Source organism: Scomber japonicus, chromosome 19 (assembly GCF_027409825.1).
Source record: "Scomber japonicus isolate fScoJap1 chromosome 19, fScoJap1.pri, whole genome shotgun sequence".
NCBI lineage: Eukaryota > Metazoa > Chordata > Actinopteri > Scombriformes > Scombridae > Scomber > Scomber japonicus.
The window spans coordinates 10,398,001-10,542,179 of record NC_070596.1 but is presented as its reverse complement, the minus strand read 5'-3'; positions in this window follow the sequence as shown (position 1 = coordinate 10,542,179).

Below are 144,179 nucleotides of genomic sequence, written 5' to 3'. Positions count from 1 at the left end.
ATGGTTTTTACTCTTTGCAGTAGGCTATATTTACCTTCAAATATGTGCTGTTGAAGTTACGTAACATTGCAGTCCAGTATGTGTACTCTAGTTTCTCCTAGTCCTGGTTTTGTTGTAGAAGTGGGCAGTGAGTGGTGTAGGGGTTTACATTTTCTCAGCTCACATGTTTTTCTGAGTCATGCTAAGGTGCGCTATAATTGTTTTGAGTCTCTGAGACTCAGCATTTAGTCACAGCATGGATGTTGAGGTTCAATTCACAGTGCATCGATTCTCTAAGAGCATTTTTTTTAAACTACAGTTTGTTTGCTCTTGTCCAAATTAGGGTATGAGTTGCTAAATGTGTTGTATAAAGGAAAAAAAAATGGAAGTGAATCATGATACATCACTAAAGGCTACATGAGAATGTTTACTGCTCTTGTTGATTAAATGTGTCTGGGGGAAGGAGTGAGAACATAAACACAGACAGAAGCTCCTTAAGAAAATACTTAAGAAGGTCCTGAGGTCCAAATTTCAAGAATTTCAAGCACAGATGTCCATGTTTGGAACAATCTAAACAGTTGGAGTAGCACGTACATGTAAATAAACTCTTGAAACATTTGTATTAGTTCTTAGCACTTTTGCTCACATTAAAAATAAATGTGGTGCTTGTCACACTGATGTAATAAGTGTGCATGGGGCCCTTTGACCTTCTAGCAGAAGTGATGTAGGCAACAACAGAATCTGAACAAAAGTGGTCAGCTCAAGAGCGCTCAATTATAGAGACAGGTGTGAATGACAATGTGTCTTGGCTGTCCACTTGTGATCGGATCACCCTTCATGCATATTAATGCCAGGCGTAAACACAGTGTCACTAGTCCAGATCAGACAGTGATTTATTCTCCAGCTCGCAGCTATCCATTGTTGATTGATGGGTCAGATTGAAGTCAGTTCATGTTCCCATTAAAAAAGAAAAAAGAAAAAAAAACAAACCACTTCAATGTCATCCAACAAGGACCATTTCCTTCAAAGGGTCTTGAATCGGTTGTTTTGGTCTGTACCAAAGTACAATGCAGTGTTCAGACTTGTCCAAACAAATCATACTAAGGGGTCAAATTCAACTGGACAAAGCAGCACACGTTTTAAAATGCCCTAAGTTGTGCCCTGGTAGCTAAGCATTTACTGTGCATGCCATACAACCGCAATATCACTAATTCAACTCCAGCTATGCACCTGCATTGCATGTCTTGCCCTCGTCTCATCCCTCTTGTCCTCTGTGTTTATCTACTATCAGCTATTCATTGAAGGCAGATAAATGGCCCAAAACACATCTTAAAAAAGGACAAAAAATGCCTCTCTGTATGTGGGAAGGAAGTGGTCATACAGTTCAAAATTAAAATGGAGAAGATGCTCACTCAGCTGAAGGAGTTTGGGATTCAAGATCTGAGAGGTAGTAATAAGGTGGCTGCTCTTCTATCGTCAAAATCAAAATCAAAATTTGAGCAATTTAGAGATCTTGAACTTTTGAAATCAATACCAGCGTTTATGTGTTTGAGTGCCATTGCTCCTCCCCTTTCCTATACAAATCCACCCCAAAAAATACAACTGAAACTTCGAATACATCATCTGTGGTATGCTCATGCACAGGTCACTGCCTGATGAAATTATGGAGTGGATACTTGCCATTACACCACTTTGAGTGAGATGGAGGGAGGGATGAAGGAAGAACAAAAGCATAGGTAGTTGACAGAGTGAGGCAGCAAGAAAGAAGATGTTAAAAAGGGTGAAGATCTGAATCTGAATCTGAAAGAGCAGGAAGCGAGGAGCGGAGAACAATCCGGCGGAGATGTAGTCATAAAGGTGGATGGAAAGGTAGGAACACTAACAGACAAGTAGATGAAGACAGAAAGAGAAAATGGCAGAGATAGACAGAAAGAGTGAGAGATGAAAGATGGCAGCGAAAGAGACATTTGGCTGTGGGATCACTGTAAACTGTTTCATTAATGGCTGGCTTCCTCCCAGCTTAAAGTTGAAAACCCACTGAGACCTCTACGTACTTCCATACCTCTTCAAAAGCAGAATGCAGGATGGTGGCTTGCACTGATGTGGGATCTGACCAAAAGTCTGAAATGTAAATAAAGAAACTCGGCATGGACCACAAGGGGGTACACACTCTTTGCTTTACCTCTTCCATCTTTGCTTTCAGTTTTTCTCACTCTGTTTTTCCTGGATTCACTCTTGAATTCCCCCTCCTCTTCCTCACACATACACCGTGCACCTGTTTAGCAGAAATGATGGTACATCCTGTGCAGTTTATGTCTGCATGGATTTTGAATTTGAGTCGTTTTATGAGGCTGTAATCTTGATCTTCTTGCTTTTCCCCGCTCTGTGCTTCCAGGATAACATACTCCAGGAGAGGGTCTGCCTACATTTGCTTTGGAAATGAAATGTTTTCATTGGTCTAATAAGCTTCCATAAACTTTTTTTTTTCTTACAAAAAAACCCTCTAGATACTTCTTCCCTCAAATTCTTATGATATAATTCAGAGTGGTTTTAAGGGGGGGGGGGGGGGCAGCTTTAGAGGCACTGAGAAGGGATGAGCCTGTTTGGACAAAATGTGCCACATATTTTTAGCTGTAATCCACTAATGTTACATAAAATACGTCTAAGAATAGTTGAAACCTCAAAGAGCCTCCCAGACAAATAGAAAACCATTTAGTTTTTTTTTCTCTTCCACAGCAAATGTAGTGACACCCGTATTGTTAATGTCTGATTTGAAGTATCATTTTCATTAACTTGTCCTTCTGGATGTACATATCAGTCAAAAGTATGTTCTTTTGTAAATGTTTTCCCACAGGATTTAGTTTAGCTCATGAATTCCTCCAAATCACAAATGCTGCAAAGCCAGCAGAACTGTCAAAGTATCTGAACAAAGTGCTTACTTCTTTGCGGAATCCTTTACAGAGAATACTTCCATCATTTAACGAAAAAGATGCTGTCACGATGAAAAATGTATGTGAATACGCTTGAGATATGCGCAAAATATATCTCGCCAGACACTAAGAAGCCTAAAAACTAAGCATATTCCTTGAAAGGTAAGTAAAACACATTGTTCATTTTATTCTCTTTGTGTGTCACCATTAAATATTCATCTAAATACATCTTCACCCTGCCTAGTTGATGCAATCATTGCCTGTTTTTTTCTATTCTTTTATCTTTCAACTTTCTAATAAAGACTTGTTATTAGTGATGTTTAGAAGTGTGAATTGTTCTTCTGTCTTCTCCTGAGATGTCAGGATTTTGTTTTTTCTTTCTGACTCATGACTTAAGAGTTTATAGGTTTTGAAAGGTGTGACTGAAATGAAACCCCTCCTGAAAGTTTCATCTCCACTGTGACCCAAAAAAAGAAGAAAGACAAATTAAAAATATTTCTCTAATCCCTTACTGAGTGGGAAAGCAGAAAATGCCAGCTCCCTGTTAACAAAACACTCAACTTTTTAAAGAAAGTACATTAAAAAGTAGTTTGTGAACATTCTCATGACCATGACCTGATTTTCTTCACTGTCTTTACAACTATATCATTTTCTTTTAGGTGTGTGTCTGTGTGTGTGTGTTTGGTTATTTATAAAACCGCATGCCAACCTGATAGTGTGTTTCAGCTCAACCTGGCTCTCTTCCTCTCTTCGGACTCCTGCTGAGCACCAACTGCTCTGAGTAGATCACTGCCGCTGATTTGGCTGTTAAGTGCAGAATAAAAGTTAGCACTCTTTCCCAAAAAAGTACAGTCTCTGATGACTAAATATGAGTTCTGACCTTGGTTTAATTCCCAGTTATGGACTTGTGCTGCAGACTTTTCCCATGAATAACTTTTCAAATTTGGGAAGATACTCTTTTGTTGAGCTGCAGGATTAGTTCCTATTAGGTTTAGCACTTTTTTTGCCACCCCCACTGGTACTCACATACCCCTTTTCCACCGAGCTGGAGCTGGTGCTGGTTCGGAGCCAGAGCCTGACTAAGCACCGGTTCTTTGCTTTTCCACCGCCAAAGCTTCAGCCCCGAGCCTCAGAACGGAGCCAGAGCAAGCACCAACTCTTTGCTGGTCTAAAGCAAGAGCCGATTATGGCTGGGGGCGGGGCTAACGTTTATTAGTCGGCTAGCGGGGTTAACGTTCATTAGCCGGCTAGCGGGGTTAACGTTTATTAGCCGGCTAGCGGGGGTTAACGTTTATTAGCAGATTAGCGGGGTTAACGTTCATTAGCTGACTAGCGTGGCATTTACAGAGGGTTAAAGATTTGTTGATTAAAAGTACTAATTTTATCTTTTTTTTTGCCAGAGCTGTCGTCTTCTTCTTCTTCTTCTCTTCTTCATTTCCGGCAGGCTAGATGCCTTGCGCCATGTTGCTGCCTCTCACTGGTGAATCATGGAAGTGCTTCAAAGGCACTCGCTGGCTATATTATACAGTGACGTAATCGCGTGGCTCCTTGCCGGTGGAAAAGCAACAGGTTCATAAGAGGTGCTTGGATTAGCACCGACTGGCTCTAGCACTAGCTCTGAAACAGCACTGGCTCCAGCTCAGTGGAGAAGGGGTAACAGTTTCTCAGCATCTCCCAAAACTGTTACAACAATAATGTATATGGACTTATCTGCCTGGGTATAGAGGTGGTCAATTCAATCAGTTCAGTGAGTAGGTTGGCCTGTCCACCCCTTTGATCCAACTAACATATATCAACAGCTATGTGGATGGCCATGAAATTTGGTGCAGATGCCCTCACAGCCCAAAGGATGGATTCCACACTTTGGTTATCTCTTGACCTTTCATCTAGTGCCATCACCAGCACATCATTTCCACTTATCCAGTTAAATATCTCAACACCCACAAGCTGAGTTGGCACAAATTGTGAAACACATGCTCATGTTTCTCTGAGCAAGTCTTTTGGTGATAATCTGACTTTTTTCTCTGGTGCCAGAGGCTGAAATATGTCGTTCAGAGTTAAATGTCTTGAATGGATTTTCATGTAACCTGGTGCAGATGTTCTTTGGTGATCCACTGCAATTTTGACCCATCATCAGGTCAATAATTCAATTTGTCCAGTACTTTGGCTCATCTAACAGTTTCTTTTTCTTTACCATGAGCCGACATTATAGTTAAATGTTTACTTTACATTGTATATCATATATGTGGCTATAATATAAATGCTCTAAAAATAGAAACAATTAATGCACGCAGCAGGTCAAGTTTCAGCTGGACAAATAGGCTACTAATAGGCTAATAATTGCCACTTAAAGTACTTGTGCTCTTCTGGCGCCCTATAATGAAATGCACCTTAACAATGATTGATTATTCATTTGTTTAAATTTACATGAATCAATTAAAGAAATGATATAAAATGTGTTTCCTGGTGGATCGTTGGTGTGTCTCGTATTTCAAACAGCAGCTATGAATTTCATTTGAGGAAATAAGGTCACTAGACAAGGTCTTAGTAACAAGAGAATTGAACACTTTTCATATTGAAGAATTGCCCATTGTAGCTTTAATAAGAAAAGCCTCCAGAGAGAAAAAAAAAGACATTTGATGAGGGGAAGATAGAAAGAGGGGGAAAAAGACAGACTGGTTGTAGTTGATGTGACAGAAGAGTGAAATAATGAAACAGTGAAACAGAAATAAGAAAAAGAGATGATGAAATCTAAAAAACGTGAGCTGGCCCTTCAGGGGAGGAGGAAGATATGGAGGTGGATTGACTATTTGAAGGCTGGTGTTAGTGCTGTGTCATAGGAAAGATGAAGAGAGGGGAGATCTTTTTGCTCACTGCCTACACTGAGTCTAAAAGTACCAAATCAGTCATAGGTGTTTATATAACATGGAAAATAAGACAGAGCAGATAGACATCAAAGTGAATTAAATGATGGTTATTTGCACATTGGAATAGATTTATCTAGACTTATGATCTATATCTTAATATTATAAACACCTTAAAATGTGTGGAAGTGAATATTTTGGATGTTGTAGCTATGGATCAGGATTCCAACACTTTGTCAACCTACTTACTTATATATATCTAAATATACAAAAGCACATTTGCCCTTTGACACTTGTGAAGGAGTCTCAAAAGCAAAAGCATTCATTTCAAAAACAGCAAAGTTACAAGACAGAAAGACTCCATCCTGACTCCCGACCATGTGTGCACATCTGAGAAAGAGCAGATCACCTCTCAAGGCTCTTTTGATCTCTTTTGATGTCCTTGCAATCCCTACAGTAGAGCCAATGTGCCAAAAGGAAGGACGGATACTTAAACAGATCTATATGAATGCTTAACAAGATGAATACCAAACTTTCATGTTCATTGTGCATTATGTTATGTGAATTATCACATTCAGAATATAAAATTATAATGGATGCTGCTTCTGCTTCTGCTTCTGTTTCCTGTGTTTTAATTAGGCTGTATTTTACTCACATATGCTTTTCCACATGAGCACATTAACATGGAGACCACATTTAAGGGACCGGAGCAGATGACCCCTTTGATCTTGATCAGCTACCCTGCTGTGGGGGTGATTGAATTCATTTAGTAGTAAAACCACATCGAGCAGAATGTGAGTGTTTGTCCTTTCTTGAATATATCTTATAAAAAAAGGCTGGAAGGCACTGAGGATGACTCTATAGTCCAGTGCACATGATAGAGATTGTGAATTAATCAAGGAGGTCTGTACTTAAAATACTCCAAGATGTGTTAGACATTGTAAAAATGTGTCAACACAAGTTCTTTTTCTTTTCTGTTGATTGTTCAGTCTGGTTTTTTAGTAGTTCTCTCTCTTTTTCGTCTGAGACTCTAGTGTTCACCATACCCTTTTAATTATAGCCATTCAACATGTTGTGTGTGTTTGTTTTTCTTTAATTAGCATACTGCTGCACGATAATGTACACATTTCAAACAATGGATTAAGGGCAATTTGTTGTGGGTACTGAGTGTGTATAGTACATAGTGTGAGTATTGCATTACTTAATCAATTTCAGGGTTTTTTGGAGATTTTGTTTTGAGTGAGGATACCACTCTCTTTGATCTAGACATACTTCAATAATGTCTGACTACAAAATTTGGGGCACAATTGATTAGTTGTGATGATAAAACCAAGAACAATAAAAAATGAGGTTGGAAACAATGCAATTTATCCTTTCAAGTCAACAGAGTTCGATCGTTTTTTTTTTCCAGGATCAATTTGGCAGTGAAAAGGAAAAGGCAGAGAAAAGAGGGATCGTAGTTTTGTATTGATGAGGAGATTTCACCCTCTGTGTTAAACTCCCACAAGTGTTCTTAATAACTGTCTTTGACTTAATCTTACTCCCACTCTCTGTGATAAACAAAATCTTTCTCACACTCTTTTCTCATGCCTTATCTTTACATCTCATGTTAAGCATCGTTCTTCTTTTCCCTTTGTCCCTCTGTCTTCATATCTTTATGAATCCTTATGAGTCTTTCTCTGTGTCTCCTGTTGCCTATTTTGAGAGCAATTCTGGGACAAGAAGAGTCTCTATTCTCATTTTATTTGAGGTGAAAGAATGGGAGCATTATAAAATAGTTCAGTCATTACCTTCTCTCTCACACACACATGCACAGACATGATCAGTCATCAGTTAGAACTACTGTGAAGGTATGACTTTAATGTCCTGCATACTCTCCCTGCAACTGAAATATATATATATATATATATATACAGTCCAGGGTGCTAACATGTCTTGTTCCATCTTCCATTGCCGTCTTTTTCACTGTAATTTTTATAACAGGCAGGAAACACCCCAAAGATCTCTGCAATGACACACACATACACATCACGCACATCATGGCAGGGACAATTTGAGTGTCATCACTGTGTCGAAATGGGGACACGCTGAGCTCCGAAAAACACCCCCTCACCATCACATCTAGCAGCAATTACAGGAAACATCATGTGTTACAAGATGCTTCATGTTTTGTTTTTTTTATTTTTTTATTTGGAGACTTTATCATTTATTTACAGATTGTTTAAATGATCATTTGACCATCCATTATAGATAGAGACAGATACAGTCTGAGGAAAATACGAGAGGTGGTGAAGCACTCCATCTGTCCTCACTGTCACTTTAAGTCATTCAGGACAGAAGATCCTGCCTGCTGTGGTTTAGACATGATGTAGTAATTCCATAATTATTTCAGCGAAATGAAATTCTGATTAGACAAAACATGTATCGAGGTTAAATTGAGTTAAATAAATTAATGGTGCTTAGATTCAATAAAGGAAGCAGTCCATTACAGCTCTGTGTACATAACAGATACAAGATATCTCTCTGTCTTGGCTACATCAATTGTCTTTAATCATAAAAGGTGTTCAAAGGTGTCAAAAAATGTAATTCGGGAAGGCCTTTTGCTCTCTTTTTTCAGAATATTGACTTACATAATTTAATGTTAGTACATTTGTGAAGCCACTGTGCCTCTAAGTCAAGTTTGTCTTAAAACAACAGTAAGGTGCCCATATGAACAGGGAAAGAGGTTTTCCTCACTGTAACCATTCCTCCTGTTCATACTGGCTGTTAAAACATCCTGCTTTCAATGTAAGTGATGGGAGCCAAAATCCACAGTGTGTCCACACAGTCATTTTGTACAAAAGTGCATTTAAAAGTTGACCTGAAGCTTATATGAGGCAGTCTGAGTTAGTCATACCAAGTGGATATCTGCTACATTTACAGTCTTTTTAACATTCCCTCTTTGTGTTTCCTCAGACAGTGTTTCCCCGATGAGCTGCAGTTAAAGTATAGTAAGAATAAGAGAGACTTTAGCACAAAAAAAAAACTAACTTTGATGTATTTGATTTGGCTCATTTCAATGTCTGAAGGTTCATATTAATTTCAGATAAATATTTAGTTATACTTTCCACTTTCCAATATTTTTTTTAAGGAGCACAGGCCCCCCATCACTTAAACTGTAAGTATATAATGAAGGGATCTTCTAATGGACAGTATGACCAAGAGGAATGATTATAATGATTATAGCCAGAAAAAAAACATATCTAAATGTTCATTCGGAATATTTTTCTAGGACAGACCTGAACTGAGACAAAACTCTGACCCCTGTCCTTTAAACTAACTCATGCTTGCCTATGTGTGTAAATAATGCAGATGAAAATTGTGAGTTTATTTAAATTTATACATTGTATAATAGTGCCAAATCACACCAGAAATTGTCTCAAGGCACTTTTCAAATTAGATAGGCCCCATGAGCCAGCACTTTGCAACAGCAGCAAGGAAACACTTTTTAAGAGAAGAAGAAACCTGAAACAGAACCGAGCTCTAGGTGGGCAGCCATCTGCTTTCACCAGTTGGGTTGATAGAGAAAGAGAGAGAGAAAGAGAGAGAGAGAGAGAGAGAGAGAGGAAAGAGAAAGAGACAGAGTAGCGCAACAACAACAACAATAATAGAAATATGACCAGTAATAATAATCATAGCAGGCGCTGGCGTCAAGCAGGGCCACAGCAGCATGAGGTCTGCAGCCACGGTCCATGGAAGCCCGTGATCCATGACCAAGCAGTCAGCAACCATGATCAATAGAAGCAAAAACTCCAGGGAGGAAGCCAAGTTAGTAACATGCATTAATGATACATGAATGCATGCAGATGGAGAAAGGGAGGTGGAGAGAGGAACTCAGTGCATCATGGGAAATCCCCTGGCAGTTTAGGCCTACAGTATATAGCAGAATAACTAGGAGCTGGTCCAAGGCAGGCCTGGGCCTTCAACCAAAACAGTAATGTTGCAGGATTTCTCTATGGATTTGTCACCATGAGCAACGTCTTTCACAAACAAGTAGTCATGTGTTCCACTGTTAATATAAAAGAAATATTGATTATAGCAGCTTTAAACATCTATGTGACAGACTCTGGGAGACTTTTGCACCCTTTAATTACACAGTTCGAGTCCTCACAGTTCATACACTTATGTAGTGAGCAGATGGCAGAACAATACTTTTCAATTGGAAACATGTCATTTTGGGGGAAAGCAAAAAAAAAAAAAAAAAAAAAAGTAGGCACCTAATGGTTGTTACTCCACATCAATGATTTCTTCAAAAGGTTGTGTACAAAAGGTTATGAAATGTTAATTAAATGACATGAGAGGCCATGTTTACTTTACTAATTCCAGCAACCTTTTCCAAGGGTGAAAGTATGAAAGTTTATAGCTGGTCAAAAAATTTAAAAAAAAGACTGTAAAAAATGACACAACATCACCTGGCTCCTTTTACAATTACACACAGACACCCATACACCCCCCCCCCCCCCCACACACACACACACACACTGTAAGTCCTATAGCTGCTTTCCTGCCTTTGCTGATGCAGAGGAAGATGGGATGATGGATTATACTGGAAATTGTGTGTATGTGTGTTTGTGTGTGTCCTTCATATTTATAAGCATATATACAGCTATTAATAGCAGCATACACATACCTGTTCACATATAGTCAAAAAAACTGGTCCCCACGAGCTTAACCATAAATCTTCATGCTTAATGTTTAGGGGTGTAAGGGGTTAATGTTGAGCTCAGGGTCAGCTTCCATAAATGAATGTGAGTCAATTCCCCGTCCACATAACTTAAAAAAAAAACTAGTGTGTTACTGTCACTTAAGGTTTGACCACTTGTGTCCGTTTTTCACGGTGAACAGTTTTCAGAATTATATCCATTTTTCTCATTTAGGAAAATACCCGTTGGTAAAAATAACATGGAAGAAATGGGCTCCAAGCTCTGTGCATCATTCTGAATAGTGTTTCCAGAGGACAATCCTGTGATTTGAATGTGATTTTTAAAAATGTTTCAATCAATACATAAATTCTGTTAATCTCTGTGAAGCAACCCTTTATTGTTACATCATCTTTACATTTAAATAAATTTACATCTTTAAGTGTGACAGAACAGACACATTTCATTTGCATCCTGCATGCTTGTGTGTGAATGTGGGTAAAGACTGTGGCTTTTTTGTATTTTTTATCTCACAGCTCAACATGAACATCATTGAACCCCATTTCACTTTTCTTTTCATAACCAGGACTGACATAAAAGATTGATTTTTTTTGGCACTTTAAACATCTGTGGATTGTGTCTCACTCTTTAAATTGGATTGCTACTCTTTTTTTTCCTTCCAGAGATAGAGAAATTACAATCAATGACTCATTCATCCAGTGTTTCAACTGTTTACTTGGATGCCACTGAAGTCCATTCATCTGTTCGTCTTTATATTCATCCACCCAACCTCTTCATCCAAAAAGCTCCAACTTACACATTCAGTCTCAACGCATCCATTCATAAATCTGTTCAGTCATTTAAGCGTTTACTCAGTTTGACACTTTCCCCTGTACTTAAACTCATGTATCACAGCATCCATCCATCACTCACTCAACCTCTCACTTGACTTTTCACTCAGTCCCGTGGCCTCCTACTACTTCCCACAGTGCATCCATCTATTTACAGCGTGATGTGTCTTTCTACTCATGCACCCATCCACCTGTTATGTGATCCTTTGGCTCCAAGAAGGAATCCCATATAGGAATTCAACCAGCCATCAAGTGAATTCCATGATTAGTGGTGACGCATACAGAATAAAAATGATAGAGTGAGGTGATCCTATGATGATATAGGATCAAAATAGAGATTAAATGATAGTGTTTGGTTTTTACTGGTTATAAAGTATGTGCAAGACTTCCAACAACTCCAGCTTTAGCGACGTTCTTCACCCCCAACTGCTTCAGTGGAGTTGCTTAATGGCCACCAGAAGAAGAATGGGCAGCGCGCACAAGTGTCAATGTGAATTTTAAGTGTGGCTTTGCTGATGAAAAAGAAAACCCAGCATGTGTGTTCAGTCGACTTCCTTTGAGTAAATAAAGGCTTAAAAAGAATTTTCTCGCTGGACAGTTTTTCATTTTAAGAGTGATTTCTGTAAATGACAGGAGGTATAGCGGTTTCCACTCTGAAGCCCTTCATTAGAGGTGGCTCCCTCACACCAGCCTTTGGTTTGGTTCAAAGGTCAAGCAACCTAAAGCTTGCTCGTTTAACTCCCCATGGTTAGATTTGCCCTTTTCACACATGTGTGTCATTACACATAACTCGGCCCCAAGACACATTCTTGGCCACATGTTAGCTGGATTAGATTTAGAGCTGTGAAGTGGCCTTTTTCTAAGAAAAAAAAAAGAAGTTTTAAAATGTTGGTTGTGTCGCACTTGGAAACCAGTGCCATATGTTTATGGCTCCACTTTTAGCTTTTAATACTCAGTTGTGTTGCTAGGAGGGGTTGGGCGGAACCAAAATAAAATCAACAAACAACAACAAAGCCGACATTTGGACGTTTATGTGATTTAGTGTGAGAATGCTAGATTAAATAAAAAACTTTAAGGGGAAATACATCCCAGACCTAAACATCAAATCCATGCCTATATTATCAGGTCTTTATGAAAATGTGGGGGTGTGTTTACATGAGTACAGTATCTAGTGTAATTGAATCAATATGCTGTGAAGAAAATCCACTAACTTTGCCCAAGACATTTTTAAGATACATGGTAATGGTTGTGTAAATAATACAAGGGAGTTTTCTCTTAAACTTTGTGACAGCTAGAAGCAACTATTCAACAATCTTAATTTCTTACAATATTAAACCAGGAGGTTCTAACAGTGTCTAGAAAAATATATTTTTTGGAAACCAGTGAAAACTACTGAGCATGCGGTTTCAATTCTGAGAGTCCAAGTCATCCCATTAGTCTCTAATTATTGGTACAAGGTGTTTTCTGAACTGCTGAGTGGCACATTTCGAGCCAAGCAGAGTCAACTGCCATACCATTACTGTAGTTGAAGATTGATGTTGAGTTAGGCAGCTACATTGTGAATTTTCTTCAAAGGTGCAAGCGCCACAGGTGCAGGAACCCTGTTGTTTTAGTTAAGAAAACAACTTCGTATTCTGCCCAAAAATGAACTCACCAAGCACTGACAAATGTATTAATTTAGGCAGATGGTGGACTTTATTATAATAAGCTACTTTGAGGTTTGTATGTCTGGTTTTCATTTCCACCATGACAATTATAACTGTCACTTAGAATTATTTTCCCTCAGAGTTGATCCAATCTTTTACAAAGACATATTTTACATGGGTTCACTGGATCACGACTGTTACAGAGATAGAAAATGAGAAATTGTTTGTCTGTAGTAACTCTACAGGAGGTTGACAGCAATCACAGACAGTACATGAATACTAAATGCAAGAATGTTTGATGTTTAAAGCAACACAGTTTCACATATGTTTGTGGCTCAATCCCAGAGACCTTATCCTGACAATGACGAAGAAGGCTTAATAATTTCACCTCTAAAATCATTCGCCCCGGGGGCTCAGACCCTGTCAACAGAAGGAAATTGGAAGGTTAGAAAATGCGATGCCTGGATTAACTTTGTGATACGTCGCTTTCCTCAGGGTAAACCAATGTGTCATTAAGATTGTCAAGATCAAAGAAAGGAAAGAAAAAATGAATGATTCCAAATATCACTTAGCTCCAACATTAATCATGTTTTCTGAGGTAGTGTGTGAATGAGCTATGAGTGCAATGCAATGCAATGTGTTTATACATGATCAAAAGCAAAAGATTAAAGTATGGTTCTGCAGTTTGAACTGTGTCAATCTAATCGTTATAAAATAATCTGTATCTGCCACATACCACACGCACTATGTGGCAATCCTCAGTGAATTTGCAGCCATACAAAAAAAAAAAAAGCACAAGAAGAAGAAACTGCTGAGAGAAGCCAATGCCTGTGTGTTTCCACTAATAACTAACTGGTGCTGGCCAAGCTGGTTCCCTCATTTCTTTATTTATCAACGAGGGAAAGTTGACCGATGCCAGACTTTTTGCTGATGCTGCGTTCGTACTTATTTTGTGTTGCAGCACTGTGAGTAATCACTATGTTCAAACCGGACAGTTGGAACGAGCTGTGCTTGCTGTTCCCTGCGTGTTTAGACAAATCTTCCAACGTGTGGAATAATATCTAAATGATTTCCGGCTGCAATATGTCTTAGCACGTCTTAACCCTTCCCGCACGGCGCATTTGCTAATCGGAGTGACCCAAAATGTTACCCTCAGGGCAACTGCTGGCCATTTGGGTGCCATAAACGTAATTGCTTTGTGTGGTTTTTGGTGTTGCAATTTGTCCCTACTCACTCGTCTCACAGCCCGCTGTACATAAAGACCGATGTTATTAGTACAACTTGGAGGATGGCTCATTTGGGTGGAAATTAGGTTGTAGCTTGTTGTCTACCTTATTATGATAGAAAAGTGGCACAGTTTGTGTTTTAATCATGTTGCCCTTATGAGTTATTGATGCAGGAAGTTCAAATCTGTGAAGGTATTTCCAATTTTTCAGAGGTGCTGCTTGGTGCCGCCTCCAGCACTCAATGCTCCATATAGTGTGTGATGTGTGTGTATGTAGTAGTGGCACTGGTTTTCCTATAAGTGCTGCTGCCCAAAGAGTGAACTAATGTGGGCTCTGGGAAAGGTCTGATGGGTTTTGTACTGTGAAAATAGGAGATTAGGACAGTCATGTTATCTGTAAAAACCTGATTCACACACTTCAAACTTAAAAAATATATATATTTTATGTTTTTTGCTACAAGATACATTTTATTGTTTGTTTTGGGGTTTAAACAAAAAAGTGTGATATTTGCATTTCTTAGGTTTGGTCTTTTAAAGAAACATTTTTCAAATTGTGATCTGGATAATTGAATATATTAATTTAAGATGATTTGATATATCGTATAAAATGACAAATCAATCTCCTTCACTACTCAGGCAACAAACAGTCTCAAACAATCTGATAAAGACACTTTGTTTCAAGGTGCACAGTGTTAACCTTTATGTAAAACAAACCAACTTCCCCCTCACTTTTGCTTAACATGATGACTTTAATGATGGCTTTTGTTTGCTTATTTTTCTACTTTTTTCCTGCTTTCTAACTCCCTCACCGGAGTCAACATGCCCTCAAAACAAGATGAAACCTGCACTGAAAGCTAAACACAACATTAGCCAGGTTGCCAACAGGGAGGGAATGAGGGAGAAGAAGGAAACTCATCCAATTTTCGTTTGCTGGCCACTGCAGTCAAAACTCTCATTTACTGTATAAACTCTGGGCTGCCAAGAGCTTGTGTCCAAATCAAATAGCCGAGCACAGCAGACACTAAAAACTCATCCACTAGTGGACTCTTTGGCCAATTCATATTTAGTCTAAAATGAGCACAGATGGAGGAAGGATTTTTTTTCCCCTGCTGGTGTTTCTCAGATTTATCTCATCATATAGTATACGCTTTGAATGGGGAAAAGGTGGTTTGCATTTGAAAGGGACACACAGTGATGATTGTTCTCATAGAGCCATGAATATGATTTGGGAGAAAAGGGAGGCAGAAGAGACGTGATTTGTGAAAGAGTGGTGACTGTGGTGTTGAGTGTTTGCTGCACACATGTATTTAAGTGCGCGTGTGTGTGTGTATAAAGAGAGAGGGGATTGAATAGTGCTTCATGTCTTCAGGGAGACTGTGTGACTACGTAATGCATTTCATATGCATATGCTCGCCTCCAAATCTTGCCAAAACTGGATCAAAATCGCAAATGAAAATATTCTAATTGTCACAAAAAGTCTTGTCTGCCATCCAGTATCTGCTTTAAAGGTATTATCCTGTCAAAATTGTGTTTCCAAACTATTACCTCCACTGTGATGAATGAGAAAGGGAAGTATAATATAATATAAGATATAATATCTTATACATATATATATACTGTATATTAAACCCAAAAGGAGAATCAGTATATTATATATTCTAACAATCATGTTACTGGCTTTCTGCGTTACTTTCCCCAAATATATAAATATTTTTGATTTGATTTGCTCAAATTATCATTAAATGTTTGAAAGCATGTCTAGACCTAACCCATCTCTTATTCAAATGAACCTCTGGTGGGTGCCCATCTGTTTTGTTAGTTTAGGCTTGTGTGAAAGCTGAGACCAAACAACCAGATTGATTGCACTTTAAAAGAAAAAACAAAAAGTAAGCCTAATCTTGGTTCACTTCCATGTGCTCTCTGGTATGTGTTATTTTAGCACAAATTCACAAACCAACCTATTAATTAATACAGTCCACATACTGTCAGGGAATCTATCTCCTAAGCATAAGCAACCTCAAGTGGTGCTTTAAAGTTTGTGAACCTCATAGAATAAATATGACTTCAAATGTGATCAGATTATAACGCAAGTCCTTAAACTACAAGAGTAAAATCCTACAATGGTACATATTTGTGTGTTGTAAATTGTGTGAAGCTAATGGATTGTCAATTAATTTGAAGGGGAGATTAGAGTCAGGTGTCTGTCTGAGCTCAGCATGGCTCGAACAAATGAGATTTCTGAAGACCATAGAAGAAGACTTGATGCTGCTTGACAGGCTTACAAAACCTTTTGGACTCCACAAGTCAACATTCAGGCAGATCATGTGCAAATGGTAGACATTCAACACCATTGTTACCCTCCCCTGGAGTGGAAGACCAACAATCATCAGACCACAAGCAAGCCGTGTAATAGTCTTGGAGGTCCCAAGGGACCCCAGGGTAACATCTCTTGCAGTGGCTAATGTCAGTGTTCATGAGTCCACCATCAGGAGAACATTGAACATCAATGGTGTGCATGGCAGGATTGCAAGCAGAAAGCCATGACTTTCCAAAGAGAATATTGTTTCCCATCTACTTTTTGCTCAAGACCACATTAATAAGACAGAAGACTATTGGAAACATACTTTGTGCCACACACAAATAATTTTCCTCAATAAAAAAATTGAAGTTTAATGTCTTTGTCTCCTTTGTTTAATGTGGTTCCCTGTATCTAGTTTCAGGACTTTTGTAAAAAAAACTGATCATGTGTCAGTTCCTATTCATGCAGAAATAGAGAAAATTCTAAAGGGTTCATAAAACCTTTAAGCAAATCATTTCGAAACCATGGTAATCAGCATGAAGATTGTGTCATATTCTGTTTTTTGGCAGATTCTTTTTTTAACAATCAGTGAAACATGGCATCAACATAGCAACATAACAATCTACTTCTAAACTACTAAATTAAACTGATACTTCATTATGACACTTCAAAGATAGATGGTTTCATGCTGTACAGTATGACCTAGTATCAGTGATGACAGATGCATTAAGTATTTTATTGTATGAATGCTGGACTGCTGATCCACTGCTGTGTTAATGTCTGCACTGTATCAGAAAGTCAAAGCAGTAAAAGAATCTACGCACTGTCTATAGCTTGCAACTAAGAAAATGACAATGTTTTGATTACGGACAATGACCTTCATCACGGCTCAGAGACTGGACACTCTAGATCAACCTTTGACACCCTGAAGAAGATCTTAAAAGCACTGAAACGTTATGTGAGAACCTTTCACTTCTTTGACCATTGTCCTTGCCTTGTCTCACATTTGTCCTTCAGGATTTTCTTTTATACTAGCGTGCAGAAATACACTTTCCATGTTTCTCTTTCTTGAGGGTATATATCAGAGACTTGAAGGTTCATGTGGGAAAGATTATTTCTGTCACATCTTTATTTAATTCTGAAAAAAAGAGCGAGGAAAACAGGCTTTGCCATTGCTGAAACTTTACAAATAGGAACAGACACAAGTTTGGTATTGTAATGTTATTTCATTGTGGCCAAGTATAATCTCCACAGTGTGCACCACCAAATACCTAATCTGCTTTTCTGAGCTAATATTTCTTAAAAGAAATGGTTCATTGTAAGCAATATGTTGCAGTATCTGTGACAATACTAACAGCATACAGACGAAGAGCCACTGAGTTCACTGAAATATATCTATATAACTTCAAATTATTGAGGTTAATCCAATGTCTGTCAAAAGCAGAGTGAGCGGGGAAATCATGAAAATTGAAAAATGCAGAGGAGATTCTGCCCGGCCTTTATGCCGACTGACCCAAAGTGGCAGTATCCCAAGTCTCCTATCAGACGGCGGCCTGGACGTGCTCTACTGGCAAGATTGTCTGGCTCACAAGCTTTCCCCATAATGGATCGCACACTAAATTTCATTTTAATTCCATCTCTATTCAGCCAAGGTAGTCCCATGAGATAAAATGTCTCTTTTTCAATAGCGCTCTGCAGCAGTCCAAGTTGGCAACCCATTATTACAAAAAAAGTAGATATACACAGAGTTATTAATGCAAGTGAACTTTTAAAACTCCTGTCAGGATGGTGAAACAGAATTTTTAAGTGATAATCATTAGCACCACCTTCCAAAAAAAGGGAGGCTGTCTGCTGAAACGTTAATGTTTTGTATTACTCTGTGGTATAAATGTTAGCAAGGAGAGGATTAAACAAAGAAAGAATGATTTACCAACTGAAAGGGGTATTATGGAAATTATGTATTTAAGTGATAAAGTAATACCAATCAAACTGCCTTCATAATCATACCTGTACTGGAGTTAGACAGTGCCTTTAAATAACAAACAAAACTACAACCAGCTACAGAGGTAGAACCAGGTTACCAAGATCAATCCAGGTTATTTTACAGCTATATGTATTTGCAGCTCAGAGCAGACTGTTTCAGGCCTCGTTTCGGGCCTCGTTCCTGGGTAACAATCGATCACAGATGTTAAGAGTGTTTCCAAAGAGCATTCATATTAATGTTACATACATTTCAACAAGTGTTTCCCAAAAAGTACTTAAGAGCAAGTGCATGTGCATGCCATTAAGAGCCTCTTAAAAAGCTGTCCATGGTGCTGAAGGTGATGCTGAATGAAGTAACTTGACATATTTAACTGTCTGTAACCCATGCTGTTTAAATACACCAACAATAAAGCATAAATGTCTACGCACAAAGGTTATGTCTATAAATGTCACAAATGTCTATAATTGAAATTCAGTATGAAGCCAGGCTTAATGTGCAGGAAACAGTCTGCAGTCTTATATAATTCCTGTTCCTGGGTGGCAGCTGGTTTGAGGAAGTACTTCCATTGATTTAACTGCTGCTGCAGGCAATCGTTACTCTGAAGATCAAATTAAAACTAGAGAAGCAGTGGCACTTCCTATAAGTTTCATAAATATGTGTCATCCTGGCATCATTTCTACACTTTGCCTTGCAGTGTCTAAGTGTGAGGCAAACATACACAACATAAAGGGACATAAAAGGTATAAGGTATAAGATATTCAGCAAGAGGAGATGATGCAAGAAGAGGTAGTGCAGGACGATGATGACACACTGGCATATCGATTCTTGAATTGAACTTTGTGTGAGTGTTTGTTTGGTTTTACTTTCTAATTTGAACATCAGAATCACTCAATCTTGGGTAGGAGTTCAGAGAGTGTCTTCGGTTGTGATTCTTTTCAGAAATAACTCTTGAGCTTAGGGTACATAAAATAGATGTTACGCTAATCTTAGCCTTGAGATGCTTTTGGGAAGAACTTACACATGTAGTCGGGAGTGAAACAGTGAAGAAGAAAGACTTCAGAACATTTTAAACTACACTAGACCACATTTTTAGATATCCATCACTTGTTCGTCTGGAGAATAGACGTGGTTGTATGTCTAAAATTGTATCAATCCAACTATTGGCAGCCATTGAAATCACACAAATATCCCCCATAGTACATGTTGTGAACTGGTGAAAAAAATCTAAAACAATGAATCAAGGGCTCTAGTTTCAATATCATCTTTCTGGGTTCACATATAAAAATATTCACATCTTTTACTCACCTATAAAAAGGTTTTTCCTGCACTTCTTGTATGATTACATTGAAAGTATGTCCAATTAACAGACTGGTCGTTAGCCTAGTGAGAACAGTTTGACTCTGGCTATAATGAAGGCTGGTATTGGGATCGACCGGACAAACGCAATCTATTGTTTAAAGAGCAGTGGGAGGTAATAACAGGTTTAAGTAAAAACCACAAAACTCACTTTTCAAATAAATTTAGTCTACTTTTAAACTAGATGCCCAAACTTTGTGAATGTGTGTCTACTAGCGTTGCTTGGAAAATGTCAACACTTTGACATATTAACCTATCATAGCCATGATAAAATGAGTGCTTGTGCAGCTTGAAATTGTGTTTCATTATGAAGTGTAAGTAAATCCATGTGCATATTTCAGTAACTGTCAGGTTCCTGCATTGCTGCGATCCAGGTGGAAAAGCAGTTGGCAAATGCTGTACAAGCATCCTCTTTAAATCAATCACACTAGCTGCTCTCTGACACTTACAAGCTGCATTCATGAGAGAGCGTGGGATTGACCCCTTATCCGATGAGTATTGATTGTTGCCTCTTCTTGGCATTTTAGGGGGTTATTTTTTGGGCAGGGGGTCTGTTTGTGACCATATTTTATCTCATAATCTCATAATTTAAACATCCCCTCAGGACATGTATTAAGATACACAAAAATACCATACCTTACCATACCGTATTGTGCATTTAGTACGTTTGCCATAATGAATGTAATATGAGGCGTTTCAACCCCAGTGTGAAAAATAAGATTAAGGTTGAAGATAAACTTTACTGTCATTCAGACTATACACATGACAAAGCACAGCACAGTGAAATGACACTGTATCTGGCTCACAAATGCTAAAAGCTGACAAGAAGAAGAAATGATAAGCTAATTATTACATACAGTAAATACCAAGGGCTTGATTTACTAAAGCGTGTATAAAAACGTGAGAAATTGACATCACCCGCAAAAAATGTGCAAGCTGATCTTCTAACGCTGCGCACTGAGGTTTGCGTCTTGCAACTGTGCAAGATAGTACACACTGTGCATTTAGTACGTTTGCCATAATGAATATGTAATATGAGGTGTTTCAACCCCAGTGTGCAAAATACAGGGAGGAGAAAATGCAAATATGTTATTACACACAGAGGGAGGGACATACAGAGGGACAATGACAGAATACGCACAGGATGGGTTGGGTTAGGGTTATCATTTTGGAGTGGAATATTTTTGGTTTTACTAACATTGACTTTGACACCAGTACTCTCCCATATGTCAGTTTTTCTGGTAATACTTGTTGGGTTTTTTTAATAACTCTATATTAGTTAACCTCTTCCACTAGAACCTGATCACATTTCATTTTGCGCTTGCAGCTTTCTGCTCGTCCAAACTCTTCATTAAGACACGCAAAACCCTCATTTAAATACTGCTGTCTGTTTCCATTTACGCAGTTATTCTGAGTAGGTCACCTGCAAATGAAATGCTTAATGCAACGAAACGCGCAATCTATTGCACTGTGCACGCAATTTAGTACTGATTATTCGGGATCTTAGTAAATCAGGCCCCATGTGTATATTGCACACAATGTAGAAAATCATATGAATAAAAATGCACATCATAGGTTTACTAGACCAGCACAGTCTAAGTGTGTGTGTCTGTGTGTGATGTCTGATGGCTTGGGGGAAGAGGCTTTTGCAGAAGTTGGCATTTCTGCACTGTATGTCATGGTACCTCTTGCCGGAGGGCAGAAAGCGAGGAACCAGGTCCCCATGAATTTGAGATATGTCCAAAATGAATGTGAGTGAGGCCCAATAATTTTCTAAGCTGTCCTCACCACTCAGTTCTCTTCAAGTGTGGGGCAGGAGTCTGGATATGATGTGGTTCTTGATCAACCTGTCATTGGCAGTTAGTGCTACATGGCAGTAGTCGTTGAGACATGTAATTGTAGAATTTTCTTGGCACTGGTATAACGTGGCAGTCTTAATGCATGATGGGACGACAGCCTGGCTCACTGAGGTCTTGAAAATATCTGTAAAGGACATGTGCCAGTTGGTCAGCACATCCTCTGAGCACATGGTCCGGTACATCGTGACCTGCAGCCTTCACTGAGTGACTCTGCTCAGGGTCCTTTAGACATCAGCTGGGTCAAGACTGAGTACCTGCCTGGTCATCATCACGATCATCAAGGGATTCTTTCCTCAGAAGTGTGTCGTTGAATGGCTCAGAACCATCCAAAATACTCATTGAGCTCATTTAATAAGTCTGTTGTCATTGTAGGGTGGAGGAGTCTTGTAGTCTGTGATAGTTGGATTCCTTACCACATATGCCTGCTGTCCCTAGAGTCATGAAAGTGATTCAGGATTTTCTAACCATGAGCACATTTTGCTACCCTGAAGGCTCTTTTCAGGTTAGCGCTTGATGATCTGAGGGACACCATGTTACCAGATATGAAGGCAGTATTTCGTGTCTTCAACATTGCACTCGACCCTGTGGTTATCCAGGATTTCTGGTTGGCATGGGTAGTGATGTTCTGTAGTGTAGTGATGACATAGATGTCATTTATGCACTTTCACATCAGACACAGACTCAACATACTCCCCCAGATTTATACAGTATGTTGATTATCAGTGGCAGACTCCCTGAACATGGCCCAGTCAGTTACTTCAAAACAGTCTTGGAGTGAAAGATGGAGTGAAAACAGCTTTTCAGTATCAAACTCTGCACATACATCATTCTGCACAGTTCAAACTAGCTCAAACAAACTGTAGGAACAAGAAGCAAAATGTATTTTTGAGTAGAGGCTGACTTTAAATGAGATACACAGCAGTGGTTGGATGTAAGATGTCAGGAGTCACAGCCTGCCCCCCACGAAGTGAATTCCAGCTGGAATGTAATCCCTGTTAGACTGTTAGACAGCAGCATTGGCCACAGCAGGATAAAGAGTGCATGAGTTGATCAAAGCCCCGTGGAAAAAAAGTATACAGTATATGTATCAAAACCACCAGTGTTTTGGTTTTTGCCAAAAATGTTAACAAATCTTAAAGGTGCATTGTGTAGAATTTCGTGGCATCTAGCGGTATATTCATAAGTATGGTTTAATTAGTGTGTAATCACCTGAAAATAAGGATCATTGGTTTAAATCCACAAAATGAGCTTGACTTATCTGGCCAAACTATAGAAAAAAGATGAAAGTGTGTAATTCATTCAGTCTGTCATAGTATTCCATTTGCATGTATGTATATTAAGTAATATTCATACATTTAAAAGTACAGTCTAGAAGACGTTACAGTCTAATTCACAAAGACTAGGGCTTATGCCACACACAATCAGGGGTTATTAGCTTAGTTCAGATAGTTTGTGTATATTGCAAGTACACTCGCTCCTCACTTACTTCCTCTCTCTTCAAATCTTCAAGCTTGTGAGGCTTAAAGGTGATTCATATTGAATGATATTAAAGGTGACATGTACAGTCAGACATAGGGGAATATGTAAGGTTGTGGGCTTATCTTGGATTTAAAAATAAAAATAACAGCTCTGACTGAGCTCAGGGTTCATCCATACAGTAAGGGACTGCATTATTACAAACAATTCCACCAAGCTGGAATGTGTGTGTAACAGCTGACCTGTGGGTGTGTAGCAAAACAGAACATTAATTCAAGAGATGCTGACCGATGTGGTGTTAATGAAGTTATCACTGCTGTGCTGCTGTGCCATGTGCGTCAATGCACATCAGTCTCTTTCTCAGTTTGGAGGTACACTTATTGTTTCAACTGCTGTATGATGCCGCAGCCAGCTGTGGGGATCAATCTAATACATTTTGAGACCTGTCTGAGTCACATCAATAGCTGTATTTTGACATTTGATATTTTCGTAGATCATGGGTTAGATGCAAAATACTAAAAAAGGAAAAGAAGCAAAATACAAAGAAGTTGGTTTGTGATTGTGGAAAGCTCTGTGTGTGTGTGTGTATACCTCTGCTAATTAAAGACACAAAAATTGAGGCTTTTGTTCTCTCTGCAGTTTTCATTATGGACCAATCTGTACGCTGAAATATGTAGAAAAGCATGAAACACTGGAAACCGCTCCGTTCACTCAAAGAGATGCAAAACAAGAGCAAATTGCACTCAGCTGCAAAACTTTATGGGTGCGTTTGCGCTGGCATGTAATTAGTACAAAATATTTTCAAAATCTTTCCAGAAAACAGGGCAGATTGCAGGGGCAAGCCTCTGTTTCTCAGATTTGGGCCATTGTGTTTTTGTTATCTTAGAATGAGGCCTTTATATCTGCATAGAGAGGAGGTCCTCTTCCACAGAGCCCACCATGTTGCAACCGCCATGTTTCTATGGTAGTTCAGAACAGACAAAACAAACCCTGGCTGTAGAGAGGACCCTTTATGTTTTTTGTGATTATCGCTGCCACCATAGGTTCTCCTACATGCCTGGGAGGGGAGGGTGGAAGTGACATTCGACTGGTTGTAATCTGAACCCTCACTGCTAGATGTCACAAAATTCTACACAAAGCACCTTTAACTGTAAATGATGTGTATGTGTACATTTAAATATTTTCTTCTTAACTTTCCAAATATTACTTTTTGCATGCAAGCTCCTTCAATATGACTTGAATTCATTTTACTGGCTTCACTATTCACTATGTAGCTAAAGAGAGAAAAATGACTTTAATCATTAACTGTCACCGTGGTCTACGTTGTGTAATTGGCATTTGGTGTGTGTGTGTGTGTGTGTGTGTGTGTGTGTGTGTGTGTGTGTGTGTGTGTGTGTGTGTGTGTGTGTGTGTGTGTGTGTGTGTGTGTGTGTGTGTGTGTGTGTGTGTGTGTGTGTTCATCTCCTTCAACAATTTATGAACTTTTGCATTACAAGTTTTCTTATTATTTTCTTTTATATAACATTTTTTCAATCTTATTCTCGTTAAGTGAGGGAAGTTTTGGGACCTTTGTTACTTGAATGGCTAAAAACACGTAGGGAGAGGGGTGTAAATAGGATGTAATGGTTCTTCAGTTCAACATTACAATCTACGGTGGTGATTTTTAGAAAATAGTCCCATGAACTACACCCAACAGTGAAAAGCTTCTTTTGAGATGCACACAATGAGACAAGAACACAGGGTCATGATGTTGTTGAATGTTTGAATGGTTGCTGAAAAAAAGATGAGTGGGAGACTTAAATCATCAGAAAGGGTATAGCTGAAAGAAGTGATTTCTCATTTTTTGCTTTAGTAAATTTATTAGCAAGTCACCTATCTGTCATCTTTTTTACAGAGTTGGCCACACAAAAGAAATCTGCATCCCAAGTGATAATATTAGTGTTATAGCGTCAACCAAATATTGCTGACAGTCAAATGAAGTGAATGCTAGTAAATACTACATATAGACATTTAGTATACAGTCCAGAGATTTGTGTTTGAGCAGTCAGTAATTCAGCACTCTAAACTCCATCTTGAGTGTTGCTGGACAATCTTAAAAAATATTACCACAGGAGCAAAATTGAAACCAGGTAACTGTGTCAAAACTCAGGTAAAGCTCCTAAAAAAGTTCCTGGGTTACAAGATAAGTTCCAGTGGTGTAAAAGGTCCATCACACTTCTCACTGAACTGGGTATTTCAGCCAGGTATCCTAGAAAATGATGTCCATATTAGATGATTCTGCACTTCAGGCTTTATGCCAAAGGTCAGTACCACTGCAGGAAGTAGCATGCTGCACAGTTTGTGTAGTTAGGAGGAAGTCAAGGTTGATGAGGTGGATGGATGGATGTGTAGTGCATCTGGCTGTCATGCAGGAAACTTGTATTTATGCCCTGTCACAGGTCTGAAGTTTTATTAACTGTAATTACAATCTTTCCCTAACCTTCCCCAAGTTGTAGTTTAATGAGCAGATATTGTAGAAAGCAAAAAAACAAACAAAACACTGGCTTTAAAATTGGATGGAGGTTGAAGGGTTAAACATGATCTAGGGTTCTCCAGAACTGCCAAACATCGAGGTTCTCATCTGGAAATAAGGTTGCACATGTTCAATGGCAGGGGAGCTATCACTTCTAGTCATTAACTGTAAACTGTTCAGACTGTTCACTGTTATCCTATTACATCCTGAGTTTACCCATTTTCTCCTCAAAGCTTGTTGGGTTTAAATTATTTGGCATACTCAGGTTTAATAAGGTAGAGAATTGCATTATTTCTGTGAAGGTGATACTAATTAGCATACATAGTTGCCAACCTGTATACACACACACACACATATACACACACTAACACATAGTTTCCCTCCTTTTTCTCCCTGTCACACCCCGCCTCCCACCATCCTCTATCTCCCTCTTCCTCTCTCCAGCCAGCAAACCTAGCAAATGTTTAAATTACACGACCAAGTAAGCAAGATTAATTAAAATGATAATCTACGGGCTGAATATATTTCACAGTTAGCTAGGCGGCTGTTTGAAATTGCCATGCAGAGTTTTAAAGTCAAAGTGGAGTGTTGACCTATTCATCTGCTTTAGTGAAACAGTCATTAGCCCAATTAAGAACACGCAGACAATGAAATCCCCATTAAATGCAAAACACTCTGTGCTTTAATGCACTTATGCAGTAATGTAAGGTATGGTAATGAGACGGAAAATATAAAAAGTAATGTTTGATTTATGTGAGCTGTGAATGTTAAATAATGTATATTTCTTTTGAAACAAGGTATTTGGAGAGCTAACATCTGTGCGAATAAAGCTGTTAGAATATAAATGATTCCCTTAAAGGCTTAAGACGAGAGTAAACAGTTATAATTTCTTAATCCTGCAGTCTTAAGAGACATTATTCCATCTGAAAAATGTTTCTGTTTAATTACTGCTTCCAATTTTCTGTTTCATATTTGTTCTACAGTTCCACTTTTCCATATTTTCTCTCTCGTCTCCTTTATTTCCTCTTGCGCTCTCCTCTAACAAAGCCACTGATTCTTCAAGTTCGAGGATGCTGCAACAGTGCCCACTGTTTCTCAGCTGCTCCCCCTTTCTCCTTGTACCGAGCTTAATCAAAACATGGGTTAGATTCTCTATTCCCTGGATGTTGGATAATCCTCTTATGAAGTAACAGTAAACCCAAACTTGAGAATGTCTCTCATCAGTCTCCCATTCAGTCTACGACAGCATACACAAGCAGCTCTCTCTGCGCGGTGTTGGACGTGCTTCTCACCCTGGCATGGGCGGGAGGGGGAAAATATTTTCAGAGGACAGTCCTCAATCAAAGTCAATTAAGAGGAGAAGAGAATGTGATCTCTGTGTCTATGCATGTGTGTGTTTGTACTTGCATGCCTGTGCTGGGTGCTCTTTGTTGTGTGTGTGTGCAAAGCGTTACGCTATAGCCTCCTCATCTCCATGCTTCATTTATCTGTCATTAGCAAAATTAATGGCTGCGGGTTTGGGACGGAGAGAATATGGCGCCTCTCCAACACAGGGGAGAACAACTCTGTGAGCAACTGAGGAGTTGGAGGAGTGCTGGAAGGAAGGTGGTGAAGGATGAGGATGTAAATGCAAATTAGAGACAGAGAATGGAAGAAACAATGAGAGAGGGAGAGAGATGAGATGCAGACAGGGAGACCAAGAAGCTTGTCTTGCAAGGAGGAGAAAACAGATAAAGAAATATAGCATTCATTCATTTTTGATTCAAATACAGGAGAGAGAACTATGAATATAGAATGAATATAGAATATAGATTGGTCCGTTATTTCAGGCTCATGTCTACACTTCTGCAGAAGTTAAAAATGTAACTTTCTCCATGTTGGCCTTCATCAACACTACGGCAGCAATTAAAATAGAAAAAAAAAGTTTTCAAAAACTTTAGACAAGTATATGAAACTGATCAAGTGCTGTATGTGGAAAGCAGAAAATACAAGGAACTTTTTAAAAGTGGCAATGCCTAATTTTCCACATTACCTTCACAGTCAAGCATGTAGCAACAAAGTTAAGAACCTGTTTCCTCCAACTCTTCCTGTCATTATGTGCATCACTATCTCTGATTAGCATTGTCATTGATGATAACTGCTGTAAAATGACTACATCAGTTTTAAATCATACAATGGGAAGCAGAGTATGTTAATATGGTTCATTCATTTATTAATTCATGTATTATAATTGAATACAGAATTAAGGATCCCAGGTGAAATGTCCTGGACCCAGGAGTTTTAATATGTGCATATGCTGATGCTGTCTGCAGTCCTTAAAGGATTTAAGGATTTGGCTGACAATTTTTTGAAACCAACAATGAACTAATTGACTTACACAAGTATTGAGCAAGTATCCAAAGCCTGATATATTAAAAACATGTCAATGAGTCACACTGTTGCACTGGGTGACATGTTCCTTCATCACTGAATATGACTACTAGCATGTTGTGAGTGAGTGAATGTTCTCACATGACTTGCAGTGATGCATTTTGTTTAGCTTGGATTTTTGTCTTTCTTTGAAAAGAAACCAAACCAAGGGGAAAATGCACCAAGTGTGTCAACTTATTCACCGATTCAGACAAGAGCAAGAAAAGTATAAGTTTGAAAAATGCCCTCAGTGTGAATCAAGCAGAGTGCAAAACAAAAATTATGCAGAGAGTTCAACACTGCAGGCCTCCATTACCAAATCAAAGTGAAGAGCACCACTGGAGTGTTGAGTGCAGATGATAGTCCTGATTAAACAATGCTACTCAAGCTGAAACTATACTGCCTTGCTGAAGTATGCAATAATAACTTTAAGTCGACACTGCAAAGACAGTCAGTCTCTGCAATGCTGCAAAACACAGTATTAAATCAGAACAAGATATTTAGAAAAAACTTTCCTCCACAGATTCTGTAGAGGCATGACAGAGAGAAAAAATGGATGATGGATAATACCTGATATGTTGTATAAGAGGGGGGGGGGTACAAATAACACATTTAATTAGTAAAAATACAGAAGCTTGCTGCAAGGTGAATTATACTGTACAATGTGGCCCATTGCTTAGACCTTGTGTCGGTTAGTGTTTAACTACGATACTTCAAATAAGGTTGGTTTTCTACAGAGGAAGAGTGAAGTGGTTGCTAGTGGTGAGGATTGAAATCATAGCTTAGAGTGAAATGAGGATATAAAGAGAGGCGATATGAATAGATGAAGAAAAGATGGTAAGTGGGAGGATGATTATATGATGACATTGTCAGCTATGTTGTTTACATAAGGTTATTGAGGGTTGTGTACTGTAAATTAGAGTATACTTATAATGTAGATACTGTTATTGTCATTGCACATAAAAATACAAAAAAAAACTTTGTTTAGCATTCCCATTTCATCATCAAATTGTTGATTTTGGGGGGGTTCATAATAATAATAATAATAAATAATAAAAGGACATGATGATTTCACATTTGGAGCACAATTTGGACTGAGGGTTGACATTTCTATTGGTTAGAAACCTGTCAGAAGACAATGAAAGCAGATAAAAGCATGATGAATGATTGAGAGTCAGTCTGGTTTGAGCCCACCTCAGTGGCTCAGGAAATATCTTTTAGATCATCTGGAAGCCATCTGAAATGCCAAAGGATCTCTTAAATAACACATCAGGTAGACCATGACGCTCAGTCCACAAATCAGCTTATACCAACCAGTCTCACCATGCAGCTGGACACACACTAGAAACACACTCTGTATTACACATACACATTACTTATTTATGTTCCACACTGTGTGAGCGTCATCTTTTATGAACTGGATTTTATATTGTTATATATTATATATTTCATGTGTATCTTGGACTTTTGAAATTGAAACTTAAATAGCATTACTCATGATCTTCACCATTGCAGTGGCGAAGAAGCCAGTTTGCTTTGCTTTACCTGCTACTAAACCATAAAAACTGTAATGACAGAATTTATTCCTCACACACACACAAACACACACATGCACAATGTTGGAGTGCTCTATTTGATGATGTGACACAATATTCATTTTGGAACTATGTTTTAAATTTTATTAGCAACATCCCATTTTCCCATCACAGGCTTTAAAACTAAAACCTTTCCTCACTGAGATATTGGTGTTTGGATTCAAATAGCTTTAGTAATTGTGGCAGTAATTTGAAATGGAACAAAGCCCACCAATGGCAGACAACCCGAAACAGGAGTGGAACACACCAAGTCCACACACAATGCAATGTCCCTCCATAACCCTAACCTGCATTTGCACTAAATTACATCAAATCTTATACCATGGTTACATAAACAGGATGAAGACAGGGTTGAATGGGCAATTTCATGCTGGCATATAATCCCAAAGCCAAGAATCATAATTATCATAATCTTTTTTTTTCTTTTTTTTTTGAAATCTCCAGGCTTGCGTAAATAGTAGCCTATGCATTCATGTCAGAAGTTTATATGCCTCTGCTGCTTTGTAGCCAGGTTTCTTCCCTTGATGATAATTAAAGGTGACCTCACAGAGCATAGAGGCTATAAACAACAATTACAAACAATTTAACTAGCTGCCATCACTTTATTGGCTGAGGACCTTCACTTGTGGGGCTGCACTTTTATAAGCATCTGGAATACAATATGTGCAATTAAGATACAAATGTACATCTTGTTTCATAAGCAACATACTACATTTATCTGTAATCCAAAAACACATGAGGATGCACGGCCATTATATTTATGTATGATTTGTGTCTGTGTGCAAATAAAGACAAAGCAAGTGGTATGGGTGTGTAATTAATTTAATTATATAGAAACATGATTGGTGACAACACAGGTGACAAATTAAAAGTAGAAACATAAACCACCGTTGGTCCATTGTGAACCAGAACAGAAATATAAATGTAAACTCCTGCTTATATAGTTGTTGTTGGCTGTGTATTGTTGTGCTGACTCCCAGGTGTCATCCCACTCTTTGCCAGTGCCAGAAAATAAAAGGAAAAAAAACACATACACACACACAGTATAGGATAAAAAGATAACCCCAGCTGTGACATGTGAAAAGTTCCAGGTTGAAACATGTCCTGTGTATTCATATGTCAGCTACAGACAAATTCACCTTAAAAATGAAAAAAAAAAGTTTCCACATAATGGACGGTTTTCAGTCTGGTCTTAGAGCACTACACAGTATAGAGACAGCTCTTGTTAAAGTAACTAATGACCTTCTTTTAGCTGCAGACAGAGATTTAAGTACCGCTTTTGGTACTGTTGATCACAGTATCCTCCTTAACCACCTGGAGACTTGGATTGGCATCAAGGGCATGATTCTCTGCTTAATACAATTTTACCTCCTCATTAGAACCTGGGCCTGTGTAATTCCACCTCCACACCTGCTCAGCTGAATTGTAGGGTCCCTCAAGGCTCAGTTCTTGGCCCCTTTTTGTTTTATTTATACATGCTGTCCCTTGGCCAACTATTACAGAACCATGAACCACTTTTATGCTGATGACACACAGCTATATTTTCCATTAAAACTCTCAGATCAGAGCAGCCTAGATAAACTTAAATCTTGGATGTCACAAAATGTCCTTAATTTCAATTACATCAAGTACATCACTGCAAACCTTCGTGAGGTGTCCAACAATGTTACACGGGCTACAAAGAATATGGGGGTAATATTTGATGCCAACTTCCATTTTGATAATCAGGTCGATAAAGTTGTCAAGTCATGGTTTTTCGTCATGGTTCTTTTTTTTTTATCCTTTGCTGATTTTGAAAAAGTCATAGGGGCGGCATTGGCTCAGTAGGTAGAGCGGTCGTCCTACAATTGGAAGATTGGCGGTTTGATTCCCGGCTTCCCCCTGATGAGCAGGTTGGCACCCTGCATGGTAGCTCCTACCATCAGTGTATGAATGTGTGTGAATGACATATAATGTAAGGCGCTTTGAGTGGTCACAAAGACTAGAAAGGCGCTATATAAGTACAGTCCATTTACCATACATGCTTTTATTTACTCTTGGCTTGACTACTGCAATGCACTTTATTCAGGTGTCAGCCAGGATTCCAGTCACTGTCTCCAGCTGGTCCAAAATTCTGCTGCTTGTATCATTAAAGGAACAACAAAGTATGAGCACATTGCTGTTTTGATTGCCTCCCTACACTGTCTCCCAGTCAGCTTTCAAGATTTTTATATGAATCAGCAAAAGCAGGAAATGTTGGGTTTGCATCAGCAGTAACTTAACATGACTATATGCTGCCCCTCGCTAGGTTTCCTATAGAGACAGAGGCTGAACTGAGGGGCTGCATAAAGAGCCAGCATAAAATAGAGTTTTTTGAACTGTGAATCATGCAAATCTACTCCACAAATAAAAGTATAAAATTGGGAATGAGCCCAATATGTTGTTTTTAATGTTTGTGTCTTTGCCCTGTTTGTGTATGTGTATGTATACAACATACATGTCTGCTTTCCTGCATTTGTGTGTATGTGTTTGTGTTCTGGAGAGTTGAGCAGACGGGTCAGTAGAGTCAGGCATAATTGTGGCAGCAATTATCAAAGCTGTTATATTTGTTTTAATTGGTGTCACTCGTGTTGAGGGTGAGCTTTCTGAGACACATAGACGTGACATTTACAGTAGTGAACAAACACCAACTGCTGTGGATGACACCAACTGCTGTTGCACAAGCTCTAACACGACCCTGTCACTACATAACTACATATGGTTGTTGGGTATGGGTGTTCACAGATTGTACATATGAAAGTGTTTTGTGCTAAAAACTACAAAATGAATGAATATAAGCATAATCATTACTAAGAAAATATGATTAGTAGAGTCAGTGATCACATATTGAAAATGTTAAAATCTTATAAATCAGCATCAGTATTTTCATTCTCGTATTACTGCTTGGCATCGAAGGTCTTGGGACAGAAGCAGGAAGCATATATAGACCACAAGGTAAGTAGTACTGAAATAAAAATGAGTAGAATAAAAATTCTTTGAAGAAAATATAATTTGAAAAAAGGACGTTTTCTAATCCTGGCCATTGACCAGTATTGTAGAATTTGAATTTGTCAATGATGATGACAACTGTCTCCAGCAAGTTTCGTCAGTTGTAATTACTTGATTTGGCCAAACTACAAAACAGAAATATGTACATGTCATTTCAGAAAGACTGGTGAATTGAGAGCTTTGCCTTCAGGCTCAGCTCTTTCTTCACTAGAATGATCTGGGGCAACATGTGAATCACTGCTGATGCTGTACCGATCTGCCTGTCAGTCTCACACTCCATCTTACCCTTACTGAGCTACAGCTTGACTCACAATAAGACATTTTCCTCAATGTATTCAATCCTCACTTTATGGTTGGAAGTTCAACAACAACAATCTCTAAAAACTGTAAACTGACTAAAAAAGTTAGGGTTAGGATTAGGGTTAGGGTTGATTTGCACTTAGTTGTGGCACATAGTCTGTAATGTTTTGGTATATCTTATACAGTTATTAACTGGATGTTTATTCCAGAAACGCATAGTCCATATTGATTTTTAGCTACCAATTTTCAGCAATATATAACTTTGTGTACATGTATATTAGACCATGTCGAAACCCATAATGTAACTGCACATAAAGTAATAAAGTAATTGATAAAAACTGATATATTACTTTATTTATTTTTGTTAATAACATAATAACTTGACATATATTGCAATAACAAATTAAAAAGTAATGCTTTCAATATGTACAGTATTTCATACAGAGCATTGTTTTAGTCCAAGCGATCATATTATGGCCTGCATGATCCTACTTTTAATTGTGCCCCATGCATTTTTAAGTATTGTATTGCCATTTAAATGCAAATCACTTATGATTATTCCTTTACTTGCATTTTAGATGTTTATGTACTGAAACAATGCACTCTGTCTGAGAATTGACCTCTAAAAAAGCCCAAAGTCAAAAAAAATAAACAAGATACTGGCAAACCTAGTTCAGCCTATGAATGCATATTTGGTCAGAACTGTCCATAAATAGTAGTGAATCATCCTGTTATGTAAGTTTCACAACATGCTTATTATCTTCTGGAACAACAAGAACAAACAAACAAAAACTAAACTACTATTCATGTGAACCTGTCAATCCAAGAAAAAAAGAAAGATCTAAGAAGGCTTGTTGAAATAGCACAAACCCTTGATAAATACTTTAATCGTTGAGAGCATTCATTTCCGTATGCATCTGTGCATTGGCAGATTACACAGACAGATGTTAGGTTTTGTAAATGTAAGACTTTTGAACAATTAACGAAAACCAGTAATAACTCAATTCTATATAACATATATATAACTGGTATTTCTCATTAACCCTGTAAGACCCACTGTTGCAGAATTACAACAATTTTGGTTATCCCCAAAAAACCTTTACATTTTTTTTGGTTCAACCACATTAACATGATCATTGGGTCCTATTGTTTGTTCTCACAATGCGATTGGTTCAAACATTTGTATATAAGGCCCGTCCTCAGGTCAAGAAGTCACACAACCTCTAATTTTTTGATCAAGCAACATCCCATTGATTTACTGGACTGGATTAATCTAATTCAAGTAAGCAAAATGCTTTGAATATTGTGTGTGTGTTTATTACAGTGTCTAGAACATGAACATATGTAGTTATTGTGGAAAATATGCCCTACATTTTATTTAGAGCTTGTTTTATAATTGTTGTAATATTACAACATTGGGTGAGAGTGGTAGTCAAAACGGCCCTGTTTTTGAGAGGAACTTCAATCAAAATTTTCACAATGTAACTTCAAACTACATATGATTTACACATTCTAGCCTTTAGCCTTATATTGGATTACATATTTTATTGTATTAGAAGCTAAAGTGCAAAAATATATTGCCATATCTAAACATTTTCATTTACTTATAATGATTTCTAACCACCTTCAACACTCAGTATTTTCTCCTTATCACAAAAACAACGCACTTCAACAGCAGAGGGCCTGCACTGATCAGGTGTTTGGGCAGAGATGTCAGGCATCGCCGTCCATCGGATCAACCCTAATAACAATCTCTTAGCATGTTGCTCTCCTCAGATTATTATCTTACACAACTTGTATTTCCTCAAAAAGAAGGCAGTCAGTTAAAGGTATAGTAAGCGATGTGTAGGGAAAATGAGAAGAAAAGTTGTTGATATTTGAGTGAAAACAAAACAAACCCCCCCACTCCCTCTTTAGTTTGACAGCAGCATTAATTGCTGTGATAGTACAGGTGGCTAGCCTGGCTAACACCAGACTGTGTCTCAATCTCATGTGAGATTATTGTGATAGCAAACCTGTGTTTATATGTCTTTATGACTGTAAACAATTTGAAAGCAGTGAACAAACACCAGATACACAGCAGCTACGTTGTAGGTTACGTTAGCACGCTGCTAACGTTAGCTACAAAGCTAAAGTGCAGAGCGTCAAACAGCTGCAGTAACAACTCTGCTACTTTACAGATAACATCACAACAACAGCACATCCTGACTAACTAGACAGTGAGCTGAATGTCAGCAGGTAACGTTACAGTTTATGTGAAGCAGAGCTGATGTTACTCACCTGTCCGGCAGATCAGTGTCCGCCTTCACTCTCCGGTCCTCCGCCAGGTCTCCGTCGGTCCCTCTGCCGTTAGAAAACCACACTGATGTGTCCGCGGGTCCTTGTCTGGTCAGAGTCCTTCTTTTATATTAAATGTTCTTCTAACTTTCTCCTCTCTGGATGTTTCTTGGTCATTTCTCCTTCTACACTGTGTTTGTACCAGATGTTTCTCGCTTCAACTGCGTACACTATGTAACCCCTGTCGCTACGCGATGTGAATCTCTACCCGATGTGAGTCACATATGCGCAGTCACGTCCGCCATCGTCTGCCATCTTGGACAGCTACTTACGGCAACACCACTTGGACAAACTACTGTTATACTTTAGATAGATGTATTTCATACACGTTTCAGCAGTTGGATGCGAGTCCGCACAAAGTATAGAAACAATAGAAGTTCAACACAAGTTTGTACATCATGCGCAGTAATCATTCGGTTTTTTTAGATATAAACTATATATCCTGATCTGAGTTAGCGGCTGATGTGACTGGGACTTTTTCCTTTTTACTTAGACTCTACATATATTTTTTTAAAGCCCTTAAAGGAAGTATTTATGAGTATTAGAAGCACAAATTGTCCTCTGGTCACGTGTGCTCTGAGCCACATATTTATCTGCTGAATCTCAGAGCCCAGGCTGTGTATTGAGAGCAGATTTTTTTTCAGCACGCACTTAGATGGGACAGCTAGCGGATAGTGAGGAGAGATTTGGTGATTTTGACAAAAAATATATAGGATTATTATTGCTTACTACACCTTTAAAAGCCAGGTCTCTGATAATGGTCGGAGCGTGGATGGATAACCTCCTGGTGCCTGTTACATAATATGCATGCCAGTTAAGGATCAGTAGTAGTTACCTGGATGTAACTCCAGTTCTATGAGTATATGTGTAGCACTCAAGCCAAACATCAGAGAGAGGGGGTAATGGTGTATTTAATTAATAATAAGGCTGAGAAATCATGCTCATGTAACCATGTTCAATAATTCTAGCACTGCCAGAATATACAAACATACATATTTTTGTGTGTGTGTGTTTGGATTTTTTTTTAAAATACTGCTGCCTTCTTTAAATCTATTCAAAACTTTGAAGCACATGCTTTAGAGGACATACAATCTATTTAAATAGTTTGAATATAACGTGTACTACATTTTAAGAATGTTTGATTTCTGGTATAAATGCGATGCACATTTCATGAAGTAGGTGCTGTATGTCAGTTGTGTTAATTATACAGGTAGATATTAACCTGCTATGGCATTATTGTCTGTTGAACCTCCTCCGGTGCCCATAGACAGGCAAGCTGCAGGGTTATCAGCCGGGTGCCACAGATCGACAACGTTTTTCTCCTTTTAAACTCGGAATGTCTTCTGGTGGCAGAGCAGTGACAGGGATGTCGCCCTGTCACCCCCTGCAGCCTGCCTTCATGCTAAGTCTGTATGTGCTATGTGTTACTAAAACACTTCTCTTCTCAGTCTCTTCAGCCATGTCTTTTAGAGCACTCCATTGACTTGCTCCAGTTACTCCCATGTCACTCATAAGGCAAAATTAACAGCTGACATGCCGACAAAGCCATGTCTTCTACCAGGTAGAGGTCTTCTACCAGCCAGCCTCCTTGCACTCGGCTCTACAATCTCAGTACTTGAAGCTTTTCCAAGGCAGATCCTACACCCTCTTCCCATGGAACTGTTAGTTCGATGATGCACAGTTTTGGCACTGCTGGACCACAATCACTATATCCGAACAGAGGCTTGTATTGGTGATCTCACTGGGGAACTGGAGCTTCCTGCCAAGATCGACCCTCATTCTCCAGCCCTGGGTAGCAGGAACTGTCCTTGGTGGATCTCTTGGTGTGGTGCGTTGTGTTGCCTCCACCTTCTCTTCAAACAGAATGTGATGGTCCACTGGTGGAGGAGAACCTCTCCTCATGTCCTGTCTACGCCTCTCCATCACCTTGGCCAATTTACTCAGGACCTGGTTGTGTCACCATCTGTAGCGACTTTGGGAGAGTGTGATGTTGTAGCCTCAGAGTGTCAGTATTTGTTAATTTGCTTATTAAAAAATATTTTAAACCTGTTCATATGTGCCTTATATATACTATAGTGGTCTGAAATGTGATTTTATCAAGAAAATTAATTTCATAATCAGGAAAAGTTTTTACTGTTCTTTTTCTGGGACTTTTTGTGATTTTTTTGCCAGAAATCTCAATAAAACACATTTGTGTCTTGTTTAAGAATGCTTTGATTTTACTTTTGGCAGCAATCTGACATATTTTGCTAAATTTTTGAGAAAGTTACAGGGAAGGGATTGAAAGGAATATTAAAACTATTGAATATGCTTTGAACTCATAAAACATTATCATTTTTACTTTCAAAGTGAACTGAATGGTTCACCTTTTCAGTGTTAACACCTGTTTTTGTCTTACATCCTCTCCTTGTACTTTAAAAAATGTCAATCTGCCCCTTGTGCATTCTGACTGCAACTCATTGGTCTCCAACAATTACATTCCTATTTCAGAACAGGTGATTTTTAAGAAGGTTTATAGAAAGCAGTTTTATCTGAGCAGTCTTGTTTGTAACACAGATTAGTAGAGCTAAATTAGACTCTACAATGTGGAATGATTAGTTGAGATTTAAGGTAAGAAAAGCAGTGTTTTGTTTTCCTCTAAACTGGTACTGTATTCACAATTATATTAGTTATCCTTTCTGTAACATGGTGTGACATACTGTATTAAGTGTAAGAGTGCAACAGTCTCACACTGAATCATTTTCATTTTAAAATCAAAAAGCATTTTTTTTTCATATTTACTTAGATGTAGAATGTATATTTGGTGCTTGTGTTGTGTCTGAGTGTGTATTAGCAGAATAATTGCAGGATGTAGCGTTTTGCTTGCCACTACTGTGTAGAGAGAGGAGGGAGAGAGTTGGGGAGAAAAATGTGCAACATGCACATTTCCATAATTCATTGCTCATTGACCCATGGCCATGTCAGCCAGCACTGCCCCATTATCTCCTCTCCCACTCCCTTTATAACTGCAATTTTTAGTTTGGCAACTCTACTGAATTAATGTGTGAGAAAATCCAAAACAGAAAGTCCCCCTTTTTTAATGTAATTTTCAAAGTGAAAGTGGATTTTCTACATTATATAAAGATCACTGCTAACCAAATACTGGCTTGTTGGAGGTGCTGGAGCAAGAATTATCCATACTCTGTGATCTCTGAAATATTCACATATTTAAACAAGCTTTCCGTTAAGGACTATCTACAAGTATTAAAAGGACAAATACACCACAGAGACAAATCCTGATTTTAAAGGTATTTTGTAGCCATGCCCACCTCAAAATTTGGATTTTGAAATATGACAATGCATGAGGTACTTTGTTTTCAAAATGAACATTTCCATTATCCTTGTAGTGGATCTTCAGTCTCAAATTTAACTTACACTGTTGTTTACAGTCCTGCTATGTTCATCTTGTGTATGTGTTAATTACAGTATTCTCCAAACTGAATCCATGTCAGTGATTCAACACCATGGTCTGTTCTCCACCACTCTCCCTGCGCTCCACAACATTCACGTTTCTGTTCCAATATGCCAGACTGTATTCATTGATTCTCTGTGAAGGGCGAGGCAAGGTCATGTTTTCGATGATTACGAGCAGTGGATCGCTAAGCTGTAAATAACATCAGCATCATTAGTGCGCGTTTGAGCAATTAGAAAAGCATCTGTCTTTAATCACAGGTTGAGAATACTGAATTATGTCCCTGCAGCATCACATCTCCAAAGCAGGGATTTGTGCAATCAGATTATAACATCTGAAAGGTTTTTTTTTCTCTATCTCCTCATGTGTGTTTTATTGTGTGTATTCTTCATTTCTTACTTTAAAATTTCAATGATTTACATAATTCAACACAATCAAATCTGAACTCTTGTCAAACAGCTGAAGAGTGGCTGCTTGTCTTGTTTTTTTCTGTACTGCATTTCTTTTAGAAGACAAAAGAAGTGTGCTCCATTACAATTATGCCAAAGTCACAGTAAAACATTCTCAATAGTATATGTATCTGTGTATACACGTTACCACTGCATGACACATGAAGTACTGGTAAAATATTTTGTTGTTGGAGCCAGGGATTAGCCGCTAAGCCTTATGGCTGTAACTAACAGGCCACAACATACACTGAATGGTTCGGTTGCCAACAACAACACAGGAATCAGGCTTCACCTGCACCCCAGGGAGCTTGACCACTTTTCAGCTGATGCTCCACTACCTCTCCTACAGCATCCCTTGAACCAGTTATGTGGTTTGAGTTGCCAGCATTGCTTTCAGTTAATTTAATCTAACAAATAAAGACAGACTGATACTAAACCCTAAATACTTCAGGGAAACAATTAGCATTCATTGTCCATCACAGTCTAAATGAAAAGTTGCTGCAAACACTAGCACATCATTCTCATACATCCATACCTCTACTCTAGCTCCTAACATCCACTCTCAGACAGGCTCATATTAAAACATGACTCACCTTCTGGAAAGATGACAACCAATCGCTAAAAAATGACAACCTTTGACTGTGATATCACTCAGGTATGTATACGTGGATGACAAAACAATGCAGTCATCCACATTACCTGATGAACAGAACCCTAACCCTCACAGCAGTTCATGAAATAGTCATGACATGTAATTAAGCCCAACTTAAACTAATGTCTTTCAGTTGGAAGTATCTTTTTGTGACTACTCCAAGACCATTAAATATCATTGTTTAAAAAATAATGATGTTTTATGATATGGCAACACTATGGTTAAGGTCTGGTTAGATTTAGGCACAAAAATCCCTTGGTTTGTGTTGTTAGGAAAATATCGACACGTCCTTAAAGTCAGGCTAGCCTGTCATCATGGCAACATAACCACCACCGCAAAATAAATGTCCCGACTCACAGTTGGAAACATAACACTTGGAAATGGGAGGTGAATGGTGATCTGCAATAAAGTCCACCTTTTGCCACTTAACTATCTGGCTATTCACCCAACCTGCCACCTCCAAACAGGTACATTTGTACCATATATGGACGTCAAAGATGACATGTCAGTCCAACGTGATGGAGGCACAAAAGAGACTTTTGACAAATCTATAGATTCAATTTCATGACTATTTCACTTACTGTCATGAGACTGGGTTGGACCTCAGTAAAACACATTGTATAGTTGACAGTGACCCTGACAGTGTCAGTAAAGTCTAAACATTTCGACCCTTTTAAAAAGGTAAAATTAATGTTGCGTTAGATTGCACAGCTGTACTTAATAAAGGGGGAACTGACTGTACTTTAACGTTTTTAGCCTTACAGTGAGGAATCATTCGTGACACATTGCACCACCACTCCAACAACTCTCCCTCTCTGTGTTGCAAACACGGGAACACAAACAGCTCCACTTGAAGATCTCTTCAGTTATTTTAAGCTGAACCACTGTTACATCTGCACTGAGAGTCAGTGAATCAGTGAGGTACTCGTCTACCATTACATGGAGTTTTCTGTCTGCCAGGAAACGGAGATCCACCAACAGAGATACACTGGTTCAATCAGTAGTAGTCAAGCTAAACCCTCGCATACTTTAGATGCTGGAGGGTGAAGAACATTTCTTTTTGTCTGCATCATCACTGACAGTACATTCGGTGAGCAATGCAAGAGACTACCAGATGAGAGACAATCATGCACATCTAGATTCCCATAGAAACTGAAGCAGCGTTGTTTACACCTGCACTCCAGAACATGAAATAATTTTAAACAAAATTGAGGAAAAGCTAATCATGGTGGTCTCTAGCTTTCCAAATCTCTACAACGTGTGATTAACAAGGAACTGGAACTTAAAAAGTAGAATGATGTGGAAACAATAAGAGTTGCAGTTTCATTAGTCCGGCAGCTATGTTAGAAAATAAAGGTCAGAGTAGGAATATGTAAATTACATTCCCAAACGCAACACACCAACAGAGTTACTTAATTACTGGTAGATGTGGGTACAAAGGAAATCAGACAATGAGTTCATTTGCACTGTAGCAATTTGTTCACTGCAAGATGCACACAGTAAGTCAATAATAAAGACTTACCACCAACACAACATAAACATAAACCATGACTTCCTAAATTGGAAGTACTGATACACTTCTTCACTGCTGTCACAGTGGTACCACAACCCTGTCTTGTAGAAATTACATTTGACATACACATATTTTTTACCCAAATATGTTTTGAGTGAAACAGAATCACTGCCTGGATTATGTAACAATGATTTTTTAGTTTGACTGTTTTCTCTCATTGTGTTGATAAAAAACATAATTCTCTGGTTTATCTCAAAATGTATTTGTTGCAAATAGTAGAGTAGTATTATGAACATAATTTCTATAACACAGGGTTTTATACCGACCCTGTCAGAGAGTCAGTCAAGCGTACTCGTGGCCACGAATTTGGGTCACTCCAGCAAAAATCTGTACTAACCACACTGATTTAATACTTTACCCTAATTAAAGAATTTGGGTTTGTCATTCACCTGACATTTAATTAATCAGTTCACAGCAGAAAGCCAGCAGCGGCTACTAATGTTGATGTAAATGCAGCGACTGAAGATATCAGTGCACAGTGGCACCAACTGTGGTGCACAGTGTTGGAGAGAGGCAGGACAGACAAGGCTAGTGTTAAACCTGCTGAATATCCGGCATACGTCTGACAGATCGTGAGGGTGGGGGAGGGCAGATGGCTGAAAGTGAGGTGTGAAGTGGTTGGTTGAGAGGTGGGCTGTGCCAGGACTGGATACAGACTGCAGTGCTGCAGCTCAATCAGGTTGTTATTCAGCTGGTAGTTGTTCCTTTTTTAGTAAGGGGTGGATTTCCTCTGGTAGTTGATAACCCACTGACTGACCCCATGTTGGGCTGTTTTACACAACCTGTTGACCCACAGTATCTCTCTATTTCTACAAATCATGGGTATACAACTCAGACCAGGCAGGCTAACACACAATTGATCACTCGATTGTCAACTTTTGTTGAATTTCTTTGAATTTGAGGTCAGGTCAGAGCTGTCAGTCTTGTTCCTGATCTGGGTCCCTGCTGGAGTGCTGCTATCCCCCTAAAAGCTGCTACATCCAGAGGGAATGTAACAATAAGGCACATTTTGAGTAAGTGCAGGCCACCTTTTTTGATGTAGTTATGTCAAATCACAGAGAAGACATGTAAAATCTCTTTCATTCAATCCTTATAAAATCCAAGTTACATCCTTCATTTACAGCAGAATGACTCATTTTTACAATAAAAGTAAGTGATAATGCAAAGTGTTAGCAGAAAATATTCTGTCAGTGCAAAACTAAACAAAGCCTGAGAGATTTCACCATTGAGCTCAAAGCCCCGTGTCTACATTTTCATTTTCTGGCAGGCTCACCTTGACGACTCAATGAACAGTGAACCTCTGGCAGCGCCTGCTCGTGGAATGTGTACGGTCTGTTTCAGGGACTCTTTATATCCAGGTAGTCAGATCAGGGAACACTGGCAGCTGGCTGCTCGTGAACGCACACGGTGAGATCATTGCCAAAAACCACAGATGCCGCAGCAGAGCAGAGAAAAAGAATAGCTTAAAAGGGTTTTAATTTCCCAAAGTAAGAATGATGTGCTGAATTATGTCATTCGATGGAGGAAAGAGATGGAGAAACAGAATAAAAAGGAGAGATATAATTATTATATGGGTGGGGGGCTAATTACCAACCACTGAGACTTTCCAGTGTCATTATGGAATAATGAAAATATCACTCAAAACACTATTATAGAAATATTAAACTTTCATTATACACCCCACGAGCTCTCCTATTCCACTCCTTTATCACTTTTTTACAACTCAGGACACAGTTTCATTATGTTAATATTTAATGACAGATGGAATTAAGCATTTAGGTTTTGGGACCTGACTGATTCCAAATGGAGACTGTATTTCAGTAGGCATATGTAATGAAAGGCAGAATTGAAAGAGGGTAAGAGGAAAGGAGTAAACAAAAAAAGTGAATTGAATTTAAAAGCAGAGAGGGGATTTAAAAAAAAGAGCTGATAAACACAAAGAGCTTGAAGAAAGGTGTAAAGCTGCACAAGAGAGACGCATTAAAAATAGAGCCAAAAATAAATAGATCAAATAAAATGACGGCATCCAGCTGAGACATGTGAGACTGAAGAATCCCCGTTGTGAAGTATATTTTACATGCTGATATTGTGAAAAATAAAAAGACATTTTGAGAGTAAAAGTCAGTTTCCTACTGTTTTTTGTATTGGCTTTTACTATTTTTCTCTTTTTTTAAGACCTCAAGAGACATAATAGTTGTTTTTCTCCATGGTGGCCCAAAACTGGTTTGTAAGTACTTTCATACAAATTTGACCGTGAGTGACACATTTAATCGAACTTTACTTCTTTACTACTTTTTTTTTTTTTTTTTACTGCAGTGTTTATTGTTGTTGGGAAGGTGAGGGATTGAACTGAGGATCATTCAGACCGCTACAACAGTTCTGAATCAGGAACATTTTAACTCAAATGTTGCTTTCTTTTAACAAGCCTGTTCAGTTAAGTTTAGCTTTTACACAGTGAAGAAAGCACAAAGTGACTCACAGTTTATGCTGTGGTTAGAGGGAAAAAAATATTATTACAGAAACTGTCACTATAAATTGACCTCAGATGCATGAGCTGCTTGAAGAAACCAACACGCATTGAATTAACTAGGAAACGTGTAAAAGGCTGACTGTGTTGGCTTTTACATGTTCCTGAATACAGGCTGGTGTGTATCAGCCTTGAAAGCTGGCATTGATAACACTTAATAAATTGATAAAGTGTAGAAATAAACAAATAAATATGTTTATGTGGTGGATTATTGTAAAACATAAGTACAGGCTGGCTGGAGATACTTAATACTGTGCTACTGAGAAATGTTAAGAAGTCTCTTGGGTCGCATCTGTCCTGGTTGAACGTGCCAATAAATTCTATCCAAACAAGGAGCTAATGCACTGGATGTGGCAGGTTTCCCACCATGCATTCATAGCAACAATTATTATACTGCAGTATGGGTGGCATGGTGATGTGGTGGTTTGCACTGTCGCGTCACAGCAAGAGAGTTCTGGGTTTCATCAGCTTGCAGGGGCCTTTCTGTGTGGCATTCTGTTTCTACATGGTACTCCAGCTTCCTCCCACAGACCAAAAAAATGCATTTTAGGTTAACTGGTGACTCTAAATTACCCATAGGTGTGAATGGTTGCCTGTCTCTACAATGTATATTAGCCCTGTGATTGACTGGCGTACTGTTCAGGTTGTACAGTGCCCAGTGCCAGCTGGAGATTGGCTCCAGCTCCCCCACGACCCTCGCAGGGGAGCATAAGTGGTAAAAGAAATGGATGGACTACACTGTAGGTTGTGTTTAAAGTTTTAGATAGATGATACTAATAACATTATGTTCTTACCCAGCACTTCTGCCATTTATCCCTGCTTCAGTTACCCCGTTAGCTGTGGAAAGAGATGGATAAACAGCAGATGTTGGCAATTTCTAATTCTGAAGATGCCAACACAATGGTGCGAGACAACAATGAAGTTCCCCTGAATAGCAATGGTTTGACAGAATGAGTTTGTTCTGTCCCCGACAGTGTCATCACTACTGTGCTACTCTGTTCCATTAGCAAACTATACTTTGATGGGAATCTTATACCACCAAGGACATTTTTATATTATTTTATTAATAATACATTGTATCTACACAGCTTTTATTACAAACATGAAATACCTAGTCCAACATCCATATCTAAAAACCATAAGGGATGATTAAAGCATGGCTGGGGAGTAGGGAAACATTGCCATTATGATTAAATAATAAAATGTCATTGAAATGCTTACACTTCCCTTACCTTACCCGTGAACATCTCAGTACTTCCTGCGCTGGCACTGAGCACTGCGGCTGAATGTAAATCATTAATGCAGAATAGCTGCATATGAAAGTAATTCATAGCAGACGAGGTTGAACAAAGATAGCTGACAACAGTAGGAGTAGATGTGAACTTCTGACTGTGAGAAGCATAAGAAAATGACTCAATTGTAATTTCTTCAGAAACTAAAAATGTGGCCTTTTTGTTTTATATTCGTTGACTCACCATGCACACTGTCTTCTCCTGCACCTCATAATATTGTAATCTTTATCCATAGTATGTCAGCACTGTTTCATTCAACACATTTGTTCAATGTGTTGAACTTCTGTCCCATTTATCTCTAGGTGATGTTGGAACAGTGAGGGAAAGTCTTTAAAATAAGCCTATTATCTTTAGAAAAATTAAACAATAGGAGTGGTCTTAGAATACTGTGTGTGTGTTTGACACAGGTGATAGGAATAAAATATGTTTCTCCTGCTCCTGGCAGACTTCCTGGTGGATCTCATGGATTAAAACCTTTGCAGGTGTGTGCACACTTTCCACTGTCTGATTCTCTGTGCATTCAACACTAATTAAGAGCTCAGAGAATAAAAGATAATTCAGACTACTTTCTCTTACTCCCTCTCTTTCTCTTTCTCTCTCTCTCTCTCTCTCTCACACACACGCACACACACACACACACACATACTGTAAAAGAGCACTCTCACAGACTGCATGGCGAATGGAGGATAATTGGTCTAGGCAAAACATAGCATCTTGATAGATATTCTTGCCTGTGCACTGGTTGAACAACAGTCTCCCTCTCTGCATAGAGCAGAACAGTCTCTTTCCTGAGTATTTCACATTATGAACGAATGATCTTTTTTAATTTCTGTTATGTGAATATTTCACCACATTAGATTACTGTGAGTGATCAAGTTTAGATGTGTTGACTGACATGAGGAAATTGATATCCATCCATCCATCTATGTTAAGCAAGAGTTGGCATGCAGTCATGTTTAGCCATGTTAAGATGAAAACAAAAAAAATAATTTTACTGAATGGTTTAAGTCAGGCTTTCTCTGCTTTGTATTTAACACCCCTAACCCTTAAATCCTCAGTCACCTCAACCCAAAAACACGGCATATCTAGTAGACCAAGGAAATTAACTTTCCATTGCCCATCAGGCTAATTAGCTGGTTGATGTGACAGCTCACAAAGCAAGGGTGTGAGGCTCCGAATACTTTATTCTCTGCTTCACATTCTTTGTCTCTAACACACGCAGGTCTAACACACACAACCACACAAACTCCCACCTACTTCATCCCTGTGACAGCTAAATTGGGATTAACGAGCTTTTAGGGAAAAGCTGCAACAGCAGCTCCTTTTCTCTTTGTTTTTCTTCCATTGACACCCCCATGCCTGCCTGCCTGGCTCCCTGGCAGGCTAACTGTCTGACTGCCTTGTGCTTGATCTTGCATCAAATAGAAAGGTTTCCTTTTTCTAACTTGGTATACACCTGCTTGGTATACACGGCCTGCAGGTTTTTTTACCCTGCACTGCACTGGACAACAAAATGGGTTTTGAGATCAATCTGGATCTAGAATGACAAGATGAATAGCTAGTTTGAAATATATATGAGGATGAACCAAAGCTCTATGGCAAACGTTTCCTTGAAATCAAAAAAACAAAAACATGTACTCATTTAGACATAAAAATAGAACAGAACTAAACGAACAAAAGTTAACGGGCTCTAATATTAATGTAACAGAATGTGGCAGATGGTGAGGCTTTCAGTTGGCAATGTGAGACTAAGTTGTTCTCAGCATGATTTGCTAGTGCCAGTTTCACACCACGCCATATTTTATGGTGAACCAAAGCTGCACAACTTGTGCAAATATTGTGGGAAATGTTGGTCTTTAGTACACACTTAATCCTTACTGATATAGTTGTATTTAAAAAAGGCACATGATTGATACTGTCCTTTTAGGTGTCACTATGCTGATATGTAAAGGCCTGCAGTGGCAGAAGCATAGTAGAGTAGTAGAGATGTGTCCAATTTTGCTATGATTACCCATGCTTTCTCTTGCAAACCATGTCTAAAGCACAGGTATCATACATCCTGTGCTATTTTGGCGGATTAACAGACTCCTGCACATGAAGAGATCTGAGTCAGAAGCTCTTCAAGCCTTTTTTGTGCAGAGCGTGTTTGCCAGTTCAATTTGGATGAAATACTGCCTATTGAGTGATGCCTAATGAGTGATGTCCACATGTCCCACAGCCTTTCCCTTTGTCAGCTTCTGCTAGTCCCAGCTAGTGCTAATTAGCTATCAAGTGCTCATTTATTAGTTGTCTGATGATTGCTACGGTTCAACAAGTATGTCATATAATGTGAATATGGAGTCATTATGGTTTCAGGGTTTCATTCCTGGTACTTGAGCAGGTGAAGCATGACTGTCTGCACCCTTCCTATGCCAACAGAAAATGTTAGTAACAACAAGGACAAAGAAAAAATGTAATGGTAATGAACAAAACTGACATGGTAGGGTACTGATAAATGATTATGACTGATGTTGAGTTTTGTTTAGCGATTCTGGTTTACGTATGCCTCAGTCATCTCTCCAATACCTGCTATCATCACCTCTTACATTACACAGCGTGGCATTACCGCTTTCATGGATGCCACATCGTTCTCTTCATGTAGATGAAGGCTCTGGCCCGGCTCTGGCACTGTGGCAGAGACCACAGGCGCCTCCATCTGTATAAATAAGGGGGTGCCTCAGTCAGAGTAACCTGTGAGCTCCAGTTCACCCCGGGTAGGATGAGTGCTCATTCAGATGCTCTTCACAATCTCACCAGGACACATGTACCATCACCCCCTCCCTGCACCCACTGTATGTCTGCAAAGCTTCAGCTGCCAAAAATGAGAAGCTACTTCTATTTGGGCATGGCCCATGAGAGCTCTAGATGTGTTTTGTGTAGCCCACCATGGGATATAAAAGTGACAGGGGGCATGAAAAGAGATACTAAAGAAAGTAAAATGTTGAAAATAATGTCTCATCACTGAGGAACTGATGCCCCACTTCTAACCCCTAATGCACTCATGCAAATAACTCTGCAATAAACATGCACAGGACAGTCCACACGTGCTTTCACAACAAAGAAAAACATTAGTCAAAGTTCTGAATGGAGCAACGGATGCATAAAAGAGTGGGATCAAACAATTATGCACAACTGGATATGGGGATACGTCTGCACATGTGTGTTTAGATTAATTACCATATTGTTCCTCAATACCAGTGCCTCCTCAGGGTGGCGTTTGATCTGCGCATAACAACAGATGCTTTGCAGAGAGACACACTCCAGACTACTGAACAAATGACACTGACAAAAGCAATGCCCGTTTGATTCAGTAATAATACACAGGCCAGCAGGGTGATGAAGAAGGATAAACAGACTTCCTCGCCTACCACTTCACCAAATTAGTCCTCCGTCTGATCCATCAGCAGCTCAGAGTTTATACTTTGAATCTGCACTTGATGTGTTTGAAGACTTTTGAAGAACATCACATGTACACATCTAACTTTAAATTCAGTTTCATTGATTTTATTCTAATCTCTTCACATGCACGATGCCAGCCGCATACAGAAAGTGCAATACTTTGTATGGATGCTGTGTTTACTTGAGTGGGCAGTTTAAAAGCCTTCTGGGCTGTCAATGTGTGCGTGTGTGGCATTGGGCAGTAAATTTAAAAGGTCCAGGCATTGAGCAGTGTGCACCTCCTTATTCATATTCTGTTATTCAGAAAAGAGTAATTCCATTAAGATATATTGGACCACTTCCACAGATTGATCTTAACAGTAAATCAGATGTCTTCTCAGTGTGTATTTTTTACCCGCACCTGGAAACAAAGCTCACCATTAGTAAGACCTAAAAAGTAACGTGTTTGTATTACTCTCATTAAGGGTTGAAACTGCATCTAAATCAGCCTGGCTTACAAGAAAAATGACAGTATAGGTCACAAATTTAGTTGGTAAAAAAAAAACCTATATTTACATTTCAGTGACAGACGCCATCTAGTGGCCATAGTAATTCAGCTCCGGAGAGGTGAAGCTGTTCAGATGGCAAATTTACATCCAACCGCAAGTGGACGATGAAGGTTGCCTAACTTTAAAGAACTACAAACTTTAAGCCACAACATGCTCCAAGTGATGATTTTAACCCAAACCATGATCTTTCCCTAACCCAGTGTTTTTTGTGCCTAAACCTAACCAGACTTTAACCACAGTGTTGTCACACCATGAAACATCATTTTGTGACAATGATTTGTAATAGTTATAGAAAGCACTGATAGAGGCAGCACTGTAGAAAATACTTGTATAGGTAGTTTTGTAGTTTTTGAGTGCATGGTAAGGATGCATTGATCTAAACATAGACCAAAGTTCACAGCTAATTGCAGCTCTTACTGTATGTAACGTCTTCATTGCTGAAAGAAAATGTGAAACGCATAATTTCAAGTTAACATCAGTGAATCTATAACTTATAAATTGAGGAGTGCTACTAATGGACATCAAGGTGTTATGACCCCTCCTTTTCTGCCTGCAGTGGTCCAACTGGCATCTTCCTGCAGGAGCTTGCAGTAAACAAGGGTCATTAAGGTAATAACTACCAGCCTGGTCTCATTGTCTCTTGTCTCAACTCTTTGTCACATGCTTTGAGCCGGTTCGTGACAAAGGACATTAAGTAGGAATCATTCTTTGTGTAAGGTGATTAATTACTATTAAAAGAAGGTTAAGCTTGGTTTGTGTACACAGTGTGCACAGCATGTGTTTATAGTTTATTTCAAATCATTGCCAAATAGATAAATCACAATGTCTCCCATCTGTTGGCCAGGCCCAGAAAAAGAAAAAGAAAATAGTTGAAAGAAATTGGGAGCAATTGGAAAGATAAGGAGGAAGGATGGAAATGGAGAGATACAGAGAGAGATACAAAAAAGGGAAAGTGAAGAGGCATTCATGCAGAAAAAACACTCCACTCATCTGGCTAATGATAGGTTTTCAGAAAGAACCCAAAAACACAACTTATTTAAAACTTTACACAAGGTTTCAGTTTCAAAACCCACTTTCGTTTTTTCTTTTTTCTATTCCAAACCCTGCTCAGCTCAGAATAAAAGGGACAAGTAAACATTCGAAAGGTCAGAATTCATTAGCTGAGAGAATAGCTTGCGAAAACAAAATTGCCTCTTTTCTCGTGCTCCCCTCATATTCCTTCTTCCTGTCTTTCTTCAAAGCTCAGCAGAAATAATGAGCTGATAACAGAGTGTCTGCTTGACACCTGCTGAAACGCCAAAGAAAAAGTCTCCCACTGATTTTTTTTTAAAGGTTTTCTAGAAGGAAACAAAAACATTTGCCAAGTTTAAGGTATTTCGAAAGTGTCAATAGTCGACAGCAGTCAAAGCATATAATGGATGTGAAGTCTTTAGTGTTCAAATTGATGCAGCTGTCATTTTCCGCTTGTTTAATATATAAGTGTAAAGTCAGCGTGCACACACACACACACAGCACTGGCACAAATACACATACCCTTCATCTGATCTTGTGTGGTCCATGGTTTTCAACCTAGCAATCAGTGACAGTCGACTTCAGCACGTAGCCTACAAAGTAAGAGGACCACAGATCACACACACACACACACACACGTGACTGCCAAGGACCACCACAGTCATTATGGAACAGCATCTGTTTGCAAATAAGCCACCTTCTTTCCATAACTCTCCCACTGTGCGTGTCATTACATACACTTCATGTTTTTTTCATAAACCTGTATGTAAACATAGAAATAAGGGCGGCTATGAAAACCCTTTTTTCTTGTTGCCAGAGCCTTGAACATAATATAAAAGTCAAGTCTTGAACTACTACATCTACATTTCTTCTTACCTTCCATGTTTATTGGAAAGTGGCCAATTTCATTCCATATAAACAAGAAGCTCCAGCAGTTTCATCTCTGCACACAGTTTGTCCACAAGATGCAAACCTAAATTTTCACAGGTGTGAGAAGTCAAAACTGTATGATAAACTTTTTTATGTAAACAATTAAATATATGAGGTGACACCTTGAACAAATGTACGTCTAACTGTGTCTTTCCATTGACCCTATATGTAGTCACACTGCCTCTAAAATCTGCTTTCCATTCTGTCTGCACACAGAATTAGAATATAAAGTTTGAGGTTTTATTATAGGACATAATTCTCTACAAAAACAGATTGGATTTTATTATTGAAAAATGTATGGATTTGTACAAATCCTCCTAAAGTTTGCATATTTCCAAAGCCACAACTGACTCCAGGATGATGTAGAAAGACAGCCACAAACAGACAGGAGTTTGATACTGAGGCAGCATGGGGTAAGGAAAGAGCTTTGAGTGAACCTGAGGGTCAGTCTTCCCTCTCCTTTATGAAAGTGACATTCTTACAAGAACAACAAAAAACCCAAAACTGTCAGTGCTGGCTAGGGATTGACATTTGAAGAAATTCCCTTGATCGATCATCGGGAAAATTAACGATCAATTATTGCCATGAAAATACAAAATACAGTGTGTTTTTCCTCAATAAAATCATTATTCCAATAACAATCCTCTAAGACAAGACAGTTAAAGTTCAACTGTAAAAAGTTCACATGATCAACAAAATTCTCAATTATCGATCATGGATTGATCATGAACAATGTTAAAGTGCCATTAATTGAATAGTGTCAAACTAGCTGTAAATACACTGATATATTATCTTATAATCTAAGTCTGTTCACAATGTATCCTCAACATGTCTGTCTATTTTTATTTTGATGGAGTTTTCTTGAGTCTTCTTCATATGGTCAAATATTAGCCTGGCTAACATCAGAGGTAGGGTCTGGCGAGGAGCCGTTCATTTTCTCGTATTTGAGGCGGGATCAACGAATGCCGATCAAATGCTTCTGTACGCTATAGGAGAAACTTACAGCCAATCATATCAACGATAAACGATGACGTATTCAGAGCCTGTTTGTTCTATTTTCAAAGTGAACTAGCCTTCCAATTTATTTAGCACACAATCTACTGCTGCTTCAAACGGTTGCTGCACCTCCATGGCCGCCATGCTGGATGTGAACAGAGTCACTTTACGGGCGTCATCGCCTTGAGCCCGCCTCCCCATTCTGTGATTGGTTCCCTATTTTAGGTGAAGATTTTGTCTTGGTGGCCATGCTAACTGTCTGAGTGAAGTAGAATCTCGCTCGAATGAGAGCATGGGTATACCCAGGCTAGTCAAATATTGCATAATACTATCTCAAATATCTTAAACTTTGAGGGTCAGGCTTTTATATTATTTAAATCATATCACATTGATTAGTAGGTAATTTTTCATCTTAGGCCCTGCTTTATTTTCATGATACATTTAATGTTTACACTGTGGCCTATTTTTGAAAATACTCCATCTCTTTTCATTGCTATGATGATAAAATCCAAAGGTGACCTCTTCCACTGCACCCAGACTTTTGAACAATTTACTCCTCACTGTCAAATCTCCCCCATCTATCGCCACTTTTAAATCCAGCTACGGACCCCACTTTATACAAATCCTGTCTGTCATTATTATTGACCAATATTTATTTTGTCATGATCATTTCAATGCATTTTCTGCATCTGTATGAATATGATAAATTTGACTTGTTGACATAATTTGTCTTATTAGCATACAGTAGCCTATTTAAATAACCAACAGACACAGCAACATTATTCAATCATTACCCTCATTATGTAAGTTCAATAATCAGTTCTTGTTCCAGCTTTGTTTTGTTCCCTTGGGTGGAATATCTGGCTCTTTAGCAGCTAAATACTCCCCAACATCAATAACAATGTTATCAGCACTTTTCCACAGAAGCCACATATGTTCCCCAGCTATCATTTGCTTTTGGGCAGATGCAGTTGGTTTATTGGAAATAATGCATTGTTGGTATAAAAATATAGATCAAAACAGCCCTAAAACCCTTCATTTAGATGAATGAACTGGATCGTAGAGATCGTAAGTGAGTTTCAATACATTGTATTTAAGTAAAATTAATTTGAATACTTTGACAAATTAAAAGGAAAAACAGGTACAGATCTGAATGCTTGACCACTACAGTGAGGGGATCCTGTGGCTCTGTTATGCTGTGGGGGGCATTTTGATGGCATGGGTTTGCCTCATGTGATAGACAGTGCTCTCCACCACCATCATCAAAACACCCAATGAAGGAATATCTTTTTGAAAAATGAGACTTGTACAGTCAATGTCATGTTGCATTGAAGCTGTTGTGGTGGCACGTGGTGGCCAAACACCTTACTTACACTTTACATAGTTCTTTCCTTTAATTTGTCAATCTGTAGCTAATACGGTACCACTTCTGTACATTTTTAAATTACTTTTCAGACTATGTTCTGCCAATCTTCTAAATGCTTCAACACATTGGCTTTGAAGGTAATACCTACTATGATGCTTATTCCCTTCTGTAATACTAAACTGTATTCTGCTGAAATATTGTAGAAGTATAATTAATGGCACTGGTATTTTGTGTTTTACCTTTCAATATTGTTTAAAGATACAATGCACAGCTCCCTGTGCTGTTCTGTAATTCCTCAGCTACAGTACAGCACGTCCTTACTGTTAATATGAGAAAATCCTCTGTGATTACCCATATCACTGTGAAGGTAATCCCTCTTTTTGGCAGCTTTCTGTATCATGCTGCTGGCCATATGTCCAAGCGATGGCTGTGTCCAAGCCCTTCTGTCTAGGTGGGAGACTCAGGCCAATTAACACTAACGAGATTCAGATCAGGGGGAAAGCTATGGCTGCTCATCATGAAAATGTGACTGTCATATATTACTCTTCTTGTCCACATCTTTCCTGGCTTCCACTCGTGGTCTTAGTCTGATTTTCATTCTACCTTTGCCTTCCTTACCTTGTATTCTCATCTCGGGTCCTCCTTCACTCACTCACTTTGCTTCTATCATTCCTTCTTTGTGTCCCTACAGCATTTAAGACTTCACATTTTTCCTCCTTACATCCTTAACCCTAGTCGTCTCCTTTCTTATTATTCCATCTGTCTTCTTTCTATTCCTTTGCTTGATATCACTTTTCCTAGCTCTCCACATTTTACACAAACTGACCCTTTAAATCACTTGTCACTTCTCTTTCTCACCTGGATTGTCTTTTTCATTCACTTTTTGACTTCATGTTTGTATCTCACTACAAAGATGAGATCACATGGGTGTCAAGGATGGAAAGGAGGAATGGTGAAAAGGGCAAATGGAGGACAAGAGATGGTTCCAACCATGTAGACAAAAGATATAAATACAGAGTGCACACACATCCATACAAAGAGAGAGAGTGAATGACACCACGTAATGTTCGATAGCACCCTTTTTGTCGGTGAATATTGTCTGCATCAGCCAGCATGTCAAAGTCCTGGTACATGTAATTATAGTCTGTGAATAAATTTGAATACATTTGGCTCCTATTCACCTGTATTCATTTGTTAATTGATGGATGATCTTTGGGTTGATTACAGTCTTTAGTTTTACATTTAATCTGTTCCCTTTTCATTCTTGGCAGTAACTGTAGGCTGTGTTGTTCCTTTTCTTTTTTCCTCCCGTCTATCCCGTCACTGACAAAAAGAAAGAAAGAAATTGACAAAGAAACCACGAATGTAGCGTTTAATAACCACTGACATTCATGTGTCTGGTAACGTGGCGTCAAGCCAGACAGTCAGTGCCAAACATTCATGGTTAGTCATGTTGGATCACAAGAGCTGAACTCCAGACCTTCTACAACCCTTAAGACTGATTTTCTTTTAAGTAGAAGCTGCACAAATCCCCCAATTTTTTCAGTACAAGTTGTACCTCGAAGCAAAACAAGAAATCATGTAATCTGTCAGCCTTATGTATCGTGTCAAGTCTCAGTAAGCTATGACTAATCTACAATTTGTTATATGCCAATGATTAAGCCAAACAATGCTTATGTGTCGTTATGTCGGAGATGTAACCAGCAACTGCGAAATGTATTTGTTGTTATGTCACCAGCTACCGAGTGACTTAGAAAAGGGATATTTTCACTTGCTTTCAATATCATATTAGAAGAAACTTACTTTTTTATTTTTTTTAGCTGTAGCCCGAAGCACCGCTCTCATCATTCACTGAGACTAACGAGATGTCTTTGCTGATGTAATTTACCTCATTTTGTGCCAACTCACATAAGCATCACCATGAAAAATAGTTTTAGTTCTTTATAATGTGCGTATATTTGCCAATCAGACACTGTTCATACCAATAGTCTGGCTTTCATTTTTGTTTGTGATTTGCAAACATAGAGAACATGTAGACACAATTGTGCAGATTACGTAGCTCAACTGTATGAGTATATGTACTTTGTGAAATATCTGTTTAAAGTGGCACATTTAACTGCGATGGACTAATCGTCTGGGGTCAAGTGCAGGTAGTGGTTTTAGGGATGAAATAACACTTGTTACATCACAATATTCTGTTTAGCAGTGTTGGATTTGTAGAGAGAAAAGCAACAATGACCTCCTTTTAGCCATCCTGTATTTTCCATTCTCTCCAATTATACAAGGAACAGCAATGTTACCAGAAAATACACATTTGTAAAACAGACAATACAGAGCGAAATATACAGAGCCAGTGAGTCTGTTCTGTCTCCATTTTGGATCCCTTTCTGTCCACTCTTCTATTTGCTCTCAGTCAAATATACAGTATTTGTTAGATCAGACAAATTGAACTCAAGATGGTGGCATATGTTTCTAGTGTTTTTTTTAGCACTTGTTCCGTACCGTTCCGTTCCGTACCGTACCGTACCGTACCTTCCACTTACCCGGGGTCGGGTCGCGGGGGCAGCACTAAGCAGGGAAGCCCAGACTTCCCTTTCCCCAGCCACTTCGTCCAGCTCTTCCCGGGGGATCCCGAGGCGTTCCCAGGCCAGCCAATATATATGCACTTGTTCATGCATATATATTGTTGTCTTAACATATTTGAATTCAATTGTGTTTCTTACTACTGTATGCTGCACATTGCTGAAGAGCTGCTAAACTGACTTTTGTTGTTTTTAACACTGACAATAAAACTCTAAAAGGAAAGTAAGTTAATTCAATATATCGTCATCATACCATGCTCATGCTCGTCTCTATTTGTTAACAGTCTCTTTTGTTTTTTCTACTCTGCATAGACACTCTTATTTGATCAGGGAAAGTTTTTGATAAGAAACATACACCTTTGAAATGATAGGAATCATCAGTCCAGTGCTGCCCAGTGTAACACTCGAGCAACACTTTGCTAATTGGCGACACATCCAGCCAGTAAGCTGCAATATGTACTTCAGAGGTAATTTAAGTCAAACACAGCTTGACTGGAAAGGTTACTGATGCTGTTATTAATTGTTTAGATTCAAGGTTCTCCAGCTTGGGGGATGTTGAAATCAGACAGCTGTGATGATAACAGCTGAACCTGACGGTAGTGACAGAGCAGCAGGAGTGACCTTCAGTATCTATTGTGACAGCATCAACCAACCGAAAAGGGCAACTTAATCAACAACACCTCAATTTCAACTTTTAATCTCGCAACAATCTGCAGGAAATGCCAGATGTGATGACAATGGAGGAAAAATAGATCTGAAATGGCATCAATACATGTATAAAAAGGTTTAATAACCATTAAAACACACAATGTAACAGACAATAGAGTAGTGGTACAATAGCAGTGCACACACACAGTCACAGTGTTGTCAAGCATTGAATCATTATTGCAATATCATTCCAGGGACAAGAAATTTTCCTCTATAGTGTCAGTCCATTTTCCATGATACAGAAGCAATCTGCAAGGGTTAAGTAGTGACTGTGTGGTGCATGATGATGAGTTCATGAACATGCAGCTACCTTCAAAAGGCAAAGAGCAAAATGAGGCCTCAGTTTCCAGGGCGAAGGCATGTATACATATAAGGCATATATACCTTTAAGTCACCCATAAATTAAAAACTTGTATTTCTATCATCATAAGCAAAAGTATTTTGTAGGTAGAGGTTTTGGGTGGAGCCTCTGGAGGACTGACTTTAAATTGACTTGATTGCCACAAGTCAAAAAAAAAAAAAAGTAGTGACTGTGTGGAAGTTTCATGCTTTTAAATTTTGATGAGTTTTAAAGTTTTCAACAACCTGCTATGACAAAGGACTCACATTTCACAGTTATTACCTTAGGCTATATAGCCATAAGTCATACAGGCCTAGGATAGAAAATGAACCACTGTCTGTTTCATCATAATTCAAAATATTGTAATGTTTCAGTCTAGTGCCTTTCTTCAGAGGATTTACCCTAATAACATGATGGTGGAAAAAACACTTGACTTGTAATGTGATGCAATTGCCTCTATAACATGACAAAATACCCAACATGATTATACAACTAGAATACTATATTATATTGTATGCATACTATTGTATTTCTTATACAAACAAATATACACATCCAGCATTATCATTACATACATCCCTATTTTATATGACTTATTGTTGCTATTGCTTTTGTTATTTTATCATTATCAGCAGCAGCATCAGAACCAGTCTGCTCTTCTTGTGACTTCTTTTGCACCTTATTTTTTTTACTATTTATTCAGAATCTCATTTCAACATATTGAAACCATAAACTGGACCTCTACAATTGTGCACTTTATCCATCTCTGTTGTTTATTTTATTGTACCTGGCTTCTATGTCAATTTCATTTCCCTCCAGGGATTAATAAAGTACGTATCTATATAACATCATATATATATATATATATAACATATAAAACATCTTTGACTAACTGAGAGGTCAAATAATTCTTACAGATCATAATATAAATAAATTATACTTGGTTTCATAGCCCTTGTGCAGTGAGAACAGTGATTTATTTCATGGGAAAAAATGATTATGAATGTATCATCTATCTCAGTTTGAAATAAAACTCCATTCCTGCCTTAAAATATATGAATATAAGTATGGTGGAGAAAAGAGTGAAAAAATGAAAAAATACATGTGTGTGTGTATACACATAGTATACACACACATATTACTAAAATGAAAAGATTCAACTGTTATCTCACAATTAAATATGTGACCATCTGCTCACAAAAGTACACAAATGTAAGTGACGCTGGACAAAATCCTCTCTAATCTCCTCACTGATAGCAGCTCTGCAGTCTCTGTCGGCATCCTATCAGACTCATTATCACATCCCTTGCATCCAAAAATGATAAAGCATGCTGTTTTGCATTATCATTAAAGTGACAGTTGACTGTTGCCAGGGTGTGTTGTTATGAGAGCTCAGGGAATCGTTAGGAGTTTAACAGTGTGAAATCATGATACAACCCTGACACAGTTATATAGGTTTATTAGTTTAGTTTATTAGTCCCACCCAGTTTAAACTACGTTAATCTCTTCTGTTGCCTGCTTGCATATCTAGACTCGCATTTCTGCTGCACAGTCCTAACACTGGGGGACTATGTATGAGAAGGGCTACAGCTTCTACACTGTCTTCTCAATATGAATGTGAACACCCTCAAACACCCATAAAGCTGTAGTCAGCACTAAAGTCAGCAATTTAACCTCAGACATTGTTTCATTTTGAATCCGGTGTGCTGTAGTCCACAGCCAAAACAATGAAAAATGTGTCGCTGTCCTACTAATTTCTGACTACACTTCACAAGAGAGAAAGTACTGACCCCCTGTGTTCCGTTGGTTTTAGCTGAGACAGGGACTCACCGAATCCATAACTTTTTTCCTGTCCTTTATATATGAGCTCATCCATCTCCATCAGCAGCTCTGTGAAAGCCAGTAACCAGGCCTGGTTCCAGAACAAAATGACTAAGGATGCATCTGAAATTAGTGGGAGGTGCACCTGTAGCTACAGCGCAGGCCCACAGGAAAATAGTGTGCTTGTTGCAGGGCTCAAAACTAACTTTCTGGCTATACTGGCCATAGACCAGCCTTATAACTCAGAATGTCCGTCCGTCACGTCACTGACTGAATGACTGAGTGATGAAGTTACATTATTGGTGTGGCCAGCCCATTGCTCTTTCAAAATGAATTGGCATGAAAAGTTTCTATTATGTGCTTAAGAGGCACTTAAAGCAGAGCACAGAGTGAGTGTGAGCCAGTTCCCAAATAAACCATAGCATCTCACAGTAGGGGCGGCTATAAAGAGACATTATAAATGCATTTTACATGGCTAACATCATTAGCATAGCTGTGCCGTGTTGTTTGTGGAGACATAGACTATTCAAAATATATATTATAGCTACAATGTCTTGTGTTTAACTAAACTACGCTGGGTAGGAAACAGAGGGCTGTTGCACAAAAGCAGAATTAAGAAATCCAGGATAACTGAAAAAGCGGAGCTCGACAAAGCCTCAGCAGTGCAGCCTAGCTTAATCTGTTGCACGTTCGCCAATCCATACGCGAATATGTCAAGCCAGGTCTAAGTAATACAGATAAGTGTGCATTCACAGCGTTCTTACATAGACCACTTGATTGATCACAGATTTACTAATGCAGACATGAAGAAATGAATGGCGCACACTTCTCACCGAGTAAGCAACAGCGTGGATATAAAGTCACACAGCTAAAAGACTGTTAGCCTAGCATGCTAATCCTAAGTAAAACAAACATACTTCCGTACACTTAAACAACAAATATTACTATTCTTGCTTCCTCAACTGTCTTGAATTCTACTTTCAGCTGTCCCAACCATTGTCTACAGTTTCCTAGGTGCATGTCAAAACAAGCACCTACATGAGTGACTGACAATGAATTATTGAATGCGTTGCAGTCATTTATATTTGCTACTGGACTGTCAATATATCATGTGGAATGGTACAGATGGACTCAAATATAGAACATGGCAGGCACAAGGAAGGAACTGAGGAATACTTTTATTAACCAACTGAGGAACTGGACACAGAAGTGCAAGCAGGTCAGACTAAGCACAACAGAACAAAATCAAACAAATGATCCATGAAAACCAAGGGCTAGAACACAAACTGAACTAATGAGAGAATGAGGAACAGGTGACTGGACAGGGGAACAGGCAGGGAGCTGATTGGCTGGGGAAGACACTCAGCGCAGCACAGGGCAGACGAGGCTGATACAGGGCAGGTGTGGGAAAAGCACAGAGCAGAGCGAGGCTAACGAGGCTAGATGCAGGGCAGGTGTGTCAATGAGCAGGGGAGGGAAAAACAAGCAGAGAAACACAGGAAGGAGAAATAGACCAAAGAGAAAACACAATAAAAACTTCCAACACTAATAATCTCATAACCTGCTGACTTCTGAAAATAACATAAATGATCTATCAGAGATGCCAGCCATCACTTAGATTTCAAAAAGTAACCATTTAGATTCCTAGTATGTGGTCAGTTTATCCAGGAATTTACTCCAACATTTTCAAGTAAGGGTGCAAAGTATGAAGCTGAGGGTGCAATTCATGCTTTCACACCTTAGAACAGGGCCTGCCAGTAGCTTTTAACTTTGATGTATCAAAAGTTTTCTATGAATTCAAAAAACTGCCACCCTACCAAAAAGAAAGAAAAAAAAAAGTTTTATCCAAAGCTTAAGCATCGGTAAAATATAAAAAGGTGGAGAAGCAGGTGTCAGTGGAGTGAGTTTCTTGAAATGTGGAGATCAACTGTCAGATTTTGTATGAGGATTTAAAGGTTGATGTGGCAAGAAATGTCATGCCAGCTCTGAGCCCATTTCATCATAGTGAAAAAAGTTTTCTAGCCTGAATAGTGTTTCTGTAAGTTTCCCCTTGGGTTGCCCACTTTTCTCCAAGGACATGGGTATTAGTGATTCTAAATTGGCACGATTGTGGGTTTGAACTGTTTATGAAGGTAACCATCTGCTCACAAAAGTACCCCAGCTTTTGTGACACTTCACAAAAGCCTCTAATATCTAAATATAACCATAAAAAAAGCTTAATAATGTTGTATTTGCTACAAGAGGACATTGAATGGCAAGATTGCATTTGCCAGAAAATAACTGAAATATGTTGTCAGTGAACATTTTAATAATAAGTACTTATATTGTACATAGGAAATAGATAGAAAATGTCATCCAGGCAGCATTACATTTCCTCCACACCTATCTACTGTTGCAAATTAGTTGTATAGAAACATCATTTCTAGAAGACAGTGTTTGGAAAAAAAATAGATTGACAAATAATGCATTTAAATTCATATACTGGTCTCTGATTACTGTTTGGTGTCTTTGCTTGAGCAACTCATTTGATGCATTTATTCATCAGAACAAATAACATGATGATAAATGACATGATAATATACATTTTAGGACTGAAAGCTAGTTGCTAAATCAACCGAGACAGTGTTAAACTACATCTGTGGTTCATCCTCAATTGCTGAGATAACTGAATAGACATTTTGACATGTCATAGTGGGGAAAGCACAGGTGCAATTAATAACATTAATCATGGTTGAATCTAATTTAGTTTTTCCAACTATGATGCTGTTACAGAGCATGATGATTCACCAGTGTGATGCTTAATTGGGACAGAGTCATAATTAATGTTATCAGTTCCACCTGTGCCTGTGAAAAAACACTATTTATACTGCTATATGAGGCTCATGGGAGTTTTTACACACATAGCATACAGTGATAAGTAACCTGAACATAAATATACACTAAATATGCTATAGCGTGATGAGATTCAGTTTGGATTTCTTTTAAAATTGGTTGAAAGACACATTTTGAGTTAAATGTGTTTGTAAAAATGTGATATTGTGATTTTGATATGCAACACATGACAATCAAGGCAGCTATTCCACATTCCACAGCTCTGTACATTATTATTTTGATATTAACTCACGTGATATTAACTCTCATGTGATATCCAGGGCCTTCTCAGAGAGTTGCCGTATGGCCACGAGGACTCCATGATATTAGTCATGCAGGGTAAGTTTTGTATTGCACTTGTTAGTCAGTTGTACTAGTTTTTTTACTAGTTTAACATGCACAGCCATATTCAGTCTCAGCACAGACAGTCAGCCACATAGCAATCCAACATCCCCATTGTGACACATCCATGAATATTTACAGCTCTCGCAACATATTCAGCAAAAAAAAAAAAGGGGGAGATTTAATTCAGTGGTTGGACCTGGTGGCTTTGTTACTCTGCGTAGTGCGAGTGCTCAAATAGTGAATTGCATCCCAGCAGGGCCTAATGACTGAAGACACACGATAAGACACAAAGTGCCTTCCTGGCCATACCCACCCAGTAGCTGAAAATCAAATGCATTTTCATTAGAAGTAATTCATGTTTTTATCTTTCTGCCACATGTTCCTGATGCTTTTTGAAATGACGCCTCACTTTTCACCCTGGAGTTCAGCATGTTTTGCTGGAGAGGAAATACAGGCATTAGTCAGAATTAATAAATAATATTTAAACTATTTTATCTAAAACGCTTTCCAGCAGAGACTTACAAATGGGGGGACCGTTTCTGTGTTTTTTTTCTATTTTGATCAATTCATATTCTGTGAAAGAAGCGTATGCTGGATTGGCACTTACAATGAACTTGCATCATTTTTGGCTCAAATCTTGTGTGAATTTATTCCACGTCACATCCACTCTGTCCTCCTGTTCTTTACTGTCACTGCAGACTGTGTGTGACTGACTTCAATATAATAAGGCAAAAAATCCAATAAATAAAAAGCACATTGTTACATGTGGCCTTGCTTGTAGAACTGTGTGGACGTTTATGTGAATGTGTGTCTGTGTGTAGGCCTGGCATGCAGCTAAATAGCACCACAGTGTGTATTCTGCTGCATATTCAAGTGTCACTTATCTGCTATCAACCCATCACTCCATTCTCACTCATTCCTCCTCTAAGCATCCCTCCTCTCTATCCTGTTGTCTATTCCTTTCATCTCTAACTCTCCCTTCTCTGAATATCAATTACAAACCAGATTTTTGCACAGCAGCTTGACAACCACCTTCAAAACACTTTGTTTCTGTTCCTTCATATCTGACCTTTTGTTAATTTGATATTTACCTAGTTAAATATATCTGCTCTTCCTAATTTGATACTTATATTACTCATTTGCACGGTAATATCTAATATCTATGTTCTTTCCATACAGCCCTGAATGCCAGCAGGCCTTCAGAGACAACTGTGTGTATGCGTGTGTGTGGTCAGCTCCACAATCATGTGTCTTAAAACTTCAGCCAGGGATTGTCTCCCCTGCCAAAGACTGTCTCCTGTTGTGTTCCACCTGTTTCCTTCTTCTTGTGTTTGCTCAGAATCTCTTCTTCATTATGAAATAAATTAATAAATGGAATTTTTTGAATGTCTTTGCCAAAAAAATAATCTCTACTGCTTAACTACAAATCACTTTGCCTGTTTCAATTGATCTGTAAATAAGAAAGGCATGTGGGCACGCGCGCCCATATTGACGTGTAATTAATGCCATCTTCACACAGCCAAGAAGGGCACATTTGTTGAGACCAGGTGGTTCTGGGATGATAGAATTAAATGTTAAGACTGAACAGACTCTTAACTCAATGTATAATATTGTCTAATGTATTATGTATAATAAATAAGAACCTGACTGCAATGTATTTTTTTCTTCTTTACTGGATATGATTTTGTTGGAATAAAAAGGTCAGAGAGACTTTTTCATGTAACAAAAAATAATTACACACTCATCTTTTACATCATAATGCATTAAAAATCTTTAAACAGAGTTGAATCATATTTCAACTTTTTCTGCATGGTCCTATAACGTCAGCTCTTGGGTAACCATGGTAAATTGATGAAATTAACCATCACTGCTTAATTTAGGGAACAGGAATTGACTCTGTGTTAATTGAAAGTGTGTGTACAGTATGTGAGTTATTACTTAAGTGACCGCAGTGAAAGATATCTATCTCCAGTATTAAAAAAAGAGAGGAAATTATTATAACTGCTGGAGTCATGGAGATCAAATCGAAATGGGAAGATAAAATATTTCTAATTCAATCATTCCAAGAGGATCTAATATGCATTGTGCTACGACTGGTATGGTATCAGTAATATATGTGGTTGCTTTACTTTAATACAGCACTCACTTTCTCTCAGCAAATGCAGGGTGTCTTGAAAACACTTTTGTTTTGTTTTTTTCTTGCCTTGCTGCCATTATGCTCATGATAATGTGGTATTTCCAAACACAAAGGCTGATATGCAGACATTTCATGAGAGCCAACACACAACCTGCCAAACAACATGGGATTTATTGTGATGCATGACATTCTGGGGGGGGTTAGGGGGGGGGGTCACTCAGCAAACCCTGGCTTCTCCTTTTTGTGAAATTTAATTTGTTAGGGAAGGAACACGCACTTTATTTTGTTTTAATATGTGTAACCAAAATCTTTCTATTTCTTTATCCTCTCTTATTTCTGTCACTCTACCCCACAATAATAGCTGTTCAAGAACTATGAGGAGTAAGCTACAAATGAAGGGCTTTGGTTTTAAGATACCTCATAAACAACTTGACTCTAGCTGCAATTATCTGATTGCAGTCAAAGCAGTAGTAAAAATGACCTGTATGTTTTATCTTAAATACAAAATGTAAAACAGTAGTGGCATGTAGTAATGACATATTACACAACAGTGTCACATCTGTGTGTTCACATGTGGCTAAGAATGCACATCAGCCACCTAGCCTCCTGCTGCCTACTGAGTGGTGCAAAGGCTGGCCACTGTGTGCCAAATTAATTTCTTGGTTTGATCTTCAGCCAACATTTTTTGCAGATTTGGGAGTATTATTCACATTTACGGGAACTGTTTGCTTCTCTCAGTCACCCTGTCTCGCTCTGTAATCAGAATATAAACAATAATGATACAACTGGCAGAGGTTTGTTGTTGTAATTGATAATAAATTATGGCTGAGGCAGAAGGGAAAGCAGAAGGGAAACAGAAACAGAGAGAAGGGGCAGGGCGAAGGGGGAAAAATGGCATGGAGTGCAGTTAAAAGAGTAATGTTGTTGAATGTAATCCAAATTGTGTGACTTCAGAAACATTATGTCGCTTGATAAAGGAGGAAGTATTTAGAGAGACAGGTACATTTGAATTATCAGACAAATAAGTCAGGCTGCTTATTGGCCATTAGTCTCTGTCAGCACGACTCTACACCAGCCAGTATGCTTCATCAGAAGTGATTGTCTGATGGTCAAACAGCTTCTTAAATTTCCTCCCCCCAAACTTTCCACTGTCAAAAATGGTGAGGTTTGATTCAACATGATTTGTAACTTTCCAAAACAGACAATCCAACATTCATAGCCAGTTATGCAGAGGTCAGAAGTCAACAGGGTTTGAACTTTTCTGCTCTATCTCCCTTTTCTATCACTATTTACACACCTATTACTGGTACGTTTGATGTGTGTAACAAACACTTGAAACACTATGCATGCCTTCCAGAAGAGACTGCCTGCAAATGCTCGTCATTATCCCCATATTTAAACGATTATCACATCTCACCTCCCTCTTATCTCGCTGGCTTTTCACCCTGCCTTCAAGTGTGGGAACAGACATTTCTGCCTTCAAAGTGGTCAGACAACACATCGTACCAACAAGTTCTTTTGAAGCATAATCCGCCTTTAACTTACTGACCCAAATTACAACGGTGACCTGGCACTCTGGACAGCAGTTAAGAGTAAGTGCAAATGGAATGGAATACTTTTATTAAAGCTTATCAAAATTTGTAAATGCATTTTCCCCCTGCTACCACTGTGGTTGAAGCTGAGGTTGGGTTAAGTTTACGCAACCAATATTACTTGGTTAAAGTTGAGGAAAGATTCACTTCAAAGCCTTGAACTCAGCACCTGTACAAGAAATAGTCATTATTTCCTACAGATACTGACTATTCAAGAGAAGAAGACCTTAGAATTGTAGGGGTAAGTTAAAAAATGAGGGTGGCAGGAAGTGAAGAAGTTTCAGAAAGAGCAAGGAGGCTAAATAGAAGTTCATTAAAGCCAGTTAAAAAACCTTTTAACCAATACGAGCATCAAAACATTTCTTATCAAGAAACTTTTAACCACTGCTGATCCTGGAGGATTGAGAGTCACACATGCAAACACATACACAAAGGGCTGATAAAGCGGGTAGAAAATAATTTAACAGACTTTGACTATGGATATGTGAAGAAATTATTCATCACACTAAATCCATTATGGCTAAATTATTCATGGTGTGAAATGATTTTCCCATCGTCTGAGGAGTCTCTATGTGTCAAGTGGCCCAAATTAACAGCATAACATGACTGAGCCTTTTTTTCAGTTTTCAATAAAGGCTTAAAAAAAAGATGTGGCCCTGCAATTATCTTGAATCCCTGCAGGAGGAATTTGTAAAACTAACACTGGTGGAGTTGGTGTGATGATAAATGTATCTTTCCTTTTCAAGATGTCATAGTCTATAACTAGTTTAAAATGAAAAAAATGTTAAACATAGATATTAGAAGGATATAAAATTGTTAAAATCGTCATTATTCCCCAAACGTTTGTCACCATATATTCCTTCTCGTTCAGAGAGGGAGTAATGATATGACTGCTGTGGTGCTAACGGTGGCTAACCTGAAGTGAATTGCCAATATTGTCTGTTAACTCAATATTCCTCTATGTTATGTGAACTGCACTGAATACATTTGTACCACTTGAAAGTCCTTGATCACTGTCAATGGTGCAACCTTCTTTTCTGAGCTGATATGTGGCTCTTTCTGTCACCAAACCTAAGCATATAACAATAGGGTAACCTATATCACCTCTCATATAGTTATTATTCTAGAGCAGCCACAAAGTCTGAAACTTAAGGCAACAAGTTGCAGTACTAAAGAAACACATTGGAACTTCAGAAAACACAACCAAATACATAAAGCACAGTCAAAATAGAAATATGCTGCTAATACAGGAAATACCACCAAATACAGAAATGCTGCAAGTCACACATAATACAAATGGGTAATAATGGCTATATTACTGTTTGTGTCAAGAGGCTTGTTTCTGTTTATTGCTCTGTTTGTGTCTGAGCCTGTGGGGCATTGAGTAACCACATAATCAACACTTGTGTGTGCTGGAAAGGGAAATATTAATAGAGGGAATATAAATGTTGTTTTTTAGTTTGAAACTGACTTTAGACACAGCACATATTTGGAAAGTGTTTTGTACAACTTTGAGATCCTGTAGTATGCTCATGTGTCAGCGTTGTGATTGCCCACCAGAAATAGTCCCTTAAATTGACCATTTATCCTGTTTCAAGCCACATTTTTATAATTCACTTTTTAGACTTTGGTTGTTTTTAACTGTGTCTTTTAACTGGATTAAAGATTTTAGTAATTGGATGTCTGGATTTTAAGCATTCAACAGTTCAAGCTGAGCAATCTTAGCGGCAGCTTGGCTCGCAGCCTCTCCCCTAATAGCATTAGCGAAGCACTGATTTTTAACGAGAAACTGATTTATTCAGTGTTTTTACTGGTTTTAATCACTGGGTTCATTTGTTTTGCAGTGGTGGAGTCCAATGCAGAAAGTTCTGCTCCCAGCAGTGGTCTAGTGTAACTTATCTCAGTTGTGTATTGTATATTTATGTGACTGTTACAGAAATACGCCAAACTGGATCAAATGAAAGAAGGCAAACAGCTCCTCGAATCCCTGGTTAGAATTGGCTATTTCAGCTGGAGGGGAACTCAACTCAATTGTGGCTCTATACTCTGAACCAGCTCCTTCTCAGGCTGGAGACCCCTGGAGCAAACTGGGTGCTAGACTGAAGACTCTGGTTAGCTCTATCCCCTATCAAATGAAGCCCTGTAACAATGTGTAAGAGCAAACAAAGCAAAAAAGAGTCCCAGTTCTACCATGCCATCCCTGGACATCAAATTTTAAACTCAGAATGAACAGGATTTTCCACCAGTAAGGGGAGGCCTCCAGTCTCCCTCATCTATGGACACCACAGGGCAAACAGTAGGACTGGCACCCCAAATAAAGCCTGTTTCCCCCATGGCAGTCTCTTCAGCTCCACAAAGGGACCCCAGGTTGCTGGTTACTCCAGTACATCCAGTACCACATCATACTCCTCCATCCTCACTCCTACCATGCCTTGGCATAGTAATCAGTTCCAGCACAGTTCCCATGCCATCCCACTTCAGGACTGAAGGAGACTCCATAGTCCAAAATATCAGGATTAAGATGGTAAAATGTACTGTTTTTCTTGTGTCAGGGTCCAGGAAAGGATGATACAGGACCATCTGAGATTGTAGCAGATTGTAGTCCATGTGGCAGAAAATGCCATTTCAAATCAATTTGTTGAAGGCTTTGGAGACACTGAACTGCCACGCTTTTATCTCTGGACCAATCCCCACTCTTGATCAAGGTGTGAGTTGCTCAGGCCGTCTGCTGGACCTAAACATCAATCTGTCATCAGCTTGCAGCAATTACGAAGTGGCTTTCATTGACAACTGTGTCCTCCTGGTCCGAGCCCCTGCCAGATCAATTTAACTAATTCAATTAGTACATGTAACAGACTCAGACCTGCTATTATAGTTTCTCCTTCTATTACCCTTCACTCCATTACTTTATGTAACACTTTCCCAATTCTTATTTCCTATGACAACAAAAAGGATCACATCAAACGTTGGCATCACAATTACAGAAATCCACAGAACCTTGTTAAAAACCTTGATAAAGTTTTCACTTTTGAAGACCATAACCCTCTCCAGTAAGAGTTTTTATATTAATGATTTTATTTGGTCTACACAGTCTTAGTCTTTTAGTTTTAAAGCGAATGTTGGCTTTCCTCAACTGATTCTGCCATATTATTAGAATCATCTCCTCCAAAGTATAGTTTCCTGGACAAGATAAAAGAGGAGGAGGAGTTGCTAGTATCTTCTTTAATAACTTCACTTGCTCTGAGTGTTGTTTTAGAGACTTTTTAAGCTTTGAATACTTAGTGTTGGTTATTAAAGCTCAGCAGTCTATAGTTTATACTAATTTTGACTTTCTATCGACCCCATAAGCACAACACCAACTTTTTCAGTTCCAGCATTTCAGCTTTCTGACATCATGTCATTTGTTCTTACCAGTTATAATAGGACTATTTTACTTGGCAAATGTCTTGTCAATGACACTGCTGTTTCAAAGACTATAGGATTTTAGAAGTTCTGGCCTTTTGGCCTCATGCTTCATGTAAAGAGGGCTACCCATAACCATTGGGATGCATAAGATTTGATTATTCAAGGGGTATTAAAATAGAAAATCACAGATGTCTAAGTTTTTTTTAAATGATACTGTGCCTGCATCAATACAGTGTAATGAGACTAGTTTTAAAGTGATTTCTTCAGGACAATGCTAGGACTAGATTTTTAGATATAATGAATGCTGTTCCTCCATCCACTCAGTTGAAGATCTAGTGCATGGTTTGAACAATAAATTGAGGTCTTGTTTTGACACTATTGTTCCTCTAAGAATTAAAAAGAGACAGATAGCCCACAAATTACCTTGAAAAACTGTTGATAGTATTTCAGCTAAAAAGAAAATGTCATGGGGCCAAGAGACTTTGGAGAAAAAAGTAGATTAAATGTCCACTTCGAAACCTTAAATCTCATATGAGAATTTACAATAATGTTGTTAGAACAGAATAGAAAGACAAGCCCATTTGTCAAAGGTCAGTCTTAAAAACAAACACAATCATAAAGTATTCTCTATGAGCAACATTCTTTAAGTCCATCTGAGGCTTGCAGTTTAAATAATTAAGCCTCAGTTCTTAAGTTTCAGGAATTCTCATCATTAATCTAAAAATCATAAATAAAAATGACACCATTAGATCCAGTATCATAAATACTGATTTATCAGACATGTAGGAACTGCGGTGAGCCTCCCACAGATATCAACAAATGACACGTGAAGGTCCAAAGCAGAAAGGCAGAGACTAGAGTCAATGTTTGTCTGTCCAAACACATAAAAATCAAGTTTAAGACCTAGGATTGATTTTAGACTCTTGATCTTAACTTTATTATCCATTTTATCAAGGTAGCAAAAAACATAATTTTTCATCAGTGGGTCATTGCCAAAACTAGACCAGTTTTAACTCAGAATGATGCTGAAATGCTGATATATGCTTTTATTAAAAGCCATTTAGATTATTGCAACTTTGTTTTTACTGGTTTTCTCTAAAAAGTCATTAACAAAATTACATTACTGTTAATTCAGAAAGCTGCAGCCAAGATTTTGACCAATAAAAATAAAATCACAACATCTGCTTGCATCACTGCATTGACTATCTGTATCTTTTAGAATTTATTTTTAAATTCCTTTTACTCATCTACAAAGCTTTACACAATTTAGCACCCTTATATATCAGTGACTGCTTTTCATTTTATGTCCCAACAAGAACTCTCAGCTCTTCCACTGCTGTTCTTTTAGAGCTTCAGAAAATGTCCCGCAATAAATCTGCTGCTTTCTGTTTTTATCGCTCTAGACTGTGGAACACCTTCTGCTTGGATCTTACAGCAGCAAACTCCCTTAGAATTTGTAAAAGGAAAATAAAGACCTATCTTTTTTATTTGTCTTTTAATTTTGGTTAAAACTTCCGTTATTGTTCATGTTTTATGTATTTTTTTTTGTTTTTGTTAAGCACTTTGGGCTGTATCTTTGCATGAAAGGGGCTATACAAATGAAGTTATTGTCATGATCAGTATTATTATTATCATTAATAATAACAATGATAATAATACTGTTTCCAGGGACTCTAAAAAGTGATAAACATGCCAGATATACCTCAGACACACCATTTGTTTTCATGGTTTGTTGCTAATGAAGTTGCTTAGGCCAACTTGCCATCTGTGGCACTGGAACTTGTCCTGCAAGTATAAAATTTGACAGGGTTATGGTTATGTGGTTATAGTAATTTAGCGTTAGCAGTTGAGCTAACATTAACCTTATTGGCTATAGCTTGCTACACTACACTAAAACTAATAAACCCCCTAATCCAAACACTGGCTAGCTTATGTTAACTATCTAGCAACATTACATGATGCTGGCATAATTGCTCCATTCACAAAAATAGACAAAATGCAAAGTTAATAATCAATATTGCAAACTGCATACCTTTCTCATTGGCATGTTTATCGTCTTTTTTCTGTACTGCACCCAGGATGGCTTTTGCCTCTTCTTCTTCTTTTTTTTAAACTCTAATGCTCTCCACATATACATACACGTCACTCACTGATGAACACATTTTTGTTCTTTGTTTATCTGGGTGTAATTAGGGCACCAAAAGTGGCTGCCTACATTACCTATAGGAAGCGCCTCCACTGCCTTTCACCTTCATTCCCTCTCATATATTTAATTTCATCTCAGCTTGCAGCCTCTTCTTCCTCATTTCTCCTTGTCAGAACAATTACCAATTCGAGAGCTGTGGAATAAACTGCCATTATCTTGCCTCCTCTCTGAGCAAGTCCTTCACTTAACAACAAGGTCAAACACAGTAAAAGCCACTAACAAAAACTGCATTCAGATTTAGAGATAGCAAGCAGGATTCTTGGACAATGTTCATCTTCAGTGAGTGATTAAATCTGACTTTACTGACTTTGGGCTGAAACCTCTCAGTTCCAGTGCTGTCCTGGTGCTTTAAAATGATGTGTCACTGAAATCATACATGGTCCAGATCGCTGAACAGAAGTAATGAAGCAGCCGCCTTAAGGCATGTGCAGACCTTTTGACCAGAGGGTTCCCAGCTGAAAACCAACCAGGAAAAATCTGCTCAAAAGGAAGAAAATACTTATAATTTCTCTTCCCTGAGTACACACTGTGAAGGTGCCCTTGGGCAACAAATTTAACCCACAACTGCTCCAAGACCATCTGTACAAGAATGTGGATATGCCTGGCTGATCTAATTGAGAGGAGTGGAGTACGCTCCCTATATTCAGCTAAGCCTGTGCCAACACCTACCTACCTACCAATCAAGTCTTAACCCAAGGCAACAAAACATTTGAGGTAAATAAAACTAAATACAAAGACAATATATACATCACTTATTTGGAAAGTGCCTCATTACTGAGCCAAACTGCAGTTATACATAAGAGTCAGCAAATACAGTCAATACTGAGACAAAAACATGTTTGCATTTGCAATTAAATCCATTCTGTAGAACGTTAACTCCACATTTGGGGTATGTTAAAACCTCAATTTCTTAACACCATAAAGACATGACTTTGGTCTTATCAATAGCAACTATATGCCCCTGATATAAAGTGCAATCACGATAAGCTCTCTGATACAAATATGTATACAAAATACATTTAAAAAATGTTAGTCTGGAAAAAGGCAGCAGGTTTTTACATGTGCAACGAATAGTAGTTTACTGTTTTGATCATTTGTCGTTTTCAATGTTTCCATGTGTACTAGAGAACATTTCAACCCAACGGTAATAGAAATTGGCAGATAAGTGAATAAAACAGAACAACATTGTAACCCGTGGGCAGAACACTTGTGAGGTCGGCCAGAACACTCCTGAGCTGTAACAGCCAACGGAAACTACTACTGCTTCTGTGCTGGCCACTGATCGCCACTTCTTCTTACTGCAGGGAACGGCAAATGGAGCCAGATAGTGTTCTCTGCAGTACATGCCAGCTTTCCACTGCTGAATTATGATTAAAATGCAAAACTTTATTTTCTCTTATAAAGTAGAAATCCTTCAGAATTTCATGCTGGGGGATGTTGGGAAAAAAATAATCATATTGTACCTTAAGTGCAAGTCTTGCTTCTAATAATCTGCACAGGTCTGTGTGCATTGAATTCATAAAATCAACTTTAATTTATTAAGGTATAGGAGTATCTTCTAACCTAATAAAAATGTGATGCTTCTGGGCTGATTTAGTTGAGCTGCCTCTCTAATGATAGTAAATTATTTGTTATTCATTTATTTTTGGTAAAGTAATGCCATATCAGTGTACTTGTCAGATTACATAACAAACCTGTTAGACACTCACTGGCCATACTTCTATATCTAATCTACATTTTTCAATTTTTGTGGACTGTTGTTGAGCTGCTGTATTGGAATGTATTAGATTCCACAGGTGTAGCTGGTGACTGTATATATGGTTAATTACATACACTTATAAAAATATCTAATATGCTCTATGGTGAAGTGATTTAGTGTATTGGGACCTATAGCATATGACATTATACTGTGATCTGAGACCCAAAATGTCAGAATTTTGAAAGCATGCTTTAAAAGAAGCTCAGTATAAGTTCAAAACAAGGATGTTTGTCTAATTTCATGAAAAGTTGGCATTTTGGAGATGCAAGGTTTCCTATGTGTTTCTATGTGTAATAGGATGAAGGGAGAGTTGAAGAGAAAAATGGGTTTGGAGATAAAATACTGTCTTTCTTCTCTTGGTTTCTGCGAGGAAGCGAGAAAGTAAATTCCAGATTTGTAGTATTTTGTCCAATTCTTCTTGCTGATACATTGCTAAAGCAGGATGAAATGGTGCACTGCTTGTATGAGACAGAGACAGATAGGGCAAGTGTTAGAGAGGGAAACATACTATATGAGTGTGTCTGTGCTACTGTGTGACAGTTATAATGAGTTTTATACATGGCACAGTTTTTTGTATTTTAATGTCAGGACCCCATCTTTGCGATATGAATCTCCAGGAATTTGGTCCAAATCCTTTAGGAACCCTACTATTTGGTGAGTTTGTCCCTTGGCTCATGATTCAGGCACTAACAGTGGTGAATGAGGGTAATTTGGTTGTTTTTGTTTGTTTCACATTTCCCCTGACGTTGTTTGGTACCAGTCCCAAATTTGGACTGTAATGACTTGTTTTATGTCACATATTTTGAAGCAGTGGTGGCATTCAAATTGCTGTGTTGGCTCATTACTGTTGAAGAGATGCAGGGTAAAAACTGGTGACCATCAACTGACCATCTGACGCTGCAGTGAAATCTTTGTGGGAGGTCTGGCAAGGCTTCAGCTCTAATTCCTACGTGTGCTTTTACTAGTCTGGTTTCTTTCATCTTTTTACAGATAGACTCACTTCATCCTGTCATTGGTTCCCATGTGAACGGAGGCTCTTTTCAGCCTGCGACCACACCACACACAGACACATTCAGACACACATACAGACGCAAAAGAGAGAGAGCAGCTTTCCGTCTGCAACCACACCACACACAGAACTCCCAGAGCACAGGCAAACCCACACACATTTGTAATGTGAGCTACTTCTATCCTCTAACCATTCAACACATGGTCATATGTGCATATAGAATGACAGGCAACACACACACATACATACACACACACACCAGCATGTGAGAATTAACACAGGTCATAAAAGAGAACCCACATTAAAGCAAAAAGCGCTATGCCTGGGGATTGCAGAAACACACATCCATGTAGGGACACACACAGTTGAAACACACACTCAAACATGCACACCTGTCACTTTTTTAATGACAGAATGAAAAAAAGCACACACACAACTGTACCAGAACTGTAATTTTCTCTTCAATTCAGTTGAGGGCATGTACTGAAAGCTGTTCAAAACAGTACGGTTACAGTATTCTTCACCAATGACAGTGGCAAGTTGTCAAAAGGATACTAAACTACACTATTCCAATTTTGTTTGTTTTTGTTTTAAAGGAAGAAAAAAAGGAATTGCATAAAAATCTACTTTAAAAAGTAGGCAAGTGAATATTTGATGGACAATCAAAACAATCTGATCAGGAAATACAACTTGCAACAAGAACACTGTAGCTGTTAATTGCAGTTTTACACATAAATGGATGGAGGTACATAATCAATAGCACATTTTCTTTTCAATTGTAACTGGAAGCATTTTTGGAGCTAAGTCATTGTTGCAAGATGAACTCATTTACTTTAAATTGTGGTGGTCAGTATCTTTGTTCAGCCACTAACATAATGTTCGGGTAAATGGGGAAAAGGGGGTAGGTCTGGTTTCAGAAGTATCACATAGAAGAAGCAGAACATGTGTAAATGCTATTTATATTGATATTTTTTTATGAATCTAACACATTATTATGAAATTTGTAATTGAGCTAATGAAATGAATGGCTGTCTAATAAATAAAAATGAGAAATGTTACATAAATTGCAGTATCATTAATACACTAACATGCAGGGGAATGCGATGAAGATAGTATCGCAAGAACAACAATACACAATCAGAGCAAAAAGAGGGTTACAAAAGTTTCTTGCTTCATAGTTGGACTTAATTACATGCAATTCAATGTTGTTTTGTTCATGAGAAGAAGAGAAAAAAAAGAAGCGTGCAGACAGAATTTGTTAGCAAATCAGCTAGGTTGTCAAAGCCTTCTGAGCATCAGCTTTCACAGACGCTGTTGGATACAGAGCTCATGTAAGAACATCAGGTGGATCGTAAAGTTAATACATTCATGATAATAAATCTTGAACTCAGTCTCTCTCTTATTAAGCCATAGTTCTCTGGTGGAAAATGGACTGCTCCCTCAGGGGTGGGAGTGAATTGCTGCTCCAAGAGAAGGAGTTCAATTATCTTTCGGGGGCTGGTGAGGATGACAAGTGGATTGGGGCAGCGTAAGTGGTATTGTGGGAAGGTGAAACTCTCAATTTACCAGTCGGTCAATGTTCTGAACCTTAACTTTGGTCACAAGCTTTGGGTAGTGACCAAAATAATGAGATTGCTGATACCCTACCTGCATATTGTGTCTGGCCACTCCCAACTGATAGGTGAACAGTAGGGTTTCTTTACTCAGTCTGCTGCCACCGTGACTTGGTCCTGGATAAGCAGCGGAAAATGGATGGATTGAATGAATAGCGTGTCACTCTACATGTTTTAAACTCTGAAGTAAGAATAGTCTCAGTCAATGGGGCTGTATAGATAAATTGATTGATCATAGTAAATGTGTTATCCTTCATATAGGCATAATTAATTCTACAAGTCCAGTTTCTTTTAACAGAGTACTTCTAGATATATTGGATGACTTAGATTTATCAGAGAAATAGGATTAAACTTTCATCTTCTCTGTCGAAAAAGCTGCACTGTAGTTGAAAAGTGCAGGCTTTAAATTATAAGCATCATAATAGATTTAGACTTTCAACTCAGAATTCCCCTGCTCTCTCTCATCATATGAACTGAGTTTTATCAGAGAATAAAACAATCTACACCCTTATGAATCCACCTGCACTCATTCTAGCAGTCAGCACAGATCACTGGTAATGTGTCTACTCTTGTACTTTACTGATGTGTCAGTTGCCTACCCTGCCCACTGTGTAACCATAGTTACCATTGTTGTCAGACACTATTGACTGCACAGTGATGGTGGTGTTAGGATACCACATAATGACTGGTTCTTGAGATTCTGGCATTAGTGGATGTGTTACCAACATGCTGTCATTATAACACTATTCTTTATCATGCAAAAGGTTCATAAAATAAAAAAAAGTTAGTATTGTGCTACATGATGTATGAAATCTATCAACTTGTACTGGTGATCCCTAGAAATTGTGGCATGTCCTTTCAATCGAGTCTCTGCCACATCTACCATCTATCTCTTTCCTTTCTCTTCTTGGATGTTTCCCTGTGCATGATGCAAACAGTCAAGACGCATTTTTGAATAACAGACTTCTTTTAATTATAGAGATCAACACAAATTACCACTAAAGAGGCAATCACAGCTCTATTTTATGCAATCGGATAAAGTAAAATTATTATTTTGGTTTCAAGTTGTTTCTTGTTCATAGTACCACCTTCAATGACTATAAACAGTTTGTGATTACAATAGTGTGGATAGGAGAAGATTGTTCATCACCAGACACTAAATCAGAGCAAAGGCCATTGACTGACTTTGACAGCTAGAAATATCAGCACCATCAGGCTACTCTACAAATGAGGTTAAAGAAAGTAATTAGGACTTGAGTAATCCTAAAAGATTGATCTGGGTTTAAGAAGCCCATCAAAACAAACTTTTGGATAATCAGGCAGTGTGATTGGGCAATTGCAAGCCTTTGTTTGAGCAATCAGAGAAGAAATCAATATGTTTATGACTCATTACTGGACAACTTATTCAGTCTTTTTCTTTTATTTAAGATTAATTCAGATTTCTTACAACTTAAGTTTTTATTTTGTATTGTTTGCAGCAATAATAATGCTGTACTAACCAGCTTCATCACTAAGATTTGGAAATGTGGTAACAGTGCAAAAAATAATGCCAAAGCTATGGTTCTACATCATCAATGGCGATTTCAAAGGGGGCGGGGCAGGGCCAACCAGACATGATAGGTAATTGGTCAGGTTCATCAGCACAAACAATCTATCAATGATGACAACTAATCAGCTGATATATATTGCCATGTATCTCTGCTAGCGTAATGGTGGGATTGATTGTACTAAGACAGTCTAAAAATCAAAAGTATGTGCTGGCCATCAGAACTCAGGACTCCTGACAGAGTGACCCCAAGCTGGGCTAACAATAACAGTGATGTTCTTTTAACTGTTTTAAACATGTTTTGCACATAAAAGAAAAATATAATGCAACTGTTATGCTGTCAAAACTCCTCTAAGTGTAAGTGGGGTTGCATACAATTTGAATTTGAATGTACATGTTTGGCTAGAATGTGTGCATGTGTTGGAAGGATTAGCATTTTGCGGTAGTATCTAGCTTCAGCAATTAGCATATATAATTCAAAGTCCAATGTGTGTTAAGAGATAGCATTAATGACCATTTTGATAGAGCAAAGCCTGTTAAATATTTAGTTTACGTACACCCATCACAGTAGTTTGTTCAGTTTTGTGTAAGAGCATTTTACTGTGTCATGTAGATAATGTTACTTGTGTTCACATTGTATAAGAGGGAGATTATTGCCAGAATACTGACAGTTAACCAGCCAAGTTAAACCTGTGATGCTGCAGAGATGTAGTCTGGAAAGCAAGGTTTATTGTATTTCCCAGCAATTGTTAGACTGTCTACAGTAGGTCATTCAGGAAACACAGTTAAAGGCGTGATGTGATGTATTCAATTAGTTAAATTGAGTAAGAGCAGTCAGTGGAATATAAGAGAGTTTTACTCATGCAGATAGAAGAACTGTTGCAAGCTGAGTAACACCACGGTGGTAAGAATAACATACTGACAACTGTTTTAAATATGTTCTGCACAGGTAAGCCCTGTGAATGAATGTGTTGCACCAGTTTGGACACATAGCTTCATTTTGAACCTGTAACACATAACTTATTTACTATACTACATGGAAAAGGCTCTCAGAAAATGTGTTGTGTATGCTGAACAGAATTACTGATCAAAAATAGTCATGTTTAAATAACCACTGCTGCCCAGAGACTGTGATGCTTGGAAATGGAAAATGGAATGTACATGGAATAGAAAAGTGAATAAAATGGTAGGTGCATGTTATTGCTATTCAAGGTTGTAATATTAAATTTAATTGAAGGTGGTCAGCACAGCAATTTAAGTTTAACGCTGCATTATAAAATGTAAAAACAACACTGGACTTGGACACAAACATTATAATGGAAGTTAACATGACCAGCTGTGTATTGGTTGAAGCAGTGATGCATTAAACATCTGTATTTACACATCTTGATCACCTGCCATTCATTTAAGATTGCCATGGCCATCCTACACTAGCTCTACACCCCAGTCAAAATGTCCTGGATACACCACTGAACACCATGATCTTCTTAATTCTTTGTACTGAACAATAAAACACATATTTATTGACAGTTGCAGGCATGTTCCTTATCCATGTGACTGTTGAGTACATTGTTTTTGCAACCATTAGACAAGTTGGCCAAAACTACAAAAAATAAAATGTTGTAATGACCTGCAGTCAGCCAAAGCATAATCCAATCATCAAATTTCATCTGATGAAAACTGAACCCAAATGTTTCCAATCACATAAGCCAGAGTACGTGCTGTACAATTCATATTTATTTTGGAAGCCACATCCAAAAAATCAGGAGCAGCAGAGCAAGCACAAAAAATTCAAATAACTTTCTTATCATATCTATTCTTTAATCTGAACGAATCTTTTCTTCCCCTTTTGTCAGATTCTACTTTCCGTGTTTTTAGGCATATTATTTATGCGTGGTTTCACATATCAAAGAAAAAAGAAGCGAATACAAAGCCTTATTGTTACTGTAGCAGCAACAGTATTACTCTCCAGCTTGCTGATTGCTGTAGCTTTCTCTATCTCTATCTCTCTTTGTCACAAACACACGTACACACACATGGACAGGCTTGGCTGTAGCACTGACATTTAACAAATGCCCATATAGGGATTTCAACAAACTCACTTCAACTCTTTTTAGAAGTTGGAGCTCTTTGTTTCAGCCACCTATGTTTTTCCTTTTCTTTTTTTTGTGCAACATCAAAACAGAGACACTCAGCTGGGTTCATGTTCAGAAACAAGTGGAGAAAACCAGCAGTGATAGCTGCTTTCTGCGGGTACAGCAGGCTGTTGACCTTCACTGATGAGCAAAGAAGAATCCCAGTCTTTCTATCCTGTTCTGTCTTTGGCTCTTATGGTGTATCTGCTTCCCCACTCAGTGTCTTTCACCTTCTGTTCTGCATCTCATCTTTCTTTTCTACTTTTCTCCTTTTTGTCCTTCTACGCCATGTCTCCTTCATTTGCTCTATTGTGGGTGTTAGGATGTTAGTGTATATTCCACTTTCACTTAAGTGTGTTTTTACAACAGTTAATAGGTATGTAAATTACCTTCAAAATGTAGAGTAGTTTTATACCCAATTAAACGGCATAATGAGGATTGTGTTTTGCAGAGTCCTCATTACAAAGGATGCCTGTAGCGACAGTTTTCATGATTGATTAATCCCCCAGCTACTTTTTTTTTAAATCAAGTATAAAATGCCTGAAAACAATGGAAAAATGCTCATCACAAATCATACATTCTCACAATTATTTTCTCCAAATGGTCCAAACCCCCAAAAGGATTAATTTGTACTCATAGAAAACGCAGAGAAAAGCAGCAAATTCTAGCATTTTTGGTATTGTTGGTTAATAAACAGCCTTATTTCTTATCAAAATGAATGTCAATTACCTGTTGTAGTTAGTAACTGACTAATTCAGTAGTATCGCTATTGAGGAATCTTATTGCTGTATGGTATTCACCTACAGTACAGTACAGTACCCAGCGAGGTGGACCAAAGCATGTGACAGTGACCAGTAGACGAGTTGATGTTGGTGTGTACAGTGGATGGATTGCATGGGTGGGTAGCAGTAATAGGAGGGAGAGGAGGAACACAGACCGAGAGGAACAGAAGGAGAATCCACCAATTAATGCAAAACTGACAGAGGAAAAAAGAGTGAAGCTGCTCTGCTTGTTAGCAAAAGCAAACATGGAAGGAGCGGCAGCAACACCACCCGTGAAGAGATTAGCATCAGAGAATGTTTCTCCTACTCGTCTGCTCATAGCGCTGTTCCCTGGCAGGGTGGCAGAATATAATACAAAGAGACAACCACAGGCCTAAGCTTCAAACTGCACATAGAATGACAGGACTAAAAGTCGTATAACTTCTTCAAATGTTTAAAGTCTAATGCATGTATGTCCTGTGATGACAACTGAGTGACGACTAAGCCCTCAAAATTGTGGCTGTTTGTCAGTTTTTCACCTCCAGCAAAAAACTACTTTCTCAACTTAATCTGCATCTTAGTGTATATTACAGCAAATACATTATTAGAGCTTTACAAGAAGTAACTGCCAGAGTAGTATTTGTATGCAGTTCATCTTTTTATAGAAGCTGACTAGAAAATGGTGCAGCTGTGGACCACAAAAATTGCAGTCTTATTTGTCGACTTATTGTCTGACACAAGGACATACAAGTTGTCCCCTAACATTGTCAAACACTACATTAGAAGACAGCTTTTCCCATTTTTCGGCATTAGAAAATGTGATTTTTAACAAGCTATAATGGTTAAAAGCGGCCAAATGGCCGCTTCAATATTGCAATAATGACTGTTTACATCAGTGCAGCTTTTCAAATACTTTCTTTCGCCCTTCCATTAGCGTGTGATGCGTTGGAGGACAAAATCAAGAGGCTTTAGAACAACTAAGGACTCAGCTCCTAAGGACAAGTATATTTACATTGTGTGCTTGACTTTTCAGGCTAGTTTGTTTTGAGATGAGAGTATGGGAGCTCAATCTTCAACAGTCCTTGCTGTGAATTTAAAGTGCAGATTTGTTTCTCCGGTGTGTGTGTGTGAGTGTGTCAATGAAGAGGTCAAATCCAGTAGAATAGGTCTGCGGTAGAAGTTGAAAGTTTTGACAATGCCAGCTGCAGTTAAGACAGTCTCTAAAATCTGCCATTTCCTCCTCCTCCTCTGAAACAAAAGGTTAATTCACCCGTGTCAGCCTTTGTACTGGTGTCACTCTGTTGCTCAGTTTGATAAGTGCTTATGGCAGTAGGTGTACACGTGCTGTCAATCCCCTCTGTGCCTCTTTTCTATTTAAGTGTCTGCACCACTCTATTGTTTTGGCTTGTGTAAAATGAAAATTCATACGACACAGATTATGAAAGACTCAAAGCCATGGAGTTGGAGCTGTGAAACACAAACAAAAGAGTGTTTCAGTGTGTGCTCAGAGTGTTGACGATGACACCAAAAACTGGTAGAAATACATGAATGTGACCACTGAACTAAATTTGACATTATGTTGGGTTAAGGTTAGGGTTAGGAAGTTTCATATTTGAGGTAACATACAGAGTCACCGCTCCATTTTCTAAATAAACTATCAAATTATTACTGTGATTCTTCTTAAGAGGCAGACATATGTAGAAAACACAGGCAGTAAAGGGATTTTATGGGAATATCACAAGCCCTTCACAGTATACATTAGGATAAGTCAAAGACAGTGATGAGTTTCTGTTCTCTCTCCTGAGTGTCGCTCAATGAAGGTAATTATCACAGTGGTGTGTCTCTTAAAGCACAGAAGTAGTGAGTCATTTAATAATGATTGAGTGAGTCTATAAACAAATATTGCGCTTGTTTGAAGGGTGATTTGGTTTAATAGCACTCAATTAGTGGCAGTAAAACTAAAGTGATACTTGACTCATCATTTTAGTTTGAAATGCTCACCAGTTTTAGGCTCAAAAAGGCTGAGTTTCTGAGAGAACTGTGGTTGTGGTCAGCATTAATTTATGTCAGTTACAATTTCCATGGCAAAGAAAGTGTATAAAGTGTAAATACCTGGGGGAAACTCTTTGAGCCCTCAAGATATCCAGTGAAGACCTAAGAAAAGATATTGAAAGAATATTTGTAATCATTTTTTAAATAATTTTTATTCACTGAAATCATTATAATAATTTCTGGGTCATCAGCAAACTGTGGGTTAAAATAACTGAACAGGAAATGGACCAATTATATTTTTATTCAGATGGTATCTGGGTGAGTCAGTGATTCCCTGCCAGTAGCTGTAACACATGCCTGTGTAATTCACATCAATATGGGCATGAATCTGATTCTGACAGTGGTCTTAGCCAATCATTAGCCAATTTTGTTGACTTGTGGGCGGGACAATATGCTGACATCTTCTGGGTATTACAGTCTATGGTATTAGAGAAGGAAACAAGAGATGACAGAATGACAACTAAGAGTAACTCAGTAACTACCAATTCCATTTTTCTGCTGAATAAGAAACATTATTTTATATTACTTGTTGTCTTATTCTGGGTTAAATAACACTGCAGTATATTCGGATGAAAATGTTTCTGATAATACATGCTAACTTCAAAGTTTTCCATGAAGGCTTCACTTGCCATAAAGAAGCAAAAAGTTGTTTATTGCTTAATGGGTACAAGCTGCTGGCTGTAAACTGGTCTCATTGTGAGTAATATCAGTCTGTGGGCATATGTATAGTTAAAACTGTAATATAACTGTCATTTTAGGTTTCATTTTGTGTTTTAATTTTTGCTGTGTTTGAATTCATGTTGGGTATCACAGTGTTCAAGCACAGAAGTCTGGATGAAATGAATACATTTCATCATTTTCCTAACACGAGCCTGCAGTCAAGACACATTTAATTGAGAAATAAATTTGTTTTATCCCTTTAATCATTGGATAATCACAGTTTTCTATGCCAGTTATACGAAGTACACTGTAAACCTACAATTTGCATCTCTTGTTTTATTCCCATGGACATAAAATAGCAATAAAGGACTTAATTAAGGCTAGTGAAATATAGCTGAGCATAGCCTCCTAAGAGCTTGTGCTGGTTCCTGTTTCACCTCAGAAGGTGTTGGCCGGTCAGTATGAGACATCTGATGAAACATTTGACATCTACATTTAACTTGTTTATATGGCAATGCTGGTTTTACTTCTGCCTGGCACATAGTACATCTACACTATTCAAGTATGTCTAAATTCAAACAAACACTGGATTAGCATTGGATCCATCTTTAATAGTTGAACAATAGATATTTATTATACTAGATATTTTTTACTTTCATTCCAGCTAAACAAATGTGTGAAATAAGTCAATGTGATTTGCTTGTTTCATTTATTTTCATAACAAAATACGGGCATCGTCAATCATTTATATGTCATATTTAAATTCAGTGTTGTCATGGTAGCCAGCTTTGTGTGACTGGTAGGGCTGTGACGAGATCTCGTGCAGATTAAACCGTGCAGATATTCCTTGTGGAGGTGAGTGTTGGAAGGAAGGTAGGAGGAGCGGGGGAATCTAGCGCAGCTGTGGGAGCCTAATGATACAAAAATTAGCATGTCATATGTTCTACTTGTGTATTTGTGTGATATAGGATTTGTGCAATTTACTTTTATTTCTGTTTTTATTATCATTATATATATATCATTATAATTATCTCATTTATAGTTATATACTAGATTGTGTCTATTCTTTATAATTCACTTTTTGGTATTTGTGATTGTATATAATTTTTGTATTTATGGTTATTTCCATAAATACCAAAATTATCTATCTATAAAATATCTATCTATATGGAGAAACCTTTTACAGTGCTTGCATATTGCATACAGCGTATGATAATTCATACTTAGAACTAAAGTGACATTCATTACAAGATAGTGTTAAAATATTGTCTTGTCTCGATCTCATGAACCTAATACCGTGTCTCGTGACTGGTGTTCTGGAATCCCCTTTGTGTGTTGTGAAGCCAGTTAATCAGTGTGAGGGCTCTGGCTATTACTTGTATTTCTATTGTATGTATGCATTATGTATGTGTGTGGGTGTGTGTTTTTGTTTTTGCCACAGGTTGTCCTGTTGAAGGCCCAGGGTCCAGTGCTGCGGTTCATCACTGGTAAAGACACTGACAGAAACATTTCAAACTACTCTTGCAGCCTAAGTCTCTTCTCTGCTCTCCACTCTTCACTTTGTACTGTACATTGTTTCCAGCTATTTGTTCACTTATTCATGTAATTACTTACATGGTGGTAGTGATTGTTCTATTCGCCTTGGCTAAACTATTAAATCACTCAATTTGACAGATAATACTACTAAAAGACTGTCTTCAAATATATATTTTCATGGCAATACCATTTACTTTTAAAGCAAGTTTTAAAAATGAGCACATTATCCTGATTTATAATGACTGTTCTCCTTGGATGTACTGTTTGAGTTGAACATCTTTTCATCATCCATCTCCCCCATCATTATTAGGGTTTTAGGATCCAACACCAATCCTCATCCCTCTTTTTCTTCATCATCCATGTTTCTTTAAAAAAGGAAAACAAACATTCTAAGCAACATCCTCAAAGCCTTACATAACGTTTTATGTCTCTCTATCTCTGTTTGATTGGGTTTTGTTTAATGTTGTTGCTTGTGACACATTTGCCTCTTTCAAATAGGTTTCCTGTTTATATTATAACCCTGAAATAGATTTCACTGGCCTGAAGACAGACTGGTGTTTTGTGTTTGCGATACAGAAATATTACTGAGTATATTTAAAAACTAAAGACAGGACAGTTACCCTGAATGGAAGAAAAAATGAGATCTCATAGAGACACTATTGTTTTGCTCATCAAAGACCCATTGCTAGAACGACATGCTGTATATCCTCAACCTGGCCTCTGCTCCAAGCTCTTTCATTTGATGCTGAGGGCTAGAATAGCACATTTCCAAATTTACCTCAGCTCTGGGCTATGAACAAATTATACTCAACACATACCTGCTCATTATATTTCCACAAAGACAACAAGTAGCTATTGTGTGTAATATCAGCAGAATTTGCAAATTGACTTGAATTTCATTATACAAAACACATATGCTTCAAAATGTGACAAGATATAAATGGAGAAAAGAATTCAGAAATCAAATCAGAATTATGTATAATTGAATTTGTTTTTCCACTGATGAGACAGTAGCGACAATTGGAGTGTTTTTTAAAAGAATGGACTCTTGTTGAGAAATAAAAACCTTGATTGCATGAGGCGAGGTTCATAGAGTGAAATTATCACTTCATTCAACAGCTATTGTCAAATGAGTGGATTAGAGACAAAAGGAAACTATCTAGGATATGGCTGGATGGTGTATGGTCAATGTGAAAAACTATATATTTATCTGCTATTTTCTGTAGTGGTCAAACTAAAACTTTGTTGTTAAAATCTACTGAAGCAGCCTATCACTTGATATGGTTAAGCTACAACAACAATAAAGGGTATAAATGCAGTTACAAGAACAATTCTCACTCATATCATGGGATGTTTAATGTGATTTTTTTTTTTAAATTCTAACTGTTCTAACTATCTGTTAACTTCCCCTGCTCTTACATCTGTTTCTATAAGTGGATTTTCTGTAAACTTATGATATTATATGACATCTTTCATAGCAGACAAACTGTGAACACACCTATCACCTACTCAGATAATGGCTGAGTTAAGTATAGCAGCAAGTACTTATGTTACTGAATACTAACTGACTACAGTAATAAGCAGTAATTGATTATATGTTTCATGTAATTTGTCTAACATTGACTTTGATGCTTTCATAATCTTACCCAAATGTGTTGTTATCTAAATATAACCAAAAAAAAATGGAATCATGCTTTTGCTGCCTTGGGAAAACTTTGTCAGGAAAACAAATACAATACTTTGACAGTGACCATTATGCAAATACTGTATACTTACAAACTGCAATGCTGGCATCATTAGGGTTTTTTACAAAATCTATCATGTAAATACAATTTGTGATATATATATATATGACAGCAATTTAAGAAGAGGCTGAACATTGTCATAATTTGGAGGAAAAAAAAGCGTGACCTAGCTTCAGCACTGCTAAATGCACGCCTGCTCATGCATGCAAGCAGTTAGGTTTAGCTCATATTCATTGTCTGTCAGAAAAATGACCAGACAATATAGAAATCAGCCTCCCTGCAAAAAGCTCTCCTCATAGCAACATGAAATAAAACAGAATGAGAAGTGACACAATGTATTTGTCCTCACAGAAAAAAAGAGGAGAACATTCATTGCTAAATGGATCATCTACATCAAAAGGGAAAAAAGGGAAATTCTTATTAGACATAACTGATTGTCTGCTTCTTTCATTTTGACAATATCAAAGTGCTGTATTTTCCTCTCAGCATTAGTCTGGCATTTTAGCACCACGCTCTGTAAACAGTGTATTTGCATCACAGCCAGTATCAAAGTTTGTTTCTGAATTATTTTGGCATTGTTGGCTTCACTGGAATCATACAATTAAGGTGTATCTTAGGAAGTGGTATATCTGTAAATTATGGGCAAAGTAATGTATTATGCATCTTTTTCTGCTACAAGGTCATATTGTAGAAACCACCTATGATTATTTTATAAGTGGGATTTAAAGTACTTTATTTGAAGACTTCAATGTGGATTATCATCTGAGGATTTTTATAAAAACTTTGTCCTTGATTCTTCTTCTTAAATATTTCAGACGTATTGATCGCATATTAATAAGCAGAGGTGTATCACTGGCCAAGGGTAAGGTTTGATTTACATGGGGTCATATTTAAGGCGGAAAAGCAATTAACAACCAACATTATAGTGTCAGAGTGAGTTTAAATGAGGATGTGGGTGTTGTTGAGCTTTGTTGTATGTGTGTTTGGTGTTTTTCAGCATTATGGTATTCACATTAGACAGAGGAAGTCTGTTTAATGAAATATTCACACTGAACCGATCAGCAAAAAGTTCACTGACAATGTTGTTAATTAGTTTTGCCTTCCAGTATATGCTTTCCCAATACAATATTCACTCACACAGGAACTAAAGCATGAGTAATATTTTTCATGGCTATGTTTAGCACTCACAGCACTTCGTTAAAGACCTGGTTAAATACAGAAAATTCCAAAAGTGAGTTGAAGCATGAGACACTTTATCAACATTTAATTAAAACCACAAGCTTTCCCTAACCTTAACCAAGGGCCAATTATTGCCTTAAACTAACAACACACAGGACTCACATATATTAATCCCAGTCTCTCGTGGAGTTCTGTGCTGTGTACACACACAATGCAGTCTGAAAAATCTTCTTTCAACAGAAAAAAAAAACAATGTCACTGACCATAATCCATGCAGAGATTACATGTTTCATGAATTTAAACAAATTAGTTGCATTAAATGTAATTTCTAGGAGACAGTGTTGCAAAACCACACATACACACACACACAAAGACATTAAGCTCATATCTCCTGGTGACTTTGCAAAACCTGCTTTACAATTGAGTTGTGTTAAAGTCATATTACATGTGACATTTCCTTTAAAAGGTTAGAGACACACTACAAGATTATTTAGCCAGTAAAGGTTGGATTTGACCATCTTGGCAATTGCAGGCCAAATCCTGATTGTTGGCAAGCTTTATCTGGTAGTTTGAGGGATTTGCAGGCTCAATCTTAACCACTCTGAGTGACTCGCAGACTCATATGAGCTTATAGCTGATAATATCGAAAATATTTACAACGCTAGATGAGTCCTCAAATTCTCCCAAGTGGAGGTTGCCAATATCAGAAGAAAGGCGAGTTTACAGTGACGCGAGAGCCAAATCTCATCCTCTGCTCATTTCTACGCTGGCATTATGTTGGATTTCCCAAGTGACATGTTGAGATTTACTTTGTGTGCGACGCTCCGTCCTCTCCGAATCAGCTAGTGTCATCGGACCAGGATCAAAATAACTGCAATCCAAAAAGTAATATGTTTTGTTTTGTTTGGTTATGAGTGTGAAGGCCTTGTGAGTCATGCATATTTTTGGAAGTTTGTAATATTAATATTTATTTTTCACTCATCTTGAGTCTGTATTTTTATGTCTGTTGCATCTTTATTTTATGCTTGCTGGAGAAAGGTGCAACCTTTACTTACATTACTACACACACAGTGCATTATTAATAATGTGAAAAAATAAATACATTTGTTTTTAAACTGATTACAACATGTTTACCACTCTGATGAGTCTAAACAGGTGTAGGTTTCTACATGTATCTTAGATTTTAAATTACACCATCCCCTTACCACCCATAAGAATTCACTGTCATGAATGTGTCTGAAGTAAATGCATAATTTGCACAGACTGCAATGGATACGAAATAATAGATCCAACATGGGAATACTAATGGGGCTCAAAGGTAGGCTCGAGAAGAGAGGAGTTAATTAAAAGTCAAAATTGTACGCTCAGCATGGTGAGGGCAAAGCAATTGCAGGGAAGAAAATAACATGAAACTGATGTAGTTTTGTTTCTGTTGCTTGTACCTCTTATCAGTCACAAACTCATATATAATGATGCAATATGCATTCATGGAGGAGGAATGAATTGCTCTCTGAGGTGAATAGGAGGATGGCATTCAAAGTTTCATCCGACTAAACTAGGACATGGTGGAAATAAAGCATTTCTTCTGTGGCTACACACACACACACACACACACACACACACACACACACACACACACAGTGAACTGCGCCACCAGCCCTCTCCATTGCCACTTTTACCGTTCTCTTGAACATTCTTGACTTATTTTTAAGATATCCATCTGTTCATCATTGTGGCAGACTGGAGCTGTAATACAGAAATCATGTAAGATTCCAAACAAGGTCTCAGAAAAATGCCAAGAAGGATACTGGTATATACAGTACCACAGTTGGAATATAAATGTTCCAACACACTGCATTATCCTTTGTAGTAGTGAGTAGTAGTTTCCAACAGCAACAGTAGTTTCCAACAGCAACAAGCAGCTTAATGCATGTCTGACGTTCGGTCAGACAGTCTCAGAAATGTCAGAAATTGTGGGACATGTTGTAGCAGGGAATGTCATTACTGACTGTTACATTATTCTGCATTTAGCTTTGGGGGCTAAGAACAAATTTGTCACACCAGAGATTGCATGTTATTACACTTAAAAATATCAAAGGCGCACACATACACAGAGAGATGTGTATCTGCCCTCCTGCCAGACAACATTAATGCTGGATGATTTGGCAAATCCATGGATTATGAGCAAAGAGATTTTTAAACATTGGATGACATTTTTTAAATATAATCATCATTCTTTCTACAGTATCTTGGTTAAGACTAGGGATAGATTCTGGGTTTTAAATAAATCTACTGCTAAGACATGGTAAAATTGTAGGTAAACATTAAAGTTAAGGAGAGATTCTCGTTAAAAAAGGAAACAGGAAACAGTTAATTGCAAGTTAACTACCCATTATCCAAGCTCCACGCCCATACTTTCTCTGGCACTAAATGTTAGCAGTAATAAATGTAAATTCTTAAGTGCAGAATTTGCTGATAAGAACGTAATTCTAACATGATTCTGAACTGATAAGGGTTCACTCCACTTCTACATCTTAGCTGACTACTGTGACTGTTGCCATACAAGCTGACACCTAAATAGATAAACCTCCTATAGATTATATGAGATGATATATTATTATGAAATATATCCGAAATGCCTCTTTTTGTCTCATGCAAACATTTGACTGGCCGTTTGGAAGAAAGGACCCCAAACACAGAGCACTGCATGTATTCCCTGAAATTAAGGCAACAATATTATTAAACCAAAAAAATATAAAATATAAATGTTTCTTTCCTGATGTATTGTATTACTTTTTTCTAAGAAGAGAAAAGAGGACATGTAGTTTACAGAGCAGTATGTGGTAGCATACAAAAAGAGCTATTTTCAGTTAGCCTCCAAAGTAGTAATTTAGCTAATAATGAGTTATCAAGTGTATTTTCTCATATTTAGTAATCACAGGTGACATCCCCTATGAAGTTTTGTCCAAATGACTTGTTAATGACTTAATGATGCAATTTAACACCCAGATGGAACCATCAGTACACCATGAAGGTTTCAATATTGAGTGGTAGTCATTAGCCTATCCATTACCCAGTCACACTAATCCACTTCATATTTACCCAAAAGCATGTAAACATACCCACAGAGAACGATATGGCCTCAAAATGAATGCACACTGAGAGATACACACCTGAAGATACTCACAAAAGCTCATGAAATAGAAGCACACACTTACTCAGGGAGGCAGGGAGGCACACACTTCCACAGCCCAGCTGTCAGTGTGAGGGATGGCTGGTGAGAGGTGGGTACACTCTCTAAAGGGTCTAATCAGTCAGCCACAGCTACCTCCATTCTCTGCAATGAACAGCATAGACGCAAACTTGCCCTTATTTAGTCTCTCCACTCTGTTGCGCACAAAACACACACACACACACACACACACTCCTGCATGTACACAACACAGACAGTTACTAATTCATACACACAAAAAAACACAGTCAACCAACTACTACCATAAACGGTGAGCTCTAGCTGTTACCCATACGCCATCACAGACATACTACAATCAATAAAATCACTGAGTGTGAGAGGTAGATGACAGAAGACAGGGATGTGGAGTACAGGTTGGAGAGAAACAGAGTGAGGTGAAGTGTAAAGAGATGGAGTGCATAATTTAGCAGAGGCCAGAGAAGGGATGGAAAAAAAGAAGGAGAAAGAGATGGACGTTTCTGTCATAAAACTAGAAAAAGTACACAGAAAACCATTCTGACTGTTGACAGTTTGCAGTGATGTTTGTTAAAGTACCTCAAATACAGCAAGTGAATTTATAACTAAAGTGCATCCTTTTCCTTCTTTTCTAAGACGAGGACCATTATTTTCCACTGCACTACTTTAAGTTTTGTCATACATACACCTTTTTGGTGATCTTAACAGCAATTTAGCACATCTGAATAAGCACCCTTGTCTTTTTTTACGTCTACTAGGTCAGACTGAACAACATTTCTGTAACATTTTGAATACAGAAAACATCTTTTACTGCATTTCTTTCCAGACATGCATATTTGTGTCAAAATAGTCCAACATCATTATTTAGTGGCACTTTATGCAAATCAGAACTGTGCCTGGGCTCATTTACATCTGTAATCTTAGTATATTAATCTAAAAAATATCGCAGTGATGAAATTTTGTGCACTTGACAATAATTTCCAACAGGCTTAATAAATACCCTCCAAAGACTACAGACCCTGGAAGAGCCAGAGGGTCGTCTTAAAGAGTATGTCATCACTTCTGCTATCTCTCTTTCTGCTGCTCCTGTCATACTCAAATGAGCACTTATAGTCTGCTAGCTTGCCAATGTACACAGATACAAACCTGTGGAGTCTTTAATCAAGTGCTGTTGTTGAATCCTGTAAAGTTACCAGTGATGAGCATTTCCATTTAACATTTTTGGCACTATCAGATGCCCTTTGTCAGACAACCTTACAATGAGGTTACAGGGACAATTACCCAAACACTGTCTAACTGTGCTCTGGGTAACAGAGGTTTCACACAGTTTCTAATATAGATAAGGAAAAGCAACTTTATCTGTATCAGAGGTCAACAAGCAACATATACTTGTATCTCCTGCTCTATAAAACACACAAGTTGTGACTCTGGCAGTGCTTGTGGGGATGCACACACTGGATAATAAGGTAAAATTGACAAGCCATTTTCTTAAAACTACAACACTTGCTTTGCCGCCAAAGGAAAAACTCAGGAGTAATGAGGTAGAATTGAAAGATGTTTCAATTCATTTTCAACCTACAGTAGCCCGTGGCATTTTGCCGAGTTGATTCTTTCTCAAAATGTCACTGTTTACTTCACTGTAGAGCTTTATGTGCCTTCAGTTCACAGTCAGTGCTCTTTTCCAATAAACACTAAAGGGCTAACGTAATGTCTAACAACTGAATCCGGAAATCAATCGTTAGTGCAGCTCCACAGCACAAACACACTATTCCTTGAATGAGATATGCCTACATCAGAATACAGCTAATTCATTTTTTAATACTTCTGTTTGCAGTTCTTGTACTGTATACATTCACTACTAACATGTTCTGTGATAACCTGCTAACTATATCAGTAATATATTCTCACTTCTAACCCATCAGCTTTGTCATTTATTCCATCAGACAGTGAACAAACTCCTACAAGACTTCAGATTATTAATTGTCATTACTGTGGCTATAACTGTCTGTCATGATTGAAGTTGAAAGTTTAGCTGCATACTTTTCTCTGACAGTTGGACGAGTTATGTTCTGCTCACGCTGCACATACTGTACTTTGGAGTGGGCCAGAGAGCACTCATCCCATAACGAAGCAGAAGGCCCTGCGAGGCTGTGGTTTCCATTGTTGTGGTGCTCACTTCACTATGCTTTATAACTGCTTGTGCTGCCTCTATGCTGACAAAAGGCTTTTGTAAAAATCCGGAAAGTGTTGGTAGTTTTATTGTTTGCAGTGTCATATTTTCTCTACCACATGCATGCAGTTTTCTTTGTTTTCATGTTTTGCACTTTATATACTGCAGCATCTCCATTATTCAACCATGAATTTAAAAAAAAACCCAGACCGAATAGAAATTGCATTCATTACATTCATAAATACAAATGTTTTTTATGGATGGTGGGGTTTGACTGATTCAAGTAAGTGTTCACGCTGAAGCTAAGAAATACTATTCTTACTCTTCTTCAGATACTGTGTGACCTGAATGTAGCAGAAAATTACCAGCAAGCAAGATACAAAAAAGAGATTGAAATGTGTCAGCTTGCACGACATGTGATGGACAGAAGTGATCCAGCTCCAGCTTAAAGGGGACATCAGTGAAACTTTGAATGTAATCAGCAGACATGATGAAAAAACCTGGAACTCCTAGAATTACAGTTTAATGTTTAATGCATTTGAGCTCTTTCTCTACAGATAATTATGAACCACCAAAAATGTCTACACAAAGCTGTTTTGGGGGAAATTCAGAAGACTTATGCATTTTTCATCAGCTAAATCAAAAAAACTGATTTCCTTTTTTACAGCAACTATGTCTTAACGGAATGTCACTCATTAACAAAAACCCCAAAACTTCACTATCACTGGCTCATTATTCAAATGCTTGACTACCAGTGGACTAGTGACACCCAGTCATTATCATGCAGTCATTATAACCTGACATTCATACTCACACTGTCTCTGCTCATGCCTATGCTGCAGCACCTTCCTTTACCTGCCCAAATTCCTGCTTGTGGAGCCAAATACAATGTTCCACCTTGTGAACAATATCTTTCCCAAGTAACTTTAATAATGAAATTGAATAATATAAACATATTGAGCCCTTCAACACCTGGTATTAACATAGCATCTATATCTGATTAAGCATTAACACATGTTAATGAAAAGTAATGCTTTGGCAAATGAAATGTAACTGCATTGATCAGAGGACATCTGGAGGTGGTCTAGCTCAACCGCGATCAGATCTCAGCCAGGTGAAAATTACATTTGAGCAGTTTTCCAACATTCTTCAGAAAAAAGAATTTGTCAAACTAATTGAAAGCTTACCTGATTCCACCTCTCTCTCTCTCTCTCTCTCTCTCTCTCTCTCTCTCTCTCTCTCTCTCTCTCTCTCTCTCTCTCTCTCTCTCTCTCTCTCTCTCTCTCTCTCTCTCTCTCTCTCTCTCTCTCTCTCTCTCTCTCTCTCTCTCTCTCTCTCTCTCTCTCTCTCTCTCTCTCTCTCTCTCTCTACTATCCTCAGCAAATAAACAATAAAAAAGAGCCCATAAAGCCAACATCACTATCCTTGACCTGAGGCTGTTCTGTCTGCATAATTTCCATATTGAGATTCAATCACAATTCAGGCAGAATTTACTGTAGATAACAGATAATGAGGTATTACACCTATTGAGGTGTAAAGGCAAAGGGGCATAATCCACATAATGTGTCTGGATACAGAGTACATGTTAATACCAGGTGTAAATGGGGTCATTGACTTAATGGTTCATAATTTCTAGACTTGTACTGAGCTGATCCTGGGGCAGATGTGAGGATATATTAAAGGATTGCTATCAGCTTAAAGTTGATCAAATTATTCTTTCTTTACTCTACTGTGAACTACTGTGCGGCCTGCTAGTGTTGTAAAAGTTCTTTGCTTCACAACAGTATAACCCTAACCCTAACCCTGTGAGCATTTCGGTCGTAAATGCTAATGTTAATGTAAAAAGATATTGAAGCATACTGGAGTGAGTGATTCTGCAATGCCTACATTCTGTAACCCTCTCTTTCTTACTGGCAAAGACTGGCACAGCAGCTAGGAGCTTCTCATTTTTCAACATTAGAATGACAAACTTCGCCAGCAGCAGATCATGACCACATTTGCTGTCACTAATTAACATCGATCCCATAAATAACTTAATGTCAGGCCAAAATTATACTTGGCTGTCAGGTCTGTGCACTCCGGAGTCAGTGCTCAACCAAAGATGATTTGTGAAGGAAGAGCCTCCACTCTCGCAAGCATTTCTGTAGCTCTGACAGAGTGATACAGTATGTCTGGAGGATTACATCACCTCAATATCAGGAGTCACAGTTTCCAGTTAAACTTTAATCCAATAATATAAGATAACCAACATTAATAGTTTTGAACCAAGAACATCAGTATTAGGATTAAGTAGCTTGTGAAAAATGCATGCCAAAGTCAGTGGGCTATACCTGTTATTTCAGTGTGCCAGATTTATATTAAATCAGTTCTGCATATTATCTTCTGCTTCTTGGTGAGTTTCATGTTCTGTTTACTGATAAGGAGGACGCTTCATTTGCAATTTGTCGCTGTCAGTTGATACGGCTGATTTAATTGAGGAGACTGATGTTCTGCTGTTGCCACTGCACACACACAGTGGCCCACTTGGCTGATGTAACCTAGCTGGTCTAGACTAATTGTTAGCCCCAGGGCCTAAATTACTGTTAAGGCACCCCTGACTATAATATAAAGAGTATCATACCAAAGATGATATTTAAATGCCTATCCCTAGAGTGCAGGAGGGCCCCCTGTTTTAATTGCTTGCTGTTTTTGTTTTTCCGTCTCTTTTTCCTGCTCTACCTGCCTGCTCCTGATGTTGCACCGCTCGCATGTGTTCCTTCCTGCTGCCTCATCAGTTCTGAGGCTGCTGTTCTTAGGATCCTGTCAACAGTGCTTTGGTGCTAGAAGTGATGGGTGCGCCGCACTCTCTGCCGTTCTGAGCATCAGTCATCTGAACACTTTGCCTCAGGAGGAAATCGATCTTCTGCCAAGGTTCAGGAGAGAGCGAGAAGAGCAAGTAGGATAGGGAGAAAGAGAGGGAAACACATCCCCACACCTGCAGAGCTTCCCAGGTAGAAAACTGTGATAGATCTTCTGTCAAAGCTAAGAGAGAGTCGGTTAAACATTATAACAGATGGGGGTTCTAAAAGCTGAAAGCAGACAGTGTTTCATGGAGTCTAATCAGGTAACAGCCTACAAGGAAGTGCCTGATAATGTACAACTGTTTTTCATTCCAGAGCTAATTGAAGCTGCTTTTTTTTTTCTTCTTGTATCACCACTCAACTGTTGCTCCATCACAGCAGGAAATTATTGAAGAGAAATTACATCTGGGAAATCACGGCAGCCAATGCTGACATATTAAATTGTGAAGCTAACCTTCTTTTCTTTCTTTTTTTTGTCAAGAAGCGAACCAAAGAAAACTTGTTGTGGCAACTGCATCTGTCTGTTGCAAATATAATCAAGATGTGAGGAGTTTGCAGTGAACCTTCGTGAACCTACAGAAGAGCGATTGTTGTTGTTCTAACTGGTTTTTAACTTGCCGTCCCTCGTCAAGGATTGTGCAACAAAAATTATGAAACCAGCCAAAGTGCAATTCATTCTTTGGATGCATTTGAATCATTTTTAGTGAGTCCGTGGAGAAAATTAATCAGTAATCCACAAACGCAAAGCCAAGATTAGATCAACATGTAAAATAACAGCAGTATTTTTTGAGTTGCAGTAATATATATTTTCCTGTTTTTCTATTCTGTCCATCATGTCGTGACGTCTGTGATTTATCTTGCAATCACTTTTGTACTGACCCCAGGTTGGGAAACCACTGAATGAAGGAAGCTGTTTTTCAGCAGCTCTGTTCTTCTGTTATTATGTTATCATCTGACAGTTGCCTCATAAATAGAAATCATGAGCACTGACCAATTACTTTCTTTAGTTTCAGTGCATCTTTCTTGCTGAAGGCGCACTTTAGTATAAAGTAGCGTAAAAGTGGAATAAATTTGGATATGTTCTGCAATCACTATTGATTTATTATGTCTTCAAGGCACGTAAAAGGTATAAATCCAAACTACCATGTATATTTTGTTGCATAACTCCTTTGATGTTAAATCCTTATGAGAATATGAGACTCCGGATGAGGCAACAGCTAAAGCCAATTCTCCCAATACTGTTGCCTTTAACCGTGTCGCCTATCTGGCCACCAACAAAATCCTTTATGCTATGGTTCTAACTGAGCCAATATTTGGCCTACTTTCTGTTTGTCATTTCCATTTTTTACCCTTTTGCATCTAATCCTGTCCCCCAAACTCAATGAAATACACAAGTTTGTTTTTCTTTTTTTCCCCCCTTATTTTTCTGGCATGCACTTGATGATTTGGATGTGAATGTTTCTCAATTCAAAGCTGTATGTGTGTGTGTGTGTGTGTGTGTGTGTGTGTGTGTGTGTGTGTGTGTTGGTGTGTGTGTGTGCGTGTGTGCAGAAAGTGGGAATTCTGAACGCTGAAATGAAATAATAAATATGTAAATGTATTGCCATCACTCGCTGGGTTTCCACAGCGATATGGTGGCTGCCATCCAGCCGAGCTTCCATTCCAAAATTCATATGACACAGCGTGTGTTGTAAGTATGTGTTTGTACTGTCTTTATGTGCACATGAATGCTCGCAGTGTTGAGTGTGAGTACTAAGTATGTGTAGATATTTGCTAGTGAATGCGATTGTTAATGAGAGAGATTGAGATAGACTGTGTATGTGTGTGTGTGTGTGTGTGTGTGTGTGTGTGTGTGTGAGTATGAAGACAGATGTACACTATGTGCTGTAACCTCCATTGTCAATTTGTGCAATCTAAGTTCTGCATGTTAAGTGGAGCAGAAAAAGGCATCTATGTGTGTGCATCCAACCAAAGATGCCAAGAGACACATTAACATGGTGAGGCACTTCTCAGATTCTTAAATATATATGGTTCTCCCTGCAGCAATAGTTATGCCAATACTGAATACTGAACACTGAAAGAATGTATAATTGTTGAGATATGATCCTTGTGTGAACAGAAAATGTCAATATGCAAACCCTGGAGGGGAAAGTACAGTCCGTTTTTTTTGTAGAATTGTACACTAAAACTGTACTTGGCAACTTCCTCATTGGCAGCTCTAAATAAGATGTAAGTTTTATCGAAAATACTTGCAGTAAATATTTAGAAATTGTAGATGAACAACTGACAGAAAAGACCCAAAGCATGAGAGATTGAATAAAAAGTGTCCTTCGAAAGTTGTTGGTACTATTATAATTAAAAGGTGAACCTGCAGTACCACACTGTAAACCACTGAGTCATGATGAATCTATGAAGCAACCAAAAAAAGAACACTTTTGTAGTTAAGGGAAATTTAATTATTATTTCTAAGTTTTAGAACCTATAACAATAATCTGATGGAATTAACAAACTGTGTCTGGTATTTTATTTCCACAAAACATGTTCCGTTACCTTGTTAAAAACCCTTAAAATGACATCTAGCTGTTTAACAGGATACAAGACGTGTCCTACCTAACTGAAAAGTGTATTCTCACTGTATGTGTTCTGGAGGCATCAGTTGTACAAATCAGATATGTATATATTGTTCACTCATCTCCGAATTACTCCAAACCAGTACTGCCAGTTCTCACGAGAGAAATGGGCAACAAGATCAATGGAACCAATTCCAAAAAAAGTGACGTGGCTCTTTAAAAACAGCAACGGCAGCATGACCTTCCACAATGTGAGAGAGATTGGATTTCATAAACAACAATTGAAAAAAAACCTTCCAACTTAACATTCCAACTTTTCCTTTTAACTCTTAAGAAGTTGAACAAAACCAACTGGATGACAAAAAATTTGGAATGAAGCAATGAGTAAAGTAAATATATCAGTGAAATCAAAACAGATATATCTTATTTGCCTTTTAAACAATTATTAAGACAAAAAAGATTATTAAAAGATGATTATGCTTAAGACATTTCTGCTTTATTAGACTTATAGTTGAGAGAGAAATGAATGGAAGGATGGGATATAGAGTGAGGGGATGACATGAAGAAGGGGGTCTGGATTAGAAACAAACTCAGGCTGCTGTAACAAGGACTCAGCCTAGCATTACATGGTACACACACTTACTAGTGAACCTATGGGATGGAAGGAAGCAATATTAGACAACTTAAATGGAGCTCAATCAGACTTTAGTTAACATATAAGCCCATATAAGTAACTAGTTATGATATCACACACACCCCTTTATCTCTAAATTTTGGTGACCGTAGAGCAACAGTTCCCCCTTTCAACAGATGAATGTGAAATGTGAAACATCCAACTGAAGGAAGAAGAAGAAAAACACATTTTTGACTAGCGGGGGGACTATTAAGTTAAACCACACAGCCCTTTAAAAGAAAAATGGAAACAGCTTGATATAAAATGTAAAATGTTTTTCTATTTTGCAGGTTTGGCATCTCACACTATTGATTAATCCACTAATAGAACTGAGGAGAAATACAATGCGGTGTGTCATGAGGACATTTAAGCACTTTTGCCCTTAACAAAATTGGGGCGATAAACAAATAGAACAATAAATGTGTGAAAATGCTCAGTTACCTGGGTCATGGAACAATAAATCTAATTTTCTTGCAAATAAAATGTTACAGTATATTTATCTGCACTGCTTGTCCTTCACACACTCACCTTTTAAAAGATTATATTAATTAAATTATTTTCCTGTGGCATTACAAATTGTACAATGTTCTTCACAAATTGAAATGATCAAGTCAAGTCAGACCAATTTTTATTTGTATTGGCTAATATCATAATTCACAGATGTCCCTCAGGGGGCTTTGCAATCATACAAGGACACAAAATCCTGTCTCCTTATACTCTTGATTCAAATAGGTAAAAACCTCCTACAATAAAAGAAGAAGAAACCTGAGGAAGAGCAACAAATGATATGTCTGTGTCCCCTGACAGACATATATGAAATAGATGCTGTGTGTACAGAATAGACAGAACCACATGACCTCCATGAACTGGTCTAAAGTCTGACAATAAAAGGGTGACCATAGTTTTAGAAGGTCTGGGCTTTTCTGACACTGTTGCTAATTTCCATCTATCATTTTTTACTCTTTGCTTTGGTATTTAGTTTGGACAACTTTCTCACGGCCTTTCTTTGCAACTCTGGAAACGTTTATCCATTTTCTTATAAAATCATCCACTGATATTTGATTGTTGTGTTAAATCAAACACTCTTTTTGATAGGATCAGTATGTTTTCAGCAATAGCCCGTTGACATGTTTGCATTCTGTAATTGAAATGATGCATGCACAGTCTGAGGGTAAAGAAGGACTCTTTTTCATTAAAATGTAACACATTGCCAAAAAGGGTTTATCTTCTTTTGTTCTGAGTAGCTGCTGAAGGCATGTGTGCTGCCTTGTGTCATTTAAAAAAAAAAAAAGTATGGTTATTTTTTTTTTATATATATAATAAACAGTTGCTTTTCTCACTTAGATGATTGTGGCACAGTGAGAATTTACTGAAAGGTTATTCTTGCCTCATTATATCAGTAATTATATTTGAAGAACTTAACATTAGTAAGCAAAAATTTCTAATTAAATATGGCTTCTTGCTTACAATGAATACATCTAAGCCAACCCTGATTTGAATATGTGACTCTTGCTTGTTCAATTTATTAGCCTACAGCAATAAACAGCCTCAAGAAAGCCATGTAAGTCACAGTGTCATTCATCATTTTACAACACTCTATCAATTAGATTCATTTTACACCAGGAGCTATCAAATCCTAGCAAAAGCAAGCAGAGGAAATGAAAATGAAATAATTGCTGAGAGACTGCCTGCTGTAATCCCCCCCAAATGTGCATTGTGTGGTACAGTTAATATGGGGGATGTATTAGAAACAGTGAGAGGAAAATGACATTGGAAATATGAGATTGTACGCTGCAAATTTGATGAAATGAGGCCCCAGCTGCGTTCCTACATGGCTAGTCTAAGCTTTTACAAATGAATTATTCTGGCAGGAGAAGGCACTTTGTCACAAAACACTCTCAAAATCGTTACAGAAATATGGCTTCAATTTTAATTTACTCCAACGGCCGTCACAGCCTCCAGATCTCAACCTTACAGAGTACTTGGGGGGGATCAAATGGAAGAGGAGTTTTACAGCATGAATGCACAGTTGAACAATCTGGGGGAGCTACGTTGTGCTATTGAGTCAGCATTGACAAGAACCCCCAGGGACAGTTTTCAATATCTCCTTGAATACTCGGCAGAAGGGGACCTTGCAAAAACTGAATCATGTTATCATAAAACATAACTGTATTAAAAGATAAGAAATGTGTTGAAATACTCAATTCTCTCAGCAGAGGACCGTCCTGAATCTGTGTGATTTCCCAATATTTCCTGTCTATGTTTAACAATCAAATGAAGGCTAAAATTGCAAAAGGAAACATTTTGTGTCAGTCTGAGTATTGACTTCCCTTGGAGCCTGCTCATCTTCACTGTCTCTAGTAGGGTGCCACTGATTTTTATGTGATATTATCCAAGTGCTTTGCCAAATGGTTTTGAATATGACCTTTTTTCCCCACTTTTATTTTATTCTTCAAATATTATGGCAGGAGCACAGCTGAGTTGAAATTCAAATATTCTGTCTTCACACAAAAGTGTCGAAGATCTTTCCTTACTGCCAGAAATGAACTTTGACCAATAATGTAAAACTTTGTTGCTTTTAATTTCTTAAATGATGGCTCCTTGTCAGATGTGGTTAGACTACTTCTTTAGAGTTTTGCTCATACCATCTTTTTTAGAGACACTGTATAGCCCTTCTTGTATAACTATGCTTATGTGAGTGAAGGTATTATCTCTACATCAATTTACAGTACTTATGGGGACTGGACCACTGAGTCACTGAGTGAAATTCATCATGACAAACAATGCTTGAGGTCGCCGTGGGTAGCATAAGAGCACCCGTACCCTTAGCCCTCAATGTACAAGAGGAGGTTAATATACATGCAGTGAGGCTATATTTAGTGTGAGAGGGCAGCTTTGCCATTTAACTGTTTGTTAGAGAGCTTGCCAGTTGCCTCTCTGAATGGTTGATTCTCTACAGATGATTAGGTTGGCCTGGTGTATTGCTCTGTTAAAGGGTTTGTGCATTATAGCAGTGCTTCAGACTTTGTGGAAATGGGGGCAGTGAACTGTGCTTTGCCAGCATTTCATTTCTGGCCAACCATTTTCATTTTATTTCCATGCCGTATGTGCCTCAAAGGGCTGTTTGGCACTCTGAGGTTCTATGTCCTACGAATAGACACTGCAGGCCTCAAAACTGGAGTGAGTGAAGTGATGACCTGAAAAGTGTTGTGATTTTCACAACCTTATAATGAGATAAGAATTTTGATAACGAATTCAATGATGACTATTAAACAATCCAATTTTTTCAGTACATCAGCTCGGAGTATCTACCATGCTGTTTCATGACCTGGAGCAGCACGTCTTAAATATAAAATCTGTACCACACTGTGTAGAACTTATTTGAATCATTTTGCTGTGAAAAACTGAGTCTGAAAACTGAGTCAGTGGCCCTGTGTGACTTAATTTATGTAACAGATGGTGGAAACACTGAATTTTACATGGCAGTGATGAAGTAATGTGGGCTGCGCCTGACCAATACCTGAATCACTTAATAAGGTCAGCATTGGCCTCAATTTGGATCAGTATCAGGGTGAATAAAATGTAACAAGGCAAAGCCCTTTTCAAACAGACTGCTATTTTCTCTTTGGTAGAGCACTTTAGAAAGAAGATGAACAGACACCAGAAGTTATCAACTTTATATATACAGTATATAAAGTTCAACTTCAAGGAACACAGTGTGTATACAGTGACTGACAATACAAATGTCAGGAAACCATGCAATGAACTCACTAAAATTGGTTCAGTCTTAACACAGAAATTACACTTCACACCAAAAAGTGGCCTAGTAGAGCAGTAAAGCTTCAGCAAGAGAATAACTAACTATTCCCCATCTAAATAATATGAAGCAAAACAGGAAGCACCTACACTGTTAGAATGTACAGATACAAACACTGTCAGTAAATAAAGATGTGTGCAGAAGAACGATGTGAAGCCTCAACCTCACTCACTCACTCTGGGAATCTCTTGCACTGGAAGCTCCGACTGTCTTTTGTTAGAGACGCTGATTTAGTTTGTAATTACTTCATTGGTCACAGGCAAGCAACAACCTCCAGGGAAAAGTGAAGCCAACATGCAAATGCCAAAAACTGCAGTTTCTCAAATGGCCACTTAAGGTTGGTTCCAAAATCATGTCAATTCCTGTAGACGCCCATATCAAAACGGCCAACTTTAAAGCAGAAATATACATGTTTACAGTCTGATACAAAAAATGGTTTTGGTCTCTATAGTTAATTTACTCGTTCATGACAACTGTATGGAATGTTAATTTTTATATAATTCACCTGTATACATATGCAAGGCTTACATTTATGCATAGCCGCTTTGACTGACAGGTGGGTGCCATCATAAGGAAGTGAACACAGCAACAACGTTGGCTAGGTTATGTAACCATGGTGTAACCCATGATTCACTGAGTATAGGCATTGCAATCACTTGTATTTTATATTCATGAAAGTTAATTGTGGCATTTTGGTTCTCAGAGCTTCTTATTTTTATGGTTTTAAGGCTGTTTTTCACCAGCAAAAATTAGCCTTAGCTTTATCACAGTTAACCATAGACACACCATGCTAACCAAGCTTTAGGATTGGCTCCACCCTCTTGTCCACATATGGTCACTTCTGGTTCCAAAAATCTAAGATGGCGACGGTCAAAAAGCAAAACGGGAGTCAACAAACCAATGGGTGATGTCACAGGTGTGAGGTTGAGGTTAGGTGATAGAAACACTTGGTTAAGGTTAAGGAAAGACCATAATTATGGTTAAAAAGAAACATACACATAAAAGTACTAATGGCTACGCAGGCCTGTCCACTTAAATATGAATGTGATGGGCTTGATTTTAGGCAGTGATCAGTTCATATGTAGCATTTGTTGTAGCCTTGCTAGGAATCACAAATGAGTTACTCATCACAAATGAGTTACTCATGTAATTCATGAGTTATGAATTACCACCGACTAATATATATTGTGAACAAAACATACATTTGTTTTTCTTCATTCTCTTAACACATGGAACAAGAATGGAGGTTTTAATGATCCCATTGCATTCAGTTAATCGGAGCGTGTCAGACTGTAATTCTTACAATTCCCAATCCCGTTTTGGATAATGTTAAATTCCTCATCACAACAAATGATAAACTAGAGACTCATTTCATTAGTTCACTGCCTCACTGTTTCCCCATCTGTAATTATGTTCTTGTATCGGATTTCAATTATTTCTATCGCCTTTTGTTTTTGTTTCTCACATTACTTTGTATTTATTGCTTACCTCGTCTCAGATCCAGGTAGGTGTTGTTAATAAACACCCCCAGAGCTCTCCTGGGTTTGACAGATTGACCCAGTGAGAGACATTCCAATGATTTAGATTCTACATAATGGCAACATAATATTAGTGAGAATATAATGCTGCACATTTAGTGTTCATCTAAAGTAGACTCGACTACTGTAACAGTCTTCTGACTGGACTCTCACAAAAAAGCATTAAACAGCTGCAGCTCGAGTTTTAACCAGAACAAAGAGATCAGAGCACATTACTCCAGTTCTAAAGTCTTTACACTGGCTCCCAGTCAGCTATAGAATAGATTTTAAAGTTCTGCTACTGGTATACAAATCACTGAATGGTTTAGGTCCAGAATACATGAATGACATGTTAGTAGAATATAAACCCAGTAGAGCTCTGAGATCTACTGACTCAGGTCAGGTAGTGGAGCCCAGAGTTCAAACCAGACATTGTGAAGCAGTTTTAGCTGTTATTAGTGGGGTTTATTTGTTTTTAATTGTATCGTTTAATCTTGACATGTTTTTACTATTATTGGGTTTTATTTTTATTTTTCAAATTGCATGTTTTTTGTTTCCAATTCTTACTGTTAAATGTTTGCTTTATGTAAAGCATATGAGTTGTCCCTGGGTATGAAATGCACTATATGAATAAAGCTGCCTTGCCTTGCCTTGCCTAAATGATTTGGACAAAACTGAATTGCAATAACTGAGAAAAGCTTAAGGGCTGGGGCTTGGCTTGGCTTGGCTTGTCTGTTTACTGAAGCACTGTCATCCCAAAACTTTTTTTCTATCCAGCTATAAAATCTAAAATTCACCATTGAGATTAACCTAATACTGTGTGACCATTGTTTTACACCTGATGGCGTTTATCATGATGTGATGTATGTGAAATCTGGGACAAAATGTGGATATAACAATATTTGATGCAATAGTAACCCAAGTGGCTTTGTGTTTGGATTGATTACTCAAAGTTCAGGTCCCAGAACAAGACCAGTGCAGTACTCTGCTTAAAAGTAAACTATATTGAATACATATGGTGTGCTTTCTTTACAAATGTGCTTAAGTTTTTTGGGTTTTTTTGGATGCTCATAAGGGTGAAATCTTGCAAAATACGTTTTGAGAAAGATCAACATTCAGTGCACACAGTTTTATTATTGGTTTACAAGCTCATTCAGAAGGACAATGTTTAATTGTACTGAAATTTCATTGGCATGCACCACCAGTCTCATGTTCCCTCATTGAAACAGTGGCTGACATACTCTGTTGGAGTCACACAGAGAAACAGCCAATAAGCACATGTTCACATGTCCAGTGTCAGCACCATCTGTTGTCTCATGGGGCTAAAGTGGACATCCTCGCAGATGAATGGAACTATCTACTATACCAGCATGGATGAGTGCAGACCCAAGCTCTTTTGAGCCACTTATTGAGTTACCTCATCCTGAACGCCTAACAAAAGAACAAATTCAGACAGACTAAAAGCCCCAAATAACCTTTTGCCTTCAAATACAAACTTTGGTGTCAGATATGCTTCTCTTGCCATGGAGGCAGTGAGCATAATACTCCATATAGACAATGCTACAATTAATTTGGGGTTGCCTGCCCTTTAAAAAAGAAGCAATAGAATGACCCTGTTGCTAAACGTAATTATTTTGTAGTTTTCAGAACTACACCACATGATTTCTGGGTATTGAACTACAGAGTTACCCCTCACTGCTTTTTTGTGCTACAAACACATGGTTGCCTCTGGTGCCAAAGATCCTGATTTTCTTCACTTATAAAAAGATTGCAGAGGTGCCTTCTGTGGGATGGGTGAGGTTTATAGCACACTCACTGAAGTGACAGGTATCAGGTAAGAAAGTTAAAATCTGTCAGGCAAGATCAGTGACTGACATTCTGAACACATGCATCAGTGGATAACAGTCGTCAACCACAGACCTGAGGCTAGATGTGTAAATGTGCTGATATACATCAAACTATCTGTAGTCTTCACCCCATGTTTCTGATGGTGACAATGCTTCTGCTACATGTCATGCACGTCTATCATACACTGATGTATAATAAGAGCAATATTATAACAGCCTATTATATTATTGTTACATACATCTATGTTATATCACAATAATAACCAATCCTCCCACTTGTTCACACATTACAATATCATATCCATAATGTATGGTCAGAGCTTTGTGTTGTTTGGCTGTGTTTGATGTATGCGCTCTCTTTCGTGTAAAGAGAAAATGGGAAAAGTTGAAGGGGACTGTCACCTCTGTTCATTTTTATGATGATAACTTCATTTCAGACAGTGAAGTCCCAAAAGGAAAGGAAGGATAACTGCTTATCAAAATATAAAAGACAAAAGCTTTGACCCTATTTTAGGAATTATTTATAGGGAATAAAAGCCTATAAATAAATTAACATCTGTTGATTCTCTTGAAATAATTAATCTCCCTCCCATCTTATTGAAAAAATAAATAAAAGATAAAGACAAAAACCCGAGGGGAAACGAGAATAATCTGATAACAGAATGGTAATGAATTGTTGAGCTGATTGTAAATGTGTTTAAGATCAACTTGTTCATTGTCCTCTGCTTTGTGTTGGAGAGAAAAATGTTTGGCCCAAAGATTAGGGGAAGAAAGAGGAACAGACAAAATTTGATGATTAAAAAAAAAAAAAGCTTTCGCACCAGTCAGTCCTGACAACAGGAGGTGTCAAATAGGCTGCCCCCCGGTGATGTGGAAGCATCTGCATCTCTGCTGGTGTAGCTGGTGTGTCAACCCAGTCTCACATCAAATGAGTAGCCTAATACATTCCTTCATTCTTTTTCATTCTCAGTGGATAGTTTTGAGAGTGGATAGTTTTGGCATTAAAATGAGATGAGAAATGACAACAATGAGAAATATAGCATTTTATAGGCTGTTATTGTAAAGTACTTCCTCATTACATTTTATATCTCCAAAAATGTGTCTTTGGCTGAGGACGGACATGAAATCATCTTCATTAAAACAGTGTCTTCCTCAATTAATATTGAGCAATGTCATCTAATAATATTAGAACCACCAGGGGGGATCATTTTTACCCCTTGCCGCAACTGCATCAGCAATCACAAAGAAGTCATTAATGGAAGCAGTTAACTTCATTTTCATCTATTTGTTGAAATAATGGTAAAATATAAGAATAATATTTAAAGTAAATGACAAAATTACAATTTTAAATTCAGTTTATGGGGTTTATTAATTTAGCTTAATAATTCAGACATTAAATTATTTAACTATTGTAGGAGAAGAAAATGAATTTTGAACAATAATATGTTTTATACCAGGAATAAAGAAGCTCAGTGATATCTCTCTCTCTGTCTCGTTCTCTGTCTCTGTCTCTGTCTCTCTCTCTCTCTCTCTCTCTCTGTCTCTCCCCCATCTGATTTTCCCTCACTCACGTCCTGGAGCATTGCCAGAACTTCTTGGGAATCCGTCCATCCATATGTCTGTCTGTCCATGTGTGTGTGGTCCAGGAAGTTCTCATTTTATGGGGACGTTAATCTGTTTACACAGTCATGTTGTGGGGACCCGACTCCTTTATGGAGACAAAAAGGGGGTGGGGCGTAATGAGTTTGGAATAAATTTAGTAAATAGAATTAAATAGTGGATAAAATATTTAAAAATAAAGGTTTTGTCACATTATGCAAAGAAGACTATCCTCCATAGCAATGGTGGCTGAGGATCATGGGTATGATAACACTAACCCGCACCTATATCTACACTACATTGCATCAAATCTTGTACCATGTCCATACAAACAGGATAATCAAACTGGAATTAACATTTCACACCCCTCATTTAATCCCTGCACTTGTTGCTTTCACATATTTCATCACACACTTTAAACATAATTTACAATTGTACCTTTCTATCTACAGCAAAGTTATAAATGAAGGCATTTATTTTTCATATAGCTAAGGTATGGATGGATGGATAGATGGATGGATGGATGGATAGATGGATAGATGGATAGATAGATAGATAGATAGATAGATAGATAGATAGATAGATAGATAGATAGATAGAAACAAAGGCTGTAAGTCTGCTGCATATACCAAGAGCTAATCAGGGTATCTTCCAGACATTCCCTCACCATATACATGCAGTTTTCATCCATGACTTCAGTGATCCTGGCTGTGTAGCTTCAATTCTATATATTGGTGTTCAAGTTTGCCGTCTGTTGTTGTTGTTGTGATAACAAGTGAGAACGGAAATTGAAAACCATGTTCAGTTCAGGTTTGTTTTATCTCAATGTATCATATCTCCCAACCTTACTTATCAGCAGTTATTTCCATATACAAACATAGTTTAGCCCACCAGACTTTAGACCAGTTGATTTGTGGGACAAAAACTGATGCATGCTTGGATACATTTAGATGTGTTTGAATGTTGAGGTGTAGATTTAAGATGTCAACCAGACACAAAAAGCAAGTCTTGAGTGCAGTGCATGCTGGCTATCAGGAATCAGGACTCAGTCAGTGACCGCAAGCTAACGCTACAATGGTATGAATAACATTGCTGACAACTATTTAAATATTTTCTGCACAGGTAACTACTGTGGATAAATGTCTTGCACCAGTTTTTAGACCCAGATACATATTGACCTCCATACATGAAAACAGCTCTCTTTTGTATATGCTGAACAGAATTACTGATCAAAAAAGGTCATGTTTAAATAACCACTGCTTTCCAGAGACTGTGATGGTTGGAAATGGAAAATGTAATGTACATGGAATAGAAAAGTGAATAAAATGGTACGTTCACATTCAAGGTTGTAGTATTAAATTTAGTTGGGTGGGCAGCATGGCACCTTTAGTTTAATGCTGTATTATAAAATGTAAAAACATCAACCTTGTCTTGGGTACATTACATATATGCAAACATGAATTCATCTGTGCAGAGATTGAAGCAATGTGATGCATTTTAAACTCTACTATTAACACTACACTATAAAACACTGCTATTCATTAAGGTTCGCTGTGCCATGGCCACCCTACACTAGCTCTATTTCCCATCTTGGCCACAGCAGTCAAAGTGACCTGGATACACCTAGAACAGACAGTTAATGATCAGGAACTGGAAGAGATGGGAGGAAAGAAGGAGCCCAAGTATACTAGCAAAGGGTATAGTTAAGGTGGACTTAAAAGGTAGACGTAAAGAGCACAAATTGACGTCGACCAATTTTAGAGCACGAAAAGCAAGTTAGACACACAGATGAAAGCAGACAGTTTGACCAAAAGACAGATTTTATCAAATCACAGAGAGACTACTGGCTGATAATGATCAGCACTTCTGAGACATGAGGCATGGAAATCTTTCCTAATAAAATGTATGTATAATTTTTGTTGAAATCTTAAAAGCTGTAAAAATCTCACAGGGTATGTATGTTGTATACACTGTGCATACATGTTCTCGGTTTTCCACTCAGCAGCACATAAAGCTGTAAAATGTCACATCACACACTCAGAAGTACACATGTGCACATGTAGGCACACGCACACGCACACCTGTTCAGGAGCAGATGACTATCGAGGACCAACCTCACTGGCAGGATGCCGAGATAATCAGTGAATACTGGAAAGACAGCTAATTAACAGCCACTGCAAGCTGATGTAGGTTTGAGCAGATTAACAGCTTTCTGAAGAGTTAAGAGGACAAAGATATGCCTGTCAGGATCTATCCATTTGAGTAATAAGGTACGTGCATGTGTGTGTGTGTTGCAAATGTCTGTCTCTCTGTGTCTGTGTCTTTAGAACTTGCAGCTCTTAATGGGGCCACATGCGCCAAAAAAATTATTTCAATGCTTTTTTGTTGTTGTTTTTGTCCCACAGCAAAGACTTGAGGCTCATCATTCTCACTTTTTACTGATTCACACTGACACACGTCCAAATTATATATTTTTTAAATGAAGAGAGCAGTTTGGTCTGAGTTTCCTGCTGAAAGATGATTGGGTTTGGAACAGTTCGAAGACTGCTCAGAATGTGCTTCTAGTAATATAAATGAAGAGGAAAATGTGGAGAAAATTCAAATGAGCTGCATTAATAAATAAATTAAACTGGCATGTTTGCACCTCAAATGGTACGCAGAGGTTTTTTTTCTGTTTTTTTTATTTTTTATTCAAACACTTATCAGCTCCCTTTTGCAATTTCCTTTACTAGCTGTGGCCAGTGCCTCTCTCAAAACTTGTTTTGTGTGCTTTGTCTCTCCATCACAGGAAAGGCACAACAAAAGCCAGATAAGGACGAGGGGCTACAGTCAATATTAAAAGAGAACAGACAGCTTAAAAGACGATTGCCTACACTCTGAGCTGCATGTGGAGTCTTCTGTATGCTGCCAAATTGTTCCGGCCTGTGCTATTTAACATGTCCAAGGCTTTTCAATTGAAGGAGGAGGAGGTACCAAGCAATATGTAAGCCAATTAAAAAGATGAAGCGAAAGAGGCTTTGTCCCTGCTTGTCCTAACTGGGTAAATTTAAACGTTTATTCTGATTATCAAACAAAATAGCAATAGCTGTTCTGTAAAATGGCATCCATAAATAGACACAGCATGTCAAATATGGTGAAAAACAGTGAGAATAGCAGCGAAACTGATGAATTATGAGTTGACATTAATAAAAAACAGAATAAAACAGAAACAGGCGTTTTCGGTATGTTAGGCTACATACCGAGCAGAAGAAGAAAGTAAGAGAATGGATGTCAAATGAATTAAAAGAGACAGTGACAGATCTTCAGAACAATCTTAGCTGAGGGAGAGAGCAAGAGAGAGAGAGAGAAACAAACAGAGTAAAAATGACAGGACTGAATAGAGGAAGCAGAACAACAATAAGACAGTGCCAAACAGAAAGAGCAATGATACCCTGGGCGATGTTTTTAGCAATTTACTTGACACAGAAAACTGTAGTGAGGAATCTGAATGGATACACCCAAAGTAGGGGTGTCACGATCTCGATTGTAAATTGAATATCGATCAAAATGACCTCATGCTCTTGACCTTCGAAATCAACGATGTAGCCACGCCCCCAATGTCACATCCGCAGGTGAGTCAAGAGGGACAAAAACACAGACATGTTGAAATGCAGCGAGTCATTACCTCCTCTAACCTGAACATGCAGCCGGTAAAAACACACCATGGCTACCGCTGATAGAGGAGACACATCAACCAAACTGTCGGTCCGGTGGGGGGTGTGATTGGTCTAATAAGCAGCAACACAGAGCTATCAGGACACTTTGCTCTCACACGCGCTGCATTGATAGTCACACAAACACATGCACGTGCAGAGACTCTCTAGTACGCACTCTTGCTTGCTGGCTGCAGATTCAGGGAGATTGTATATAATTTGCGGGCGTCAGGGAGCCGCTATCAATATGCGAGACACTCCCGAAACTTCCAGGAGAGTTGGAATGTCTGCACTAAAGCAATAACTAGCACTATAGTGGTATTTGTAGCACCAGAAATGCTACTGTTAGGATACAGTTAGGACACTGTTAGGACAGTTAACACACTTACTTGTTCAGGGATGGCTATGGACATTAGGCTTCTTTAATTAAGTTTTTGTTTTATTGTGAACTTGAATATCATCTAATATGAAGAGTGCACACTGCAGTTACAAAAGGGTTACTACATGATTCTTTTGTTTACAGTAAGTTTCCAATGGACTACTGAAACAAGTTATTGTTACATTATATTGCTAATAAATTATTGAATTTTGACAGTACGGCCTTAGTGTGGTACATTGCAAACAACTGATGGAGATTATATCACTCATGATTAGTCTAAAAATGGCATATCTGTGCTAAAAGGACCCCCCCAAAAAAAGGATTGAGAATCGAATCGAACCGTGACCTTAAAATCAAAATAAAATTGAATCGAGGATCTGGAGAATTGTGACAACCCTAACCCAAAGCAAAGCCAAACACCAATTTTGAATCGTTTTAGGGGGAGTGGAATTGTTACACGGGTAAATATTGAAGCAATAATCTTAAATGATGTTAGATAAAGTTACCTATGAAGTTTAAAGTTTTTTAAATAGCAAATATTTACATTTAAACTATTAAAGATAGACATGGAAGCTAAATTGAGAGTTATTAGTACCATCATTCCAAATCTAGATGAAGGTATTGGTGTATTTATAAAGGTTATGCATAAACTCAGGGGCTAGGTTCCATCCTTCTGAACTTCTTGATAGAAATATTACAAAAAATCTGTAGTTTACTTTAATGTTGTTGTCGTGCAGTACAGTTATCACAGGACAAATCCAAAAACAACTTTGCTTATGTTAATACTGTAACAGATGTCATTGTGTTCAGAGTTATCAGCTAAGCCAAACATTTCATTGCAGTTACTAAGATTTCCAGGGTTTCAGCCAGAGATTTCTATCAGTCATTCCAGTGATTCATGTAAGCATAAATTAACAGTGAATGGTAGAGTTTGTTGAGCAGGTGTCAGTCTATATGTGGAAGGCTAGAAAAACAGGCTTCTTTTTTCTGCCATTGGCTACATTACACCCAATAGTAGTGTCTTGATGTCTTGCCACTGAAGGACGATATAAAAACTCTTGACTCATGATACACTGATTATATATTTTTAGGTGAGGGGGTTGGGTTAAAGCATATCTGCATAGCATTTTGAGTTTAATATTCCCTGTAGAGCAAATGATTACTGTCAAATAATCCAAAAACCCATAAATCACACAGAACATAAATTCTGCCAATGTCAATCCCACCAAAATAGCTTTGGCAGTGGGTCAGTTGTTGTCTGTCAGCGAGTCAGGTTAGCCTCAGATTGGACCAGATGTCCAACTAAAGTTAGATGACGTCTCTGCAAACATCAACAAACAACCTAAACCATGTGGGACTGCAGCCCCCCTGCGTCAATCAGTTTGTTGTGCCTGTTCTGTACGAATGAGCACAAGCTGCACTCATGCAGGAATTATCCACTTCAACAGCATTTACTCTCACTTGGACCTCCAAGACTACAGAGAGATACATCTTTCAACATGAATTAGCATAAACTGTTGAACTAAATGTGAAAAGTAACTTTCTTACCAGCATAAAGCTCACTTATTATTAACATAGTAGATGCTGTTTTGATAAGTCACTAAATGGGTCTTATGCTGTGTTCAATTTACCTCGAAAGTTGGAAGTCAGAGCTGGGAATGATGTCACACCTGAGTTTGTCTTGTTCAAGTAAGAAGCCAGTTAGCCATTTTTAGCCAGGTTGGCTATTGTTAGCAATACCACTTGATAAAAAGACATCTTACTGTATTTTGCTCATACAAACAGCGTGGCAACATGTCCATAGACTGAAGCTGAACAGTGCTGTGTGTACGACTGATTTAATGAGACACAAATAAGACAAAACAACTAATAAACAGGATATTACTACAACTTTTACACTGTTGATGCACAGGGCTACCATCTTGGATTTTAAGGTTTGGGCTGGTGGGGAACTTGGAAATTCCAAATTCTGAGTACAACTGGAATGCACCGCTACAAGTTGCCAAATCTAGCTAAAAAGATGCTAAGATGGCAACAATGGTCACTGCAAATAGTTTACAGCATGTTAGCTATATTTGCTGTACAGACATGTGAAACGTTTCCTTTACACTTCACTGATGATTCATGTTTTATTTAAGTTAATGATAAAAATGCTGCACTTGTTTTGATAGACATTTACATGTATATTTGGGGAGATAACCAGGTTAGAGTGAGCATTACTGACAAATTGATGTTGCAGTTTGTTTTAATTTGATACTGTCAGGATAAAAACTGATATTTATTGATTAAATGTGTGTAAATGTGTTAAAAAACGGGTTATAAATAAGAATAGTGCAAAAACCCAACAATGATATATTGAGACATAGCACGCTATTATTCTTTGTTCTATTCTGTTGTACTTTAATCCGTTAAATCCACTCAGCTTTTACACTTTGGAAACACATGGAATTATGTTCCTTGACAGTCACGGCTTTGCCATACACCAGGGAAAAACAGTGCCCTTTCCATCCCTATAACACAATCAATTCAGCCTGAATGCTGATGAAGAAAAAAATAACAGCATCACATAAAACAGGTTTCCTCTCACCCTCCTCTACTTTTACTACTATCATACCAGCTTCATTTATATGGTCAGCTTTATTAACTTAAAATCAATTCATGGGCCCATTGTTCCCTTGAGGACAGGAAGAATGAGAGTCTGGAAAGATTTTATTGCACTGGCCGCAAAAAAATAGGAATTACTCAAAGAGAGAGGGCGCTTTAGATTGATTCAGACTACAGGCCACTGGTTGGCTAGGATGGCTTTCCTATGAAGGAAATTTCCCAGATTAGAAAAAGTGACGTTGTGTTTGGCTGGGATTGTGGTGATTTGAGAGAAAGCGCAATAATGGCCTTCAAGTGTGAATTTGTGAGAGAAGGCTTAGGCCACAATCTGGCATGACATATCTTGAGGGATGTTATTTGTAAAAATATATGATGCTTGAATATCACATTCAGGCATCATTTCAGTGATTTTAACTGTTGCTACAGAAGGTCATTGTGTTTAAGAAATCAATTTTTATGAAGGCAGCAATGGTGTTGAAAATCTGTTCTCTTTGTAGAAATATTGTCCATGCTCCGAGTAACAATTTCAGTGCGAGCCATTTTTCTCCTTTGATTGTCACAGTCCATTGGCTCTGTATTCTTAAAATATGTGGGAGCTCAGGTTGATTTTTCCACAAGAAACCAAAAGAGAAAACAGAAAAGAAGAGACAATAATGGATGACTCATTTCAGAAATGAAGTTTATGTTCAGGTCACAAAGCCCTCCAGTTCCATTAATAACGACGTGAGGAAAGGTGGAAATCATTAATATAAAGCAACAAACAGACTTCAGAACGACACAACACAAAAATTCCGTAAAGAGGAAATTACTGTTCGTGAGTCAAGACTGCTTTTTTAAACCATGACTATTATCGTCCCCCAAGTTTAACCACCTTATTACCATATGTTACATAACTCGTTACTTTACTTTTGTTAGTCAGCTCCATCAAAGTTGCCTTTAAACAACTTTAAAATCATCCAACACCCCATATGCTGCATCTTTTGTGATTAAAACAAGTATGTAGAATAAGAAAATGACATATTTGTGGTTAACAAGCAGGCAGGATGCAATTTGAAAGGATTTACTGACCATCCAACAGCTAGCATTAGCATAGCCTCGCACATGGCACTCTACTCAAGACAATAGATTAGATTGACACACCGTCTAGTTCTTAAAAAAGCTAGCATCAGGTGACTTCTTAATGTAGGCATTTCTGTGGCTAATGTTAGCAAGCCAGCTAAGAACATGCTACAACATTTGTAGCTTTGCCGAAAGCAGAGACCACATCAACCCTCCATTAATCCCAGTAAGACACTGATCACACTATACCCCACGTGTAAAAGAAATGTTACTGGGATTAGTAACTGTAATGTAATTACTAAATGTTAAAGTATGTCCTTTATACTAATTGTTACTAAAATAAAGTTATTACATTACTGTAAAAAGTGACCTGAAAAGTGTCCTGAAACCAGTGGTTGCCTGCAAGGTTGGAAAAATGACTTAATCTAACTTTAAAACAGTCATAATGTGAAGTGTGGGTGACTTGTGGTAAATGGGCTAAAACATGCAAAACATGGGCATGGCCTCTTTGAAGTGTGGTGTTATAACACAGTAGGCCAGGCCTTACCACACCACTTACTCTCTACGTCCCCCAGTCTGACCTCAAGTACTATCATGAGCTTGTATGGGTGACTGCAAATGCTCATGTGTGTTTGTGTGTGCGTGTGTGTTTAAGTGTGTGAGAGAGGGAGATTACACTTCCCTTTTGTACATTTTTTATGTCCTGGTGCTGGATGCCAGATGCCAACTCCCCACACACACTCTCAGTCTACAGCAGGAGCCTGTAAGTGTGTTTATTACCTCCAGTCTTTGGACAGTAAAGAACAGGAAATGTTTTTCCTCCTCCTCTCACCTTCATGCACACACTTACGCAGACGCACATGCACACACACACACACACACACACACACACACACACCACCTCTGTCACTCCCTTCCCCTCTCTGCTTCCTCCTGTCTCCCCCTCTCCCCTCCCTCATGGCCTCCCACATCCTCTCTCTGGGTACCAAAAAAGGCTTAAGGAATTTATAAGAGTTTATTTTATTTTGGTTCTTAATATATTTTCTGGACCGCTGCATTATTGCTTTTGTGTAAAAGCGTGGGAGTCAAAGCATGAGAAATACAGGAACCTTTTCTTTTTTTTACCGCCCCCTTGCATACAACTGCAATTTCAATAGTGTTTCCTTAATTTAGCATACAACGTGTAATTTTGGGCTACATTGTGCAGGGATCTAGCACATTGTAATGCACCTACATCTCTCACCTACTCAATCTGGTCTCCAACAAATTATCTTCAACTGAAACTATTTCTGTATTAGATTTACATTCACCAGCAGTCTGGTACCAGTGTAAGAGGCAGTGTGATACTTGCATGAAGCAGAAATAAGTAGAGGTTGTACAGAGCCACCATATTTACAGTGTATAGGTTCGGAGTTATCTAGATCAATAACCTGCATCAAATGTGTGGGTGTAACGGAAATGTAATGGGTTTGACCTGATATGTCAAATGTAAAGCAATGTGTATTCATCCACAGCTGCAGAACTGGGTGTTAAGATTGCTACCAAAGGAGATGCTTCTGTCCACAGATGCACACAACATGAAAATACATAACACAGCATAAAACAAAAAAACATTTTTGTCATTTGTATTTTAGCTAATTGGTCATCCAATGTGGATTTGCAGTGTAAGTTATAACTGAAATACTTTCAGCCCAGTATTTTATAAATACATATTTTCCCCCATTCTTACCCCATGCTGACCTCACTTGTTCTCCTCTAGTTCTTCTACTTTGCTAGGCGTATTAGTTCTAACTGTCTTGCTGCATTCTTGTGGCAACAGCTTGTCAAGAGTGATCAAAATGCCATTTTCAAAAAACAAACAAACAAATAAAGGGAATTTAAAAAATAACATCATGCTCTCCCACTAGTCATCTCTCATTTGTTACAGTGAATTATTGTTCACTGCTGGTCTGATCATGAAGTGACTATTATCACAAAATCTCTTTGATGTCTCTGACATCTCACTAAGTAATGAGGAAATTTGCAGCTCTGATCAAGCAGTGTGAGTCGTCACACAGAGGGATGGTGTGGTGTGTGTGTATGTGTAGGAGGTTATTTCTTGACAAAGTTCATCTGTGACCACCACCACACCATCATTTGCATTCAAATAGTCAATTTCCTTAGCAAGAAACCAAAGCACAACAGAGCACAACTCTCCTGTTACTGAGAGTTTTAATTAGTTACATAATAAATAAATGTTAAATGGATGGAAGATTAAAAAAACTGAAGACAAAAGCGATGCATAATAATTTCTGCTGGTAGTTCAAACAGGTAGAGCAAGAAACTGCAACTTTGAGGCTCAGAGGATCTCACCAAACAAGGGATGCGTGCTGGAAAAGCTTGGACTCGTGTAAAACATTAAATTTCCAACTGGTGGGGATTTTAACTTCTCTGATCCAAACCCAGTAATTCCAGACTCCTGTCAACCAAGAGGCCAGAAAGTAAATTCTTACATTTGTTTGACATCTGAGTATCGTGTGGATATGGACAGTGTGTATTATGATAATGGAGCTCAGCCAGGAACACTTTTTTTATGCCTTGGCCTGTAGTTTTAATTCTTATTCCATCAGCTGTCATTGCCTGGGGGCGTATCAGCTGTTCATCAACCGGTCACCTTCTGGTTCCTGTCTTTTTAAATATCTCTCTCTCTCTGCATCAGTGTGGCACACTGCTATTAAGCGCCCCTCCACCTACCCATCTCCACCCAGTCTCCACAGGATCATCAGTCTCATCACTTCATCAGCTATTATTCTCATCAGAAGTCATCAGCCACAGCCACCGCAACCAGTGTCTGGACTCCATGGGGGATTTATCTCGCAACTGCTCAGGTTTGATGTCCCTGTGGAGTCCAAGCACCAAAGACTTTTTATGATGATCATTTCTATCGCTGTTATAATAAACATTATCTTTTCTCCATTCATGTGTGTCTCCTGATTGAAATATAGTAATGAGGATGTAAATAAGTCTCTTGCAGTGAGGGTTTAGATTTATTCTACAATAACTGAGAACACTGAGATAACATTCTTGTGGTCGCAAACTACATTTTCTCATCTTTGTTGTTTAAGTGAAACATCTCACCTCTGAGTGGCACTTACAAAAAGATGGTCCCTTGATATGGTTTACAATTTCGACAACAGTCTAACACCTTGCTCAGTTCACCATGTTGGAGGCTCAGACCTTCATACAGTGAGTCATACAATGTGCACATTGCTAGTAAACTCATCAGTGTACAGGGTAAAAAGTATGCTTTCCTTCTTACATCTACTGGCAATGCAGAGATTCTGGTTCTGGTTTTATTTCACAAGGTTTTCCAGATTTATAGATTAACCACCACATATATAATAGGGAAAATAGAAAATCTCACTTGTGAAAAACAGACCTGTCTGTTTTCTGGATTATTTCTTTGGTAGAATGAATGTAAATTACTTACAGCCAGATCTGTGGAATTATTCTGAGTGACTGAACCTCATAGTTCTCTCTTTTCTTTCCCCCCTCAGCATTTTGCAGCAGAAATGACACATGACAACACATGTTTTAGAGTTGGGTAACATAAAACTTGGCACAGCTATAGACCACAAGCGGTAACTGAATATATACTTTGATTTTTGTTATTTGCACAAACCAACCCATAAAACTGAAAATCCACAAGCTAACCACACTGTAATTTTTCAATTAAATGTATTTTTATACTCTCAGCCATTTTCATGATTATTTGCCCAGTTGTGCTTTCTGACAGAAAATGAGTTTTACTCTGGTCACCTATCATAAATCTCATGAGAGAGTGTTTTATACTGTACTGTGTGTCCAAACTTTTGACTGGTGTATGTCCAATATACTCTGCAAGTACTCCCCAGTTGCCATTCTGTTTATATGGGCCAGGCATAGGATATCCTCCCAAAATGGGCATCTTATCAGGGACCCACTTGGGGCACTAATGGGTAATTAGTGCATAGGCTGAATAGACAACACTATGGGGCCTATTTGAGTTTACAAAATGGGTTAGACATGTGCAAACACAATCCATCCAACACCAGGCCACTGGAGTATCATCAGTTAAAGTTTAGTTTTTGTTGCAGACAAATTTCCATTGTCAGAATAGAGTCATTAGAATTTAGCTAGAGTTGTGGGACACTCCCACCATCTCGATCATTTGATGTAAGGTGGGGAAAACAACTCAGTAGACGCTGTCTTAAGTCAGTCTTTATCTAATTTTCAATAAAATCTAACATTTAATATTATTGGAAGCTTTTAGTTCTCTCTCCGGTACCAATCAGGAAGGGGCAAACTGGGTAGCTACTAAGGTAATGGCTGAAAAAACTCCTCAAATAAGGTCACACACAGACAATAGACAACTGTTGTAGTGGATATACAGCATTGTGCGTTGATGTTTAATTCAGAGTATATCTGATCGACCAGCACTTAAAGTGATGGTTCGGCATAATTTCTACCTAGCATCATATGCACCATTACGTCTATCTAAACACTACCTCAGCCCTTTTTTTTATTTGGTCGCAAATTAGTGGAGTTAGAGCCATCAGCCGAATGGCTTAGTACAGGCCCTAACGGGACCACCAGTGTATCTGGTAAATTACCCCACTAATAATGACTGGATTGTTATCAAACTTCTACAATAGTACAAATAGGTTATTTACTCATAAATCGATGCATCGGAAAGTTTGTAAGTACACCAGGAGTTTATTAAAATAACACTTACCTGATGGCTTTTACTCTGCTGCTACTGCTAAAGCTGTAAACATCGTCGTGGTCGCACAAGATCCTCACAGAGCACATTGAACGTAAAGAAGGTGCTCTGTGTGGGATCTTGCGCGACCACACAGTATTTCAGTGATCGTTAATCTGTATATTTTGTCACCATTATAGAAACACTAGGTAACTGCTGAGGTATGATAAGGTTGTCTGGACTTGACTGCTGTTAGTTATTGGTTTAATTAATGGTTTACTGTCTAATAATGCGTGAATTGTATTGATTACTGACGGTGGCTGATCAGCCTAATAATCAGCTAATTGTACTTAGTTTCTAACAGCAGTATGCAGGAAATAGTTGCCCTTTGTATGCTTGTTTTTAAATTACTCTCCTAATTAAACATGATGTGCTTGATGGTGTTATTAATGACTCTGGATGAAACTTGAAAGCTCAGCATTCTCGTTGCCCTTTAATTTCCCTTTTTATAAGTCACATTAACAATTATTCACCCAGAAAAAGCAAGCGTTTCTCTGTATAATATGACCTCCTTTCTGTCAGCTGCTGTGTGCCAGCTGGAAGAGTTAATCCTGTGACTTTTATGCCTTTGGAAAATTATTCATACTGTTGCTGTTTCTATTGTATTTCATGCAATTTGTGGGGTTTACAAACAGGAATACTCTCCAGCAGTTGAAAGTGATGTGCCCATATTCCAGTTGAAGGTGGTTTATGTGGGCAGCTGTTTTAAAATTGTTCACATAATTTTTTCCACGTATTCTGGAAAACCTAGAAATTTAAAGGTTCTTCAAGTACAGACGGACACCTTTTTGGAGTAAGCTAGCTTCATTTCAGCTGTCAGACTTCTACACTGGGTTCTATAGCATTATAAGCAACCTTTACAGACAGCATGATCTCAAGCACAGGCGTGTGATGCTGCAAACCCAACCTTTTCCAGTGTGAGCAGTTGCATTTTATAAGCTCAATTTTATTACTGGGATATTTAATATTGTGTGATTGCGGTTTCCTGCAGTGGTGCTATGACGTTATAAGTCTGTACACTACAAAACTAAGAAACATAATAATCCAGTATTTACACTTCACAACTCTGTACAGTAAGTTCAACAGACAGTAAAAATAATTCAGTTATAGGCTTCATATACAAAGTGTATTTTCAGTTTACAGAATATAAATGTTAAATATGGAATTACCCAACAGTATATATGTATATATATATATATATATATATACATATATGTAGGTATTTAAAAAATGTTCTATTACCAGCTACCCAGCTACAACCTTAAATGCCACATACACAATAATGCATTTATATAATAATGATAATCTAGTAATATAATCTGACATTAACAGGGGTACTTCTACTGCCATCTGAGTAATATTACTACATTTTAGTAATTGCACCTAAAGGTATTGCTATTTTTACTTAAGTAAAAGACCTGAATTCTTATTCCACCACCATGTTGTACATCCAAAAACATTTAAATATAGACTCTGAAAGTTCTTATTGTAGTTGGTGAGTAAAATCTAACCATACAGTATTTGCATGTGGAGAAAAAAAAAGCTTCCTAACATCTTTTTTTCTTATTCCCACCCCTCCATTCTCTGTGTCCAGATACTGTTCGAAAGCATTCGTCTATGTCATGCAAATAATTTGAATTGATTATTTTGCCTGGAATATTTAAATCAGGTATAGTGTGATGCATCTTATCGCATTATTCATGTTGTTTCAGTGTTTGAGGATTGTCTGAGGGGCCTCTTGAGGGGTTCACTGGGGGACAACAAACAATACTGTGAAAACTGTACATATATACATTTACTATGCTGTGTGATGTAATACCATTATTTGTTTTAGGGCTGAGACTACATGATAATTATATTCAATATTTATTGATCATATTTACAGACTTCATGCTATGCCATTTGGCTGATCACTGCATATGTTTATATATGTTTCCCCACAGTTTCAAAAATTCTATGGTAAACATAGGGATTGCTGTCTCCTGTGTATGCTATTGAAATGGATTATCTGCATGGCAATTCACGGACAAGGAGGAGGAGAATCAAAGTCAGAGTGCAGCAGCATTAAATGAGCCTTGTTATGAAGGCTGTGGACCACGCAGTGCAAAATATCAAGGAAGATATGGAGAACAATGCTGATGAAGATGTAAATGTGAAATTTGACATCAATAGTGAAATTGATTACTTGTACATGGCAAGTGACCCTGATGAAGATCATAGCTGTGATTTTGCTGAAGAGCAACCCCATTCGGATGCTAAAAGCAAACTGGTTAAATGGGCAGCTAACCAAAATGTGTCTCATTCCGCGCTGTCAGAGCTATTACATTTTGATCTAGGTCTGAATTGAACTCTCCTTAGTACACTGAAATATATATTTAGATTTATAATATATAAACACAAAGACACAATAATCTTAACCTCCAGTGGCTTCAGTTGCTTTGAACTTGACGGCAGAGTTGCGATTGTGCGGAACATTGTGCATTCCACAGGAGGAACACGTGGCGTATGAACTTTTTGTGACAGGAGCATGTTTTTTCAACTACCTCCTTGCTTGACATCTTTGGGAGTCAGTTTGCTATCAAAGCTGTCTGGTCAGCTTGCCAGTACTCCAGGAACAGACTTCACAAACCCACTGCTTTTATTGCCTCTGCGGAATACGTTTGTGGCTTTGCCTCAGCTATACAACACATGATTTGATGAACTTTACAGGATGACCTCATTCAGTGTGGTGGAGTTTGTGGATGAAGTTGATGAGGGACAGTCAATGTAACCGAGGCTGTGAAAGACGGCACACCACCAGCCAGCTTTCTCTAAAAACCCAAGCTCAGGGTGAGGCTCTAGATGAGAAGCTAGGGTACTGTAGTCTGCTGTTTACATTTGTTTATTTATTTTGCAGACCCTTTTATCCAAACCCAATTGCACACAGCCTACAAAGTAACATCTGATCATATACAAATATGTATTGCATTACACTAAAAGCGTACAACTTCAAATGTTGAGCCGACTTTTAGGCTGAAATGCAGAATCTTTGAAGCTTATTATCTTTGCAGTCCAAGCAAACCTTTTTTCCCTTTTTGGCTCTCATCCTTAGGTTGCCATGGTGGCAGATGTAAGGGGCACATATGTGGATGATGCAACAAGAATGATGAAATACATCTTATCAAACAAGCTGGTAATGAAGTACAACATGTCTGGCCGTCATGGGGAAAAAACCTCAAAACAAAACGTTTCAGCACTTTTGTCTTTTCAATGTACTGAGTTCTCTGTCAAGTCCTTCTTGAACTTTAATAATGGCCCACATCTGTGAGTATGTGTGTGCTTGTGAATAATCAAGTATTATTTTCACTCTTCATGAAAACACTTGAAGTTCAACCAAACGGGAGGTATAAAGACATTTTCCTTACTGTAGGTAAGGTTTTTCCTCTTTTTTTTTATTACCACCCTGATTGTACCAAGCACCAAATGTTCTATTTGTAATGTTAACTTATATATTATTATACCCAAATTTGTTTTACAGTGGCTCTTACAAAGAAACACTGACAAAAATGTTAAGTAGGCTAAGAGACAGAGGAAGACGCTGGGAATTTAGGCTGTCTGCTGTGTACTGTAAGCAGCATTGAGAAAGTTATAACTGAAGTTGCTGCTTTTAACTGTCCCCAATGTGTTTCTTATTCAAATTCATTGCATGCATTCAGAGCTTTCCAAAACACTAAAGACATTTGTTTTTGGAAGGAGGATTTTCACTCCTTGGTTGTGTATATCTCCCAATGTTATGTTAAAAAATAACCATTCCATGGATGGTCACAGGTTTAAAGACTAGATTCGCCTGGCAAAACTAATCTTATTAAATTGATTTAAATTGAAATACAGCAACAATATTTTGTACAGATGATACACAGAACCATCATATTATCAAGCTGTTGTTGAAAACAGATGTTTTCAGTATTTTGGAAGGCCGGGTATTTTAATATAATTTAGAAGCTGCAACTTCTGCCATAACTTTCTCAATTCTGAAACTTTTCCTTTATTTTGCTTTCGACAAATATATTTGACTCTAAACAAACTCCTGAAAGGGTTAGTTACTTATTTATTACCTATCCTTTAATATTCTTAAACATTATTTAAAAAGTGTTGTTTTTTGTTCCATCTGGCTCTGTTCTTTTATTATTGTCCCTGGAAATGTCACAGAATGCACCACATGATTTGATGTTATGTAGGTGTAATAAGACATGCCAGGCATGTCTTTACGGAGATGTTTGTCCTTTCCAATACTTGGTTTTTGATGTTATAGATCTTTCATTTTATGTAAGTATACAAAATCAACATCAACAAAAAATGCAGCATTAGTTCAAAGTGTTAATGCTGCTTGGTTGTAAACGCTTAAATGCAAAGGACTGCCAACTGCTGTTGTGACATATCATCACATAATATGATTGGTATTAAATAAAGGTTGAATTTTTAAAAAAAATCAGTTGCACCATGTGCTCTAATGCCCTCTGCCATGATAATGTTTAACTAACTTATTTGTGTGGTCTTGCTACTCAGATTTGCCTGGCAATGGATTATATTTTTTATATATAATGGACAATATTTTTTAAGTGTAACCATGTGTAAAATGCTGTGTTTCACATTAACATGGTATATCTGTGAGTGAGGGAGGCATTTATCATCTCCTTTGAAAGTTGTTCAAAGCATTTTATTCTAGTCAATGGGGTGTGTAGCATACACTAGGGGTGGACATTCCAACCAAGCAAGAGCACATCTGATACAACTAATCAACCGTGTGATGACTTGGTTGTCGAGTCTTGTTTGCTCCTGCTCGGTTGGGATGAAAACTTACAGCACTGACCTCCTGAATAGACACTGATGGTCTTTTCCTTTGCATTTATTTCTGATCTATTGTGTCAAATCTATGTTGTAGTAGTATTTACAAAACTAGATATAGCAGAAGTTGGGGTTTTAATTATACCAACAATGTAAATGTGTACATTGATAGCCGTTGTGAAACCCATGTGTGTTCAATCTGCATGGGGCCAACATGGATCCCATGGACACACCCACTTGCAACCCAGGTCTCAGCCTATGTAATTTCCATGTTGCACCCACATACAGTATAGCTTGAAGATAGGACCCAGATGGGTCTCGCGTATGTTACATAGTTGGACCCCACCTAACAACCAGTGAAACCCATGTGGGAATTGGCATGGGGCCAACATGGAACCCTTAGACGAAACCCACCTACAGTCCATATTCCAGCCCAAATAGTCCCAATGCTGTACCCACACAGAGCTTAAAGATAGGGCCCATATAGGTCTTGCATATGTTTCCTAGTTGTGCCCCACCTAATTCAAAGTGTGGGCAACTGACATTGAGGCCATTATGGAACCCATGGGCAATCCCATACAGAGCCCATTTTTCAAGTAATTTAGATTAGAAAACACTGAGCACTGTATCTGACAGACATTGACCTAGGTACAAACAGTTTGACGGTAATGTTGCTGCACAACTCTTCTGCACAGATTCTGTGCAAATCACAGTCACAATAAGCTAAACCATCAATGTTGAAATTTGGCATTGAGATGATCAGTATGACCTGCAGACTGAAAGAGAGATATAAGATTCAGCTGCAGAGAAAAGGGGAAGCTTGTGAAGATGGTAAAAGGGAAGACGGAAATAGAGCCAATTCAGACATTGGGCCAGTGTGAATTGGCCAAGCTCTATTCTCCTCCATCAAACACTGTCACCTCTCATGACACACACACACACACACCTTAACTATTAATATGTCATGAATTTAACATGGTCAATTTAGATAGAGCACTCATGACTGACTATCTCATGTGAATACACAGGCTGTAGCTGAGGATTTTCTTCCTGATTTTTCTATATTAAAGTGCCACAGGGCTAACACTGTGTCTCTTGACAGACCCCCCATTTGAAAAGAAGATTCTGTCCCTGCTGCGTGCTTTCGCTTGCTTAGAGCACACGGCCAGCACACTGTATCTCACAGCGAAAGGCTATGTCCAATCATGGTTGGGTGTCAGAGACACTTAGAAGCCGTAGGCGGAGATACAGCAGGAGCATAGAGGCATGAGAGCTGGCTGGGATCTGAAAAATCTTGGCTTGTAGGAAAACATTACAAGGACTGAAAGCTCTAACCCTATCAACCAGTTAGAAGCATGAAAAACATTGTGTTGTACAAAAAAATGGAATTATTAGATTAATTTAAACAAGAATAATTCAAACATATTTCTATGACTCCTGTGCTGAAAAAATATGTACTGCTATCTAGCATTTGAAATTTTCTCTCTTGTCCATGCTGGCTGACACTGGCTGATTACAGAAATAGATATATGCATGCATGGTGGCTGAAACCGTGAGTATTCTTATTCTTTAAATTGAAGTGAGATCATGTCAGTATAATAAGAGAGCAGCCACAGGTGTTTTTCCAAGCTTTGAGTAGGTGTAGTGATGTACTTTGGTAGTTTCTTATTCTAGATTCTAGGGCAGACTGTGGCTCAGGAAGTAGAAGATGTCCACCAATCAGAAGGTCGGTAGTTTGGACCCCGATTCCCCCCATCTAAATGCCAAAGCATTCCTTGGCAAGATGAGTTGGTATGTGTGTGAATGTGGGGGTAAGTGGCAGAAACATTGTAAACACTTTTGATAAAAGTGCTTTACTAATGCTGCCATTTACCACTTATCTTACCTTTTCCTCACACCTCATATCTAATTCAACAAACTAGTTACATGCTAAAAACATCTTTCTAAAGCAAAGTAGCTCATGATTAATATGTCAGTCTTTAACAGTGGTGTACCAGATTTCATGGCAATCCGTCAATAGTTGTTGAGATATTTTGCTGTGGACCAAAACAGTGTAGCAACCAACCACCGACAGGCCAACATTAGCTACGCCACTAGTGTGACTAAATTCTGATATTGACACACTGATATTTCAAACTAAACAGTGTTTCTCCCTAAGAGATAATGACAGCAAGTTGATGAGCTGGCAGAGGATTCGCTTTGCCACTTGATGCAAATGAGCACACAGTCGGTTTGCTACAAAATCTCTTTGTAATGTTCTGTTCTCTGGCCAGGACATTGTGCAGAACATGAACATTTGTCAAATTGGCAAGCTGAGTTTTAATTTTTTGACAATCAGCCCCCTCTAATACAGTATTAAATTATTTCTGTCTCAGTTAACAACACACTAAGACAAAAAGAAAAATATTGTAGAACAGAAATTATAGCAGTTTAGACTTTTTCAGCTTTATGGAGAGAATCATATCACAGTACTCTAAAACCAGTTGATTATGTTTGTGCTTCAGTGTGTTGTCTTCCAGAGATACCACTTATACAAATCATTGAAACATGTAGCAGACTAAATGACATCTTGATGATTTAATGCCGCTTGATGGAGATGAATATTGAACTGATTGGTTCAATTGTCTACATCACAATCTGCCAAACTGACAAATGTTCAGCACACAGTGACAACTAGAGCTGTTGTGGTCAGACTTTCTCTCAGGCTGCTTCCTCCAACACAGCATTGTTTTGGAGGATCAATTTTGACAGTTTCACTTTAGTATGCATTAGGGAGTTTATGGGAGATGAGATATGGCAAAAGCAGTTGAGGAGAAGAGTGCAAAAGTGATTAGGGATGCCATTGGTAATCTGTGATGCCTCGGCTCAAGCATGGCATCTGTGTTGCTGAAATGTCTTTGGTCAGAACAACAAATTCCTATCAATAGCAGCATCACTTAAAAGAGACTGACAGTACTGAACAACACATCCTCGTAATAAAAAAAAACACTGGTCCATTGTACTTGCACTCCAGTAGGACTCAAAAGAGCATTTCCAGTGCAACCCATAGGAGCGTCTTCTAATATGCCTTTATAGATAGTAATCTTAAATTATGATGTTTTATGGTGTGACAGCTGTGGTTAAGGTCTGGTTAGGTTTAGGCACAACAACCACTTGGTTAGGATTAGGAAAAAATGATCACTTGAAATGTGGTGTGGGTTAAAGTTACTTCCTTTAAGTTACGCAACCTTCATCATCAGCAATAGACAACTTAAGTTACTTTTTTTTAAAGATCCTAATTCGCGGCCCTGCAGTTAAATCCACTAAATCTACATTTTGCCATCTATCTAACCATCCACCCAACCCTCCTCCTACTAATATGAACATTTGTCACCTTGTATTGATGTTGACTGAACTGTGTCATTTCCCTAGGTCATAATTACTACAGCTGCTAGACAACTTGAACGCAACACTAGGTCATTTTTTGTCAGATTCATTTTTGATCTATACTGTAGTTTTGACCTTTATTGTACCAATAAGTTTAAGGTACAATATTCCTTAATGAAAAATGGCCAGGTCACTAATTAAATTAAGGTTAATCAAATGTGCCATATGAAAGTGTTTTAAATGATGTCTTGGGTAGGTGGACTATATGTGGAAAAAAAGAAAAAGGAAAGAAGAATAAACCCAGTCAGGATCTTTGCCTAATTATCCAGATTCTCAGAGTAAGCAGCCAAATATAAAGCAGGGCTTCATCTCGGTCAGTTTCTCCTTTGAGAGGAATCCCGTTCAAAATGCCTATGGAGCAAAAGCAATATCAAGGGAAGATGATTGTCTTTTTATTCAACAAGCTGCTAGCAAAATTCCCAACAGATTTTTTTCTGTTCTCACCAGTATATGAAATACTCGCCTGGGAGTCAAAAACAAACAATAAAAACATAATGCAAAATCAGCTTGAACATTCTTTCTGTCAGTTGCAGCTTTTATTTTTTCTAAATCTCCCATGAAGTGGGAATTGAAATTAATAAAAAGGTTTGACTTTTTGCAGTGCACAGTCAGATGAAAATGGAGTTACTCATTTAACTGTCAATCTGCCTTTATCAGTTTTGTCACCCTCCGTGCCTGTCTTCATTCAACCATCCCTAATCCCACCATTCATGCTCTATCCATTCATTCATCTGTCAATCAGCACACTCATCTCCTCATATATTTTTACTCCCAAGAGTAACATTCTTTTTTATTCTACCACTGCTTCTCAGTCTTTTCTGCACACACTTGCATCCATCCTTCAGTACAACCCCAAACCTTGAATCTCTCAGGATTGTCTCCATCTATATGCTCTGTCTATTTATCCACCCTTCTTGCTATCCAGACTCTCAGGATCTGCAGACTGATTTCTTCTTCCCTCCTGATTTAAGACTGACTGTGCGGCGAGTGAATGCAGTCCAATCAAAGTGCCTCATCCAGGCTACTTGTGTACTGGCACTTCAAAGGCAACACTTTCCATCATCAGCCTGATTCACAGCGAGGAAAAGTCTTCTGCCTACTCACTCAATCTCTTCTTTCATGTTTAAAAAAAATGTGCAAGTAAGTATGTGTTTCCTCGCATTTGTGTGCAAGAGGAAGTGCAAGGAAGCAAGAGTGAGAAAGATTCATAGCTAATCTATTTGTTTTATGTCAGCTCCATTCACAGGCAGAGACTCTTGCTCCATTGTGACTGGATATCACACGCTTACACGTGTGCACACACACAGACACACACACTTAAAGGATATTACTCACAGGTGCAGAATCCCTCGGAGAGAGGAGCCATCGTAAATCAGCCACGATTGAGATGTAAAACCGATGTTCTCCTTCTTTTACAACCCAGAGTCATTGAAATGCAACACGGCCGAGTTTGTATGTTTTTCCGAGAGACTCAGGAAGTGTAAAAGAAGCTTCATGCAGAGAATCAGTAAATCCTTTTTCTTTTATTTACTCATCATCTATGTGCTGAGGAAGTTTTACTTCAGTTTTCAATGATGCACGGGTGAAGAGAGATGTTAAACATTGCAAGACTTGTCTAATTTTACGTGAAGGTTAAGCTACTTCAAATGTACTGATGTGAGTTATTATCTTGCGAAAGCTAAGGTCACATTGTAAGCTTTTATGTTTTATCTCTTCAAATTTCATAGAATATAGAGGGTTTTTTTCTTTTGTTTTATGGATGACAAAAAAATCTCATAATTGAGCACTATACACATTTTTAGTTGAAAACTCTGACTTTCCAAGAGACTAACTTATTTTTCCATCAGTAGTGTTCAAGCTTTTCGTCATTCTTTCACCAGTTTTCTTTGAATTTACAGTTAACACAGTCCTCTTCATGATTTTTCTCATCTCCCTGATGAATCGTAACCTCAGCTTCAAAATTCTTTTACTGTGTGACACTGATAAAAACACATTTTATGGGAAGGCATTAGTGTGTTCCAGGAATGAGCACATGACTGTGAGTGAGGTTAGAAGTGGGAATACCACATTGGTGAAAACATCCTTACATCAACTCTGTGGCTTATGGGATACACTGGAATGATCATGTGTGTGTGTACATGTCTTTCTATCTTTGAGCAAACCAATTTCAGACCAAAACCAGCATTGTGAGTACATTTCTGTGTTATGAGGGCATTTTGGCCAGTCCTTTTTTAAAGGACAATTTGAGAGTTAAGACATGGTTTTAAGGTTTAGTTAGAATTGGGTTTAGGTTGAGTCTAGTGTAATGGTTGCGTTAAGCATTTTTTTAGGCATTTAGTTGAGATGGTTATGGTTAGGTAAGGGGTGAGAGAATGCATTATGTCAATAAGACACATTTAGATCATTCTCTGCTTTTACAATACATCCAAGAATACACATCATGTTTTAATGTGTGTGTGTATGTGTGTGTGTGTGTTGTAGTGATCAATCTGTACAGTTAAAATATGGAGACCCACTTCTTGTCTGGGGACATAAAAATCAAGTCCTAGTCTCGAGGGAATGTCCCAACACAATATTCTTATAAGTGCATTTCTTCACATCTGTGTGTGCTGGGAAGGGTTAATGGTGATAACATGGTCTCTGAATTTGACTATTATACATGCTCCCACAAATATGTTTGTGCACACATATGTCTGTGTGCATGTGACAAAGCACATGTGTGCTAGCAAATGTGTCCACATGTGCTTATCTGCAGGTGTGTTTGTGTGCACGTAAATCATGGCAGAACAGGAGATATGGATGGCTGCCTTTCCGTCTTCAGAGTTCTGGACTCCAGCCCATGCTCACGTTACAAACGTTTGCTCTCTAACCAACCGTCTCAGTCACCCTTTGATAGTTTTAGGGCCTTCCCCTCTTTCCCTCTATTACTCATATTATATGACATGAATTATTAGCAGCGAGAAGATCAACTTAGAGCCTCCTCACATTCCAGTAATGACGAAATGGTGAATAAAAAACTCTGCTCTCCCTCAGCAATTGTCCATGTGCCCTTGAACCACGATAGGCATCTACAATGTGAGTATGTGAGAAGAAGCTTGAGTAAGTGATTTATTTGTTAAAAAAAGGAAAAAACAACAACAATCAAAAAAAAAACTATTAGACCTCTTTTACTGCAGACATTTGACCTGTCACAGTAAAAAAGAACAGGTGTAACTAATAACATTAACGATAACTTAATGATGATAAGCCATGACAGTGTGACAGTGAGTGGTAGCACAACCCTGAACCTGAAGCAGCTAAATGGGATTTGGCTACCTTAATTTTATTGACACCTGTTCCTTTCCTACTGTGACATGTCAACATGTTATTTTTTAAAAGGTCAATGTTTTACTTTTACTTTTTCTGTCCAGATATCTGTCTTTTAGCTATTTTCTAAAACCAACAGGCTTTAAAACAGAACATCTTTGTTGTTCTAGCTGTCCTGGTTCTATCACATTGCTACAGCCAAGACAGACTGTGCTTTGATTTTTCCTTTGCTGTCTTTTGCTAACTACAAATGCTACATGCCAACTTCTGGTAGAAAAAATGGTATAAACCCACTTTTGTCCTTCCACTGGCAAAAGAACCTGGGGAGCTCCTTGGATAATAGAGGTAAGAGCTACAGTAGGCAACTGAAAGGAGGTTTTCTCATAATGTTAATCTCTTATTTCAAAATATAACATTTTACCTAATTTGCTGGTATTTTATCCTAGAGTATGTCTTCCCTGGAAAATACTTGCTCTGTGATTAAACTATACTTTACATGCTCTTAGTGTTGCTACTATATAGCAACACTAAGAGCATGTAAATGTAGTCCACTTTTGTTGCAAGTTATTATTTCTTCATGGTTATGTAGCGTCCACATTACTCACTTATGCATTCATACTGCGCCTTTATTCTGTACTATAGCTATAAAGTATTTATATTTGTACATTATGGTGCTTCAAATTTAGTTTGAAAGAAGGGGTATCCACAGGAGTTCCTCAAGGGTCAGTGCTCAGCCTCTTTCTCTTAACATACACAACCTCACTTGGTGTTATCATCCACTCATACCATTGCTGTGCTGATGATATCCAGTTCTTCCTACCACTCCTACTGGAAGACCTCACAGCCGTGGCATGGATCTCATCATATCTTGCTAATAACTCGGCAAAGATGAATGAATGCCACCTTCAGCTTAACCTCTGTCAGACTAAGCTCTTTGTCATCACTGCCAGTCCCTCTATAAGACATCAAATCAATATCCAGCTCGACCCAACTCATGCCTACAAACTCTGCTCAAAAATTGGATGTCATGATTGATGACCAACTAACCTTTAGGGTTCATGTGGCCCTGATTGCTCAGTCGTGTTGATTTGACCTTTACAACATCATGAAGATCCTACCTGTCTGAGTATGCAGCACAACTGTTGGTGCAGGGTCTTGTAATATCACACAATTACAAAGTCATACCTTATACCTTATAACCTGCAGAATATATCAATAATTAAAGGACTTCTGTTTGAACAGGGCTGGTAAAATTTCTCTATGCATGGATCTTCAGTAGATTCAACAACTGCAACAGTGTCTTTACAGGTATTCCTAAAAAAATCAGACAACTGCAGCTGATTTAGAAGGCTGCTGCTCAAGTCCTCACCAGACCAAAAAGTGGATCAAATCACTTCTCAGATCTTTACACTGACTTTCTGTCTGTCAAAGAATTGATTTTAAAATACTGCTGTAGGTCTGTCTCGGATCATCGGGGACAGGTCTGCTTTCAGTCCCCAGAGTCAAAACTAAATGTGAAGAAGCACCATGCGGTTTTTATGCTCCACATATCCTGAATAAACTCCCAGAAAACTGCAGGTGTGCTACATCTCTCAGTTTTTTTTAAATCAAGGCTGAATACTTTCCTGATTGCCACTGCCTTTGATTAAATCAAAATGTACTTTTGATTAACATGTTACACTGCACTGTAACTTTTACTCTCATGTTTTATCTATCTTTTTCTTTTTGTTAATTTTTATTTCTAATTTAACACTTTTGAATTATATTTAAATATATAAATTTACAGTCTATCTTGATGCGAATCACTTTGCGTTGAAATGCAGTGCCTGTTGCCACCCATGTTCTATTGTTCCTGAGATTAGCTTTATGGCACTTACTGGCATTGTTCTCTCCTGCCTAGATCCTTGCTTGTGTTCTATAAACTCGCATCTGTATGTTGCTTTGAATAAAAATGTCTGCCAAATAAAATTACTACATTGTAAGGAACCTAAAACTCTCCCCTCTGTCTCACCACTCCCTTTCCCCCATCCCTCTTGAATCATCCCTCCCTTCTATTTCCTCTTCTCTGCCTCTATTCTCCTTCTCTTTTGTACTCATGTGTGATCTGTTGCTCCTCAGGGTTAAGTTTTGGGGCAGATTGATGGTGTTCAAGCCTGACTCTGGTCAGCGAGGGCCTACTCCTTCCCACATTTCTCCCGCTCTTCCTCTGTGCATTCATTCCTGCTCCATACCTCATTGCCCTCCTCTCCTCCATCATTCATTGTTCCTTACTGTCCTGCACTCCATCAGTTTCTCCCACTTCATCCTCCTCTTCCCTATGGAGGGACCTTTCATTTCTTCTTTCCTTGTCTCTGTGTTCTTTTTTTCTCCCACCCTCTATCTGTTCTGACATGTTCTCCCCCCTCCCTTTCTCTGCCTAGACAGATTAATAGACTTCCTGTCTTACAGAAAAACCTACAAGACCTGTTCCCCCCCTTGACAACACTAAACAAAGCCCAAAGTCTCTGTTCTCTCTCCTTCACACCCTGTGCATCCCGTGGGCACACTATACTAGACCTCCATACCTTTTTACTCTCATTTCCCAAATATTTTCACCTTTTCCATTCTCCTCTACTCCATCTCTAAAACATATGCTGGTCATGACCAAAATCACTATCCTCTACTTATTTTGGAAAGTCCCCTTAATCTGGGAATTTGTTTGGACTTGGGTTCATCAAGCAACATCAATAACATAAAAGAATACTTCCCAAATACTGCAAGTACTTTTAAAGGGGACCTTTATGAATGTGTTCACTTTGTAAGCTCAGACATTGACAGTGTATTGAGGAATATTTTTTCATCCAGTCACTGGAAATTTCAGGGTAATTATTCCTTTTGAAATATCTTGAAATAGAGGTTTTAGTTTAGTTAGGTTTTATTTCATCCTCTTCTTTAAATGGTCTATGTCGCTGATCATTACCAAGTATGGAAATAGATGTTTTAATTCTGAATGGTTTTGAAAACAAACAAGTTTTTATGAGATGCTTGTGTATTTAATTGTTGTGGTGATAACTGTGTTATGTCAACTTACTTTCAAAGACAAACAATGAATAAGAACAACAACTGCAAAGGGTTGAGCTAACTTCATATTTTGATTAGAAAAAAAGGTGTAAAAACACACAGCCTGCCAGCTTGATTCAAGTCATGGCTCGATGTTAATACCCCCAAAACAGTGAGTAATGTTTTGCTCACAGGGATCACTTCTACCTCATTATTGACACTTTGGTGATGTTTAATATGGGTGAAGGTACAGTTACCTTCTGTTTTCATTATCTATCTTTAATATACATAAAGTCTATGGAAAAATGAGTGGATTTGAACAGATGGTAGGTAGGTGGCACAAGTTGTGACAAAGATACAGCTGTGCAAGTTCAAAATGGTTTAACAAGAGCAAAAATGTGTGCTGATACCTGGTTTACGACTCAACTTCACAAACATAAAGAGACAAGAGGAAAAGGGAAAACAACAGGATGGAAATATCAAAGCAGTCTTTTGATATAGTTATGATATTTGCGTATATGGACACAAATATCTTTTCATGACACCTGACTTTAAAACTGATGTATTTCAATTAGAAATACATTTTTTGCAAGTACCACTTTCTTTTTCTTCAAACTCAGAAGCATTCAAAATTTATTAAAAAACAACACTTGGTTAGGTAAAGAGCCAGAGTAACTCCCCTGTTGGTCCAAGCAGAGAACAGAGTGGTAGCCCACCTGCTGCAAAATTCCTTTGATAATGTCCAAATCTAGAGCAGTAATAAAGAAACTGAACTTACAAGTAGGTAGGGACAGTTGTTATACAGTTCCAAAGACACTTACAAATAAGATAATTGAAAGAGAGGTTTAGTATACAACAGCTAGCATACATAACGGCTCTCCATTGAGACTGTGTGTGCATTATATGTCCAGAGCTGACAGTGCGTCACTGGTTGCTGAACATGTTCAATACTGAATGAGTCAGAGAAAGCTCAGACTTCAGACCCAGACTTGCCCCTGTCTTGCGCCTGGCTTGTGTTTCTAAGTAGAGGGGTTTCCAGTATTTCTCAATATTTTCTCCATATTTCACGCAAGTCATTGACATAACTCACACAGGTCTAAAATGTGTTAGATTTATGTCTGAATCCTACAGTAATGTTGTTCAGGTGTCACAGAATGTATCCAGGATTTCACAGAACCAACCTGCTGTAAAAACGAGCATTTTTTGATTGCAATAATCACAAACAAACAGACAGACAAAAAATAACTGTGAGGCACTGAAAGCTGGTGTGCTGGTCTAACTTTGCTGGTTTCAGGCATATTCTTTGTGCCTGAATGTTAAGCCTTTCAACATCATTAAATCAAAAAAAGGAAAAATGTGGTAAATACTATTATTAAAGTAATCATTATTCCTTTCTTTTATTTTGCCATCTAAATATATGTTTTGTTTTTGTTTTTTTTACTTTTAAAGACTTACAAATAATCTGAGCAAAGGATAAAGGTGAAGACTCTTCATGAACAAGTGAGTGATTTTTCCCATTAAAGAGCTTTTCAGTATGAACAAAGTAAGGGCTTGTAGGAGTAAAGGGTGGGTGGCTAAATAGTTCAAGAGGTATTAAACAGAAGATAGCAATGCTAGAGAAGGTTGAGAGACAAGACCGAAAGGAGGGAGATAGAAAGGAATAGTAAATGATAAAAAAGTAGCAAAATATGAGGAACAATCCTATGTGTTTGTTGGGCTTCACTTTAACCTCAGTTCAAATCCTGGTCATACCCTTTCCTGCATGTCATTTCTGTCATCATCTTTTGGGTCCCTCCTAGTATGAGAAAGTGTGAAAATTCCATTAAAAGAGCATTTAAATGAAAAGTCAAGAAGAAGAAGGTGACCATATACAGCACAAAGAGAGAGGGTGGCTGACACCACATGTTGAGAGGAGACAAAGTGATAAAAGAAAATAGGAAGGAGCGGGTGGGGGAGGAGAGAGGAGGAGGAGGGTTGTGGCTGGGTCAAGTCTGTCTCCTGTCCCCACAGGCTTATGTGACTTACCAGCAGTGCAAGTTCAGCAAAGTTCAAGGTTGGATTGACTTGTGTTTTGCAGACGAAAGTCAAACTCAGCTTACTCAGTAAAATAGTGCTCTAGTTGGAACACTGAAAAAAGTGACACTGTGTCATGTATTGTATGTAATACATTTTTATAATGGTCAAATTGAAAATCAGTTTGTGGTATAAACCTCTTTTGTTCAGTTTGCCTAAAAGCAAATAACACAATAAATAAAGCAATAACTACTAATTATCAAAATAGTATTTTCACTTTGCATCAGATCACTCCCTGTCGACTTTTGCTAACCACATTACCTCATTTCAAAAATAAAGACCCTCCATTGTACAAACTATTTTAAACAAGATAAGTGTTTGAATTTGTGTTATTTTAAAGGGAATACATGTTTGACGTGCTGTTCTATGGTTAGTGTCTGGATGGACACCTACTTTAGACTGCCGTTGTATTTAGTGCACATTAGCTAATGTTAGCTTAACAGGTTATCATTTTCTCACGCAAATGAGCAATGTTTTCGTTAGCTCTGTTTGACAAGTGCACAGTCAATATTGTTGTGAATGTTATTTCGCTGTCATGTGAGGAAAAAACAATGGCAGTATGATAGTGTTTATCAGACCGTGACCGTGAGACACGTGCATTTCAAGCAGTTCACAGGCCACACCTGACATTTCTCTCGCTGAGAAGTGATAGATTCCACCACACAGAAATTAATATATCATAGACAGAAATGAACAGCGAGGCGTTCATAGCAGTCCTGAGCTGGCGGCCTACCAGCCAATCAGAAAATAGTATTTCTTGTTGCTGGGTAAATTCGCCATTTCAGCATTTACCCATTTTTGTTGATTCATAGGAAGTGAAATGTGTGGGTTTGATGATTCACCCTGAAATGTACCCGAAAAGTTAGACGGGTCTTAAAAAAAAAGAAAAAGGCTCAAATAAACAATTCTCTCCCACCTCCCTTTACCAGCACTACCCTCCAAGCAGTGGAGCGGATCAGATTAGCAACAGAGGAAGGGATTGATGGAACTCACAGAGGCAAAAATCATATAAATAAAAAACTTGGAATACTAGACTAATAGGGTTCAAACTGAGGTCTTTCTGTTGAACGTCATTATTCTGACAGTATCCAGATTAATTGTGTGGATACTAAACTCTCAGATGATTGAAGTAAAGAGGGATTCTAGTTTGGATGTTAAGAATTTAAATGACTTGCCACATAATACTGAACTCAAAGTCGCCTCTAAACTACCCTAAACTCTAGCAAGAGTTTGACTTTTTAATAAGAGCTGCTTCTGTCCCTCTTATCCTTCAAACATTGCTCAGCACTTACAGAATGATGACTGTCAAGTAGATGAAACTCTTCTTCTGTGTGTTAGTCAAATCCAACTATGGCATCTTGTGGTGGTTGTGGCCAACTTTCCACTGCCTGGAAGACATCCTACAAAAAACATTTTAATATTGTAAAATCTATAGAATTTATACAGGGCTTCAAAGGCTTTTTTATTAAAAAAAGCAATAAATATGAAATAACCCTGTCGAATTCAATCTGACTAAATTTCAAAATAAATCCTTTTATAATGGTATTACAGAGAGTACCAGTTTTAAAAGGACTAAGCGATTTGACTTATTTTTTAATGTAGATCATTGTAATCCCCTTACACCTCCACAAAATATATGGGGTATATTGGGCAGTGGGGAACTTGCCTTTTGAAGTAGTCAGTCATCAATTTCAGCAGCTTTGTTCATTATGCATTAGCAGACAATCTAAGGTTCCATAGTATTGTAGGTTTCCTGGAAATGTTTTCAGATACATACTGTATGTTTGCAGATTTTGTACAGCAGAAAATGCAGACATTTAAACAAAAGAAGTCAAGCCAGGAGCATTTTGTGTAGAAAGGAAGGACGTCCATCCTTCACATCTTATAGCTATTGAAGACAATTCATTGGATAGTCACTTTGGTGTGAAAACTACATTTCAGTGTGATGCAGAGATTTTGCCCAGATATAGTTCACCTACTATACACTACACAGACAACAAATAGAGGAAATGCACATGAGAATTAGAGCCTGTTGAGATTTCTTCCTGTCTAGATTGGAACCATATTTCCTTCAAATAAACCAGTGTGGCAAGTCCTCTCTGAATTAAACCACTTTGTAGAACTTGTTGCACCTTTTCATACTGAGCACTCCATGTCTTATCTTGACAGGTATCTGAGCACAGGAACACAGGTCTATTTAATTGCCAGACAATGCACTCCCTTTTCTAACAATGTCCCCTTTACCTTTAATCACTCCTGATCTAATTCAGCTCTGATAAAATACATTTGTATTATTGTATGTGATACAGCTGTGCAGTAGACTAACAACTTCATAGCTGAATAGTTTTGCATTTAGAGAATTTAGTGTGTGTCACAGATTTACTTTAATGGTTCCTTGTAAAATTGTGCATAACGTTTATAGGATCCTCCTGTGTATACTATTAATACAGTTAGTTGGGATGTGATTAGGGGAACCTTTCAGTATGATTCAGATAGCAAGAGCTCAGTAAAAGAGTACACCTTCTAAATACCACAAAAGTACATAATACATTTACACATGAATTGATATAGTTGCATGTGAAGTTATTGATGGCAATTATCATTCCATCTATCCATACAGGCATATCACCAGTGAAATAGAAAGACAACATTTTCTGTCCTTTTTCAATAATACATTTCCTAAAGGTAATGCTTACTCTGAAATGTATTTTTTCACCAGAATTTTGAAAATAGAGAATTGTGAGTCGATACATTTGTAAATATGAATTGGATGTAAGTTATGGCCAATTTTGTACTACAGCTAATACTATTTTCACTAAATTCTTTTTGAATGGGCTGGCTTCTCAGTGAAAAGGCCAGCCGAGTTGTGAGTTGTTCGAAATCCTGATGACCCCAAGATGCGAATTCTGCCTGATAGAACTGAAGAGGCAGTTGAACAATTTTTGGATGAAGTTGGGAAAGTGTGTGGGTTAAATGGTAATTTAAGACTGCAGCACCAAGACAGAAACTTTGGAGATGCACGACTGAACGTAAGATCTACTGTGAAACCTGAGGATTTGGGAACTATCTTCCATATAACTGATGATGGCAGCCAAAGATTTAATCTAACTCTCTGTGATGATTTAGTGTCTACTCAATGAGACGACACAAAGGGAAAGTAAAGTTTAAATTCTTGTACATGCTTCCACAGTATAGACACTGGTGTATTTGTGTGGTATTGTATGATGGCTGAACAGCTGTTGGCTAAATGCTGCCTGCTAACTACCTTTTTTAAGTCATGTTTCTGAAAGAATAAATTACCATTGCTTTGCATGTGTAAACATCATAGCTCTGTCTGTAGCTTACAGTATATACCTATACAGTATATAATTACAATCATAATGAGACAGGTCATTTCCTAAGTACAAAAGTCTCCCTACACCTGTACTACTGTGAATCCATCATTGTTCATTCTGATGAACAAAGAAAGGATTGCATTATTTAGTAAAGTGTCTGTGCCAAATGGTATAAGTGTTCAGTAAATATAATGAATTGGACTGGAGCTCAGTGTTGGCAAACATAAAAGGTCAGCACTTATATATTGAGAATATAAAATTCAGTGCACCCTGCAGGGCTGAACTACTAACATGTTTATTCAAATTCCCCGAGATACATTTCCAGTAAATATTTGTGTGCAGACATTCAACATTAAAAGCCGCTGTAGGCAACTTGTTCTTTTGTAGCGAGTAACATTTGAACATTTTGTGTGTGTGTGTGTGTGTGTGTGTGTGTGTGTGTGTAATAACAGCTGAATACTGTAATAAAGCAGACTCCTTTCGTGACATAACTTTTAAGCTTAAATAAATGCCAACAACCTTCTGAATGTGTCTAATAAGATAGGAAAAACTGCATGATTAATAAGAATTAATATGCCAAAGTCATGTGTTATTCATAAATCAATTTGTGTGTTCAGTTTGTACATGTGTATGAACAGCTGTGAGGTGGTCATCTTGTTGACACAAAATACCAGAATCCAAAACAAAATGCAAAATGATGCTGGCACGATTTCAGATTCAGATTCACATTTTTATAATTAGCAGGCTGCCTGTGACAACAAAGATTAACAATAGCAGTTCATTTACTTGGCAGGTACTCTGAGCTGGAGCTGCCTCATTGCAATCAAGTGTTGGGTATGGTCACTGTGAAGGTAGCACAACAACAAAAAAACAACATAAATCACACCACAGCTCAGATTGCTGCCTAGTGGCTCTCTGAGGTACATTTCCAGAATGACTAAACAAAATGCAACTTAAAAAAGTGTCATTTATCAGCCTCTTCACACCCTCCACCTCTCAAATAGCTATTTCAAACCACTGATGCACAAACAGATATCTGGGCAGTGGAGTGTCACAGTGAGTAGAGAGTAAGTGAATGTCCTGTTCAAGTGTCCTCATACAAGATGCTGAATTTCTACTAGTTCCAGGATTACTGCTTGTAGAGGATCTTGACCTCTGAGAAAGAGGCCAATGGTGGAGGTTCTTAAACACTCACAAAGAGGTTTATCCAGTTTGTTCCAAAGCCCTGAATTGCCCCATAGAGCACATACTGTAATGTCTGCCTTTGTCTACTCAAAATGCTAATGAATGTTGAAGACCTTCTCAGCTGTCATTGAACTTATATTATTTTAGCCTGTTATTTTTCTATCCGCGATATTTTGAGTTTGTCAGAGGACTGATTTTCATTCTCAACACACTAAGGAGCCTGATTTAGTAAGATCCCACAATGAGTACTTAATTGAGTGTGCAGTCCAATAGATTGCACGTTTGGTTAGCATGCATTTTGCGGGTGATCCACTGTGAATAACTATGCAAATGACAACAGGTGCAGACAGCAGTATTTAAATGGTGTCTCTTAATGGAATGAATGAAGCCCACAAGCGCAAAATGAAATTTGATCCCATGGAATTAGAGGTTACCAAACTATTGCATATGCATAGGCCATATGGATATAGGTTTTCATTCCAACCAATCAGGAAGCACACAAGGCTTGACTCATTTAATGAACTGATCTCAGTTTTCAGACAGTTGACCAGTCGAATCATGTGCTCTTCATTGGTTTGAACAAAAACCTGAAGGCACACGACCCTTTATGGAATAGTTTGGACATGTCTGTTCTAGTGGAAGAGGTTAGCAAACATATTGAGTTACAGCAAAAAATGTTACCAGAGGAAAGCACCGAATGGGAGAATATTTGAAACAAAGTCAACTGTTAGTAACACCAAAAATATTCCACTATTCCAAATATTAAAATGGAAAAAACCTGTTCTCTGGGTATTATGTCACTATGCCTCCATCTCCTCCTCACCACAATAACAGCAGTCATCTGTGTGCAGCCAGTTTAAACCTTCCTTTCAAAAGGTATTATTCATAGACACAGTTACGGTCACTTAAATTACCTTTAGGTTTGGTAGATCGCATGTGTTAAATTTACACATTTACATGTTCTCCTCCCTGTATTTTGGACACTGGGGTAAAAACAACCCATATTGCATATTCATTATGGTAAATTAAGCCCTGAGAATGTTGTCAAGCTTTAAGAGACAACCAGTCTAACAAAATGAACAAAATACACCTCCCAAAGCATCCAAAGCCAGCACAACACTCAACGTTACCAAGCAAACCCACAGCAGCTGACAAGTCTTTCAAAAATAAGCACATTTACTTTCTTAGGTTCATTTTCATCTCTCAGTGCAGTAGCTCTGATTAGCCGAACTTTGTACAACCGAACACTGACAACAGTAAAAGACCTTATTTAATTCATACTGACCCTTTATGCAGTCCCTCAGTCTGAAATAGGTCAATGTAGCTCCTGTCTTTGTAAGGCACCCCTCCTAATGAGCCCACTTTGTTCTCACTTCCAGCTTCTGGAACGTGTGTTGTGGAAGCTGCTCAGGAGTCCACATTAACAAATCATGAAACAAACTGTAGCAGTAAGATTTCACTCCTTTTTTTACTTGAAATGACAACTTCTTAAATACATCCGTACATGTCTGAGCCATACCCTGATCCAAAATATGAGAATGGGAAATGCAAACATATGGGGAAAGCTTAGCAACAACCTTAGCAACAAGGTAGAAAATCACCAAAGAGGCGTTCAAGGCAGCCATGTCTTTTGACTTTTGGGGATTTTTTAAACCTCAGAGTTAACCTCAGATTTTTTTAACTTTGATTATGTTTAATCAATATTGGATATCATAACAGTATAAACATAACAGGAAGCATTGTCTCCCTTAAAAACAGGTGGGTCTAATAATGTCGTGGCTTGATTGCACATAACAGATATAAGTTGGAGGCATGGTATTTCTTTCTCCTTTTGTGAAGGCTGGAGGTTTCCCCAGCTGTCTTCATGCTCATCAGGCTAGATACATCCGTTAATTATCTCTACAAAACAAACTGAGATAAAAGTACACAGCAAGCAAGGATATTGCCATAAATGTGATAATATTCCGTTAAAGAGAGAATCAAGTTATTGCATTACATTCATACAGTACATAAACATGTTGCTGTGCACACACGCTCTTTTTTCAAGGATGTCATTTTCAGCTCTTAACTCAATAGATTAAGAACATAACAGCTTGCGGTTGTTTTGCAGCAGTTGTGCAGAATCAATGCAGGGATGATCTCAACAATGTTTACCGGTGTAGAGTAATATAAAGGAGTGTGTGAGAGCCTCTGTGGAACAGTTTGAAATTTTACAGGTGTTAATTTTTGGCATTTAGTCTGGATTTACTGTATTGTTGGTTATCCAGTCATGAAATAGCCTTGGCAGTACAGCTGCTGTACCCATCTGCTTCACAGGGCCTCATTCTCTCTCTCTCACACACACACACACACACACACACACACACACACAAATATATTTAATAAAGTACACGAATTCATGTTATTGTGCTCAATGTCATCGACACTTTGGGCATTTATAGAGTGCAATTAGTCTTACATGTGTCATATTTAACTTCCTGTCTCGCAGATGCACACAGAAAAGAGAAGAGAAACAGTTTGTCGCCCTAAACTCAGACCATCTCTTACAGGCATGTGAGAGTTTAATGGAACTAAAAGTGTGTGTGCATTTGTCAGCTAATTTGTGTGAGTGCTGTAAAGAGTCAACATAGCGGATCAAAGACCGATCATGCGGTAACACACACAAAAACAAAC